Source organism: Bidens hawaiensis, unplaced genomic scaffold (assembly GCF_021521415.1).
Source record: "Bidens hawaiensis isolate Kalapana, Puna unplaced genomic scaffold, B.hawaiensis_p1.1 tig00044792_1, whole genome shotgun sequence".
Taxonomy (NCBI): domain Eukaryota; kingdom Viridiplantae; phylum Streptophyta; class Magnoliopsida; order Asterales; family Asteraceae; genus Bidens; species Bidens hawaiensis.
Window position 1 is genome coordinate 1 of NW_027497964.1, and position 117,264 is coordinate 117,264.

The 117,264-nt window shown below is 39.4% G+C and overlaps 1 protein-coding gene, 1 non-coding gene and 8 pseudogenes across 3 annotated transcripts; 6 read left to right on the plus strand and 4 right to left on the minus strand.

Moving 5' to 3' along the window:
• Positions 1 to 830: 830 nt before the first annotated feature.
• On the plus strand, positions 831 to 896 carry LOC143595211 (small nucleolar RNA snoR101). Its single transcript, XR_013146484.1, has one exon. It is a non-coding gene; the product is annotated as a small nucleolar RNA snoR101 (small nucleolar RNA).
• A 292-nt stretch (positions 897 to 1,188) lies between these two features.
• LOC143595203 (alkane hydroxylase MAH1 pseudogene) lies at positions 1,189 to 2,782 on the minus strand (annotated as a pseudogene).
• Positions 2,783 to 5,500: 2,718 nt separating this feature from the next.
• On the minus strand, positions 5,501 to 8,586 carry LOC143595205 (putative pentatricopeptide repeat-containing protein At3g11460, mitochondrial pseudogene; annotated as a pseudogene).
• Positions 8,587 to 9,856: 1,270 nt separating this feature from the next.
• On the minus strand, positions 9,857 to 12,686 carry LOC143595209 (AT-hook motif nuclear-localized protein 10-like). Of its 2 annotated transcripts, XM_077074296.1 has the most exons (6): positions 12,622 to 12,686; positions 11,993 to 12,437; positions 11,398 to 11,450; positions 11,176 to 11,307; positions 10,928 to 11,089; positions 9,857 to 10,258 (listed from the first exon to the last, which is right to left on the minus strand). In XM_077074296.1, the coding sequence occupies exons 2-6, from the start codon at positions 12,426 to 12,428 to the stop codon at positions 10,031 to 10,033; spliced, it is 1,011 nt and encodes a 336-aa protein (XP_076930411.1). In that variant the 5' UTR covers positions 12,429 to 12,437; positions 12,622 to 12,686; the 3' UTR covers positions 9,857 to 10,030. The 2 variants fall into 2 exon arrangements, with proteins under 2 accessions (XP_076930411.1, XP_076930412.1); XM_077074297.1 differs by lacking the exon at positions 12,622 to 12,686 and having other exon boundaries at positions 11,993 to 12,509.
• A 2,428-nt stretch (positions 12,687 to 15,114) lies between these two features.
• LOC143595206 (alkane hydroxylase MAH1 pseudogene) lies at positions 15,115 to 16,642 on the plus strand (annotated as a pseudogene).
• Positions 16,643 to 18,619: 1,977 nt separating this feature from the next.
• On the plus strand, positions 18,620 to 19,008 carry LOC143595201 (norbelladine synthase pseudogene; annotated as a pseudogene).
• Positions 19,009 to 30,879: 11,871 nt separating this feature from the next.
• LOC143595210 (uncharacterized) lies at positions 30,880 to 33,681 on the plus strand (annotated as a pseudogene).
• Positions 33,682 to 35,262: 1,581 nt separating this feature from the next.
• On the minus strand, positions 35,263 to 37,444 carry LOC143595207 (alkane hydroxylase MAH1 pseudogene; annotated as a pseudogene).
• A 7,556-nt stretch (positions 37,445 to 45,000) lies between these two features.
• On the plus strand, positions 45,001 to 68,145 carry LOC143595202 (alkane hydroxylase MAH1 pseudogene; annotated as a pseudogene).
• Positions 68,146 to 81,751: 13,606 nt separating this feature from the next.
• Positions 81,752 to 83,357, plus strand: LOC143595204 (alkane hydroxylase MAH1 pseudogene; annotated as a pseudogene).
• Positions 83,358 to 117,264: the final 33,907 nt, after the last annotated feature.

Below are 117,264 nucleotides of genomic sequence, written 5' to 3' on the forward strand. Positions count from 1 at the left end.
TTTCTTTCGTTAGGTATTACGATTCGTCTGATTTGTTTCAAAATGCATTATATTACTTTATTCAATCTCAATAGCAGTAGTATCAAACAACTTTTGATGCCAGTGATTTTTAGTTATAAAAGCATTGTTTTTTTACTTTTTACCCAATTTTTTAGGATCAGAGCATATTGGTGCTTAGGGCTGCAAACGAACCGAACGAACACAAACAAGGCGTTCGTTAAGGAAATAATGTGTTTACGTATTGTTCACAAACACATAAATAATGTACAAAATATTGTTATGAACAACATATACAAACAAACATGAATGAACGAACACGAACAAGGCCTTGTACTTGTACGTTAATTTATTAAGCGAAACGAACATAAACGAACTGTGCTGAATGTTCGGTTCATTTATGCCACCCGTAGTGGGCGTGGTCTTGGGGCGATTTTGGGCGAACTCCGGCGAGAACAACGCGCCCCCCCCCCCCCCCCCCGGCGAATTGTGGGGCGATGGGGGGGGGGGTATTTGTCGCCGTTCTTCCCTTTTGATTTTATTTTTATTATAATGGATTGTGTGTGGTATATATATATGTGTGTGTGTGTGTGTATGTGTATATATATTGGGCTACAACACCATTACACCCCAAAAACAAAAACCAATCTTTGCTGACTGGGCGCCACATGGCGCAAAACGCCCATTTTATTGCCCTCCACTACACATAGCCTTACAAGTTACAACCTTATAGCAGTGGTTTCTTTATTGGTTTTTGTGTCTATTTTCGGTCTATTTTTTAAAAACATTGTCAAGTATGAAAAGGGGATATGGTGCAACATATTGCAAATGATGGCTTACACTTGATCTCTGAATATTAACAGGTAAGTACTGTTGACAAATTTTATTTTGCTGATGCTACTTATGCTGCACCTGCCTTTATGGAAATGGGAATTTGTGCTAAAGTTGTTTTAAAATGTATATTACTTTCTTTGCCTCAAAGAAAATGTAACACTTTTTATTTTTGATTGATATTGATATAAACAATATAAATGCAGCCGTCTTGTTTTAATTGTTAATGATTTTCAAAAATAATTTGGTGCCGCCGTTTTCTGTTAATAAATTCATTTTATCATTGTAAGGTGTATTTTGAAATTTGTATGTTAACCATTAGTTATTCATTTTTACTACATTTTCTTTGCGATTACATGCCCTAAAGGTCTTTATTATTATTAAGCTCACAAGTCAAACTTCACTTCTTTTAGTTACTCTCACTTTCAAACCATTCTTCATTTGGAGCACAATACTAGCACCCGGTAATACTGGGTGGCCTTCGACAAGCTCCACATGGTAATGGTATATGATTGTAGCAGCCACTATCTTCATCTGAGTGAAACTCATTTTCTTACCCAAACAAGTTCTAGGACCAGCATTAAACGCCGGGAACTTATAAGACGCTTGGTGTTTGATCCCACCGCCTGGTTCAAGCACCTTTCGGGCTTGAATTCTAAACAATCCTTTCCCCATATCGATTCCATTCTTCCATGGTATAAAAGCATAGAATGATTCTGGTGTTAGGATCGACTTTATGGCCGCTTGGAAGTATATCAGGTTGTGCTGGACTTTTGTGTTGAAACGGACCTGGAGGGAAAAGCCTTAACGCTTCACATAATCCACCATGAAGGTAAACCAGTTTGTCCATATCTAATGCTTGAATATCATTGCTGCATTTCCCACCGACTTCTCTATGTAATTGCGTCTCAAGCTCTTCTCGGATCTTATCTTCTGCCATTAGGTTTTTGGCAAGAAGATAAAATAACCAAGAGAGTGTGATGCTTAGTGGTATCTCTACCTGCAAATATGGTATTCAACAAGGTGTCTCTCAAAAACTTGTTCGGATCCTTAGACATGCCACTTTGGTCTTTTGTCGCTCTCATTAGAGCTGTTGAAAAGTTAAAACCTTCGTCTTCTGGTTCATAATTCATGTTACTAAAATTCTTCTGGTTTTTGGCTATGTGTTTATATGTGAACTGATCAATGACTTTCCATGCACTCCTTAACCTTTTCTCCTTTCCCATTCTAAGTAATCGTTGCAATTTCCATAATTTTGTTGGGATTATATGCCTCCAAAAGACGGCTTCTTTTGCATCGGATAAAGCCATTTCACATGGAATGTTAGGGAAATCTAGAGACATGCTTTGGGGGTCGTATTGAATAACTAATTTACATATAATATCAAACCCAAGTCTTTGAAATATATCCTGGAAATCTGTCTCCACCCCTTGTTGGGATATGTTGTCAAGTACCGGCAGTAACCCTTTAACAACCTTGTCCCAAATAATCTTTTTCAAATGGTTCTGAAAGTTAGGGTGGTTTAGGAGGAGCGTGAAAGTTCTACGGTGGAACTCCCACAACTCACCATCGGAACTCGTCATTCCTCTCCAAGGATATCCAAGATCTGGTGGAGTTTGTGACCTTTTGGGTAATTAGGGAAATTTTTGCTCAAAATGTAATGGATGTTTGCAGGAATTGAGGTGAAAAGCATATCCATGTCGGCTAACACGGTCCTTTAAAAAAGAACGTACCACCAGTACGTGCCAGAACATCAGTGAGGTGGTCATGGAGTCTATGGGAATTTACAATGACCGCCAGTAGTCCACCAAGAACTGGCCATTTTTTCTGGAAGATAGAACTATGGCGTGGACGTGCGTATAAAACAATTAGAAAGCAGATTACGAATGAAAAGATAATGGTAAGGCTTACAAGCAGAGCCATGGGAAGAGGTATTTTCTTTAAAGCAGGAGGGATGTAGTCAAGCGGTGACAACTAAAGAAGCTCCAGGTTCTTTAAATAGCCGTTTAAACCCCCCCCCCCCCCCCCCCCCCCCCCACCCCCCCCCTTCTCTTTTAGTTCCACAAAAAAACAAAAAGGTTAACTGCCATTATGATATATCACATATTAATCTTTATTTTCTTCTTTCTTTTAATTAACATATTGTTTATTTAAAGTTTGCGTGAAGCATTTTAGAAATATGAATACATATTTACAACATACAGTTTTAAAATTTCCACTCCTAATGTTTTGCCTACAAAACTGCTGGTGAAGTAAAACTTTTTTTTTTTTTTCGTTTCATAGGGGTCAATGAGATTTTGGTGATTTTAGTGGTTATCGAAATATTTGGATAATCATGATTTACTTGAAGACCAAATGAGAAATAACTACTTGGGTACGGAGTACACGATCATTCGTGCGTGGCCTTATTTCATTCACGAAACAAACCCGAAGCTCAAGGGGCATCACCCCCTAAATTGTGAACTTGGGTTCATTGGTATATGAAATAAGAATTTTTATGAACGACTGTGTAGTTTACACCTGATAACTTGTATCGATCTTTATTTTAGTTTTAGTTTTCCTTTGGTCTCAAGTAAATCCCAGCTAACCAAAATTGCTTGATAACACTAAAATTACCAACACGACTATGACCACTTACTGTAGAAAGTCCTGTAACTGCAATTGTTGATTCGTTTGTTTTGGTTTTGAATAAAGTTGTTTATACAGATCTGGATTAAGAATTACACATCAGAATAAGACCAACAAATATTGATGAATAGCTGACTTAGATTATGCAAATCGATCTTGTCTACTCAGTTGCAATACCATGATGTTTATGATGAGGAGGTTATCCAAGAGTTGACAAGCACTTATTCGGATCAGTTGGACAAAGGAGGAACAAGGCAGAAGACGCTCAAACTTTAAACATAATTCGAGTTACAATTGGAATTACGGGTCCATCTCCAGCGGGAAGAAAGGTCTTGACGAATTGGGATCACGTGGAGGTGCCATAGACATTTCGGCTTAGCTGTCAAATCCAAATTATTATTGATTTAAAGCCCCGTGTTGTGTTTTATTATGTCAACCCGCTTAACGTTAATTTGCCAAAATGTGTAATATCTAGTGGCTTGGTGCAAGTCAAGTTTAAATGTACATTTTTGTAATTGGAGAATATATTTTTAGATTAAAGTAGCTAAATGGTGATGACGGAAAATCGATAATTATAGCTAACAAATAAAAATATTAAACTTATCTATTAATAGGAGCTTGTGACGCATACTTTTTATTTATTTATGATGGGGTAAGTCAGTATAAGATGTCTACATAATAATGTATATATAGGCTAAGTTATTACCCTGGATATAATTGCTAGGAAGAAAGTAAATATGATAGAAACTAGTAAGTCAAATTAACGGGTCTTAACAATTATTATCATTTAAGCTAGTTATAACATGTTTTATGTGTTTAACATGTTAGAGACAACGCGATTAACACAAATATCAAACATGAAATGACTCGTTTAACAATTGACTTTGGTGGTTTGAGCATGACAGATGTACATGTTATGTACCAAGAAAAAGAAATAATGTACTCTAAAAAAGTTCAAAATAGCATAATGCATTTTTTTGCTAAATAGGTGTTAAGACCCTATAATTATTCAATGATTATCATTACTATTTTTTCAATGGCACAATGTTACATTGTACTTGGGATTGATATTGAATCCTTAACTTCATATTCTACACTTTAATTATCTTATCACTCAACAAAGGGGTATGATAGATAATCATTACTATAGCTAAAACATTTATAATAGATTTTTTATCTTCATCTCTATTTACACTAAAAAACACTACATTTTTATTATTGTTTTTTTTCTTTATTCACAACCACTTTTAACAAATATTAAAATATTATAGTGTGTGAAAAATGTTTTTTCAAATTACTCAAACAATAATATTTTTTTCTCTAAACCTCTTAAACCTAGTGACACTAAAAAAAAACAAAGAAACACCTCACATAATTTAAAGAAGCTGTTGGAAATGCTATAATTTAACTTTTTCATCCTTTCTTGTTTTCTTTTAAAACCCTTTCTTTCAAATTATTCGGTTACTATTTTTTTATTTTTTTGCTTTTCTTTTCAATTCAATTGCCTCTTTTTTTACTAATATTTTTGTTTTTTTTTTCTTTTTTCCGTCCCCCCCCCTCTTAAATGCCAACTTTTTTTTTTACGTTTTTCTTCGGGTTTGTAAAATTTTCTTTATTATTATTATTTATTTATTTTTTAAATTCTCTTATGTATTCCTTTACATACATTCCTACAACCTCACTTTCTCGTATCGCATAATGTTTTTTTACAACCTACGACAATAGCATGCTAGTTACCATTTTAAGGTATACAACACTTGATCAGAACTATTTTTTAATAACCCTTTTTTATAACGGATTTATATCATAAATTATAAATATATTATAATAATATTATTTAATGATTTGTAAAGATTATAATATAATTAGATGCCTTAAATTTGTAGATTATTGAGTAAGAAACTATTTAGTCAACTTTGTTAACTGTATAATTTATTTATGAGACTCGATCAGACGAGACTTCTTAAGTACGGACGCTCTTAATCTACTTTATTTTTGAATACTAACTACGAGTTTAGGTTATTTGAAAGGATAAATAAGCCCAGAAGAAAGAGCTAAAATAATTAAATAAATATAAATAAAGCCCACGTTCTATTCTAAGGCCTCCAAAATGGTTGACCCACCCGAGTCCCGACCTGTCATGTGACGGTCCTTGAGTTTACAGTAACAGGTACTCAAGATAACCAAAAATAATTACCAATAGTCCCGACACGAGCAACACCCGTCCTTAAAATGATGAAACCGATTCGCATCACGAACCACAAGTTCCCTAGAGGTAACCCGCGACGCCAACTTCATAAACAAATGACAATCATCACATATTCTCAGATTCTTCATTATATAAACAGGCATCCAAGCCTGCAAACTTATCAACCCAAACGCCAACGCGAGTTTCTCACTATGATACGCGGCATCCTTATTAACAAAACCGTCTTCCTTAACATACATTCCTGTCTCTTCTATCTTCCTAATAATATCCTTTAACGCGTTATAAACATCGTTAATCCTAGGATGGTTAGTATCATTAACAGTAAAAACATGAACCCGGTTATCCACTTCAATCCAACTACAACCCGGGTTCTTCCTTATTCCTTTATCTTTCATAACCCGTCTTATGCTAGAAACATTTTCCAGATTCCCGGAATCTGTATAAAGATTCGCTAACAGAACATAGCTCCCAGAATCTTCTGCATCCAACTCAACAAGATTCTTCAAGGCGGTTTCCGCCATTGTTGAATCGTCATGAATCCTGCAAATAGAGGTGTTCATTAGTTGGTTAGAAACTGATTAAACCGAACCGAACCCAAACCAAAAGCCGAATTCTTAATTTAATTCGGTTTATTCTGCTTAACCGAATACCCATTTTTTTTTAAAGTTGTATATACTTATGGCTATTTTCGGGGTTTTGTACGTTTTATTTTCGGGTTTGGTTTTTAAGTTACGACCGAATAAAAATCATAACGAATAAACCGAACAACCGAATCAAGGAACACCCTACCTGCAAGCACCGAGCAAAGCTCCCCAAACCGCAGCATTCGGTTCCATCGGCATTTTATCGATTAAATCTTTCGCGTCTTTAACAAGCCCTGCGCGCCCGAGTAAATCCACCATGCACGCATAATGCTCGCATGTCGGGACAATATTATGAACATTAACCAACATATCAAAGTAATGGCGACCTTCCGAGACCAAACCCGAGTGGCTGCAACCCGACAGAACCGACACATAACTTATATGGTCCGGAGTCATACCCGACTCGAGCATTATCTCAAACGTATCTATCACTCGATTCCCATCACCGCTTTGTGCGTACCCCGCCATCATTGCGTTCCACGAAATCAAATTCTTCGTATTTATCAAATCAAACGTTCGTTCCGCGTCATTAATACGTCCGCATTTCGAATACATCGTTATAATACTGTTTTTAACCGAAACATCAGAACCAAACCCGATTTTTTCTGCTTGGCAAATGATTTGGGAACCAAGTTTTAACACGGCTGCGTTTGCACATGCACCGATTGAACTTACAAACGTAATATAATCGGGTTTGATTCCGTGTTGTCTCATTAACACATAGAGTTTTAAACCATCTTCCCAAAACCCATGATTTACATAACCTGCTAGCATCGAGTTCCACGATACCACGTTCCGTTCGGGCATTTTATCGAAATATTCTCGAGCTTTTTTAACGTCTCCGCTTTGAGAGAACGACGTGATCATCGTTGTCCATGATATAATATCTTTATGTGACATCGATTCATACGCGTTAACTGCACTCTGAATGTCATTACATTTAGCATACATTGTGATTAACGCATTAGCTACGGGGATTAACGGGTCCAAACCGATTCGGATTGAATACGCGTGGATTTGGGTTCCGAGGTTTATATCTTTTAACGCGCAACAAACTCCTAGAACAGTTGCTATAGTGAACAGATCAGAGGCCACGGGTACGCTTTTCATTTGTTTAAACAACGAAAACGACTCGACATCGTTACCACTATGCACCGCGCCTCCTATTAACGAAGTCCATGATACTATGTTAGGTTCTTTTATTTGTTTAAATATTTCACACGCGTTTTCAAAGCGTGCACATTTAGCATACAAGTCGATTAAGCCACTGCCAACGTACGCATCAACGGGTTGTTGAAGTCTAATGATTCGAGCGTGTAAGTGGGCCCCCCACGTAAGATCACACACGCTAGTCGAAGCACTCAAGACACTCGCGTATGTCATCGAATTCGGTCGGAAACCTTGACGACACATCTCGACAAACATCTCGAATGTTTTCGTGACATTTCCGTGCTTAGATAATATTGAAATGATCATGTTCCACGACACAACGTCTCGTTTAGGCATTTCATCAAACAATCTCAAGGCACGTTGAGCACCGTATAGTTTCGAGTAACCGTAAATCATGGAGTTCCACGAAAACATATTCGGGTTTCGTATCTTCAAGAAAACCGATTCAGCGATATCCGGCTTATCACACTTTATATACATATCAACTATCGAAAACTCAACCGAATCATCACCTAAAAACTCAAACTTTTTAGCTAAACCATGAACTTGCATACCCAACTTAACATCACCAACACTACCACAAGCCTTCATCACACAACTAAACGAATACGAATCCGGCACACACTCAAACCGCCTAACCATCGAAACGAAAACCTCAACGGTCTTCTCAACAAGCCCATTTCGATAATAACCCGACATCATCGAGTTCCACGACACAACATCTCTTTGAGGCATTTCATCGAACACTTTCTGTGCATCAATAACCCGGCCAAAACCCATGAACCCATCAACCATTGTATTCCAACTAAACACATTTTTGAACTCAATCATGTTAAACACCAATGCAGCTTCATCAATCAACCCGCATCTGGAATACATGTTGATTAGATTGTTTTGGATAAAAGTTGAAACGTGTAAGCCTGTTTTGATTAGTTGGCAATGGAGTGATTGAGCTAAGGGTTTGGAGTGAAGATTGATGCATTGTTTCATGGTCTCGTAGAAGTGTTGAGATAAATCCATGTATGATTGTTGATGAGTTGATAATAGGCGATGGGTTAAGTGGATTATTGAGAGACGAAGACATGGGTTTGAGAAGCTGGTGATCATGAGAGACTGTTGAAATTTGAATGTGTTTTGGGGGGTTTTCTGCAAATTATTTGAAGTATTTTGAGACGGTTCGCTAGAATATCATACCGTCGGTTTTTCAAAAGTCGGTTTAAACTGGTTTTAAAACCGAAAGATTTTTGATATTATATTGCGGCTCGTATTTATTTTGTAAATCCATAGTTGGTTTCTTTACATCTTTTGTAATCGATTAGTTTCATATGCAAATACAAACTTTCTATTATTTATGTGATATTTGGTTCATGTGTGATGTATATTGATGTATTTTATGGTTATTATTATTATTATTATTATTATTATTATTATTGTTTTGGTAATCACTGTTTTTTATATATATAATAATTTTTAAAAAAGCGATTACAATAAAGTGGCAGGTAAACGGGCAACAAGCTGCGCCGCAAACGGTTATTTTTTTAAGTTGGAGTTGTATTTATATAAAACTAAAGAGTAAACTATTCAACAAGTTTTACCATTATTGAACCAAATCCGGTACAAATAAAATACTGGTTTTTAAAACATTGCTCTTAGCAGTGGCGAAGCTTGGACTGAGGCACCGTGGGGGGGGGGGGGGCGAGCTCAAAATGTATACAAAATTCACAAACGAGGGGGTCCGGTCTCAAATTTTCGGCCGAAAAAGGCTAAACTTACACTACGTATAAAAATTTTCGGCTGAAAACAGGTAAATTTACACTACTACGCAAAAAAACAGGGGGCCGGGGCCACCCCAGGCCACAATGAAGCTTCGCCAATGGCTCTTAGGGGATGTTTGACAATTTTGTGCTAAATTATTAAGAGGCTTTACAAATTAAAGGTAATATCTAAATCATTCGGCATGACTCTATAACTTACCTATTTAGTGGCTCCCTTAACCATTAAGATGTCTTTTAAGTGAACAAAACTCACTTTACCTTTAACCGGTTATGTAGCTTCTTCATGGAATCATTAAGAGAATACCAAACAACCTCTTAATATGTTTCTTCGATTAGTTAATCCTCGTATACAAAGAATGAATACAAAGTTCAAAAAAAACCAAAATATCAGAACACAGAAGCAAACCTTTTCTTAGTTCACTCATTCTGACCCATACCAAAATAACCATTTTCTGAATCGACCTGTTTTAACCCTAACTCATTTGCAAATATAATCACATCACAACACTTGATAGCAGCAAAATCACCAACATAACACAAACATTTTGTTGATCCTATTGTCTGTTAACTACACAAACAAAACATATTCAGTTCACCTTATTCTTTGGTATTTGCTTGGTTAATCACTACAACATTAGTGAGGCCCACAAAGAAAAAAAAAACAATGTTATTTGTATGGTCAAAGGTTACACACAATGACACAAGGCTAAACTATAATTACAACTAATACCTTCAACCACTAGTCCATAATAAACTCTTAAAACCTACAAAAAGGATCAATTCCATGGCAACCATGCCATATTCCGAGGCCTACTTTCATTACCCCTGTTCAATGGACTCTCGGACCCACCTGATGACTCACTCAGGGTCCCATGAGACAGTGGGCTGCTCGGTCCCATGCTGTGGTTAGCCTGTGTGACCTTTGGTGTGACACTCGATGGATTAACATGGTTAGCCGATGGAGGTTCTTTACAGTTTTCAGGAAGAAAAGTTCCTGCAACAACCTGCAGCACAAGATTTAAACAAAATGTTAAAACTTCACCACCATGAGAAAAGGGTAAAATGGTCATTACACTAAATTTATTAACAACCTGCAGAACAAAATTAAAAAAAAAACTCAATTTACTTGCAATCAACTTTTAAAGTTTTGATTTTGGCTTTGGGTTATCTGACCTTGTTACTTGCTCAAAATGATGACATGGCACCAGGGGGTGTAAACAAGCCGAGACGAACCCGAACTCGACTAGGCTTGAGCTAGAGCTCGCTTAAGCTCGAGCTCGGTTTGCTATTTAATATTTATTAATAAACTAATAATTTTCTATATACATTTTAATTATAATTTTTACATATAACATGATATAAATACATATTTAATACATGATATAATAATTATATAAACAACAGGCTCGTCAAAATTGCAAGCCAACTCGAGCTCAATAAGTGAAGCTCGGGTTATTTATAGGCTCGAACTTGCGCTCGTTTATTAAACAAGCTTATTCTCAGGCTCGTGCTCTATTAAGCTCGGCTCGATTCGAGCCTTTAGTGAGGCGATATCAAGCAGCTCACGAGTGGCTTGGCTTGTTTACACCTCTAAATAGGCAGCCAACACTTCCAAACTTTGACCATGTTGACTTTGTTAACACATAAAAAACAGTTAAGAAATAAGGGAATACCTGAACAGGACTTGCAGCAGTCAAGAGTCCAGCTACAACACCACCAAAAACCTGATCACCTGATCCCGACAACGTGATGCTTAGTCCACCCGTCCGGGTGCGCTGACCGTGCACCTCTGTTGGCACAAACGAACCCGAAAGTGACAATATGTCAAATCTCCCCTGGATAATTTAAAAGATATTATCAGCCTATCAGATTTTGCACATTATGTCACCAAACAAAAATTAGACATAAAAATCAGACACACCTCATATGTTGCGGTTCCACCTGAAATTGCAGCCTGGCGAAGTGTTACATTATTAACAACGCCTGTCCCAGACATGACGCATACTGCCCTTGGTCCAGTCTGAGAAAATGACATGATCTTGTTAAAAACATCCTGAAAAAAACATAGAATTTGAAACATGGTTATTCAAGAAACTTTAAACTGCAGATAATTGATTAGTGTAAACTTTGAATAAAATCTAACCTCTCCAGGCTGCACCATAATGATATGCGGAGTGTAACCGAGTCCAGCCGCTCCTACAATAATAAGCTTTTTCATTAATATAAGATAAATAATATCAATTTTTGTTGCCTATTTTTTCAGTAATTGATGATTCACTATCATGCTCCACATAAATCATAATAGCAACATAAGTGACAACAACTACATTATGCAAAACTATATTAATATCAAACTCTATAACTAATAACGATTTTTTAGTAATGATATACCAATTCTTGATGTGTTAAACCAGACATGTAAGTTGAACTAAATGTTATAAAATACTCCGTATGCTGCAATCAACTACAAAACATAAGTCACCTAAATGTGACCCAAACACATATCAGAATAGATGATAAACATTGCATATAGTCAAGTCAAACAATAACACTCAAGCCCGCTTTTGTTCACTGAATTTGAAATAATATAACGGAATTGGAATCTAAATTACCACCAAAATCTTTACATAAACATTTTTTTACCCGAAAGCATAAATTACCGACAAAAGATTCCAACTTTATAAGCAAAATCATCCTTAAAACCGTAACTAAAAAGCAGGGATTAGCAATTCAATTACCTACATATGTTTCTCGTTTACGTTTCTTGTTTAACGAACCCGGAGGTCTACCTCTCATCCTCTTCACCGATCCAAGCCCGTCCTCCATCGGAACCGAACTAACCGGCGCCACCGCAATAGGCGGAACCGGAACCGCATCCGAACGTGACCTTTGCATTTCAAACCCACCATTCAACGAATTCGCACTAACACCTGGAGGCGACATAGACCCGCCCAGCCCGTACTTCCTCGGCCTCCCCCTCCTTTTCATTATCGTTTCGCCCGAACCGTGCTCGTTAATATTAATATTCTGCCGGAACCCTATACCATCACCACTACCACCGCCACCACCGCCGTAAACGCCGGTGACGCCGGGAGGGTACCTATTGGCCGGCGGCGGAGAGGTTACCGGCGGCATTGGTTGCCGGAATATTCCTCCTGATTCAGATCCGTTCATTTGGATTAACTGAGAAATGAAATTACGAATTTAACCTCAATTAAAGTGGCTAGCAAACCTTAATAAAACCCTAATAACAACAAATTCAAGATTGAAGCTTGTTTTTTGAATAAATCAAGCGAAAATAAATTGAAATAAAAAGGGGGTAAAATAAATGTAAAAAAAATTGGGGAAAACATGAAATAATTCTTACCGATTAAATATCAGGATTAATGGAGCGATTGATTTACGAAGAACAAGAAAGAAGAAGCAATTTCAAGGGTTTGCAGGCATTTTATTATTATTATTTTTATTAATTTATTATTATTATTATTATTATTAATTATCATTATTATTTTTATCATTATTTTTATTATTATTATTAGCTGTTTCAAAATTATTATTATTATTATTATTAGGGTCTCTGAAATTTAAATATATCCACTTTTTCTTGACTTCTGTTTTATAGACGTTCTTTTCCCTTATTATTATTATTATTATTAGGGTCTCTTAAATTCAAATATATCCATTTTTTCTTGACTTCTGTTATACAAAGTTTCTAATTTTCTAAAGACAGGTAGTAAGAAGCTAGATCGAAAAAAAAAACGTACAAATAAAAGGAAAAACCAAAACAAGGAAAGAGACTAAACATAAGCAAATCTATCTTTTTCTTGAACTACAAATTCGGTAGTTTGGTGTGGTTTTTAACATAGAAGAACAACCATCATAACCCTCATCATTTTAGCAACCGTAATACAAGTGTTATTAAACACCATATTTTTTGGATCTTCATAAAATCCAAAGTGTTAATGAGAAAATCAATTTAGTCTGTACACCTGACCTTTGTGAAAATTGACTTTTAAGCCCGAGGTAGCATGAAAACATCTTAGAATGCAAGTCAGATTCGTACAATTTGACTTCATCCAACCGCCTAAAACTTCTTAAAGTAACTACGATGTTTTCTCCCATGATGTCTTTTTTGAACAGCAAATTATTACACCATTAAGTGACTTGAACACTCATCGTTAGGGAATGACTCCACCTTAACAAACACCTTGAGATAATTAGGCTACACCTTGAAACCGGAACCAAAAAAATTAATATTACTACTGTCTGGCTCACAGCGTAAAGGTATTGGTACTTAGATAACCACTAGTTTTCGCTCAACCGTTTTTTAAATTTATTTAATACTAAATATTAACAAGAAAACAATCATAACCCACATTGGGTAATCGAAGTGCATAATCATATCACTGAAGTCACCAAATCAAAAGGGGTACTATGTTTAGCATGCACGTTAAAACAATAAATTTGAGAAGTTAAATGGATGAACCTCAGAACTTCATATACCATCTTTTCGGCTGCAACTTTGTTAAAACTCATTAGCAACATGCAGCAAACAAATAATACTGCAAATTATACTAATCCAAGTATTCCAGTCTAATAAGAACGTAAGCATTGACGAAGCTTCATTGAGGCCCGGGGTGGCCCCGGCCCCCTGTTTTGTGCGTATTAGTGTAAATTTACCCGTCTTCGGCCGAAAATTTTTATACGTAGTGTAAGTTTAGCCTTTTTCGGCCGAAAATTTGAGCTCGGTCCCCCCTCGTTTGTGATTTTTTTTAAATACATTTTGAGCTCCCCCCCTGGTGCCTCAGTCCAAGCTTCGCCACTGAACGTAAGCACTACACTTACCCAAAATGGGAATTTCCTATGACATGTGCACATCGACACATCGTCAAGTAATTATCTTTGAGATTGGTCCCGAGACGCGGTTGAGCACCACCCTAAGAAGCATGTTCATATAGGATTGGTTTAGGACCGACATACTAGATTAAATCTTAATTCATTACCACACTTCAGTTTTAAACTATGGTTAGACAAGACTGATCATGAACTTGGTAGGACTGGACTTTTGCAACAGTTTAATGATTAACACTACTTAGGTAACTATCAACTGACTTATCAACCACAATAAATTTTGTATTAAAGACAAGAGACCCCCCCCCCCCCCCCCCCCCCACATAATAATGAAATGAAAATTCATGAAAAGTTATGGTCAATATAGAGCAATAGGTATTAGTAAACATGGAAAACCATTGTAAATGATACAACTTTGCAATTTGTCAATATGAAAGAGCTAAAATTATTAATTTGATGTTAACATATTAGAGTACTAGTCTACAAATGCTACAACTTTGCAATTTGCATTGCAATAGTCTTCAACTATACACATAATATAGTTACCCATTTACGTACATGATTTTCGATCTTAGTTTACGTATGTATTTACGATGTAAATGTTATTTGATGTCCTATATGGAGATTTAAACATTTTGCATTAAACTAAGCTGTCACAGTCATGTTTAGATACGATAGGTTTAACTCATGTAACTCGCAATGAAACATACCAAGCTAATTCACTACATATAAGAATGCTCAAAGTAACATGTTTCACATAGTATTAAACGCTAAAACATGGATTTAGTTCTAGATTATAATAAGACACTTTATTCGCACATGATCTCGCCAATATACTTATTACAAATTTGTAATTATAAACACTAAATATATTTGCTTTATTATAGTAACTGCCTTTTTAATTTTCTTCCCATAAAGGAGCGCGGCGAGTGCCTACATAAAGGAGCTTCAAGCATATTACAATGATACTATCAAACATACACTCTCCTTATCTTAAACCTTTCTGTTCATGGCTTCCCTTGAATACACCACCATTATCTATTTAGTTTTTATTCTCTTGTTGTTTGTAAGGTGTATATATTAATCTCAAAAACAAACTACTATTCCCTACCAATTGGCCTGTTCTTGGCATGATACCGGGGATCCTTGCCAATATCCACAGACTTCATGACTACATGATCGAAGTTGCAATGCACACATGTGGTACATTCATGTGGAGAGGCCCTTTCTTTGCTCATATGGACATGCTCTTTACCACAAATCCGCTAGACATCAACCACATTCTTAGCAAAAACTTCAGAAACTACCCAAAAGGTGACGCGTTTCGTAAGATCTTTGATGTTCTAGGAGATGGAATCCTCAAGTCAGAAGGTGAGTTATGGGAGATCAACCGTAAGATCACCATGTCTGTACTCAAACAAGCGGGATTTCAGAATATGTTGAAAACAATCCTCTGGAACAAAGTCGAAAAGGGGCTTCTACCCGTGCTAGACTCCATTTGCGGACATGGAGCACAGATGGATTTGCAGGATATATTCCAGAGATTCACATTTGACACCATATGCACAGTGCTATTCGATGATGACCCTGGAAGTTTGTCAGTAGATTTTCCTCATATCGTGTGTCAGAAGGCCTTGTTGGATGTCGAAGAAGCCCTCTTGTATCGGCACCTTACGCCTCCATGCCTTTGGAAACTGCAAGAATTTCTTGGAATAGGGAAAGAGAAGAAGTTTAGTGAAGCACGGATAATCCTTGATCAATTCATATACAAATGTGTTGCACAAAAACAAAACGAGCACAATAACATGAACCGTGAACACCAAGATGAAAAGTTCATATTAATCATAGCTCTCATGAGAGAAATGGAAGCTCAAAATGGCACTTCTGTCAATCCCACACAATTTCTAAGAGACATCTTATTAGATCTGATAGTTGCTGTAAAAGATACCATCAGCAGCGCGCTTTCTTGGTTCTTTTATAATAATACAAAAGCCCCAATAGTTGAACATAAGATTCTTGAAGAGATTCACAAACATTTGGATGTCAAAGGGGGCAAGATATGGAATGTCAAAGAGCTAGGTAATATGGTTTACCTTCATGGTGCTTTATGCGAATCTTTAAGGCTTTTTCCTCCGGTTCCATTTAATCTTAAAGTTCCACTAGAACCCGATAACCTTCCAAGCGGCCACAAAGTTAACCAAAACACCAAAATTGTTCTACCATTATATACCATGGGACGGATGAAATCGATATGGGGTGACGACTGCATGGAGTTTAAGCCCGAAAGGTGGGTTACTAAACAAGGAGGAATCACACATGAGCCATCTTACAAGTTTGTTGCATTTGGTGCTGGTCCGAGGACTTGCGTGGGCAAGGAGATGGCTTTATCTCAGGTGAAGATGGTGGCAACTGCAATCGTATATCATTATCACATAGATCTAGTGGAAGGTCATCACGTTGTCCCGACGAATGCTATTATACTACATATGAAGCATGGTCTCAAGGTGAGATTCACTAAACGAATCGAAATGAACTGAACAAGAAAGTTAAAGATCTATTTTGAGTTTGTGTTGTTCTATTTTGTGCTTATGAGCACAATGATATTTCGTAATAAGATGCTAAAGAACATCGAGCTAAAATATAAATGCATGGAAGTAGTATATAAGTATTCTTGTAATATAAAAAGCTACAATGGCCTGAACTCTAATGTTATGGGAATGAGTAATGTAAGACGTTTATATATATATGAATGAATTATTAATTTGTGCTAATGTTACCGTCATAGAGAGCAACCATATAATCAGCCATCTTTAAGCTTCAACCGCGCGTTTTGACAGGCATAAAGTTTTTTGATATATGTAAAACTAGCTACGTCTCACAAACGCGTGTTGTGATAGGCATAAAGTTTTTTGATTTTTATGTATTCGCTACGAAGAAAACCCAAAAAATTAATATAGTCAATCTCAAGACTCAAATCCTTGAGTTTGACCAGATCAACTTGTTTATATATATCCCAGAGCCATATATTTTATTCAATCTTCTAAAACCCAAAAAAGAATAATAATAAAAAATAATCATCCCTTCGGAATGGGTGTTTCCACGTTCAAGTTTGTCATGCAAAAGACGTTCGAGACAAAAGGTGGCTATAATAACTTATATGCCGATGGCTTCTGAGTTTTTTTTATTAATTTCAAAACATTTCTTTTATATTAAACGTACGTATCTCATTGATGGACATAACTTTCTTGTTCTTAAACCCGATTGTTCAATACTTGGTTAGCTTCCAAAACAGTTTATATAGACTATAGTACTTGGTTACATCCATTTTTTTTATATACATATAAACATTCCATAACTTTTGTTTCTCGGGTTATATATTGCGTTGATCTGGTTTTGAACCGATAATCATTCTCAACCCATTTTATTAAAAAACTAATTATACCAAAAAATTTATCCTGATTAAAGTCTCACATAATCTAATCAAATTTATAACCAACGCTTATGGAGAAACGTTTTATACTCTTCAATGAAACGGTTTGTGTTCGTGTAGCCACTTAAAACCCGCATGAAACACAATCCACTCTGCCATTATGATAAGTTTTTGTTGGGAATTTCAGTTTAAGAGCGTTATTTGGCGTGCAAGGCTAAGTAACAAGATTTAAGGAGTTGATAATTATAAACATTATAAACAATTAAATGTGCTTAGATTTAGTTGTTAGTATAATTATTATGTCATATTATTTAGCAATCCTAGTTGTAGTCTAAACGTGATAGGTTAGATTATAAATACCCGTGTTTTGGAGTTTAGATATTGTAATTGAGTTTTGTGAAGTTTCTCAATAATAATATTAATGTTCGTGTTCAATACCTGGTACCAATTCCATTACTTTTGTCTTGGTAAACATTTTCCAAATTCGAAACACATGTTCAAGGCTATCACTGCCTATCAGGGCAACAAGCAAGTCCGAACAATTAGTATACTCATGATTCGATATCCTACCTTAATACGTACTAAGATTGATCATGTGCACAAGTATACGTAGAAAAAATTAATAATTAAAACTTGGGTAAATTTAAACATATATTTAAAATGATTTAATTTTTTCATTAGGACAAAATTAAGAAAACCTTTTTCTTACAAATGCTAGCAGTATTTTATAACAATTGAGTATATTTAAGTATGTTTATAAAATATAAGCTATTTACTTTAGACGTATTCTTCAAATTAGTTGAATACTAGTACCTCCAAAAAACACGTGTCATAAGTCAATGCAAACAAAATTAGGAAAAAAATAATAGTGTGAAGACTGAAGAAAAATGGTTGTTCCAAAATAGCCGGCTAAGCATCACTATTAAGTCTGTTTTCGTCAACTAGTCAAGAGGTTAGTTAATTAACAACAGTACTCAAAACATGGGTGTATAAATATATCCATACCAACACAAGCATGCATCATATATTCAAGTTTTATCACTAGCAGATAAGTCAGAAAACAAAAGGTTTATATATATCGCACATGAAAATGTTCACTAATGTATCAAAGGAAATGGAAGTGAAGACGACGATAAGCAAAGCTTGGGACGTTTACAGCACGTTAAAGCTCGCAATGATCATCCGATCAGAACTTGGTCATCTTTTTGGCATCGACATCTTGGAAGGAGACGGTGGTGTAGACACTGTCATCAAAGTTACGCCTCTTTCTGGTAATTAATCATTTTTCGGTTTAACTTATGCATGTCTCTAGATATCTTTAACATGCTTTTTTTTTATTTGAAAACATTAGATGTGTTGATTGTACCTGCATATAAGGAAAGATTTACTAAGGTTGATCATGAAAAGAGGGTTAAAGAAGTTGAGATAAATGAAGGAGGGTATCTTGAACTCGGATTTATAAAGGTTTATTGAATATTGTGAAAATCTTGATTTACATTGCAAATACAAGGCTTCTTAAATAAGCCATTTACAACATAAACTCTAATGGAAAGGAGTTGATCTAGGCTACAATTGTGGGAGTCAATAACATAATATCTAAAAATACAAATGAAATATACATGGAAAATACTTAATTATGATTATCCTTAATATGCCCCCGCAAGATGGAGGATCCATCGGAGACTCCAATCTTGGACCATAATCTACAGAAAGGTCCTCGGCTCAACGGTTTTGTAAGAACATCCGCTAGTTGATCCGCTGAGTGTATATGTTGTACCCTTAAGGAACCATTTGCTATTTTTTCGCGAACAAAATGATAGTCTAGAGCCACATGTTTCATACGTGAGTGGTAAACCGGATTTGCACATAAGTAAGTGGCTCCCGCATTGTCGCAAAATAATATAGGGGATTTTGGCATAGATAGGCCAAGTTCAGACAGTAGATTCTGGACCCAAGAAAGTTCAGCTGCACCATTTGCTAATGCCTTATACTCGGCTTCGGTTGATGAACGGGAGACCGACTTTTGACGAGCCGATCGCCATGAGAGAATGTTGGACCCGAGATAGACAATATACGCAGTTGTGGAACGCCCCCCATTAGCAATTCCACCCCAATCTGAGTCCGTGAAAGCTCGTAGGTCGAGCGGAGAACCACGATTAAGAAATAACCCATCGTGAAGAGTACCTTTGAGATACCTTAGGACCCGTTTTAACGCTGAAGATAGCTTCCATCCCAAGAAAATGATGTAACCTGCCAAGGTCTTTAATTGAGAATTTTACGGATAAATCATGAATGACCTGGTTGACAAAATAATTGTTGTTACCGGTCAAAACAATGTCGTCAAAATAAACCAAAAAATAGACCACATTTCCACCTTGATTATAGATAAATAATGATGGGTCAGCTAATGATTTTTTGAATCCAAGTGTGAGAAGAAAGGTGGCAAGTTCTAAATACCAAGCACGAGGTGCTTGTTTTAGACCGTATAGGGATTTTCGAAGGCGACAAAGATGAGTGGGAAAGTCAGGATGAAGATACCCCGGTGGTTGAGTCATGTAGACGTCCTCATGCAAGGTACCATGCAAAAAGGCGTTATTTACATCAAGTTGACGAATCAACCAATTTTGAGACAGGGCAATCGCAAGCACCGTGCGAATGGTGACGGGTTTAGTGACCGGACTAAATGTTTCAAAATAGTCTTTGCCATGTTCTTGAAGGAATCCCTTCGCCACAAGACGGGCTTTATATTTGTCAATTGACCCATCTGGACGTCGTTTAATACGGAATATCCACTTGCATCCTATTGGTTTGTGTTGTGACGGAGGGACAAGTTCCCACGTGGCATTTTTTAAAAGCGCATTGAACTCGTTATCCATTGCTTTGCGCCACTCGAGATCTTTCATAGCCTGTGCGGGAGTGGTCGGTTCGACGGGGACAGGTAGCGGGTGAAGGGTAGTGTGATTGAAAAACTTAGAGTTAAGGTAGCGGATGATGGAAGTTTAGCATAGTAGAGATCAAGGTAATTCTTGCCCCGCATTAGACGTGCCCCCGTTCGAAGATCCTTGACAAAAAAAATGAGTTGGAAAAAATTCCACAGAAACATGATTAGTCTTACACAATTTTGCAATAGAAATGAGTTTATTTTTAAATTATGGAACACATAGAACGTCCTTTAACGAAAGTGTGCCTTTGGACGTTCGTAGATATGTTTGACCAATATGAGTAATGGAAAGAGTGTTACCATTGCCAAGAAGGATCTCATCGAGTCCACCATATTCAGAGAGAGAGAGTGGAGCGAGGAATGATCCGGGTCGATATGATGGGAAGCGCCGGTGTCAAACATATACGAAGAAGTGGTGACATTAGCGGTTGGTGGAGCCTTGTTTTGGGTCATTGAATTTCCTGTGAGGACTTGGTTTTCCCGAAGGAAGCGTGCAAGTTTCCGACATTCTTTAGCTTCATGCCCTGCAAAATTACAATATTGGCAATATATAGTGGTTCGGTTTTCGTGATTACCACCATTTGAGGACGAGGCACTTGACCACTGTTGGCGAGATTGCTTGGTGAAATTTCCTTGATAATTGCGGCGGTCAGTTCCGGATCTGAATCCGGACCTGTTTTGTTTTTTAGTGTAGTTCACAGTTGCCATCATAGTTGGTGTTTGAACTGATGTGAGAGTAAGTTCTCTTTCAAAATTAACCAATTTTTCAAAGAGTTCTGGGAATGTAATTTTGGACTGAAGCATGCCAAGTGAGGTTACTATGTTTTTAGAATCATCCCCTAACTGACAGAGAATATGTACCATAAGGTCTTCATCCTTGATGGGTTCTTGAACCAAAGCAAGTTCATCGGCTATCGACTTCATCTCACGAAGATATTCGGCTACCGGACGAGTTCCTTTCGGATTGGAAACAAGCTTGGTATTGAGAGATATGATTCTAGACCGAGACGAGTGTGCAAAGCTGGTTGTTAAGAGAATCCAGGCGTCACGCGAGGTGTCTGCGGAGCAATTATTGGCTGAATTGTTGGCGAGCAACTGCCGAGAAGGGCTGCTAGAATTACTTGATCTTGACGGTACCAGGGGTAAAATTCTGGGTTTGGTTTTGTACCTTCGGCGTCTAGGAATTCCGCCGGAATGGGTTTTGATCCGGTGACGAAGTGAACCAAATCCATCCCGATTAAGGTGGAGTATACTACTTTACGCCAGACGGTAAAGTTATCATTAGTGAGTATGGTGGTAATATTAACGGATGCGGTGATTTGGATGATTGGGGTTGATGCCATGGTGAAAAAATTGACAGGAGGATCGTGACTCGTTTGAGTGTAGAAGCTCTTAATACCATATAAAGGTTTATTGAATATTGTGAAAAGCTTGATTTACATTGCAAATACAAGGCTTCTTAAATAAGCCATTTACAACAGAAACTCTAATGGAAAGGAGTTGATTTAGGCTACAATTGTGGGAGTCAATAACAAACTTAATAATATCTAAAAATACAAATTGTAACATCCCGAAATTTCCAAAATGATATTAATTATATTACTTAATAATAGAGAGAAAGTTTACTCGGGTTATCGGGAAATAAATAAATAGAGTAGGAGTTGGTATGGGTCGGGCTAGTGTTGGGTAATGGATATGGGTTATGGACTTGGGTTATGAAAGAAGGAAGGAGAGTCCATGGGCTTAAGCCCATGATCCCTAAATATAAATACCATTAACCACCATTTAATCCTCATTCTCACATATTCCATACACACACACCCAAAACACACACGACCCGAACCAAGATCCGAAGGCGAAAACCCGAGCTTGTTGGTGCTGGAACGTTGTGACGGACCAAAACAACATCAAGGCTTAACCGTGTTCGTAGTTCGACTCGTTCAAGGTACGTTTATAGTTAGAAATCGTTCGTGTAGGTTCGGGTTGATTTGAGAAATGATAGATCTGAGTTTGTATGGTAAAACGAATCCAACAAAGCTAATCTTACTGAAAATGGTTATGATTTGATGGGTTAATTGATTGATAAAAAGAACCCGTAACCTATATGCCTAAATCGCACCCTTTAAACATCGATGTTAGGTCGATTTGATGGTTGGGGTTTGTAGGCGCTGGTCAGACGATCCCGTGGGTACCTAAATCGAGTTATTTGGTTAAGAAACGAAGGTGATTAAGGGATTTAAGAACGAACAGTAGCTGCAGACGACAACTTCGCCTGCAAGCTAAGTTCGCCTGATGACAACTTCGCCTAAAGCCAAGTTCGCCTGATGACAACTTCGCCTAAAGCCAAGTTCGCCTGATGACAACTTCGCCTAAAGCCAAGTTCGCCTGAGGTTTAACTTCGCCTAAAGCTAAGTTCGCCTGAGGTTTAACTTCGCCTAAAGTCAAGTTCGATTAGAGAATAGATTAAAACGATAAGTAAAAGTAAGCTAATACTAGGCCACCAGATTAGATCAGGCGAGTATTGATACGTGTAACTTATACAGTCAGCCGAGCACAGTTAAAGAAGGGATTTACAACTATCAGAGGAAGAAGCAGAGTTCAGGTGAGTTTCTAGCCCCATTCCTTGTTATGTTTTCGGGGCTGTGTGCATACTCGATGTGTTGTTAATACATTTATCCTAAGTGATAAGTGTATGCCATATGTGATATATGTGATGGATATGAATGATTGCTTGTCGGTACGCGAACGATCTTCGGATATTGCGCGTACTGTCAGGTTAAAAATAAAGGTACGAATATTATATATCGAAGATGTATGAATATTACAAATGAATACTTGTCGGGGCGTGAACGATCTTCGGATATTGCACGTAACGACAAGGGGTATGGTTGTTAAATGAAGGATGTAAAGAACGCCTAGAGTGTTCTTATGCTATAATGTAATTATTGTATATGTGAAGTATGTGTATACAGGTACACGAATGGTATGTGAGTTTTACGTTCAACATAGTAAGTTAGGATGGCAAATCCCTCTAACTTCTGTTGGACATAGACTTGGCAGGTGATGGCGTAGTTAAGGACTGCGAGCCTTATACGTGATGTAGATGATATATGTAGACGTAGATAGGGACGGTGGGCCTTATACGTGTTATAGGAGATAGACGCCAACGTAGATAAGGACTGCGGACCTTATACGTAACGTAGATAAGGACTGCGGACCTTATACGTAATATAGATAGGCGTCAGCACAGGAAAGGACTGTGGACCTTATACGTGCTTTAGCATAGGGGAGGACTGCGGACCTCGTACGTGCTATGAATTAGGTTGCAACATAGGGAAGGACCGTGGACCTTGTACGTGTTGTGGATGTATGATGGTATAGGGAAGGACCGCGGACCTTGTACGTACCATGAATGGTGAACATAGGTAAGGACTGCGAACCTTTTACGTGTTCACGATCGTGAGTACAGGTATAGACGGCGGACTATGAACGTACTCTCGGTAGACTGAGGTTAGTGATTGTAGATATGTATGTATGTATGGTAGCAAGTATGTATGTAGAACAGAAGGGTAACTAGTGAAGTATGGATATGTATCTTCGGATATGTATGTATGTGTTGTATTGTATGGCGTACGATTAACTAGAACTCACTCAGCGTAGCTGACTTTTAGTATGCACGCAGGTGAGTAGGATGAGGCAGCTCGCTTGAGGAGACACGTGGCACTGAATAAGAGGCTGGCATCGGAAGACTCAAGACGTTTAAGTTAATGTTCGTTAATTTTGAAAGACAAAATGATGTTTTAAGACAAGACGTGTTTTGTTACGAAATGTTTTATGAAAGCTTTTATATTCCGCGAATGTTTTAATTAACTCTGATATTTAGAACTGCGTTTATGAGTAAATCCAACGCTAAAGTAGGGCTACCGGTGCCGGGGCCTTTCAAGTTGGTATCAGAGCAAAGTTCGAGAGATTTAAGCATCCTACATGCTTAGACTCGAACAGAGAATGGGGTTTAAGTAAGAAAGGAAAGAAGATGCCAGTTCAAGAATGCCATGTGTCGCTCAAGCAAGATCAGTAAAGGTAAAGTGTATGATTAAATGATATATGTTAATGAGAAAGAAAAGATATGTGATCGGCAGGGATAGGAATAATTGATTGTTTGATTTGACTAACTGCTTAAGTAGAACCAGCACAAATAGACTCATAAAGGGAAGTGTATAGGACACGGAAAGCAACGTGATCAGCTAGTCACAGCTGGCCACTGTTATTACCTGTTAGCCTTGCTATCCTTGTACTAAATAGATCATTGAGTGATGATGTTTGTGTTTTCCCTTTTAGAATACTAATGGCTGGAGCTGGAGAATTTGTTGGAACTGGGGGTCGCACTGGACGTCGTGGCAGGCCTCGTCTTATCCGGCAACCCTCGGTAGAAGAGGCTTCCCACACCGAAGATGAAGGAAGCGCAGCTGGAGGAGACCAGAACAACAACGAAGAGGTTCAACTTAGCCCTGCAGTTCAAGCAGCCATTGTTCAAGCTGTAGTTGCTGCTGTTAAGAACCTGAATCCCGAAAGATCTGCTGGAAGCCGTGAACGAACTGCTGAAGAGGCAGGTGGTGACGGTAGGAAGGATGGGGAAGGAGAAAGAGAGGCCTCGAGTGAGGATAAGTCTGTGAAGGTCGATGACAGGAAAAGAGGCCAAGATGGGTGCAACTATAAGTCCTTCAAAGGATGCGACCCCCCAAAGCTGACTGGGTTGGGAGACGCAATCGCTACTCTCCAATGGATAACCACTATGGACAAGATTATCCGCATTAGCGAATGCCGTCCCGACCAAGCTGTGGGTTATGCTACTCAGTCATTTGAGGAAGAAGCTATGTATTGGTGGGAAAGTGTGGAGCAGAGAAAGACTAGGGATGAGATCAAGGCGTTGAGATGGGACGATCTGAAAGAGTTGGTGATGAAGAAGTTTTGTGCAGATGCCGAGGTTGAAAGGACGGAAATGAAGTTCCTGAATTTAAAGGCCGGTACGATGACGCATCGTGAGTATACTACTGAATTCAACCGACTATCTAGTTTGGTGCCTGATATGGTTGACACTGAGGTCCAGAGAATCAAATGTTATGTGAGGGGATTGCCACAAAAAGTCTGCATGTTAGTCAGGGCAAATAAACCTGCTACTTTTGACTCTGCTGTTGAACTTGCAGAAGTGGTTTACGCTTACCTGGTTGAGGACGATGTGGTGGTGGAGGAAAAGAAGGAGAAGAAATGGGCTACCTCTGCTAAGCGGTCTGGCGAGATGGTGACAACAACTGATGAGAGGAAGGCCAAGGTTGGGAACAAGGATGCATGTAAGACGTGTGGGCATGTGCACCGGGGAGAATGCAGGACTGGGACAGACAGGTGCTATCGGTGTGGAAAGAGTGGGCATTATTCTCGAGAATGCCCTGATCGTCCAAAGTGCTTCAAATACGGAAAAGCTGACCACATGGCTAGGGATTGCAAGAAATCAGGGGCGGGAGGTGCGAAAGGATAAAGACTTGGGGAAACTGCAGAGAGGAACACTTGATGAAGGAATAATTGCTCATGCAATGGTTTTATTAAGTTACTTTTGCTTAAGGACTTATTTTGTGTTAAAGTTTAAAACTTATGTTTATCAGTGACGTGTAATATATTGAGTTTGGTTATGAATGATTATTATGCTATGATGAGAGGTTGTTTTAGACAATAGTGTTAAAAGTACTAATCGAAGCCTTGGAAGGATGAGATGAGTCTTGGTACATCGAGGGTCTCATGGACGAGCTACCTTAAATAGCTAAAACACATGACCACCATTCGAAGGCTGCAAAGTCGGGAGTAAGAAGGATAACCCAGAAGGCAAAGGCGATTCGATAAAGTGTGTAAATATAAGAAGTTTTCCTTTTATAGGGAATAAGTTTGGTTTCGGGGACGAAACCTCTTTAAGGGGGGAAGACTTGTAACATCCCGAAATTTCCAAAATGATATTAATTATATTACTTAATAATAGAGAGAAAGTTTACTCGGGTTATCGGGAAATAAATAAATAGAGTAGGAGTTGGTATGGGTCGGGCTAGTGTTGGGTAATGGATATGGGTTATGGACTTGGGTTATGAAAGAAGGAAGGAGAGTCCATGGGCTTAAGCCCATGATCCCTAAATATAAATACCATTAACCACCATTTAATCCTCATTCTCACATATTCCATACACACACACCCAAAACACACACGACCCGAACCAAGATCCGAAGGCGAAAACCCGAGCTTGTTGGTGCTGGAACGTTGTGACGGACCAAAACAACATCAAGGCTTAACCGTGTTCGTAGTTCGACTCGTTCAAGGTACGTTTATAGTTAGAAATCGTTCGTGTAGGTTCGGGTTGATTTGAGAAATGATAGATCTGAGTTTGTATGGTAAAAACGAATCCAACAAAGCTAATCTTACTGAAAATGGTTATGATTTGATGGGTTAATTGATTGATAAAAAGAACTCGTAACCTATATGCCTAAATCGCACCCTTTAAACATCGATGTTAGGTCGATTTGATGGTTGGGGTTTGTAGGCGCTGGTCAGACGATCCCGTGGGTACCTAAATCGAGTTATTTGGTTAAGAAACGAAGGTGATTAAGGGATTTAAGAACGAACAGTAGCTGCAGACGACAACTTCGCCTGCAAGCTAAGTTCGCCTGATGAACTTCGCCTAAAGCCAAGTTCGCCTGATGACAACTTCGCCTAAAGCCAAGTTCGCCTGATGACAACTTCGCCTAAAGCCAAGTTCGCCTGATGACAACTTCGCCTAAAGCCAAGTTCGCCTGATGACAACTTCGCCTAAAGCTAAGTTCGCCTGAGGTTTAACTTCGCCTAAAGTCAAGTTCGATTAGAGAATAGATTAAAACGATAAGTAAAAGTAAGCTAATACTAGGCCACCAGATTAGATCAGGCGAGTATTGATACGTGTAACTTATACAGTCAGCCGAGCACAGTTAAAGAAGGGATTTACAACTATCAGAGGAAGAAGCAGAGTTCAGGTGAGTTTCTAGCCCCATTCCTTGTTATGTTTTCGGGGCTGTGTGCATACTCGATGTGTTGTTAATACATTTATCCTAAGTGATAAGTGTATGCCATATGTGATATATGTGATGGATATGAATGATTGCTTGTCGGTACGCGAACGATCTTCGGATATTGCGCGTACTGTCAGGTTAAAAATAAAGGTACGAATATTATATATCGAAGATGTATGAATATTACAAATGAATACTTGTCGGGGTGTGAACGATCTTCGGATATTGCACGTAACGACAAGGGGTATGGTTGTTAAATGAAGGATGTAAAGAACGCCTAGAGTGTTCTTATGCTATAATGTAATTATTGTATATGTGAAGTATGTGTATACAGGTACACGAATGGTATGTGAGTTTTACGTTCGACATAGTAAGTTAGGATGGCAAATCCCTCTAACTTCTGTTGGACATAGACTTGGCAGGTGATGGCGTAGTTAAGGACTGCGAGCCTTATACGTGATGTAGATGATAGATGTAGACGTAGATAGGGACGGTGGGCCTTATACGTGTTATAGGAGATAGACGCCAACGTAGATAAGGACTGCGGACCTTATACGTAACGTAGATAAGGACTGCGGACCTTATACGTAATATAGATAGGTGTCAGCACAGGAAAGGACTGTGGACCTTATACGTGCTTTAGCATAGGGGAGGACTGCGGACCTCGTACGTGCTATGAATTAGGTTGCAACATAGGGAAGGACCGTGGACCTTGTACGTGTTGTGGATGTATGATGGTATAGGGAAGGACCGCGGACCTTGTACGTACCATGAATGGTGAACATAGGTAAGGACTGCGAACCTTTTACGTGTTCACGATCGTGAGTACAGGTATAGACGGCGGACTATGAACGTACTCTCGGTAGACTGAGGTTAGTGATTGTAGATATGTATGTATGTATGGTAGCAAGTATGTATGTAGAACAGAAGGGTAACTAGTGAAGTATGGATATGTATCTTCGGATATATATGTATGTGTTGTATTGTATGGCGTACGATTAACTAGAACTCACTCAGCGTAGCTGACTTTTAGTATGCACGCAGGTGAGTAGGATGAGGCAGCTCACTTGAGGAGACACGTGGCACTGAATAAGAGGCTGGCATCGGAAGACTCAAGACGTTTAAGTTAATGTTCGTTAATTTTGAAAGACAAAATGATGTTTTAAGACAAGACGTGTTTTGTTACGAAATGTTTTATGAAAGCTTTTATATTCCGCGAATGTTTTAATTAACTCTGATATTTAGAACTGCGTTTATGAGTAAATCCAACGCTAAAGTAGGGCTACCGGTGCCGGGACCTTTCACAAATGAAATATATAAGGAAAATAGTTAATTATGATTTACTTATTATCGTATTAGATCCGAGTTTTTGGAACATTAGAAAAGTGACTCATTCATCCTTAGAGTTACATTTGAGTTTGAGGCAGATGAAGAAGTCATCACAATTATTGATACCATCAAACCGATCATGAACATGCTTGAATTTGCTAATGGTTACATTGAAAATAACTAGTATAGGATTTATGTATCTTTTGGTCTCAGTTACTGGTCATTTGTATTTCCAATAAGGGGTCACCATTTGCAATTTTAATTTGAAGAGTTTTTGCATCAATCTTGCAAACAATGGCATAAATGATAAGAATGAAAGATATATGATACTTTGTTATATATGATGTAATATTTACTTTATGTTATAAAATTTTAAAATATATTTTGATACTTCATCCGTCTCTTTGTTGGTGTATTGTTTTTCCCATCGTACCGTACGTGCACCCCTCTAATATGTGTTTGCGTGCGTGTGCGCTTGTGTGTAACATGAAACGTGGAAGGGTACATACTTTGAGAACTAGAATGAGTTTTGAGATTCGCAAACCATTTCAAAATTTTTTCTATTTTTTTTCATTTGTTATATGTTACTTATAGATACGAAAAGAGTAAACTGCGGTTTTCGTCCATGTGGTTGTCCAAATCTGCGGTTTTAGTCCAATGGTTTTAAATTTGCGTTTTTCGTCCATATGGTTTCAATTTACATACATGTAATTAAACCCCAATTCACTAACTCTGTTAAGTATGATCGTTAAACCCATCAGCGTGCTCCTCACGTGAGGGGCGGTTTTGTGATTTTTCTCATAATATAAACCTTAATCGTAATTCGCAAGCCCCCTCACGTGAGGGGTTGGGTTGTATTTGGGGTGAAAATGACAAAATTGCCCCTCATGTTAGGGGCACGCTGATGGTTAATGAATTCGGGTTTAATTGCAAGTAAAATGAAACCACAGAGACGAAAATCACAAATTTAAACTATTTGATTAAAACCGTAAATTTGGACAAACATAGAAAAAAACCGCAGTTTACTCATACAGAAATAAAAAAAGAAAGCTTAAGAAAATATAAAAAAAAAAGTTTGCAAAAAATGTGGGTCCGATGATTATATATGTAACTTTTGTTTTTCACACATTTTTGGCAACCAGTTACATGTATATAAGTAGTTGAAATACGTATTTTTTTATTTTTGCATATATATGTATTGGATTATTTCAGAAGTTTTTTTACAGCAAGAAGTGCGAGAAGTGAAGGTGTAACTCCATTAATCCCTAATTTTATACTAAAAGGTTAGAAAAAAGTTTGATAGTTTTCTTTTTTTAAATATGAAATTTTCATTTAAAAACATCCAAATGATTTACAATTCAGTGACAGGTAAGTGGACAACAAGCTGCACCGCAACCTACTTTTGGATAACAAACCTAATCATACTAAAAACAAAGTTTCACCTTATAGAGTTATAAGCCAATAAGTGACGATGCTTGACCTTCTGAACTCTGTTGAAGTTAATTTGGACAAGTTACTTGCGACTCTCAAAACTCATCCTATTACATTTGTTTACTTTGAATTTGTGACTTGGACAGCATATGAAGTTTTAAATAAATAAAACAGTTAATGTGAAATAGTAATTAAATTAGCAAATTAGATATTGAAAGATAAAAAAAGAGAGAAATTCGAAACATAATCCAGCCACTCCACTGATTTGACTAACCAGTCTGTTCTAGCTCGGAGAAATTTTGCAATATATAATCACACTAGCTTTATGACGGTACTAAAAGTAAAAAGGCTTTTTTAATAATAATATTAATAATAATAATAATAATAATAATAATTATTATTATTATTATTATTATTATTATTATTATTTTACGTCATGGTGAGGATCCACAACCTGTCAACCACTTGTTGGTTATATGTGGCCAATGAGTCAACTTATACCACCCAATTCAAATGTCTTGGTCCATTTCACAGGATTTATAGACAAAAAATAAAACACACACACAAAAAAGGAAGGATTGAATCAAAATGGTGATGCCTTCTATTTTGCTAAACATCTTGTTCCCACCACCACCATCATTGTTTGTGACAACTATGTCGGTTATAGCTGTCTTAACACTCACAAATGTTGGGTACAATGAGTTCAAAGGCAAACATATGCAGTACTCAAAATTCACCAACCAAGGTGGTGCAAAGAAAGAGAACGAGACCAAGTTGTCGAGTAGAACCGGGATGTTTATGTTCTACATACCGGCGTTTCTTGTAGGCTTGTTTTCGTTCCTTGTCTTCCCTGACCAACATCTTAGATTTGTGTTGCTTGCTTCGGCTCTCACTCTTCACTTCTTCAAACGGGTACTTGAGGTACACTTTTTCTAACATACCATATAACTATTAAAACGTAACAATTTTATTAAAAAATGTATGTTAATAATCTAATATATAACCAACGAGTGTACTTACATTTTCTTTTACTAAATTAAGCTTTACTTTTTGCTTTTTTTCTTTTTTTCTTATCTATATTTTCATAAATGTTTTGTTTAGGTATTTTAGTTCAACTGAATTGACTTGCAAACCAATATAATTAAAATATACGTTAAACAAGACAAGAGATTCAGGGTGCATATTTGTTTTAGTTTAATATAAGGTTAGGGACGAAATCCTAACCAGCGGAGGTTCCAAGGGGCAACGTCTCCTTGGCGAGGAACAAGGGGCGCAGGGTCCAAAGACGGCGCCCCTGTTGGCTGGGGTCGAGCTGACTTGCAGTACCACGTACCTAATACTTTTAATCGAAAAGTTCGACTCTCAGAAAATCCAGGTTACCGATTCCAAAATTTCCCCGACGTATATGTTTTATAAGATCTATAAGATCATCTTCAACTTTAATCTATACTTTGATTTTTTTAGATGAAAGTTATGTTTTTATCAATTATTTGAAGGTTATTTTTATAGTGAAAAGATCCCATATACTAATCCTTAACGTACATTAACGTACGCGAATCCCGTTTTTCACGAATCGATCCATGAAATCACATCCCAACATCTCGGAATCGTCAATACATATCCAATTAATCATTGGTTAACCGAAAAACAGTTTTGGATCGTTAATCGATCATTTTTTTACTTTTTTCACGAATACCGTTTTTTGAGCGTTTTAGGGTTTTGGCTGAGTGTTTAAGTTTTTGTGAGTGTTTTATGAGCGTTTTAGGTTTTTGCCTTTGTTTTTTTTTCCTTTGAGCGTCTCGCGTACCTCTCGTACGTTAAGACATTAGCGTATCTCTACCCTACTTTTATATGCTTTCTAACTGTAAGGTTACGTAATCCCTTGTCCATTCTCTTATTATTAATGACTGACTATAAATAATACAATGTTATCAATTACAAAGCTACAATCATGGAGCTAACTATGGAAAACCAATCAAGGCAAAACAGAATATCAATTACATTTGAATACACAATACATGCCAATAATATCATAGTGATATTATCGGCTAACACTAACTACTTTAAAAAAAATCAAAATGTATATGTACACGTAAAGTGTTACCCCAACAACCGTCGCGTTGGATTGACCGGTTACTTTAGCACATGTTTTAGCCATATATAGTAGAATAATGATATTTTGTATTTTATTGAAATTGTTATTTTCTCTTTACGTTTAATGTTTTGCCTTTTTAATTTCTTTCTTATCACGAAATAACTATAACAAACTTATTTAATTACCATCATATGGGGAAGGTTAACGTACAAATAAAATTAACATGCTAAAAGTGAGAATCAAGTAGAGTAATTATATATACAAATAAGGTAATTATGTAATTATATCATAGAATAATTATTATAGAGTAATTACATAATTTTTCTACTTGTATTTATAATTATTATACTTGATTCTCACGTTTAGCACACTAATTTCATTTGTATTTAATCCAAACTCTGGACATATATAACAAAAATATATATTACACATAATTTTTTATGTCAAATACGTAATTAGTTTAAGCATGGAAACGGTATAAAATAAAAGAAAATTATTTAACATGTTAAAAGATAGTTAAAGTATCTTGAATAGATTACACTGTCACTTTAGAACACTTATTGTTAACGAATAAGCAAAAATTAATCTATATACCAATTACAGAAATGATAACCAAACGACCCAATGAGACTAAGCATCATCTCCAACACTTTTACTTTTGTATGCAGGTTTTATATCTTCACAATATAGCGGCTCCACGGGGTTAGAATCTGTAATAACCGTCATGTTGAGTTACACCTTCTCCACCGCGACAATGATTTATGCTCAGTATCTATCTCGCGACTTCCCCAATCCTTCGATAGATCTCAAATACGTTGGAGTTGGAGTGTTCTTGATCGGCATGATTGGTAACTTTTACCACCATTGCATTCTTGCCAATCTTAGGAAGGAGGGGGAGAAAGAATACAAAATCCCTCAAGGAGGGTTATTTGATTTGGTTATATGTCCACATTATCTTTTTGAGATTTTTGGGTATATAGGAATCTCATGCATTTCACAGACACTTTACGCGTTTATTTTCACTTTAGGTACGGTTTTTTATTTGATGGGGAGAAGCTATGCTACCCGAAAATGGTATATATCAAAGTTCGGGGACAAGTTCCCCAAGGACGTTAAGGTTGTTATTCCATACGTTTTTTAGATGTGTGATTACTAGAATACGAGAATAAAGTTGCGTTTTAAGGAGAAGTAGTTTCAATAAGTCTTGCCAATTACATATTTAATGTAATAGATGTTGATTTAGTTTAATTTGGGTAGAATGAAATCGATTATCTATGTTTGGTTGTGTTAGTTTATTATTTTATGAAGTTTGGTTTTGAATGTTAGTTTTTTGATTACTACCTCCACATGTGTAACCATTATTTCTTTCAATACTAACAAACGTAAATAACCTTTTTTTTAATCTAAACATATATATGCCCAAAATCGATCCACATGTGTAAATATAGATCTTGAAATCTGTCTTTGCAATAATTTAATAATGATACACCAATGTAAGCATATGAAAGGTTCGTAAAATATTTAAAAACACCATTAAATAGGCCAAATATATTTAGGTACATTTAAGTCCTAAAAACAATATATCTACGTATATGTAAAACTTATATAGAGAGATTGTAGAAATTATAGCAGAGAGATAATTAATTATTGATTAAAGCAAGAAAATATTCAATAAATACAACTATATTTTTTAATCACGAGTGAGAGAGAATGAAAAATAAAACAATTAAAGGAACCAATTCCAAAAAAAGATGTTCAGATTGAGGTAATGATTGTTTAAACTAAAACAAAATCATAAGTCGAAACAACACGAAATAAATATTAAAAATGGACCGATATGAAAATTATCGAACCGACACGAACAACACAAATAAATACATAAGTCGTATTTGAGTTTAACAATTCAATCTACCGATATCAAAATTGTCGATCCAACACGATTGACACCCTAATTACACAATTTTCATTATGTCATAAAGTTTTATATGCTAACGTACAATAAAATAACATGATGTGACGTGATCATGTGATGTGCATGCGATATGATATATTATATAAGATAAAGAAAAATTTATACGCAACCATGCATTATGTATTATGTATATAGCATACGCATGCACCTGTGGGTACAAATTAAGGACTTATAACCAACCACGAGAGGATACCACAAGAATATGTACACGGCAATCTACACACATGACCACTAGGATAGCAATCTTCAATTTGCCATTCATCAGAACTTCTTAAATGCTATGTAACTTGACAACTAGTATATCAATCTACACAACAACAGGTATACTACTATATACGGAGTATCTTAATTTATTTTTTCTATGGATCAGGAATTTGTGAAATATTTACGCGTTTAAAGAATATAAAGCAAGGCCTTTCAATGAAGATATCTTGATTAGAAGTTATAAGTTTAGCATCATTTTCTATTATGCACTTGACTAAGCTAAGTGATCAAGGGGTATAAAATACATCTTACACATTATATTACAGAAAGGTTTAACCCTAAGGCAATGTGTAGTGGGGCTTGAGTTTGAGAAGGGGCGCGAACCCCCCCCCCCCCTTCCCCGCGATATGTGGGCGAAAAGGGGTGGGGCGGGGTTATTTTGTCGCCTGGAAGAAGAAGAAAATTATTATTATTTTATTAATATGTGTGTTATACACACACACACATATATATATATATTACTATTGTAGCCCCTACACTATTACACCCTGAAAACATATTCTCACCCTTGCTGGCTGAGCGCCACACAGCGCAAAACGCCCCAATTTGTAGCCCCTCCACTACGCATAGCCTAATGCCTAAACTTACAGGTTTCTTGCAAACCTAGGTTAGTAGTCATGGGGGTCCATCATGTCTTCCAGAGAAGACAAAATGTTTAGGCAGATAATCCCAAGATATGTATGATCAATATATCAAATCATACAAGATGTTAATTTGTCCTGAAAATTGAAGTTCTAGATCCCAATAGAAAGCAAAATAAAATCACAACAGACGTATGACACAAACTTAGTTGAAGGCAGTTCTTTTAGTTACTCTAACCTTGAGACCATGCTTCATCTGAAGTACCATCGAATCCGCAGGACGCACTCGATGACCTTCCACCGGCTCAATATGATAATGGTAAATGACCATAGTTGCCACTGTCTTTAATAGAGATAAAGACATATCCTTACCTACACAAGCTCTTGGTCCAGCATTAAACGCCGGGAACTTATAAGATGGTTCATGTTTGTTTCCTCCATGTTTAGTAATCCACCTTTCGGGCTTGAACTCCATGCAATCTTCACCCCATACTGATTTCATTCTTCCCATGGAATAAATAGATAGAATGATTTTCGTAGTACGATCAACCTGATAGCCACTAGGAAGAATGTCAGGTTGTAATGGAGTTTTGTGGTTAAATGGAAGTGGAGGGAAAAGCCTCAAGCATTCATTTAAAGCTCCACGAAGATAAACCATTTTACCTAGCTCTTTTGCTTTCCATCTATCAAGTAATTTCACATCAAGATGTGTTCGAATCTCTCCCAAAATCTTATCTTCGACGTTAGAGTTTTGTGCAAGGATATAAAAGAACCAAGATAAAACACTGCTAGTGCTATCTTTTCCCGCAACCATCAAATTAACCAAGGTGTCTCTTAAAAATTTGGTGGCATCTCCCAAAGAAACACCATGATCTTTGAAATTTCTCATGAAAGCTGTGAATACCAAGAACTTGTCCTCTTGGTATTGACATTTCATGTCGTAAAACTCATTTGATTTTTGGTTTAAGCACTTGTATACATATTGATCAATAGTTTTCCATGCATCACTTATCTTCTTCTCATTCCCCACTCCAAGAACTTGTTGCAATTTCAAAAAACATGAGGGTGTAACATGCCTATAAAAGATAGCTTCTTCGGCATCCGAGAAGGCTTTTAAATACGGGATGTAAGGAAAATCAAGAGACAAGCTTTCTGGGTCGTGATCTAAAAGTAATTTGCATATAGTATCAAAAGTGAACCTGTGAAATATTTCTTGCAAATCCATTTCTTTGCCTTGTTTAGAAATAGACTCAAGTACTGGTAGAAGCCCCTTTTCCAACTTGTTCCACATTATTGTGTCCACTAAACTTTGAAATCCAGCATGCTTGAACACACTCATGGTAACCTTGCGGTGGATCTCCCATAACTCACCATTAGTATTGAAGATTCAGTCTCCTAAGATATCGAAGATCTTACGGAAATTATCACCTTTGGGATAATTGCAAAAGTTTCTGGTTAGAATGTGGTGGATGTCCAAGGGATTGGTGGTAACGAGCAAGTCCGTGTTGGTAAACCAAGGACCTCTCCACATGAATGTTCCACCACTGTCGATTAAATAGTCTGTGACGTAATCATGGACTCGATGAGTGTTTAAAATGACACTTGGTATCATACCAAGAATCGGCCAATCTGTAGGTATAGCAGTTCCATGCCTTTGTGATTTATAGATAAGTATTAAAAACAGAATGGGAATTAAAAACAAAGACAGAATGACTAAAGATTCAAGAATATCCATGGGAAAGACATGTGAGGGAAGAAGAGATATGTTAATGCTTTATAGAAAGAGATTAAAAGACAATAGTGTTGTGTTTTGGAGAATGTTTCTTGGTCCTTAAAATTTTAATTAGGCATATGAATTCATTTCACACCCATAAGACTAATATTGATCAATTTAAGCAACAGGTTATAATCTTATAAGAAACTGAAATGACACAATTAATATTAGGTATGAAACAATCAAACCAAACACCGAGAAACATAAAGCTACTAGCATTGAATTGAACACTGATTTAAAGAGTTTGTTAACCAAACGCAAAAGTGATTAGCAAGGAGTTATCGTTCGTTGTTTCAAGTTTAATTCAATGTGCATTATCCGGAATAAGTAGGTTCTGATCACATGCATAGTGAAAATCTGTTGAAAAAAGCCTTTAAATAGCAAGGAAAACTATGAAATAATATGCATATAAGTTTGAAACTAATTTCTTGTTCATTAAAGTATTGCATATGGGGAACTACATATTATACAAAAGGTATAGTACTTTGCATAGCAAGGGAATTACTTCAATAATCATATTGTAAACATTCCATGTCAAAAAATCAGAAAACCAAAACTTGACTATAAGGTGCAAACTGGCCCAACAACCCCCCCCCCCCCCCCCCCCCCAAAAAAAAAGGTTGTACACGAATGTTTTTAACCCCATTTTGTGCTAAGGGAGTAGTTTGTCTTGGACGACAAAATGACAATTAATCAGCCCTGCGAAGCTTCGATCACAATCGAGGCGTGGACATAGTTTGCTACACATACTCAAAACTTGTTTGGTGTGAAATGCTGCACATGTGTTAATACTTAATATAGTTAGGTCTTATGAAAGATAAAAAGGTTATCATGCCAAATTAAAAAGTAAAAGGACACGACTATCTCGTTTAATACAACTCGATTTCTCACATAAAATAGGTCTCTGCTACGTTATGTATAATAGAACTCGTTGGTCATATACAAAATTGTGTTCCACTAAAATAAACATATTCTTGTTAACTTGGTACTACAAACCGGAATAAAGAGGACGCTCATAGCGTCGTACACATCCCAACAAAATTTTGTGATTGAAAGGTGTAATAAGTACAATTTTAAACACCACAAGAAGCATGATGAAAGCCATGAACGTGCCTTGCATGGGCTGAATGTGCAAGGCATGCGGTCTATCTCTTGAACCGAGTATCTACAAGAGTGTGACCCGGTGATGCATGTGGTCTGAATAATACGTAAATTATATAAAATTACAAAAAACAGAAAAATCCTTTACTCGTTCCAAATTGTGGTTTTCATCAACCATATAAATAAAAACAAACACTCTATTCATCCTTTACATTTCAATTTCGTAACGCATTTCTTCCTTTAGGTTAACGACCGTTAGTTTTTGGTGTTAAGTCATTGCATGTGAAATACATGTATAGGCAAAACAGTTATATATATTCGTGCTTTTTTTGGAGAGTAGGCTTCTTCTTGGGCCTCTTAACTCTATATACGGCCCAAGAGCCAAATAAACCGGATCCAATTCGTTTTTGCAGTCAAATCACAAATGTTACTAGAACATAATCGAGTCACATACTACTTTTGGGTTTGGGTCTGCTACTGCTAGATTTGGGCATGCTCATTTTTCTACGTGGGCGGATAAGCAAATCACCTTAGACTTGGGCACAAAACCTGGTTTCGGAACCAACTAGGTGTACCCGATTCATAGGTACAAACCCGACCAGTCCAAAACCCGGTAAAAAACCCGGCCTTACTCATAATTGGTTCCTACTTGACCCAGTTATTAATTTTGTGAGCAATCTCGGACTGATTCCTGTCTAGGAAAAAAAACCCGGTTTGCATGATGGTAGATCCTCTTTGGTCTACACCACACATTTGTTGTATGAGAGATTTCCAGTTTTAATAAATATGGTAATTATTTCGTTAAATAGTAGTAAACTAGTAATTATTTCGGAACTTGACATTTAAATTTAAGGTAGGTCCTGTTAAAAACTGAACATATATACACGTACAAGAATTTATTAAATGTCACCAACTGATTAATTAAGATAATATATATATATATATAATTTTTTTTTTTGTAGAGAATCAAGTAAACATAATATCAAAAGTCATGGAGTACTGTTAAGAATTTAAAAATATTAAATAAGGTGCTACGTGTTTTAAATGGATTTTAATGAATTTGAAATAACCATATTAAACGTGTTAGACAAGTCAATACGTTGAAGCTTTTTTTTATTTTTATTTATTATTTTAACGGCTAAATTACACTTGAATCTGTCATCAGCGTGGATCGAACCAAGAATCGAACCCCAGACCAAGCTACATGACATTGCCGGGGTGGGGGTGGGGGTGGGGTTACATTTATGTGATCCTATAAAATCTGCTACGTACCCGGTACCCACACCCCTATTCCCACACACAATCACTTGCTGCATTAACTTTTTAGAATGGCATGCCATGCATACTTAATCAAGAGAATGAAAATTACATCTTGGCTTTGCTGTACAAATTAATGAATGAATGATGTTGCCATAAATTATTTAAAATAGCTTTCCACATGAACGCAATTTGGCAATTACATCTTTTGGGGGTCCCTAGTTTTTTTTGTGTGTGAAAATTGATTCACATACATATATAGTTTTTTCTTTTTCTTTTTTTTTTTGAATTTTCTATATTCTTGGACTTAGTAAAGAGTTTGGATTGAACTTGCAATTTGGAAAGGAGATTGTGGAAACCAAAATCTTCGACAACTTTTTCCGTGTTTATACACTAATACCACTATCATCGTAGACCATTGATTAGACCAAATCAATGGCCGGCACGGATATGTTCTACAAAAGATTACAGAGTATTCGCAAATCTCAACAAAGATGGAATTAATAAAGATACGTCACATGTAAGTATATTTTTATTCGTCTGATTGTGTTTTTATGGAGTTCGGATCTATCATCAGTATGTTATTGTTGCCAAAACCAAAAGAAGTAATTGTCACGAAGTTAGAGCCAACAAATATGTTTAGTAGTATAGTATTAAATTTGTTTATTACCAAGCAAGTGTATCACAAGGTAGTCGGCTACATGTATCAGTAGGTCGGTGCATGAATAATTTATTCGCGAATTGGTATTACTATTTACTAACATAGCATTAAAATTCCAACCGGCCTTCGTTGAATGCATGCATGGGGACCGATTGGACCATGTGGATTTATGGGTTATCTATCTTCAAACCTCCAATGGGAGCAGTCAAAAACTTACTCCTAATAAGAACCAGGTATAAATGTATAATAAATGAGTAACAATTGGCACGTATGTCATAAATAGTGTAACTTAACATTCAAACCATTGCTTCAAATTTCCTTTTTTGGAAGTCCACTTGTTCACGTGAACAGGGTGGATCCAGTGTTTCATTTGAAACCAGAGAGAGTATCGGCACTTCCTTAAATCAATAGTTTCATTTGAAAACTTTTAATATATTAGGCTTAAAGATACGAGTGTCCCATCAACAATTTTTTTCCCCCAAAACCAACTTTTTGATCCAAACTTTCCTAAGTCTAAGTTTATTTTTGCTTAAAATAAATAATAGTTAGTCAATATTGAAAATTTGCAATATGCAACTTAATTATACGGGAGTGTGATAGGAATAGGTTCCTTCTGTTTCACATCTCAGGTGTGTACATTGATAGTGTGCGAAAATACAAAATATTGAATGTTTTGTAATTTAAGTGCTACGAATAAAGTTCTAATAGACCATTTTTAAAAGATGAAATTACGCAGAGGTCACTTGTAATATATATTTTGTTTATTTATTTTAATGAAATTTATTGCTTACAATTCTATACGTGGTTTATTAATGTATTTTTTCCCAACCCATTTTGATTTGACCCGTTTTAGTTGACTTGCCATGTTCTAGTACGACGTTCTTTTGGCATCCACTGACTAAAATTTATGGATCCACCACTACACGTGGACATGCATATAGTTGGTCAACATGGCAAATAATATTGCAAAACTGACTGGGAGATTAAAATAGGGTCGTGCGATGAGAATGGGATATATACATTTGGTGATATATGAATAGAGGAGGAGAAGCATAAAGTCATTCGAAGATTCAACTTTGACTAGTGAAATTAAAGAAATTGCCAAGATATCAACACGATTGAATTGGTTAGGGATTTTTTTTTTTTTTTTTTACATATTCAAACACTCTGAGATTTATGTTTGTAAAGAAACACCTATGAATTTATTGACCGGTTCGTTGGAAGGAAGATCAATACCTATCAGCTGACATTTTGGTCTTTGACGGATAGAAGGGAATTAAACACGTGTGTGTCTATCTGATAGGGGTTAGTTTCCTCTCTTGTGGGCTTGGGGCACGATGGGTCAGACTGCGCTAAAAGCTACTTCATACAAAGTGGTCATACACGAAAAAGTGTGTCTTGACAACCAACACATGTTTATACCATTTGCATTTGGTACTTTTGGAGTTTTGGTTCTCTTGTGCTTGACTGCTTGAGGTGTAGAGTTACTTAGTCATGTTCACGGGTCATAAATAACAATGTAGCGACTCTAAGATCCATAAATGTTATTTTTAAACGACTTAGTTTTACTATCTAAAATTGGCTAATAGCTTAACGGTGCGTTTACCCACTACATATTTCAATGTAAACTATACTCTGAATGAAAATGGTTTCTTATAAAAATGCTATCAAGGTAGACCAACAAATCTCAGCAGCACTAAATCATTTGAGCCATTCAAGCAAGGTTAATCGACTCAACGAGTGCATCGTAAACACCAGGTTCAATCATGGGTTGTTCGGATAGGACGTATACATGTACAGAGTTTATAACACCCCAAGTGTTATAATGAAATCAGTAAATTTGAGTTATAACACATAATCAAACTTTAATCACCTCAAATTAATAAATAAGCACATTTTATTTATAAGCAAACCAATCACACACAATATTGATCAAAATACAAAAGTAAAACAATCAGCTTATAACTTAAACTTTAGTTCTTTTAGTTAACCTCACTTTCAAACCATTCTTCATCTGGATGATAATAGAAGCACTTGGTAAGACCGGGTGGCCCTCAACCAACTCCACATGGTAATTGTATATGATTGCAGCAGCTACAATCTTCATCTGAGTAAAAACTGAACTGTAGACACAACTGAACTGTAGACACAACTGAACTCCGGTTTACCCAATTACCAGTTTAAAATATGAAAATCAGTTATAAGCAATGACTAACGATTATTAATTCAATGACATAAGAGCTAACCCTACATGTGATGAACACAACCAGAAAAGTGATGCAAAGTTTGACAATCAAAATCATAAACTGTTTAAACAATCAATTCATAATGTAAAACAAGATTAAAAACAATCAATCAAGTTCATACTCATTCAAAACATAGAATCTGATCAAAGTTAGTTTACACAAAATCCTAGCCTAAAGTGAATACAATGGTTTTAGCCTGACGTCGGCATCACGAAGGATTCACTTATCTGATGAGAGGATGAAAGCATGTTTTTGGCGATGAACGAACGAACCGGAGGCTTCGGGATGATGGAAAATCGTCCTAGGGCTTGTACTTGATTGAAGGAATGAAGGCTAGGTCGAATGGGGGCTGAAAACTCAATATAATAGAGTTAGGTTTTAATTTCCCGTCTGGAGGACTTTAACGCGACGCTAAAGTCCATGGGGTGAGACTTTAGCGCGTCTCTAAAGTCTGCTTTCCTGATGTGAGTCTTTAGAGTATCTCTAAACTCACTTAGCGCCGCGCTAAGGGTGTCTGATAGAATTTTCTTCATTTATTTTGCATCGGAAAGCTTGCCAATCATTATGAGTCTTCTACATCTTCGTTCCAAGCCCGTAATTCATACCGATAAGCGTCCTTAACGTCAAGTATCCTTAAACACATAAACACGCTTGAAGTACCAAAGTTCATATAATATTTAAACTAAAAGTAGACAAATAATATAATAATATACACGACTTTTTCCCGACCATCAGTTACACATGCTCAGATTATAACTATAAATAAGGGTATACTAGGATTAGGCCCGCGCTTCGCGACGGGACAATTGAACCGGAAAAAAAAACATAAGTAAAAACGTTAAACCACGAACACGCTGTGAGTTGATGTGAATTCATCATGTATCAAGTTACAACATTGAAACTAAACAAAAGAAATCAACCCTTCAATGCCAAAATACAACAAATTATCATATGTAAAACCAAAAAACCAGAACGTTATAGTTGTGAACCGATGCAAATTTTGTTAGTATCGGCGGCACAAAACATAAATTCGTAAACATGAATTTGTAAGAAAAAACATATTTTAAAGGCGCAATCGTCGAAACGTGGATATAAAAACATGTGATGACGGGATATTTTTAAATTATGATAAACATTCGATCATTATAAGACCAACTATAAGAAATAAGAAAGAAAAGTAAAAAAAAAATAGTTTAACCGGCAAATAAAACTTGTAAAACCAACACTTACCCAAGTTTAAAGTTTAAAATTTTTGTTTCTTAAAATTTTTAATTAGTTTTTAAAAAAAAGTAAGTAAAGTTAATAAAACCCAGGTGATAGTGTATAGATCTCCATGTTTTTTTTAAGTTAGAATATATATAAATATAGATAACAAAGATATAGTTAAATGATAACTAAAAAAAATAAAATATAGTAAAATATTATTAAATTGAATAGTAAAATGAATAATGTTTTTGTGAGGGGAAGAAAACCCCCTTTTTAATATATATAATGATGTCCATGTCATATTCAATATACTGCAGTTGCGATGGTAAGAAGTCTGAGTTTATCAATGAAGGCTCAAGTTCAATCCCCACATATAACATTTTTGTGTGTGTTTGTTGTGGGGGGGGGGGGGGGGGGGGCTTAATGAAGGAAGACTGTGATTTTTGTTATCTCCAATTCGATTATGAGGGCGTCCATGTTTTACCACTAGTGAGCCTTAGGGTGGATGAGTATTCCCCGTAACTAGAGATAATTAAGAGACGTTTAAGGGCTCTGTACTGCTGGATTAGGACAGACAACGAATCACTACTACGTACATATAAAATGAATAACTCCCGGCAAGGCAATGTGTATGGTTATTGATGGCGCGACTAAAGATAAACATGTTTTCGTCGATAATCCTTTTCTAATTGATTGTTCCATATTTGTATATGCTATGCTACCAACACTTAGAGCTTGTAATTTGTGTACACCAGTGTTCCACAACCTGTCCACAGTACTAGGAACCGATACACTTAGTGTGGTTAAACCTCTTTGAACCGTTCTCATTTAAACCAATCGCATACGGGTAGGACCTGACCAAGTAGCGTCGACAAAGAGGAGAGAAGTGGGAGTGTGGTTCAATGGCCCCGAATTTCATCACTACTAATAAAACCACACTTAAAGGACCATGCTAGTTGTCAAGGGCGAAGGTTGCTTAGGCCTGGGGTGGCCCCGGCCTCCCTTGTTTTTTTACGCATTAGTGTAAAATTATCTGTTTTCGTCCGAAATTTTTTATACGTAGTGTAAATTTAGCCATTTTCGGCCGAAAATTTTTATACGCAGTGTAAAATTTAGCCGTTTTAGGCCGCAATTTTCATACGTAGTGTAATTAGTCGTTTTCAGCCGAAAATTTTTATACTTAGTGTAAACTTAGCTGTTTTCGGCCATAGTTTTATATACGCAATGTAAAATTTAGCCGTTTTCGGCCGAAATTTTTATACACGTAGTATAAATTTAGTCATTTTTTATACGTAGTGTAAAGTTAGCCATTTTTGGCCGAAAATTTGAGCCCAACCTCCTTCGTTTTTGAAATTTGGTATACGTTTTGAGTCCGGGCCCCCGGTGTGTTACTCCAATCTTCGCCACTTCTAGTTGTTATATATAATGGGTATTTAAAGGATCATGTAAGGAGACTCTTTTAGTCTTTTATAAGTAACTATTTCCTGATAAAGAAATATCTCTTGCCCTTCATCTTTCACTCTTTCCATGGCTTTCCTTGAAGGCCATACCATTCTCTTACCATTTGTAATTTGCTTTCTGATTGTCTTATATGTGCGTCGACGTCATAGTTCTAACACCTCGACAAATTGGCCGCTAATTGGTGGAATACCGGCTGTCCTTGTAAATCTCCAAAGACTCCAAGAATATGCCAGCGACGTCCTCGCATATACTGGTGGTACGTTCTTCCTAAAAGGACCTTGGTTAGCCAAAATGGACATGCTTCTGACCTCAACTCCTGCAGACATCCATCACATTTTGAGCAAAAACTTCCCTAATTATCCTAAAGGTGACCATTTTGGTCAAATCTTCGATATCCTTGGAGAAGGAGTCTCCAACAGCGACGGAGAGATATGGCAGTTCCACCGCAGAACGCTCATGCCCCTTCTAAACCATCCTAGCTTCCATAGCCTCCTCAACAAGAATATTTGGAGCAAGGTTGAGAAAGGATTATTTCCAGCACTTGACAACATTTCGCAAAGAGGGGTGGAGTTGGATTTGCAGGATGTATTTCAAAGGTTTGCGTTTGATATTATATGTCAATCGATTTTTGGTTACGACCCAAAAAGCATGTGTCTTGAATTTCCTTATATTCCATGTGACAAGGCTTTGTCACACGCGGAAGAAGCGATCTTGATTAGGCATCTCGTGCCTGAAAAAATTTGGAAATTGCAACGATTTCTTAACGTGGGACAAGAGAAAAAGTTAAGTGAAGCATGGAAAGACATTGATGAGTTCATATACAAGAACTTAGCTCAAAACCAAAAGGATCTTAATAATATGAACAATGATCAACCCGGGGAAGAAAATTTTCATTTTCTAGCAACTCTAATTAGAGAGGTAAAACAGCAACGTGTCACTTCAAGGGATCAAGATATGTTTTTGAAGAGGTAGGTCCCAGCAGAGCCCAGTTGGACCCGCAAGACTCACCTTGAATAGGGACGTCTGCGCAAGGAACAACTGGTTCCGCAGGACCAACCATGCTCAGAGATGAAGACCTTACACGCAGTACGCCAGCTGTTCCCGCAGGAAAAGCCTCCCAATGGTGAAGTACCCCGCCTGTTCCCGCAGCTGTGGATACAAGCCATCAGGGAAGGCTACCCGCACTAATAGAAAGGCTACACGCACAAGGCACTAACTCTCAATAATTCAGTAATGTCACCTGAAGGAATGAGCAAGGCGGGAATACTCCCGCCCAAATGAGCCAGTCCGTACGCTTCTGGAAGGTCTTTTGTACTATACCTGCCAAGGTATGGACAAAATAGACAAGATCTGACTAGAGCAGCCCATGAACCAATCACAGGGTGACAGCTCACCGACAACAGTACGAGGAGGACCACGCTCTAGTACGAAATGTCACTATCAGCCGTTGCCTACTCACCAACCCTTGTCGTGGCACGTGCGTAGCCTGCAGTGGGTGGAAAAGGAATAGTACACAGCCGGCGGAAAAGGAATAGTACATAGCCGGCGGAAAAGGAATAGTACACAGCCGGCCATGTCACTATCAACCGCTGCCTACCCACCAGCCACCAGCATGGCACGTGCGTAGCCCACAGTTGGTAGAAAAGGAATATTATACAGCTGGCTATACCTGCTTGGAAACCTACCTTCGGCTATAAATACTCCAACACCTTGGAACGGTATCATCATCTTATCTTCACTGTGACATCTGCCCGAACCGACCCGACCCAGGTACCCGTTTTCTGATCCGATTCTTTTTATGATTTAAAATTTAATTATTTTCTTTTAAAACTTGACATTTAAAATATATATATTACTAATAATATTTTCCTTCCCGCCGTCCCGTCCCTCTTCTTCTCTCCGCCTTCTTTTCCCTCTTGTTGCCGTCCCGCCTCTTTCTCTCTCTTGTCGTTGTTCCGCCCTTAAGCCTTGAACCCCCCCTTTCTCTTAACTCTTTGCTTGTCCTTTGGTTCTTCCCGCCTAAGGTTGTCTGCGCAGCTCCACGCGCCAGACTCCTTGCAAGGAAGCCTGCGCGAAGACCAGTTGTTCCTGCGATACGCGAGGCGAACTGTTCTCGCAGCGCGCTAAGAATTGTAGTTCTTCTCGCAGCGCGCTAAGAACGGTAGTTCTTCCCGCGACGCGCTAAGGATTTTAGTTCTTCCCGCGGCGCGCTGTGGACTGTTCTCTCTCTGCCTTCGCCCTCGCGCGTGCACTCGAGCCTTCTCGCGCTAAACCCTTTGAGTTTTCTTCTGTTTAATCTAGCCGTTTGCTTTTGTGATGTCTTATCTCCTGTGTTGTTGACCTGACCTATCTTATGTCTGAAAAGTTACTTTCGGCGCAGCATGCGCACCAATCCCATTGGTTGACAGAAAAAGTGACTGACAATATCTTTTGAGATCTGCTTTTTCCATGCTTGACCAGTACCTTTATCTGACCCGCCCATGCTTTTACTGTTACCTGTCAGCTTTTCCCTTGTCCCCTGCAGCTGCCATATCTTTTGATATCTTTTGCTTTTGTTATCTTTTGCTTGATCCTGCTGAAGATCTTTTCCCCTTTTCTAGGGATTGTGTTCCCTAGGGTTTCCCTATAAATAATAATGCTATTTTCTTAACACTACACACACAAACACTTATTATCTCTCTTCCTTTGCTCTCTGCCGTTGTCCTCTGTCGCCTCCTCTCCTGTTCTGCCCTGTTTTCCGGCAATCTATTATATATAATAATTTACTTATTAATTATGCTAACTTATAATCAAGACTTAAAACCAATCATTAAAACAATAATCTTATTTATAGGTTAACTTGTGCTTGTTTAAAGTTGGTTCTTGCTTTATCTTTCACCGCATCGTTTATCAAGTGAGTAATCTCGTATCTAATCCCTTTTTATTTTTAAATGTTTTGGGATGTTCATGTGTTCATACAAACTTAGAGTCTTAAACTTGTTTATGAACTTTAGTCGCGCAGTATCCCATGTGTTGAGGACGTTTACTTGGCTGTTTATTTGTATGTGTGTATCATTAACCGCTTTGTTCGGCCTATTCCGAAGTTTTCATGGATCCATTGAATGAACACGGGAGACCTATCGTTTACGGTTTTCTTCGTTTACACTTGCACAGATGTTTTCTTGTTTTTGTGCTCATTTGGGAGCACGGATTGAACTATGAACTATGATCTATTTAGGCTTGATCACAATCTGATTACACCCTTGTTAAACACCAGACATACACGTGTTGCGCGCAGATTTATTGTTATCTATGTATTGTATTAAACTTGATTTCTCACCAACACGCAAGTGTTTGACGTTTTATTTTAACACATGTTCAGGTTTGCTGTAGCTACATTTGGAGCTTGTGGACACGTAGGACGTTTTACTTTTGGACCTAGATTAAAATGTAACAAGACAAGTTATTATTGTTCGAATATTTAGTCTTATAATATATTGATTTATGTTAATTTATGTTATCTTGTGTTTACGTTGCGCGCGCGCGAATGAATATATTTATTAAATATTGACACCCAATAGTGTCACGAGTAATGAAACAATATGTGGCGCCCCGATGTATAATCCGCCTTTGGTCGGGGTGTTACAGATTGGTATCAGAGCCCGTTGACTTTAGGATAGGTGGTTAGACGTAACGGCCTAGAATACCTAAGAGTCCCTTCTCGCGCATGAGAGAAATCTCATGTTTGCGCGCTTATTGTTAATTACTCGTTATTTATAAATATGCTTGCGCAGACGCAGCGTATGGTTTTATGTTTTATTTCGCGATATTTCGATTATTGCTGAATTTCGATTTTTATTGGTTTTACTTACATATTCGTTTGTTGGGATTGAAAATCCGAAAAGTCATGGTGATACATGAATAGTTGATTTTCAAATTCCATTTACGATTATGTTCTAAGGTTGGAGACTTGAAAAGTCATGGTGATACATGAATTGTCAACCTCCAATACTCATTTTCTTGTATATTTTATATTGAGGATTGAAAAGTCATGGTGATACATGAATCGTCAATCTCCAATACTCGTTTACTCGTCATTTTAAATTGAGAATTCGGAAAGTCATGGTGATACATGAATTGTCGATTCTCGATTCGAATTTGTTATCTGTATTAAGTTTGCATTCAAATTCATGTTTTACTTTAACTGTTGATGGTATCTAACCCCGCGAAACCAAGCTTTATAAGATTATACTTTGCGCTAAGATATTAACAAAAAAATTAAAACTTTTATAGAATGCCTCCGCTATCTCGCCGATTTCAGAGGAGAGAAGCCGCGCGCAGACGTTCGCTGCAACGTTCCCAGGAAATGGCCGCCGCAATAGCCCAAGCTTTGAGCCAAAACAATACCTCCAGTTATAACATTAAGTCCTTTAATGCGGGTAACCCTCCAAAGTTCACAGGTCTTGAAGGAGCCACCGTGATGCTCCAGTGGCTTGAGAAAATAGAAAACACTTTCCTCCACACCCAATGCCCCTCAGACAGACGAACCCTATATGCTTCCAGTGTCCTGGAATCTAGAGCGCTTACATGGTGGAATGGAGTAGCTCATGCGCTTGGCGCAGAAGCTGCTTCTAGCATGACATGGGAGGAATTCAAGGAAATTCTGACGCGAGAATTCTGCCCTCCCAACGAAGTTAAGCGCCTGGAGGAGGAATTTTGGAATCTTAAGCAATACAGCGGTGAAGCGCGCGAGTACGCGACGCGCTTCCATGAACTAAGCCTGCTTGTTCCTCACCTTGTTACCCCTTCCCGCCGAGCCATAGAGAAGTTCCTTGGGGGTCTCCCCATGGAAATTCAAGATTCTGTATGGGCCAGAAACCCAGTAACCCTCTCTGACGCCATTGAGTTGGCCGCTGTGCTCAGCGACAACCATGTCAGAGCAGGAACCCTGTTCCTGCGGGGAGCTGAGAAGACCAAACCCACCAAGACTGCCCCTGAACCAACAGAAACCAAGCCAGAACCCTCAAACCGTAACAACCTCAAGCGCAGGCGCAAAGCCTATGCGCTTACCAGCCCACCCATTATCCAGCAACCCTACCTACCTCCAGTTTACGCGCCTAACCCACTGTCGACCTACCCAACACCCCCTATAGTCCACAACTATGCCTTAACCAATCCCGCACTCCCTGCCCCGCCAACTAAGAAACCTTACACAGGAACCCAACCCTTCTGCCCAACCTGTAGATTTCACCACCCACCACAAGTCCCATGTCGACAATGTAACCGATGTGGCCGCGTTGGTCACTCAGGCGAGTACTGTAGAATCCCTTCCGCCAATCCAATTGCGCCAACACCACCAGTCTACCCGCAGAACCCACAACCAACCTACCAAAACCCACGACCCAGATCGTGCTTTAACTGCGGTGATCCCAGTCATTTCCGGAACGCGTGCCCGAGACTACAAGTGCAAATCACGCAAGCGAATCCGGTGAACCAGATTTCGAACCAAGTGACACGCGGTCGAGCTTTTAACATAACCGCGCACCAAGCGCAAGCGAATAATGACGTAGTTAATGGTACATTTTTGCTTAACGGATTTTATGCTTCTGTACTTTTTGATACTGGCGCCGATCGAAGTTTTATTTCTCGCGCGTTTGAGCAGAAGCTTGCGCGACCGCGCGATAACTTAAAAGAAAATTTTTCAGTTGAATTGGCTAATGGTGAAACTGTTTTAATTAACTCCGTGATTAAGGATTGCACGCTTAACCTTAACGAAAACGATTTTCTAATCGACCTCATCCCCATGCCTCTTGGAAGTTTCGATGTTATCATTGGTATGGACTGGCTCTCGAATAATCGCGCCGAAGTTATTTGCGCCAAGAAGTTGATTCGCATTCCTCGAGAAAACGGTGATCTTCACATCTACGGCGAGAAACCCTCCAGTGGTCTTAAGCTTATGTCTTGCGCCGAAGCCCGAAGACTCATGCGGAAGAAGTGTATTGCATTTTTAGCCCATGTGGTTAAACCCGATGAAGGAAAGAAGAAGCTTCGCGAAATCCCTGTTGTGCGTGACTTCCCTGAAGTTTTTCCTGATGATCTTCCTGGTATCCCTCCCGCTCGTGAAGTCGAGTTCCGTATTGATCTTGTCCCTGGTGCTTCCCCCGTAACCAAATCTCCTTATCGTCTTGCACCCGCTGAAATGCAAGAATTGGCAAGTCAACTTCAAGAGTTGACCGCTAAAGGATTCATTCGCCCTAGCTCTTCGCCCTGGGGTGCTCCGGTGTTGTTCGTTAAAAAGAAAGATGGTACGTTTCGCATGTGTATCGATTACCGCGAGTTGAACAAACTCACCATTAAGAACCGGTATCCCTTACCGCGCATTGACGACCTCTTTGATCAACTCCAAGGTGCCTCTTGTTTCTCCAAGATCGATCTCCGCTCTGGCTATCACCAGTTGCGCATCCGCGATGAAGATGTTCCCAAGACTGCTTTTCGAACTCGTTATGGCCATTTTGAATTCTTGGTCATGTCCTTCGGTTTAACCAACGCACCCGCCGTTTTCATGGATCTAATGAATCGGGTGTGTAGGCCTTTCTTGGATAAATTCGTGATTGTGTTTATCGATGACGTTCTGATTTATTCTAAGACCAAAGCCGAGCATGAGCAACATCTTCGATTGGTATTGCAAAAGCTTAGAGCCGAGCAGCTCTTTGCCAAGCTCTCCAAGTGTGAATTCTGGTCTGATGAAGTACAGTTTCTTGGTCATGTTGTAAACAAGATGGGTATTCATGTCGACCCATCCAAGATTGAAGCAATCAAGAACTGGATTACGCCGACCACTCCTACCGAGATCCGTTCCTTTCTGGGCTTAGCTGGTTATTACCGGCGCTTCATTTCGAACTTCTCAAAGATCGCTTTGCCTTTAACAGCTCTAACGCACAAAGGTAAACCGTATATTTGGGGCTCGAAGCAAGAAGAAGCCTTTCTGACGCTCAAGCGTTTGTTGTGTGAAGCTCCTGTCCTTGCGCTACCTGAGGGTAATGATGATTTTGTCGTGTATTGCGATGCATCCAACCAAGGTCTCGGTTGTGTTCTTATGCAACGAGGCAAGGTTATCGCTTACGCATCAAGGCAACTCAAGGTTCACGAGAAGAATTATACAACTCACGACCTCGAACTCGGCGCAGTTGTTTTTGCCTTAAAGATCTGGAGACACTACCTTTATGGTACCAAGTGTATCCTCTACACTGACCATAAAAGCCTTCAGCATATCTTTGATCAGAAGGAACTCAACATGAGACAACGCCGATGGAACGAACTCATCAGCGATTACGATTGTGAGATCCGGTATCATCCTGGTAAGGCTAATGTGGTAGCCGATGCGCTCAGCCGCAAACCCTGCCAGCTTAACTGTATCTTGCCGCGCACGCAGCTTCACTTTTCGCCGATTCAGAGCAATCTTGAATCACGCATTCGCGACGCGCAGCGCGCATCCATCAGTAATGGTAACCTTCGCGCCGAGTTAGCGTGTGGCGCGGAAGCTCACTTTGTCCCTAATCTGAGTGGAATTCTCTGCTATCTCAATCGCATCTGGATTCCCTTTGATGAGAATCTTCGCGCTGATATCCTGAGTGAAGCGCATAAATCTCGGTATTCTATTCATCCCGGCGCTGATAAAATGTACAAAGATTTGCGCATTACTTATTGGTGGCCCAGTATGAAAAAGGATATTGCTGTGTTCGTAGCTAAATGCCTGACTTGTTCTAAGGTAAAAGCTGAACATCAACGCCCATCTGGTTTGCTCGAACAACCAGAAATTCCTACGTGGAAATGGGAAGGGATAGCGATGGACTTTATTACCAAGTTACCTTTGACAGCAAGCAAACATGATAGCATTTGGGTAATAGTGGATCGTTTGACTAAGTCTGCTCACTTTCTGCCCATTCGTGAAAACTACCGTGTTGAGCAACTCGCGCAGCTTTATGTCAAGGAGATTGTCTGCCGCCATGGTACTCCTTTGAGCATCATATCCGATCGCGATGGCCGTTTTATATCCCGCTTTTGGAAATCTCTCCAATCTGCGCTAGGAACTCGCTTGGACATGAGTACGCATATCATCCTCAGACTGACGGTCAGTCTGAGCGAACTATTCAAACTCTTGAGGATATGCTCCGATCTTGTGTTCTTGATTTTGGAGGTAATTGGGATTCACACCTGCCTTTGATCGAGTTCTCTTATAATAACAGCTATCATTCCAGTATTGGTATGGCCCCATTTGAAGCACTTTACGGTCGTAAGTGCCGCTCCCCGATTTGTTGGAGCGAAGTGGGTGAAGCTCAAATCACAGGACCCGAACTTGTTCAAGAGACAACCGATAAAATCGCCAAGATCCGTGATCATCTGCTGACTGCCAGAAGCCGACAGAAGAGTTACGCAGATCGTAGGCGAAAGCCTCTCGAGTTTCAAGTTGGTGATCTTGTTCTCCTCAAAGTGTCGCCCTGGAAGGGTGTTGTCCGCTTTGGGAAGAAAGGTAAGCTTGCTCCTCGATATGTTGGACCATTCAAGATTCTCGCGCGTATAGGAAAAGTTGCCTACAGACTTGACCTGCCGCCCGCGCTCAGTAATGTGCATCCAACGTTCCATGTTTCCAATCTCAAGAAATGTTTAGCTGACGAGAACCTTCACATTCCACTTGATGAAGTTCAAGTTGACGAATCCATGCATTTCGTTGAGAAGCCTGTTGAGATTATGGATCGCGAGGTTAAGCAAACCAAGCGCAGTCGCATCCCTATCGTAAAAGTTCGCTGGGAGTCCAAGCGCGGAGCCGAGTTTACATGGGAAAGGGAAGATCAAATGAAGATCAAGTACCCGCACCTGTTCTCTGCGCAACCTACTTCGAGATAAATTTCGGGACGAAATTTCTTAAAGTAGGGGAGACTGTGACATCTGCCCGAATCCGACCCGACCCAGGTACCCGTTTTCTAATCCGATTCTTTTTATGATTTAAAATTTAATTATTTTCTTTTAAAACTTGACATTTAAAATATATATATTACTAATAATATTTTCCTTCCCGCCGTCCCGTCCCTCTTCTTCTCTCCGCCTTCTTTTCCCTCTTGTTGCCGTCCCGCCTCTTTCTCTCTCTTGTCGTTGTTCCGCCCTTAAGCCTTGAACCCCCCCTTTCTCTTAACTCTTTGCTTGTCCTTTGGTTCTTCCCGCCTAAGGTTGTCTGCGCAGCTCCACGCGCCAGACTCCTTGCAAGGAAGCCTGCGCGAAGACCAGTTGTTCCTGCGATACGCGAGGCGAACTGTTCTCGCAGCGCGCTAAGAATTGTAGTTCTTCTCGCAGCGCGCTAAGAACGGTAGTTCTTCCCGCGACGCGCTAAGGATTTTAGTTCTTCCCGCGGCGCGCTGTGGACTGTTCTCTCTCTGCCTTCGCCCTCGCGCGTGCACTCGAGCCTTCTCGCGCTAAACCCTTTGAGTTTTCTTCTGTTTAATCTAGCCGTTTGCTTTTGTGATGTCTTATCTCCTGTGTTGTTGACCTGACCTATCTTATGTCTGAAAAGTTACTTTCGGCGCAGCATGCGCACCAATCCCATTGGTTGACAGAAAAAGTGACTGACAATATCTTTTGAGATCTGCTTTTTCCATGCTTGACCAGTACCTTTATCTGACCCGCCCATGCTTTTACTGTTACCTGTCAGCTTTTCCCTTGTCCCCTGCAGCTGCCATATCTTTTGATATCTTTTGCTTTTGGAACCTTTTTGCTTTTGTTATCTTTTGCTTGATCCTGCTGAAGATCTTTTCCCCTTTTCTAGGGATTGTGTTCCCTAGGGTTTCCCTATAAATAATAATGCTATTTTCTTAACACTACACACACAAACACTTATTATCTCTCTTCCTTTGCTCTCTGCCGTTGTCCTCTGTCGCCTCCTCTCCTGTTCTGCCCTGTTTTCCGGTAATCTATTGTATATAATAATTTACTTATTAATTATGCTAACTTATAATCAAGACTTAAAACCAATCATTAAAACAATAATCTTATTTATAGGTTAACTTGTGCTTGTTTAAAGTTGGTTCTTGCTTTATCTTTCACCGCATCGTTTATCAAGTGAGTAATCTCGTATCTAATCCCTTTTTATTTTTAAATGTTTTGGGATGTTCATGTGTTCATACAAACTTAGAGTCTTAAACTTGTTTATGAACTTTAGTCGCGCAGTATCCCATGTGTTGAGGACGTTTACTTGGCTGTTTATTTGTATGTGTGTATCATTAACCGCTTTGTTCGGCCTATTCCGAAGTTTTCATGGATCCATTGGATGAACACGGGAGACCTATCGTTTACGGTTTTCTTCGTTTACACTTGCACAGATGTTTTCTTGTTTTTGTGCTCATTTGGGAGCACGGATTGAACTATGAACTATGATCTATTTAGGCTTGATCACAATCTGATTACACCCTTGTTAAACACCAGACATACACGTGTTGCGCGCAGATTTATTGTTATCTATGTATTGTATTAAACTTGATTTCTCACCAACACGCAAGTGTTTGACGTTTTATTTTAACACATGTTCAGGTTTGCTGTAGCTACATTTGGAGCTTGTGGACACGTAGGACGTTTTACTTTTGGACCTAGATTAAAATGTAACAAGACAAGTTATTATTGTTCGAATATTTAGTCTTATAATATATTGATTTATGTTAATTTATGTTATCTTGTGTTTACGTTGCGCGCGCGCGAATGAATATATTTATTAAATATTGACACCCAATAGTGTCACGAGTAATGAAACAAAATGTGGCGCCCCGATGTATAATCCGCCTTTGGTGGGTGTTACATTCACTAGCTATTTCTCTTAATATACACTTATATTCAGAGCAATCTAGTCTGATTCTCACGCCGGAGGGTGGTCACAAGGAGGAACACCCCCCCCTTCTCAGTGACGAGCTCACGGTGTCTGTTTTGCAGGTCATCAGAATAACCATCTCTGTCGGACCTAACCCTCGTGGGTAACATCTATTTAACCCCCAGATTATCCGTAATCTGCCCGGGGTCGATTAGTGTTTCTTCATTGGCGCCATCCGTGCATAAAAGCTAGAACTAATTTTCTCAGTTTTTTCAAAACCTCTGAAAAGATGGTTAACGTTACTCCGGTCCCAAGGCCAGTGAGTGACCAAGAAACCCCGGTAACCACAACCCCAGCTACTGGGGGGAACACCGGCGGTTACACAAATTTTTCGAACACTACCCCGGTTACCCAAGCCGGGGCAAGTGCAGTAAACAATCTTTCACTGGGATTCACCGATGCCCAGTTGGAGAAACAGACGAGGCTCCCCCGCCAAACACTCGATCAAGTTAAGGCGTGGGCCGAAGCACGTCTGAAGGAATTCCAAGCTGAGTTGGATGAACGCTTGCGTTCACTCCAACAGGCTGACGAATTCGGAAACACTCGACAATAGCTCAACATGAGCAGTGAGTGCGAGTACTCGGACGATGATCGGGAGGAATCCGACACCGACGCAAACCCTCGCCATAGGGAGAAAGGGAAGCGTAAGGAAACGGACTTCCAACCAAGAAGGAGTTTCGGAGAAACTTTCAAACCAAGGAACGCGGGGGGAAACCCACGTGACTTCTCCAAAACCTTTAGACCAACTGCTGCAAATGCGGGAACATCCAAGTTTGCAAGGACATTGCGGAAGCAATCGCCCCGAGAAGTGCCAAACAGATGTCCAACATCGGCACTTATGATGGTATATCCGACCCAGATGATCACTTGAACATATTCATAGCGGGGGCAACCGTCAGCAACTGGACGGAACCCACGTGGTGTTATATGTTCCAGATGACGCTGGTTGGAGCGGCCAGGGCGTGGTTTGATCGTTTACCGGTCCACCACATCTATGATTGGGCGGACTTTCAACACAAGTTCAGCCAACACTTCAGTCAACAGAGGAAATATACTGAAGAGCAGTGGTCGATCCTCAACTGCGTTAGAGAGGAGGATGAATCTTTACTAGACTTCATCACTCGCTTCAACTCCGAAAAGCTGAGTCTGGGCACAATAAGCGAAGATCTGGTTCGCGCCGCTTTCATCCAGGGCGCCGAATACCCAGAGCTTATCCGCACGTTGACGGGTAAGGACGGCATGCCATCCACATGGGATGCCATCATGACGGCGGCCAAGCGCTTTGCCGAAACGGAGAAGCAACTGGGTAGGGATCTTCCCCAGAATACACACCTCTACACGCAGAGGACTAGAGAAAACAACGTCCGGACCGCCCGGCAAAACAAAAAGAGGAAGCTAGGTATTTGGCAGTCAAGGGTAAACTTTGACACCTCATCCAGCTCTCGCCCTCTAGTAGGCGGAAGGGATAACACGCACCCATCAAGCCGAAAACACCGGTGGACGCCACTCACCAAAAGCGTCACGGAGATATTTGCCACTAAAAAACTCCCATGGCCAAAAGCTCCAGTAATCCGGCAGCGACCTAATGCGGATCAGAGCAAATCCTGTGACTTCCACGGGACAAAGGGTCACAACACTGAGGAGTGTACATCCTTGAAGGATATTGTTGAAACATTCGTCAAGGATGGAAGACTTACACACCTTGTGGCATCAATCAAGAATGGAGGGAGGAATGATAACCGGTACAAAGGCAACGGACAAAAGCCCGTTGACATCAGCATCCACATGGTTCATAGTAACATCAGAGGAAGAAAAAGACGAACGACAGAACCATGCGCGTGGAAGGAAGCTGAGGTGCGCTTCCCGCGAGTGCCAGGAGGACCCAGCAAGGAAGGCCCTATCGTCATCAAAAGCCAGCTGGGGCACTACATCACTTCCCGCACTCTTGCTGACAACGGTGCCTCGTCAACGGTTATGTACAGGCAGTTCTTCGACAAGCTAGACGACGAAGACAAGGAACGCCTGGAAACGGTCTACGCCTCGATGGAAGGGTTCGACGGCAGCACAAACACCCCCCTGGGTATCCTATCTTTCCCCGTCATTCTCACGGACGGGAAACACTCCCACACAGAAGACGTGGACTTTGTCGTGATGAAGAAGCCACACCACACATACGACATTCTCTTCGGGAGAGACGGGATGGCAAGATTCAATGCCGTGGTATCTTCAGTCCACGGCATGATGGGATGGCCAACAGCTGAGGGTGTAGCGATGATCACCGGTATTCCCCAGGTATGCATCGAATCTGTCTCATTTAAACCCAAACCAAAGATGGCTAAACCAACCATCACCGAACCAGAAAAATGGGCCCTCAATGGCAAATACCCTGACCAGGCTGTTACCATTGGCCCAACAATCACTGATCCTACGCGCACCTTACTCAAACGCTTACTACAGAAAAACGCTGACATCTTCGCGTGGACACCAGCTGACATGACTGGTGTACCTCGAAGTAAGGCAGAGCATAAGCTCAAGTGTGACCCGGCTTTTACGCCAGTCATACAAAAGCGCAGAGTAATGGGGGCGGAACAAGCTAACGCGTGTAGAACCCAAGTCAAGGAACTCCTTGACGCGGGCATCGTACGCGTTAGTAGATATCAAACATGGGTTGCAAATCCCGTTATGGTACCGAAGGCTAACAAACAATGGCGCATGTGCATAGATTTCAAAGATTTAAACAAAGCATGCCCCAAAGATTGTTACCCGTTACCCGAAATTGACCTCAAAGTGGATTCATTAGCACCGTTTCGCCTTAAATGCTTCCTTGATGCGTATAAGGGGTACCATCAAATCCACATGGCCCTTGATGATCAGGACAAAGCCGCATTTCGGACGCCCGATGGCACATTTTGTTATCAAATGATGCCATTCAGACTTAAGAATGCTGGGTCCACATACCAACGTCTGATGGACAAAGAGTTTCATGCCCAAATTGGGAGGAACTTGGAAGTCTACATGGATGACTTGGTCATCAAAAGCCCTGATCCAGAAGCGATGTTGAAAGACATCGAAGAAACTTTCAACACGCTCAGAAAGATAAACGTGAAGCTCAACCCGAGCAAGTGTTCCTTTGGGATGGAAGAAGGGAAGTTCTTAGTAGTCATTGTTACTAAAGATGGCTTCAGAGCGAACCCTGAAAAGGTCGAAGCCATTATCAAAATGGAATCACCTACCACCATCAAGCAGGCTCAGACACTGAATGGACGCCTAGTCGCACTTAACCGCTTTTTGTCAAACCATGCGGATAGGTCGTTCCCATTCGTGTCAACATTGAGAAACTGTTTAAAGAAAACGCACTTCCGCTGGACACCAGAAGCGGAAGCAGCTTTTCAGGAAATTCGGTCACGCTTGATCGAACTCCCAACGCTCACAGCACCAGAAGCGGGGGAGGAATTAATCCTATACCTTTCCGCCACAAATAGAGCAACCGGGGCAGTCCTCCTAGTAGAGCGAAAAGGCATCCAGATGCCTATTTACTATGTTAGCCGTGTCCTAACAGACGTAGAAACCCGGTACTCTACCCTGGAAAAATTAGTCTTAGCACTTGTACAGGCTTCACGCAGGCTAAGACGATATTTCCAAGGTCACCCAATCACCGTTCTCACCAACTTCAAACTTGCACACGTTCTAGGCAAACCCGAGTTGTCGGGACGGCTAGCCAAATGGGCAATAGAATTGGGAGAATACGCGATAAAGTAAAAGCCGAGACCAGCAATAAAAGGCCAGGTCTTGGCCGACTTTATTGCTGAAGTCCCCGCTTCGCGGGAGAAAGAGTGCCAGGAGGAGGCTCAACCCTCCCCAGCACAGGACATCAATGATGTCTGGCGACTCTACACTGATGGAGCTGCCAGCAACGAGGGTTCAGGCGCAGGGTTGAAACTAACCAACCCAGCAGGCCAAGAATACACTTACGTTATTCGACTGGATTTTCCAAGTACGAATAACGAAGCGGAGTATGAAGCATTCTTGGCCGGGCTGAGAATTGCGCGTAAGATGGGAGTGAAAAACTTGGAAGCCCACGTGGATTCCATGTTAGTAGCTAACCAAATAAACGGGACGTACACGGCCGTGAACGACACAATGGCCCTGTACCTCGCACAAGCAAAAACCCTTATGCGCGATTTTAATGATTGTAAAGTCATACACGTCAAGCGTAGCGAAAACAAATCTGCGGATGCGTTAAGCAAGCTTGCATCATTAGCCTTCACCCACTTGGGAAAGGATATCCGCATTGAACTCCTTGGAGCACCATCAGTCCCGCACAAGGAAATCTGTGTCATCCAAACCGGCACAGAAACGTGGATGACACCAATAATAAATTACCTTGCAGCGGGTATACTACCAGAGTCAAAAACACAGGCAAGAAAAATACGTTGTAAAGCGCTGAACTATCAACTCATCGATGACATCCTTTACAGACGTAACTTTCTTGGCCCACTCCTAAGATGCGTGGACAACCAAGATGCTTGCTACCTCCTAAGGGAAGTACACGAGGGCATCTGTGGAGTACACGCAGGTCCACGCGCTGTTGTAGCTAAGCTAAACAACGCGGGATACTTTTGGCCGGGGATGCATACGGATGCGCTGGCATACATCAGAAAGTGTAGGTCTTGCCAGCTCTACGCACCCAACACGCATTGCCCGAAGAATGAACTTGTTCCAGTCACCTCTTCATGGCCATTTCAGAAGTGGGCCATCGACGTGACAGGCCCATTTCCCACAGCAGCAGGGAACGTTCAGTTTCTAGTGGTAGCCATCGACTACTTCACCAAGTGGATAGAAGCAAAACCCTTAGCCCAAACAACCGCAAAACATATCAAAAAATTTATTTGGGAATTTATTATTTGTCGTTTTGGACTTCCACAGACTTTGGTGAGCGATAATGGCACCAACTTTGCTGACAAGAAGCTACAAAAGTGGCTGGAAGAACTTCAAATCACCCACACCTTTACCTCAGTGGCGCACCCGCAGGGTAACGGTGAGGTGGAAAGAGCAAATAAGAGCATCGTCGACGGCATAAAGAAAAGACTCCTGGAACACAGATCCGGCTGGGTGGACGAAGTTCCACACGTCCTTTGGGCAAACAGAACGCTGAAAAAGGCCAGTACGGGAGAAACCCCGTTCAGCCTCACTTATGGCACTGAAGCCATGGTCCCGGTCGAAATTGGTTTACCCTCACCAAGGGTCTTGATTCAGCCAGAAGACAATGATGCGGAAAGACGGTTAGACCTTATGCTAACCGAAGAACGCAGAGACTTAGCCGCAGCGCGTGAAGAGAACTACAAGCGACAAATGCAAAAGTACTACAACACGCGGGTAAAACTCTGCAACTTCAATGTCGGAGACTACATATTGCGTAACAAGGAGGCTTCGAACCAAGAACGCCCAGGAAAGCTGGCCCTGGTCTGGGAAGGACCATACATTATCAAAGAAGTTTTGGGAAAGGGCGCATACCGGCTCGAAAGGCTCGATGGCACTCCCATCCCAAGAACATGGAATGGAGCTCAATTACGCAAATGTTACATGTAGATCAATTCCAAACTTGTAAAGAAAAGGCCTAGAGCCACTTCTAATGGAAATGATTCTCCTTTATCACATTGTGTTGATAGCCTTACCTTTATACTTATGAACTTCCCACACTGATATGCCGGTATTCACTGCATAAATAAGTATGGGAAGAAGTAAGTCGTTGCGTGTGGAAGGCGGCAAAACCCGCATAAACACAAAAAACGGTAAAAATTTCTAAGGAAAAGATAAGGAAAACCTTCACGCATGTCAGTTATAGGTGAAGTTTGGTCATCCCACTTAATGAAAGTGACGGTCCTACCCGCACAATCATGATATAGGAAACTGAACATTAACCTATTGACAACCGCGCGTCGAAAGGTTAACTTATTCAAAATACTTAGAAAATTTCTAAGGAAAAGATGAGGAAAACCTCCACGCAGGTCAGACATAGGTAAAGTTTAGCCATCCTACTAAGTAAAAGTGACGGTCTTACCCGCACAATCACGAAAGAGGAAGCAAAACTTTAACCTATTATCTGCCACGTTGAAAGGTTAACTTATCCAATTACTCAAGAAATTACTAAGTTAAACCTAAATATGCGTGAAATAAAACATATAAGGTTTACAAGGCAATGTATTAACAAATAATTTTTATTCCATCAAAATTCAAATATTACAAGAATTGCTGGGCATATACCCGCATACAAAAATAAAAATCTACTCTAACGGTGGAAAGGGATCTAAAGGATCAAGCTTCAGGACCACTCCCACTTGGACCCGCACCATCAGTAGAATGTGGCGGTTCAAGGAAAGCCTTGAGGATAGCTAGCCCATCATCAGCAGCAGTAATCTCGTTCACCTACTCCACCACCGGATGCGGGAAGGCAGCATACTGATTCACTGCTTGGTCATAAGCAGCTTCAGTATCCACATCATAAAGAGGGAAGTTGGATGGCGGGATGCCTTGTTCAACAAACCCTAGACCAAGCAGGAAGCCAGCCTTTTCCCCATCCTCATGAGAAGCGTTGAGGGCTGCGCTCATAGCATCGTCATATGATGTGTTCGTAAAAACCCGATGCACAACCTACAAAGCAGAAATATATCAAACTCTTCTAAGTGTAAGGAAAAGCGTAAAGAAATTGTGAAACTGCGCATACCTGAGACAACGCTTCTCGAAGAAGCCATTCCTTGGTAACCAGAGCCTCCTGGAGGGCAGCTTGAGCTTCATCACGGGCGCGTTTGGCTTCGTTCTTAGTAAGGTTGGCAAGCAACACATCTTTAGCTGTAGCCTCTTCAACGCCCTTTAGCTTACGCTCAGTGCGGTCAAGCATGCCCCTTTGGTCCAAGATCTCTTGGAGCTTCTTGGCGTCTTCCATGGCCAAGGCATCATGAGCCTGCTGGAGCCTCTCTAGTTTGGCCTTAAGCTCCTCATTCTCGGTGCGTAGAGGCTCAGCAACAGCTTCAGCCTTGGTGGCCCTCTCAGTTGCGTTCCGAGCAGTTTCCTTAGCCAACCGAAGCTGTTCGTTAACAGCTTCGGTTGGCTAAGGAAACTGCTCGGAACGCAACTGAGAGGGCCACCAAGGCTGAAGCTGTTGCTGAGCCTCTACGCACCGAGAATGAGGAGCTTAAGGCCAAACTAGAGAGGAGCTTGGGTAGCCTTGGAACGGGCCTCGAGCCGGGCCTGAACTTCAACCTCGAGGGCATTGAAGGCCTTCTCCTTTTCCGCAGCAACGGCGGCAAGCTTCTTATTCTCCTCCCGGATAGCCCGCGCCTGAGCCACTTCCAGGCTACGCGACGTCTTTAACTTGTCGTTTTCACGAAAAAAGTAGCTCGACGCGCGGCTGCATCCGGGCAAGGAGGATTCGGAGCTCGTTGGACAGCCTACCCTCTTGGTAGCTGGCCATGGCCTCCCCCAGCGCACCGCTTGGGGCGGCGTGGCGTGCCCATTCGACGCACTCCTCAGCAATCCGGAGGGTCGTTCCCCGGCGGATACTCCACCGAGGAGCGTACACCTCGTTGGAATCACGAACTGCAATAAAACAAAAAACAGTTAGAGAAAAAGAAATGATAAAAGGGATATAGGCCAAAATAACCCTACGCACCTGTAGGGTCGACAACAGGCCGATAGCCACTAAACCCATCACCTGAACCTAAGGGATATCCATCCAAAAGGTCAGGGAGACGGGAAGGAGGCAAGGATTGGCTAGACGCCCCAACACCAAACATACCTGAAGGACCGGCCGTAGTCGCCGGCGCCGGAGGAGGCATGGTGGAGGCCGCCGCGGTAGAGACCAACGGAGGTGAACTCACCGGAGGTGAACTCACAACCGTGGTCGTCACTGCGGAAGAGCCCGCAGAAGAAACCACCACCGGCTCAGTGAAGGATTCCGTGAAGATGGCACTGACAGCCGGCGGGGATGATGTTACAGTTGGAACAGTTGGCTCAACGGGATGAGCAACTGAACCAGTACTGCAAACAGGCGTAGCCGCCTGGGTCATCGTCTCGGGTAGGTTGACCAAACCTACCTTCATGGGTCCAGAGCTGCTCCCTCCCGCTCCACTCTGGAATGCAGCAGCATCCACGCCTGCACGAAGACAAGATGTATAAGTATAATGGCGGAAAGATATGAAGATTAAAGTAAATGAAGTTTATACTTACGAGTCCTCTTGAGCTTGAAGGTGCGAACAGGCGGGGACGAACCCGATGGAGCCGGCCTCTTCACGCCGGTCACCGTCGTTGTACTGGGCTGCCCGGAGGTGACAGCTGTCTCAACCTCCGGAACAGTGGTCTCACCACCACCAGGGTTCCCCGCCGCCTCTTCACTCTCGGTCTCCGACTCAGACCGGTTTCCCTGATCGGCAGTGGAGGCAACCTTCGCCTTGCCCTTCCCGCCAGCAGCCTTCTTCTTCATCGCGAAGAAAGGACCATCTGCGGATTCCTCATCAGAAGATGACAAAATTAGAGGAATTCCAGCGGAGGTTGGAGCATTGAGAGGGCGAGGGTTAAATAATCTTTTACCTGGCCGCGTGGCGCTCAGTATCTCGTGGCCTGGCGGGTAGGCCTCCACAAACCGATCTGTCGTCTGCTCAAGGATGGGCAACTCGTTCTCGTCAAGAGCAGGAGTACCCAACCGAGCGGGACCACCGCTCTCCCGCGGCCGCAGAAGAGACTGCAAGTCGTTTCCCTCTGAAAATAAAAAGAAATGGTTAGAACAAAAACCCTAAATTAGCAAATAATATGAAGCATACCGTAAGGGATAGAGTTCAAACCGTATTCGAGGACGATGGGAATCTGTGGCACCTCTGCCCCAGCATCCTTCCACACCCGGCTCATACCGAGCATCACCATCCCGGACTCCGCAAAGCGGTAAACCGGAGTCTGGATCCGGGAAATCTTGGAGAACCATTCCGCCTCCTGGTAGTTGGAGGCGTGAAGGCTGGGGAGTGCTCTCCCATTCTTGAATGTCATCGCAATAGGGACGACACGGGCAGAGATGTAGAAGAACTCCCGCTTCCAAGACCGAAGACTGCGCTCGGTAGCGCAGATCTTCAAACCCTTGATCCGGGTGACCAAGGTGTACCAGCCTTGGATGCACCTCCAGGAGTAGAAGGTCATCAGGCGGTCGACATGGGGCTCCACACCCAAAATGAGGCACACCCATTCAAAATGGCGGATCTTGGCGATCGCCATTGGGTGTACCTCCGTCAGATGCACACCGTGTCTCTCCAAAACACGGTATACAAACTTCGTCAATGGGAACCTGAGATTCCCATAAACGAAAAATGCAGCATATACCCCTATCTTGCCTTTGGGGGCATCGTACATCGTCTGATGAGACGCAGGAACTCAGGCTCGAAAGGCTCGAGCATGAACTTCCTGACGACGTACTGATAAAGGTCAACGGGTAGAGCACACTGGCACTCGCCAGCAGTACTCTTGTCATCCTTATCAGACATGGACGTCGGGTTCTCGACGTACACGTCAGACTTCTCGGCGGTAGCCTCAAGATCATGAGTAGAAGACATGTTTTAAATGTAAAGAAGGAACGATTTCAGGAGAATGCTTGACAAAGGTTAGAGTATTCGCCGGAAATCGTTTAGAAGAAGAAGAGAGAAGTGAAAGTGTGGATTAAGATGAACCCTCTCCCCCTTTATATACTCATCGCAATGAATGCGATGAATTTAATGCGGGAGAGAGAGAAAATAGCAGGTGCAATGAAACTATGACACGTGGAAAAAACAAGCTGGCAACAGCTGTTGACAGGACGTGCGCCGCTTGCACCCACGCGCCCGAAAACTCGCGCCACGTGCCTGAAAAAGCGTCTGGAATGACCATATACTGTCACGTCGCCATAACTTCCTGCACGTCCTGAAACTGTCAGAAAAAACCGTCGGACGACACTAACGTCCCTTCAACAGTTTGGACTGTTCTTATCCTTTCACCAACTCTTCGAATTTCAAAGAAATTCAAAAAGATTCAAAGATTCAAAAATAAGGGGGAATATACCCCCTTACCTTAGTACCCAAGAAACCGTAAGACAAGTGCGGGTACAGTGTCAAGGCGAAACCCTTCACATACCTAGCACCTGCAGGGAATTGAAGCCAAGAATACCTTGGAAGTAAAGAAACTATAAGACGAGTGCGGGTACAGTGTCAGGGCGAAACCCTTCACATACTTGGCACTTGCAGGGAATTGAAACCAAGAAGGATCTTCTGGAACGTGCTTGCGGAAAGAGAAATAGCACCTCCGCATAGCGGGAACGTTGAGAACTAGCTTGTTTGAAACTTCAAGGCGGAATTGGTGGTTTAACATAACTGATCACTATGTCCGAAACTACCAAAACCTCGTGAAGAATCTATACAAGTGAAACTCAACGCTCCCGATGTGCGAAGGGGTTAAACACCTACCCGCATCACAACCAAAGATCAGGCAGAAAAGTCGGGAATTTCTGCGAGTGACATTAGGAAAACCGCGGGAAGAATCCTCACGGAAAACCTTAAAACTAAAAACCCTTTCCAAAACCCCTTGCTTAAGTCCAAAAGTTCACCTCACTTATTAACAATTCATGAGAAGAACATTGGACTGGGGGGACTTGAAGAGGTAGGTCCCAGCAGAGCCCAGTTGGACCCGCAAGACTCACCTTGAAGAGGGACGTCTGCGCAAGGAACAACTGGTTCCGCAGGACCAACCATGCTCAGAGATGAAGACCTTACGCGCAGTACGCCAGCTGTTCCCGCAGGAAAAGCCTCCCAATGGTGAAGTACCCCGCCTGTTCCCGCAGCTGCGGATACAAGCCATCAGGGAAGGCTACCCGCACTAATAGAAAGGCTACACGCACAAGGCACTAACTCTCAATAATTCAGTAATGTCACCTGAATGAATGAGCAAGGCGGGAATACTCCCGCCCAAATGAGCCAGTCCGTACGCTTCTGGAAGGTCTTTTGTACTATACCTGCCAAGGTATGGACAAAATAGACAAGATCTGACTAGAGCAGCCCATGAACCAATCACAGGGTGACAGCTCACCGACAACAGTACGAGGAGGACCACGCTCTAGTACGAAATGTCACTATCAGCCGCTGCCTACTCAACAACCCTTGTCGTGGCACGTGCGTAGCCTGCAGTGGGTGGAAAAGGAATAGTACACAGCCGGCGGAAAAGGAATAGTACATAGCCGGCGGAAAAGGAATAGTACACAGCCGGCCATGTCACTATCAGCCGCTGCCTACCCACCAGCCACCAGCATGGCACGTGCGTAGCCCACAGTTGATAGAAAAGGAATATTATACAGCTGGCTGTACCTGCTTGGAAACCTACCTTCGGCTATAAATACTCCAACACCTTGGAACGGTATCATCATCTTATCTTCACTAGCTATTTCTCTTAATTTACACTTATATTCAGAGCAATCTAGTCTGATTCTCACGCCGGAGGGTGGTCACAAGGAGGAACCCCCCCCCCCCCCCCATTCTCAGTGACGACCTCACGGTGTCTGTTTTGCAGGTCATCAGAATAACCATCTCTGCCGGACCTAACCCTCGTGGGAAACATCTATTTAACCCCCAGATTATCCGTAATCTGCCCGGGGTCGATTAGTGTTTCTTCAGTTTTTAAGAGACATTTTGTTGAATTTGATTGTTGCGGGAAGAGATACGACTAGCAGTACTCTCTCTTGGTTCTTTTACCTTCTTGCCAAAAACCCTTTAGTAGAAGATAAGATCCGAAAAGAGCTCGTGACGCGACTACATAAGGAAGCGGGAGGGAAATGGAGCGATATTCAAGCATTGGATTTGTGCAAACTGCTTTATCTTCATGGCGGGATATATGAAGCCTTAAGGCTTTACCCTGCGGTTCCATTTCAGCATAAAATTCCAGTCCAACCGGATGTGCTTCCAAGTGGCTATCAAGTAGATAGTAACACTGCAATCATTCTATGTTTTTACGCCATGGGAAGGATGGAATCGATATGGGGAAAGGATTGCTTTAAATTTAAACCTGAAAGATGGTTTGCAACAGGAGGTGGGATCGAACATCATTCGTCTTCTAAGTTCCCCGCGTTTAATGCTGGGCCAAGAACTTGTTTAGGTAAGCAAACGAGCTTCACTCAGATGAGGATAGTGGCTGCTACAATAATATACCTTTACCATGTGGAGCTGGCCGAAAGTCACCCGATCGTACCAAGTAATTCGGTTATACTTGAGATGAAGAATGGTTTGAAGGTGAGGTTAACTAAAAGAAATGAAGTTTTATATTAAGGTTTGATGTCAATCATATCCTTTAGGATGTGTTTAGTGATTTGCCTAAGAATAAAGTGTGCTTTTTATATATAATAGCAAAATATGGAAGTCTCATTTATATAAAATTTGCATTATCTTATGTTTCATTGTGTGTTATGAATGCAGTTCGTATTTAATTTGTCGACAAAGTAGTCTGGATGTTTTTCTTAGATATGATCTATATATTTGTATGTATCTAGTTTAGTTAATGTTTAGTGATTAGTGAACCTTTTGCTTTTAGGCTATGTGTAGTGGAGGGGCTACAAATTGGGGCGTTTTGCGCCATGTGACGCCCAATCAGCAAAGGGTGGGTTTTTGTTTTTGGGGTGTAATAGTGTAGGGGCTACAATAATAATATAATAATAATATATATATGTTATATATATAACACACACACACATATTAATATAATAATAATAAAATCAATGTGATGTCAGGCGACAAATTCACCTCTCCACCGCACCTTTTCGCCCCAAATTCGCCCAGGGGGGCGGTGTGCACCACAAAAATCGCCCATTTTCGCCCAAATCGTCGCCCCACTACACTAAGCCTTAGGTTCATCTTATTCACATTTATTAGGATTCGCTTTTAGGTTCATCAACAAACAAGTTACAAATGCATAGGTGTATTAGATCTTAACTTCAACCAAAATATTGTATCTTCTTTGATCAACTCCTCGACTTGATTTTCACGTGCTCCCCGCCTGTTAAAAGCCATGTCATCCCCGCACTTCCAAATTCTCCAAGTCGTTATAAAAAAACGGCCCGAATTGTCTTCCGTCTCTCATAAGCGCTCGCTTGATTATAGCCAGAATCCAACATTTGTCTCAACGAGTCAAAACTTACCTCCGTATGAATGTTTAATTAGCTATGTGCGACATGAAACTAATAAATGGTCCGAGGACTCTAAAACACGTTTACATCAGCTCCAGACTAGGGCTGACAATTCGTGTCTTAACAGGTTTTACAGGTAAGAGGCGACGCCCGTAACACAAATTTCAAACTTGAATACGACTCGTTTAATTAACTACTTTATATGTCATGAATATAAGACAGTTTTAAGTTTTGTGTAACAATAAAGGGAAATGATGGAGTCTAGCCTATTAATTTCAATTATTTAAGAAAATTAAAAAATGACATACCGCACTATTTTTTATTAACAGATCTTATCGTGTCTTAAGGATCCTATCCAATTATTCCACTTGAAAAAACAATTTAATTAAATAATTAATTCTTTTTAAGTCACAATTTAAGTGAATTAAAAATAATAAAACTGAATTAGGTCAATTCTTTTTAAGTCACAATTTAAGTGAATTAAAAATAATAAAACTGAATTGGATATCACCCTACCGGTACCCCACGACCAACCAAAACACAAATAAAAATGTGAATCAATTTTCATGGTAAATAAAACTAGGGGACCCTCTAAACATGTGATTGCCAATTTGCCATTCTGTCAAAATTTATGGAACAACCAGTCGAAATAATTTATGTCACGTCGTTCATTTATTTGTACAGCAAACAGAAGGCGTGACTTCTAATTCCATTATCACATAAAAGAAAAGAATATCACCAGTGAGAGTTTATTTACGGATCCTGACAAACCGTAAAAAGTAAGAGGTTAAGATTTTGGATTAAATCAGGTTTTATCTTTATGGTTGTTTTTCTGTGTCGACTGTCGAGCCATTTGTGACTAAGTCAAAGCTTCACCACTATTCAATATTGATGTGATTAACTTACTGGACTCCCCAACTCTTGGTATTATACTATTATAGGCAGGCCACAATTCGTAGTTGGTTTCCCATGTGTGCGTATGACATGTACAAGCATGCAAAGTTTATTCATATTCAATGGCGAATTGTGGGCGCACATTTTTCCTTTATAATACTTGGAAGTGTAATGTTGCTAATGTAGCTTAATTATAAGATGTTGAAATTGTAGGAACCGAATTCGTAAATTGAGTAAATAAACAGAAAATTAACAAACAGTTTTATTACTCATACAATACAATACAAGAATCTAAAATAGAATACAGAATCAAAGAAATAAACCAAATACAATACGAAAAAAAAAATGTAAACGGTTTGGCTGAGGATCGTGTTGAACACGGGGCCCTTAAAACAATATTTCGAGTCTCCCAAGAGAACTCATTGTTTCCCAGGGTACAACAACCGGAGCAGTAGTACTGCCGGAGTTAACCGTAAACCTGAAAAAGGTTCGAATAAAAGAAACCAAAAATGTAGAAGAAGAAGAAGTTGGAAAAACCTTGCAACAATGCTTGTGTTGTGTGTAAGGTTTGGTGTGTGTTGCAACTTAGTTTACCTCTCTATTTATAAAGAAAAAACAAGGCACAAGTTTTTCATCCCACCAATGTGGGATACACCACTATAGTATTTTCTTTTAAATACACACAATCACACATCGATATCTCATTCATCAATGTCTATTAGTGTGCATTTGTTGTGTCATAACAACCTACTAATGCACACGTAACAAATTTTCCAACAATCCCCCACATGAATGGAAATCGATTCTTCGAAGTAAGTTTCAGCAGTTGAGTATTGCCGGATAGGTAGGTGTTACCCTTTGAATCTTCCGTTGTGAAGCATACTTAGCCTCCTAGCGGTTTGTAGTCGCGATGACTTTGAACAGACCCCCATTTGTGTAGACGACAATATGTCTTCACACAATACTCTCCCTGGTTTAGTCAACCCCTCATTCTTGTGTCCGTTATGGTCATGGATCACGGTCCTTGTTCTGCGAGAGCTCTAGGAAATTGCGCCTCCCCACAATTCCATTCGAAGCGACCGCACTTCTCTCTAACATAGGTGATTCCCATGAATCATTAAATGCATCATGGTTATTTCACTTAACCTTAATATGCTTAACCTCTCCCAAATGTCACTGGTTTTAGGGTACTCCCCTAGGAGAAAGGACTAGGAAGTTCAAGACTCCCTTTGGTTTTGGGGTACTCCCCCACAGTGACTGCCTCTGGTCATATGATTAAGTTTGCCTATTGAACTTAGCTCTTGGGATCTCCAGTCTGCTAAGTTAGGTTTCCCTCATACTTCCTTTATCGCGGGCTTTAGTCCCATTCCTCTCGACAACTTATAAAATTTATCCGTGCTTAAGCCTTTTGTTAACGGGTCTGCAATGTTATCTTCTGACCTCACATGGTCAATCGTGATAACACCCGTTGACAGTAGTTGTCGTATCGTGTTATGTCTACGTCTCATATGCCTTGATTTGCCATTATACATTGAACGTTGAGATCTACCAATTGCAGACTCACTGTCACAGTGTATGCAAATTGCCGACAACGGCTTTGGCCATTGTGGAATGTCTTCCATGAATTGACGTAACCATTCTGCCTCTTCCCCAGATTTGTCTAAGGCAATGAATTCAGACTCCATTGTGGATCTAGCAATTACAGTTTGTTTGGATGATTTCCAAAATATTGCTGCCCCACCAAGTAGGAACACGTACCCACTTGTTGATTTGGAATCTTTCATATCCGAAATCCAGCTCGCATCAGTATACCCTTCGATCACAGCTGGATGGTTGGTATAATGCAAACCATAGTCTCTTGTGTATCTTATGTACCTAAGCACCCTTATAATAGCTTTCCAATGTTGAACACTTGGATTGCTAGTATATCTACTTAGCCTACTCACCGCGTATGCTAAATCGGGTCTCGTACATGTCATGAGATACATTAGACTTCCAATGATTCTTGAATACTCTAATTGAGCAACCGGCTCAGCTCTATTTTTACATAGATGTAGAGTAGTGTCAACCGGAGAACGAGCCACTCGCTTGTCTTCCTTGTTGATTTTTTCAAGAATCTTGTCGACATAGTGTGTTTGACTCAAAGTAAGACTTTCTTTGGTTTTAATGATTTTTATTCCAAGAATAGTATCAACTAAACCCATGTCTTTCATGTCAAATCGTGTTTTTAACATGTCTTTTGTAGATTGAACCATGTTATCATTACTCCCAATGATAAACATGTCATCCACATAAAGGCATAAAATAACATAACCTCCATTTGTGTTTTTAACATAAACACATTTATCACACTCATTAATTTTGAAACCATTGCTAATCATGACTTGGTCAAACTTTTGGTGCCATTGTTTTGGAGCTTGCTTCAAGCCATACAAAGACTTGATGAGTTTGCATACATTGCCCTTTTGACCAGTGGCGGAGAAACCCTCAGGTTGCTCCATATATATCTCTTCTTCTAAATCACCATTTAGAAAAGCCGTTTTTACATCCATTTGGTGCACTTCCAAACTTCGTAAAGACGCAATTGCAAGCACCAACCTTATAGAGGTTATACGTGTTACAGGTGAGTAAGTATCAAAATAGTCTAGACCTTCCTTTTGTCTAAAACCTTTGATCACTAGCCTCGCCTTGTATTTATCAATACTTCCATCGGCTTTCATCTTCTTTTTGAATATCCAACGATATCCAAGTGGTTTGCAACCAACTGGAAGATCTACCAATTCCCAAGTATGATTTTGTAAGATCGAATCAATTTCATTTTTGATTGCTTCTTTCCATTGAGGTCCTTCAGGTGAGGTCACCGCTTCATGGTAGGTATTAGGTTCACCTTCAACCATAAAGCTTACGAAGTCAAGACCAAAGGATTTTGCAACCTTTTGTCTTTTGCTTCGTCTTAAATTACCATCCTCAGTCTCGGGCCGTTCATGTGTTCCTTCATGAACCAAGTCGTCATTTTGTGTTAACAAGCTTGCACCTATATCATTCGCTCGTGATGATGAGGCCTCATGTGTGTGTCCTAACTTAGGAAACACGTGCTCAAAATACGAGACAGTATTGGAGCTCGCCTCCATGAAAGTGTTTACGTGTACATATGGATTTTTGGATTCATGTACCAAAAACCGATGTGCACTACTATTGTGAGCATATCCAATGAAAATGCAATCAACAGTTTTGGGACCAATCCTAAGAGCTTTAGGAGGTGGTACGGTGACTTTAGCTAGGCACCCCCACGCTTTCATGTATTTGTACGAAGGTTCTCTTCCCTTCCATAACTTATAAGGAGTCTCATCCCTATTCTTGAGAGGTATCTTATTTAAAAGATAATTTTCCGTTAAAATGGCATCCCCCCACATGTCATGGCTCACCCCAGAACTAACCAACATGGCATTCATCATCTCTTTCAATGTACGGTTCTTTCGTTCCGCCATTCCATTTGATTGTGGAAAATAAGGAGGGGTTAATTCATTGATTATGCCACTTTGTGCGCATATATCCGCAAATGGTGAAACGTATTCACCTCCTCAATCGCTTCTCACACGTTTAATTTTCTTGTTAAGTTGTAACTCAACTTCATTTTTAAACAAGATAAATTTTTCTATTGCTTCATCTTTACTTTTAAGTAAATATACATAGCAATATTTTGAGCAATCATCAATAAACGTGATGAAATATTTGTTTCCCCCTCTTGTTGGGCACATTTTTAAATTGCACACATCGGTGTGAATTAAATCAAGTGTTTCGGTTATTCTTTCAACCGATTTGAAGGATGATCTTGTAAGTTTGGATTCAACACATGATTCGCATTTCGAGTTTGTATCAATGTGGAATGTTGGTATGCTTTTTAATTTAATTAAACGACGAAGTGAATTGAAATTTACATGTCCTAATCTACCATGTCAAACATTTGAATTTAAAGACTCAATAATATAAGCAGAAGTAGATGCCTTATTCATTTCATTTCCAATCACGGTTACATCAAGTTTAAACATACCATTGAGGGCATAGCCCTTACCAACATACATTCCACGCTTAGTCAATACAAACTTGTCCGACTCAAACACTAAACGAAAACCAAACTTATTAAGCAACCAACCCGAAACCAAATTCTTACGAATTTCGGGCACATACAAAGTGTTGCTCAAAGTAAGCTCTTTTCCCGACGTCATCTTCAAGATCACATTCCCTTCACCCTTTATGTCGGCCGTGCTTGATTCCCCATAAACAACTTAGCATCACTAGCAGTCTCCTTAAAGGTGCTAAAGAGGGTCTTTTCACCACACACATGACGGGTCGCACCCGTATCAATGAACCATCCTTGCGGTTTGTCCCCCACAATATTGATTTCTTCAATCATTGCCAAGAGCTCGGTGATCATTGCCACCATCGGTTCACCATTTTCATCCACCATATGCGCACGCTCACGCTTAGGCTTCTTGCATTGGTCCGCACGATGGCCATTCTCATTACCATTGTAACAAACACCTTGGAAGTTTGAAGATTGAGGTTTCTTTTTCACAACCTCCTTCTTCGGTCCAAGGTTCACCTTTCCCTTTCCCTTATTCATTTTACCCTTACCCTTATGGCCCCCCTTAGAAGATTGTCCAAGTTCAACCATGTTGGCCTTAGCCATTGGCTCCACACGAGCTAATTTTTGAGCCGTTTTATTGTCTTCCTCAATTCAAAGACGAACAATTAATTCATCAATAGTCATCTCCTTTCGTTTGTGCTTAAGATAATTCTTAAACTCAACCCAACTAGGAGGCAACTTTTCAATTATGGCCGCAACTTGGAACGTTTCACTAAGTGTCATACCCTCGGCATAAATTTCATAAAGTATAACTTGTAGTTCTTAGACTTGGGTGATCACAGTCTTAGAGTCAACCATTTTAAAGTCCAAAAAACGGGCCACAACAAATTTCTTTGTTCCCGCATCTTCGGTTTTATACTTCTTGTCTAAAGACTTTCATAGTTCTTTGGCAGTCTTTATCCCACAATAGACGTTATACAATGGATCCGTCAAACCATTGAGCACGTAATTGAGACATAGAAATTCAGAATGTTTCCAAGCGTCCAAAGCACTCACACTTTGGGCATCATCTTGGGCAGTGGGTATGGGGGCTGTTTTCTCCAAGAATTGTGCTAAGTTCAAAGTTGTCAAGTAGAAAAACATTTTCTGCTGCCACCTCTTAAAGTGGACACCCGTGAACTTTTCGGGTTTTTTAGCATAGTTAGCCATTGCGGTCGCTCCCACATTGGCTGGGGTGGTCAAATGGACAGCAGGGGTAGCATTAGAAGTGTTTGGGGTTGGTCATGTCATTCTTGCACACAGAAAACAGCCCAAGTTAGTAACTTAAAAAAAATTCAGAAAATTCTGAAATTTGCCAGATAAATTTATCCCGTGCGAGATAGCTTTATCTCGTGCGAGATAACAAAACCAGCCCAAAAAAGGAACCTTTTCTGATTTCAGAATGCTAAACCAAGAACGAATCTGTCTAAGTCCAACTTTGAAGATCCAATTCTTGATTCTGAGACCAAACAGAAAAGAAAAAACTGTTTTTAAAACATATACTATTTTGAAACAAAACTGGTTTGGATCAAAATAGAATAGTTTCTGAAAATTTAAACAAAGTTTTCACGAAACGGTTTTAAAAATATTGTTTTAAGTTTGTAGGAACCGAATTCGTGAATTGAGTAAATAAACAGAAAATTAACAAACAGTTTTATTACTCATACAATACAATACAAGAATCTGAAATACAATACAGAATCAAAGAAATAAACCAAATACAATACGAAAAAAAATGTAAACGGTTTGGCTGAGGATCGTGTTAAACACGGGGCCCTTAAAACAATATTTCGAGTCTCCCAAGAGAACTCGTTGTTTCCCAGGGTACAACAGCCGGAGCAGTAGTACTGCCGGAGTTAATCGTAAACCTGAAAAATATTCGAATAAAAGAAACCAGAAATGTAGAAGAAGAAGAAGTTGGAAAAACCTTGCAACAATGCTTGTGTTATGTGTAAGGTTTGGTGTGTGTTGCAACTTAGTTTACCTCTCTATTTATAGAGGAAAAACAAGGCACAAGTTTTTCATCCCACCAATGTGGGATACACCACTATAGTATTTTCTTTCAAATACACACAATCACACATCGATATCTCATTCATCAATGTCTATTAGTGTGCATTTGTTGTGTCATAACAACCTACTAATGCACATGTAACAAATTTTCCAACAAAATCTAATTAAATTTACTAACTGTAGTGCAGTTAATCTAATTTAACTATACTGTTAAAACAAAACAATTCTTCCATTGTCATTCAGCTAGACTTGTTAACTAGAATGTCACATAATACTATTACCATTTATATAATTACTAACAAAGTTACAAATATAACTTTAAATGTTAAATGTTATATTAAATGAAGTTTTTTATAGATATTTATGAATTATAAGATTGAAGATTCCATGACGAGTATGTGAGGCGCGATTTTGGGTCTCCTAACAAGTTTTGAGAGCTTTGAGAGGCGATTTTGGGTCTCCTAACAAGTTTCCATTCGATTCCTTCATGCTAGCTTGCTCAACAACAAAGATTCAAGATTCCATGATGAGTATGTGAGGCTAAACATCTTGTAATCTTCTCCGAGCCTAAGGTTGTCGTATTTTGATAAGTTAAAACATGTTTTGTACTAGTTTTGGGATTGGATTGAAAATTTCGATTTCCAATTCTGATTTTTCATGTTAAAAGAATTGATTGTGTGAATGTTCTATAATTGATTCGGTTTTGTTTGAAAAAACCATTAAGTTAGTACTTCAATACCACATTATTAATTACATGCGAAGCCACTGTTAATGGTTTCCAATAGTTCATAAGTTTGATCGTGATAAACGAAACCTGAAGCCTAAAGAGGTTACCTCTCATTAAAATCAGTACAACAAATCGGTTAAAGTTATATATTGTTTTCCTTTTTCTTGTTAATTAATTAAAATTTTCTAAACAAATATATAGACTACAAATTTCTCGTGGAGACGACTCGACTTTCATTTAGTATTTAATATTTACGCACTTTTGACCGACCAAACGATAGCGATCAAGCCCTCAATTCACGAAAGTTTTGACAAGGAGGGAGATAAAAGGTATAGTTATCGGTTCTTTACTTTTTCTAATTTTATAAAACGTAAATAATGTATACATCACTATTTTTTTTCAAAATTATACTATAAAATTGAATATATTTTATCTTTAAATTAATATTTTTCTATTATATTTTTAAAATTAAAATTATGTTGAGTTGTGTGTTTATAACGGCGCTTTGGAAATTTTGTATACGTGCATCAGATTTATTGAAAGGTGCTTTAGGATTTACTATCGTGCGTTATGAATTATGTGTTCCATGTGTCTAGATTTTCATTATATTTACTACATTCGTTAAGACATGTGACACCTTGTAGTGTTTCACATTTAGTGTGCTCTTAAGCTTTTTCAACATAACCTGACCCTACATTCGTTAAGACATGTGACACCTTGTAGTTTTTCACATATGTGCATTAGATTTATTGAAAGGTGCTTCAGGATTTACTATCGTGCATTATGAATTATGTGTTCCATGTGTCTAGATTTTCCTTATATTTACTACATTCGTTAAGACATGTGACACCTTGTAGTTTTTCACATTTAGTGTGCTCTTAAGCTTTTTCAACATAACCTGACCCTAATATAGACGAGGTTGGATCATTTTTTCCGAACTCCACAATTTTGTTTTAGAAATTGAAAAGCTATTTTAACACACACTATGATTATGGTGTTAGTGTTTTCAGAAGTAAAATGTATGTGGACCACATCTGCATCATTTGTAGCCGAAGAGGTGGCCAAAACTCTCTGCAGTGTACAAGAAGAAGATTGTTTGTTTTTTAGTGTCTGCAGACTGCTAAAATAAACTGAAATGTTTTCATTTAAGTTGAAATTTAAATAAAAAAGTCTTCAACCTTGAAATTTAAATAACAGTCAAACAAGAACAAATGTGCAAGACAATACCTGGAGGCAAAGAAATGTGGCAGGCGGCGAAGGCTGTGGAGGGAGTGGCAAGAGGTGTGACGGTGGAGAGAGTGGTGGAGGAGCTAGGATTTGAAATAAATGAATAATATGGTCAGGTTAGGGAATAATATGCATAAGAGGTTAGAAGAGGTTTGAAGCACATGGTCGATGTTTGTTTCAAGAAGAGGACACACAAACCTTTTTTAATGAAATGTCTTTCAAAAACAAACACACACAAACACATTGCAGACTTAAACGTCTAAGTATGGTATGCATGGTGCGGACAATAGAAGCCAGGAAAAGCTTTTCAGAAAAAACAAACACCGATATAGAACTCAAAATCCATGATATTTGGTATTTTAGTAATTGTTTGCAATTATAAAAAAAATAATAGGAAAAAGGCTATTTAGATAAGGGCATTATGAGTTTTTTTTCCTTAATTAATCTATTATTATTATTTTAACAACTAAGGAATAAGGAATTGTTTATGTACTTCTTATGGGGTGACCTAATGACAAAGGCTTATCTAATTCGCGTTTATCCCACTCTCACAACCCGGAAAAGACAACCAATTAAGTTGTGGATAAAAATCCGAAGCAACCAAGTTGCCATGGGAATTAATTCTTATCTAGGACCATAATTAAATCGAAACAACCAAGTAGAATAAATTTGTATTTAGGGACCATAATCAAATCGAAACAACCAAGTGGCTGAATTTATTAAGCATGCATCAAGTAGTTTTTTTCTTCTTTTTATAAAGGCATATGTCGCAATAACATTGGCGTCTCTCACAAAGGTTGCCCCAAAACATTTGCCATCCTCATTACTCAAGTTCAGATCACCCTTACAATGGTGACGCCTATATTTCAGAGCACACGAATGAACTGGGAATCGAACCAGGGCTATTAGTCGGCGTAGTGATAGCACCCCACCAAAGTGCAAGGCCGTCTCAAAAATCTCTTAAAACTTTATGGCTCGGGGCGAGAATAAAAAAGGGTCCTAACATCACGTTTTTAATTATGTGATAAATAGTTTGACAATTTTACCAATTGAGGTGCATTTTCAAAGTCCAATACGAAACAAAAAAATAAATAAATATAATATAATAAAACACAAATGAAAGTTTTTCTACAAAATTCTATTATAAGCACCATAATAATGGGAATAGAATTCATGACACATGACATTGCATCAAAGGAGTCATTTTGTAAAATTAAGTTATAAAACGATATAATATATATTATTATTTTGTTAGCAATCATTGGCCTCTCGAGAAAATAGATTTGGTTATGTCAACCTCCTTGATCGCCCTTTAGGCCGGCTCTGCATAAGTGGTGAGAAGCACCAAGTAGTTGAATTTTTCTTTTCTACAATTATTCAAGTTATTGAAGTAATTTTTCCAGAGTTTACAATATGATTATATATAGAGAAATTTGATTTTAATAATCCACACTTTAAGCTATTAGCCAACGTTAATTCCAGCTAAAGAGGACAGTCGCAACTTTCAACATATTTACTTCGATAGAGCTATTTATTTTAGATATACTGCGTATATATGCATTATACCATAAAAAATAAAGTCAAAAAAAGTACTATTGCATATATGTAGTATTGCACATATGCAATACATGATATATTGTATACACGTAATAGTTTTTTTCTGAATTTTTTTTTCTTGATATATGCATTAAACCAAAAAAAAATTGAAAATAAAAATAGTTGTATTGTATGTATGCAATGTCTGAATATCTCATGTATTGCGTATATGTAATACAACTTTAAAGAATCATGATGAGCATTAAGGAGGTGGTGATCAGGGTTCGTCCCGAGTTCAGAATGTAGCGAGACCACGAATGCAGATATTCTCATATCCTTTTACAGTTTGATTTGGCAACAAGAGTACATGTTTTCAGTTTCAAATACCTTTATTCTTTGTATTGTTGTCTATATTTGTAAATTTATAAGGTGTCTGTTAAGTAGATTGATCATCTTAAAAATGGATTTTCTTATCAAGTACCATATTATCTCTTATTTGTAGTACTATGCATTGAATTTTTAAGAGTATGAGATGTCAAAACAGTTAAGAAGTAAGCTCAATTAGGTTTCTTATTTAATTGAATTCTTGTTAATTACTCTTATTTGTATAAGTATAAAGCTCACCATGCAATGCTTATATAATAATGAAGTTGAAGTTATATATTAAGCAACAAGAAACCATAAGTGAATTATCTTCAAAAAGTGAAGTTCAAGAGAAAGGTATAAGCTTGTTGAGTTTATGTGTTTATCTGGTCTATTTGAATGTCTAGAAGCTACGACTTTGAGTTTGAGGTTATGTTTTTGTTTAGGTTGGTGTTTTCCGTTTTCAGTTTTCATAAAGGTATTAATCTCGTTGTGTCAATATTTTCTCCGTTCCTCAGTTTATATCGGCATTAAAAGAGCGGATAGTATGCACAAAAAGTGTAAAAATTTAACTAGATTCAATATGCGACCTAGCGTTCTACTCGCAGCCTTTGTCACGAGGAATACAGGATGCAACTTTACTGTAATTTACCATCCTAGGTAATTAATTACCTTCTTCTTCTACTTTTATAGAGAAAGCAAATATTATTTATGTTATTATTAAACCTATATATTATGGATTTACCGCATGCAGGATGTTTACTGATCCTTTTATAGTTCCTTATCAAGTCATGGAAGCACTTCAAGTTGATTATTTGCCCAGAATATGTTTTTGAATACTTTTTTATGGTGAAGACCCTCAGGCCTCAACAATATGGGCGCAGATTAATAGCCTATTGGCCCAGGCTCAGCCCAAACATTGGCCCAATCCAGGGCTGTTTCAGCTCATGAGGCCCACTCATATACTCTGAGAAGGTTTCCTCGAGTCTTTATATTGCAAAAGATATTAACGGTAGAATAACTCAAAAACATTATAGGAATACTTTAAGAACCTGAATTTCACCACTTAAATTCACCACTTAATTTCACCACTCAAAAACATATTAGAAGTGAAAACAAAACTCGAAAGAAACACACTTAATTAAATCACCACTTAAATTCAACTCTGAGTTATCGAAGATTCCCTAAATAAATACAATGATTTGGTTTTGACAATTACCTGAGACCCTGGATAAAACCCAATTCAAATATGAACTCTAGTTATCACATCAAGCGTACATTTCTTTTCTTTTTTCGCCTCTTAAACCTTCGTCCAACATTCACAACTTCTTTATCAGATGAATCGAAAAATGAAAAGAAATTGCTTCAATAATAGATAAGAAGTGATGGAAGACGATAAAGTAAGCAGAAGAATCGATCATATAATAATAAAAAAATAATTAGAAAAAACCACACCTTTTATTATGTACATAAGCTAAAGTGCAAAGTACACTTATCAAGGCATTTTTTTTGTAACAAAGTTTTGAAACAACCCCAGTATCCAGAATCCGAGAGTTTAGACCACAAGATCTCTAACTTCAACCATCACCCTCATATTATTAAACCAGAAGGCTAACTAACACTAGACTCATCAAAGCGTGAATAAGGAAAAGTGATTTTGTAAGTTTGAAAAGTTTTTGGTAAATAATTAATATATCAAAAATGAACTAAAGGTCACTGGCTAAAAAAGTATATTTAGTTTAACATAAACAAAGTTATTACTTTTTTGGTTTCAACATACTACAAATAATTATAAATTTTGTACTAACATTAATGTCATTATAAAATAGAAGGAAAACTGAATGAATGCAACAGTGTGTTAAATCAAATCAATTCAATAGTAAGAAAACTTATGGCTAATTTAAAGGACGAACCAACCAAGAGCATATCACAACTTCACCACTACTCCATCAATTTTAAGCATAAGCTCCTATCTTTTCTCCCCATGGAATACTTGATCATTTCCTTTTTGTTTATCAATCTCGTTTCAATTATTATAATTATACATAAATATCAAAAACGACATACCGTTATCCCTACAAACTGGCCAATTCTTGGTATGACACCAGGGATTCTTGTAAACGCCCATCGATTCCTCGATTACAGCACCGAAATTTTGATGCAAACTCGTGGTACAGTCATGCTTAAAGGCCCTTGGTTTGCCAACTTGGACATGCTACTTACCACAAATCCTTTAGACATCCATCACATTCTTAGCAAAAACTTCAACAATTATCCCAAAGGCGACAAGTTTCGTAAGATCTTTGATGGCCTAGGAGATGGAATTCTTAATTCCGATGGGGAGATATGGGAGATGAACCGCAAGATCATATTTTCTGTATTCAAGCATGCGGGATTTCAAAGTATGATGGAAACAACTATTTGGAACAAAGTGGAAAATGGGCTACTACCAATACTCGAATCTATTTGTGCTCGTGGTTCTGAGATCGACTTGCAAGATATATTTCAAAGGTTTTCTTTTGACATAGTATGCATATTACTCCTTGACCATGATCCACAAAGCTTATCTCTTGATTTCCCTTATATCCCTTGTTTGCAAGCCTTCACAGATGCCGAGCAAGCTTTGTTGCTTAGGCATCTTACGCCCCCGTACCTTTGGAAATTGCAACAATTTTTTAAAGTGGGAACGGAGAAGAAGTTGAACGACGCGTGGAAAAATATTGATAAGTTCATATACAAATATTTGGCTCAACAAAAGACAGAAACGTTCTTATTTTCCACAACTATCATGAACGAGTTTACAAATCATAGCGGCACGAGTGTGGATCCAAAAAGATTTCTAAGAGACACTATACATAATTTGATGGCTGCTGGAAAAGATACAATCGGCAGCTCTTTGTCTTGGTTCTTTTATCTTCTTGCGCGAAACTCAAGCGTAGAAGAAAAGATTCTAGAAGAGATGCAAGCGCATAAAAGGTGGAGTGCGATAGAGTTGGACGAAATGGTTTACCTTCATGGAGCTTTATGTGAATCCTTAAGGTTATATCCTCCTGTCCCATTCAACCACAAATCTCCGCTACAACCAGAAACCCTTCCGAGTGGCCACCAAGTTGATCAAAATACCAAAATCATTCTCTCTTTTTATTCTATGGGACGGATGAAATCAATATGGGGGGAGGATTGCTTGGAGTTTAAGCCTGAAAGGTGGATTTCTAATAGCGGTGGCATAAAAAATGAGCCATCATACAAGTTCCCGACATTTAATGCCGGACCAAGAACTTGTTTAGGTAAGAATATGGCTTTGTCTCAGTTGAAGATAGTGTCAGCTACGATCATTTACCATTACCACATTCAACTGGTGGAAGGCCATCATGTGCTTCCAGCAAATTCTGTTGTACTTCATATGAAGCATGGTCTCAAGGTCAGATTGAACAGACGAAATTAATGAACTCAACTAAAATTTGTGTTGAACATCTACCAATAATAATTTTATCATGTATTATCTTGGTCTTGTTTATGTTTAATGTATACATGCTATGTTTCCAAGTGAGAAAAGGTGATCTGGTAATTCCACAAAAATTATTGTAATATCTTTACTAGTATGCCTTCTCTTCACTCAACCGTACACTTTTGATCATTTTCGCTAATATTTCATGCATCATATAGTGGTGCCATAAACAACAGTGGTATAACGTAATGATAGAGTTTAAAAGCGGGAATTACATTTTAACATATGTTCATTTGTAATGTTATGTAAGCTTAAGCACGCCTGAAAATATTCTAAGATGTGTGATACGTTATATACGTGTGTGGGTTATACCTATATTTAATGTATTTACTTTGTGAAAGTGAAAAGGGACAAGAAAACGGGGGTTGTTTTATATTGTTTGTTTTAATATTTGTTTATTTTTTGAATTTATATTTTTTTTTATTGTATGAAAGTTAATGATATACTTATGGTTTGATGATAAATTGTTTCACAAATAAATGAGATGTTATAATCCGGTTTAAAAGCTATATGATTTGGATGAGACCCAAGACTCGTATATTTTTATTACTATAAAATTGGTTTTTTTAATTATAAATAATATTTATGAAAGTTAATAATATACTTATGGTTTGATGAGACCCAAGACTCGTTTATTTTTTTTACTATAAAATTGGTTTTTTAATTTAAATAATATATATATATATATAGGGTAGGGTTAATGTAAAAAACAATATTTTTGTGAGAAGAATAAGAATAGATCTAGGCCCTTGGATTTATGATCTAGTGGTTGAGATTGGTAGTTTCTAAATAATTGTATTGTTTCATATTTACATTGTATAGTGTCATATTTGAACTCTTTTCTATATATATATATAATACACCAAACAAGGGTAAATTAAGACATGCATTTTTAAGTAATTTACAACACTTAATGCATGAGGTATATGTGTTAGTAATGGTAAACTTGTCTTTTAAACACAATCCATTCAACTTACAAGTTTGGTCCCTCATCTTTAACCATATTTTGTTTTAATTTAAGTTGTAAACTAACTTTCCACCCATGAATTTTAAACGACTATAGCCTTTTCAAACGTTAATATTTTAATAAAAGAATTACACCATAAAAACGAGCATTTTATTCTCTTTAATTTGGATATGATATTGTTATAATTTTTTTCATTTTAAATAAATTAATATGTTACGTAGGGGGTGTTTAGTGTCGGTTTTGATGGTTTTTAAGTTAAACTTGCGAGTCCAACCGTTAATACTGATTTTTTGTCGTCCAAGACCAAACTCAATCATTGAAAGTTGAAACCGAATCGTTACTAACAGCCTGGTTCCAGTTTGGTTTCACAGTATAAACTTTAATAATAAATTTAGTTTAAAATAATTATCAGTTTAAATGCATCATCAATTTTAACTAAACACCAACATAATATGATACTTGAAAGGATCATAAATAAAAATTGATAATTTTAGCCACATAAATGGTAAATATTAATGGAAGATCTAGGACGTGAAATAATAACAACAAAGATCACAAAATGAATCATACCGCAATTATGTTAATTTGAAGTTGTATAGCCAAGTTATTTGTAATAAAAAAATTATGTTCAATTAAATTTTAACTATATCTAATATATATTACAAAACATATCTAATAATTAATAATAAAAGACATTAAAATGCATTCAACATTTACAGTTTGGTCTGATTTCATATGGCCGGTTGCCAGTATAAACCGCGAACCAACCGTTCACCACGTTTTGAAAATTTTGAAACCGACAAACAAACCGAAAGTAAAAAAAGAAAAAGAAAAAAAAGTCAAACCAATGACAGGTTTAAACGATTTCAAGGTTTTAACCAAACCATAAACACTTATATTTGTTACATGATTAACAAGTTCAAACACCCCTGCATCGCGCGGGCACCCGTCTAGTATATATATATAGGATCAGGATCATGAGAGAACCTTTTTGAAATTGAGAATTATGAGAACCATTTTGGACCACAAAAAACTCAAAAATAAAAAAAAAATCATAAAATAAAAAAAACACAAAAATCAAAAAAGTAAAAAAAACTAAAATTCTTATTTTATCATCCCGGTTTCATAAAAAAAACTCGTTTTACCTAAATTATATACACATATGTATAATATTTACATATATGTATATTCACATGTTTTTTTTGTACACATGTGTATATTTTAAGATAAATGATACTGTACATATGTGTATATTACGTAACTAAAGATTATATAAAATTATACATATGTGTATAATACGACGTTTTTTTTATTTATTTTTTTGCATTTTTTAATGAAACCGGAATGAAATATAAGAATTTTGGTTTTTTTACTTTTTTAAAAATTTTTATTATTTTTTGTTTTATGATTTTTTTAAATATTTTTTTTAAATGTGTTTTTATTGGTCCAAAATGGTTCTCAAAGTTCTCAATTTGCAAAGGGTTCTCTTAGGATCCTTACCATATATATATATATATATATATATATATATATATATATATATATATATATATATATATCTTTTTTTAAAATAAAAAATATTAATTTTTAGCATGCCCTATTTTATAGGATTTTTACATCAATAATTTGGTGAAAATATTTTTTTATTTAATGAGATGTTATAACCCGTTTAAGAAATATTTGGGTTTGGTAAGACCCATATCCATGAATTCGTGTCAAATGCATGAGAAACCTCAATTTAAAAATCAAGCAAATCTGGCGACTCCAAAAAAAGGGGAGCAACCACATCGCGACACGTAGGATTTTTATGTTTTCGTTTATATATATATATATAGGGGATGGTTCAAGAGAGAAATGATATTATTGCAAGAAATGTAAGAAATGAATATTATTGCAAGAAATATTCAAACTTCACCAGCCCATCTGAAATCACCTTGCAAACAACGACATAGATTAAACCAAAATTACGAGACATGGAGGGATATTAACGGTTTTTTTTTCTTTTTTTTCAATATTTAATCAAAAGAACGTAGTTTTGATAAGTTTCAAGTGTAAGCTTAGACAGCTAACAGCACCATATTCACTTTTATCTTATAATAAACTAACGAATATACTTGATACCACTGCCACCGTACTAGTAGGAGGAAAGCGTGTTGTTTATTTAAAGAACCAGCCACACATTAAATCAAGATATGATTCATGTAGACAGAAAACTTGTAGCTTATTTAAAGAACATACGGGTCATGTTTTAAATCAACATGGTTGCTGTAAGAAAACTTATGGCTATTTTAATGACAGGTAGGCCATGCACTCAGTGGCGAATTCAGAAAATTTAGCTAGTGGGTGCAAAAAAAGGTACCTAGAACTCGTCAATTCAAACTAAAACAAGTCAAACAAAAATGGGTCGGGTCAAACCGAAACAGGTCAAGTAAAAAATTTACATTAAACAAATTACGTATAGAAATGTAAACAATAAATTTCATTAAATATAAACAAAATACATATAACAACTGACCTCTAAGTGATTTCATCTTTTGAAAACGATCAATTATAGTTTCATTCGTAACAGTTAAAAGTGTTTCTTTTTCAACACTACAAATTACACAAGCATTCAAAATATCTTTGAATGAGTCACTAAATTTTTTTTTAATGGGTCACTTGAGTCTTTGAACCTAATATATTACAAATTTATAAAATAAACTATGGACTTGAGTTTGTGCAAACGTTCCCCTTGACCAAACACTGAATTCGCCCCTGCATGCACTACATCAAAATGTAGTTGCGGGAAGAAAACCTCTTGGCTTATTTGAACCATGCATATTAAATAAGATGATCGATTATAGGAAGAAAACATGCATGTGGCTTATTTAAAGGAGGGACAATGAATAATTGGATATACATCAATATATGATTCTAAAAAGATAACTATAGATTCGCTTATTTAAAGAATGGATCATGTATTGCATAGTCTTGCTTACGGTGCGTGCATATAATGTATAAATATGTGAACCCTCGAGTGGGCAAAAGTGAAATTACACTAATTTTAATATTATTTTACTAATCTCGTGAGAATAACGTTAAAAGTGACGGAAAGTTAATCAGGTATCGTGTGGTGGCGTTAATAGCCGAAAGACAAGGGTACATGCACCAATTGGCGGTGTCTCGATGGTTGAGTGTTATGTGTCTTATGTCCAAGGCTTGATGCAAAACTACTATGGAGCCAGGGGTCTTATCGAAAACAGGAAATTTTTTTCAAAATAGGATAAAACAAATAGGTGAAATGGTTTCTAGGAGAGAGAAAGCATGTATTAGGAAAATAGAAGATCCATCATTTGAAATGGCGGATCTCAGACAAAACATGGGATCTGTCAGATCTTGTCTGGTGATGAGAACAACAACCAGGAGATCCGCCATTTCAAATGGCGGATCACGAATATTTTATTCGTGTTCCGTCATTTGAAATGGCAGATGTCAACTTTTGTGATCCGCCAGTTTGACTGGCAGGTCACATGTTCTAAAGTAGCCTACCCCTATGTGTGAAAGTGAATATTGGTGGACATCCGTCATTTGAAATAGCGGATGTCAAGACGACATCCGCCATTTCAAATGGCGGATGTGAATAGTGATTTTGACTGATCTTTCATTGTATCAGTCCCTTTTTCCTTTATATTATTTACTTTTTTCCTTTATATTATTTACGTATTTAAACAACCTTATTTAACAAATAAAAAAAGTGTATTAAACAAATAACGTTTTTAAAAAATATGTTTTGTCTCTTTATTATTTATTAGTTTTCTAAATGTCATTATTTAAAAAAAATACAAAATTTAATATTAAGGCTGTCTACATCTTACCCTTTTCAGACTCTACCATAACTTTGCTATTGGTGGGATATACTAGTTTTCTAAATGTCATTATTTAAAAAAAAATACAAAATTTAATATTAAGGCTATCTACATCTTACCATTCTCAAACTCTACCATAACTTTGCTATTGGTGAGATATACTAAGTACGATGATGATGACGACGACCATGCATTACATCTATTACATCGATCAATATATGGTTATAGGAAGAAAACTTGTAACGTGTTTAAAGGTTGAACGATGCACAACTTCAATCTATGATTGTAGAAAGAAAATCTGTGGCTAAATTAAAACAGTGGACCATCATTATATGGCAGTAATTAATGAGTGGACCATGCAATAAATAATCAAGATGGTTGTGGAGAGAAAAATCGTAGCTTTCTTAAAGAACGAGCAATGCATCATTGCATTGTGCGTCAGAATATGGCTGTGGAGAGAAAAATCGTAGCTTTGTGGACCATGCAATAAATTAATCAAGATGGTTGTGGAGAGAAAAATCGTAGCTTTCTTAAAGAACGAGCAATGCATCATTGCATTGTGCGTCAGAATATGGCTGTGGAGAGAAAAATCGTAGCTTTGTGGACCATGCAATAAATTAATCAAGATGGTTGTGGAGAGAAAAATCGTAGCTTTCTTAAAGAACGAGCAATGCATCATTGCATTGTGCGTCAGAATATGGCTGTGGAGAGAAAAATCGTAGCTTTGTGGACCATGCAATAAATTAATCAAGATGGTTGTGGAGAGAAAAATCGTAGCTTTCTTAAAGAACGAGCAATGCATCATTGCATTGTGCGTCAGAATATGGTTGTAGGAGGAAAACATGGGTTATTCATATTATGATATGGTTATAGAAAGAAAACTTATGGCTTATATTTAGAGGAACAATATCTTATGGTTGAGTTACACGACATGTAGTGGAGTAAGATAAGTCTAGACAAAAAACTTATGAAAAATCTTATCATTACACGACATTAATTTTAAGAAGGTGATCAGTATTTAACTGGTAATGTGCATGTTCACACCCAATGACGTGCGTGGACCCATGATTTTTTTTAATGGGTGTGATCAGAGGCTTAATCAAAATTTTAAGAAGGCAATCGGATATTTAGCGTATAAATAACATTAAAAAAAATTAAGGTGAGATACTCAAACTAAGAAATTTTTTACCCCTGTAAGAAAATTTTTGGTTCGTCACTAGTCCTGATGCTTTCATCATCAAATCAAAGCCATCCAAGATTAAAGGTGTTCTCCATATTGATTTCCAGTCCGAGCGGACTGAAGATGAGTTCCTTTAACATCATTCTTTCAAGTTTATCTTTCTGGTCCGCTAAATCCAGATATCACATCTAGGCTAGGGTTTAAGTTGTAATAAGTGAATATTCTTTGTTTTCTATCTTCGTGTTTTAAACTAGTTTTGATGTTAGTTTTAACGGGCGCGGAGGGGCGCTATGGGCGTTCGGGGGGGGGGGGGTTGAAGGGGCGGTTTTGGAAGTGAACATCGTAGAGGGGCGCTATTGTAGGGGCGTTTAGGGGGGGGGGGGGCACGAAGACCGGCGCTATGTGGGTGTTTTTGTGGGTCCCCTACTTTTTTTCACTCTCTCACTTTCTCATACACACACACACACATATATATATAGGTATTGGTTCTTTTCAGAAGTATTCTTAGCGCGATAAGTGCGAGAAGTGAATACAACCAATCATGTCTTCTCTTTTATTTTTTTATTTAATTATATGTAAGGGTATATTGGTAATCTATTTTAATATTATATTTGGTAAATTTTTATGGTTTGACTGTTTCTAATATCATCAATTTATCATCGTTCAAGAACAAATACACCGATTCTTCACAACCCCATAATTCTAGCAACACAATAACCTAATTCGATATGTATCGCAGCTTGTTTGTGAACGATAATGTCTGTTTCGATTATAATATTCACTAATCGACTGTTATGCCTAATATTATTTTGCCCTAAATCGAACTCGATTTTGATGAACTCTACATGCGAAGATTTAACGACAACAAGATGATGCATCTATTTAATACCTGTAAGTTCAGATTTAATTCAATTTCTTAATATCAACTTAAATGTCAAACATTCATTTTTTGTGCTCATTGTGTGCCCATTAGGATTATTATATTAATTAGGGTTGAGTAAAACAAAGTGGATTTAACGGCAACAAGATGTCGATTTTATTACAAGATTACAATTACTAGACATTGGATATAAGCAAAAAAAACACAATTACCAGGCATTTGATATAAGCAAAAAAAAAAAAGACAAATCTGAATCTGAGGTGTGAAGATACATTCATAGAATTGGAGGAAGTTCAGTGTAAGTTTGCTAAAATGTCTATTAGTTTTTCTAAGTTAAAATTTGTTAGAAAACTTAGAAACTTTAAAAATGATTGCAGGGAGACCATTTATTTATTTATTATTTTTTTATTAAAGAAAGAAGGTTTGACCTCTAATCACTTTTTTAAACCTTGCAGCCCTCCATGAAGTAAAGTAGCAGTGTTGTTACGTGTTGGTCTGTTGTATGAAGTGATGCAGAGGCAAGTAGGAGTGAATCATCACTGTATCAAATGTTTCTAGAAACAGCTAAGCGTGTAAGTCGTTTCCTAAATTTATTTACGAAATTATGTATGAGATAATATATGTACAAATATTGACGGGTTAGCACCTAGAAGGATGAAATTAAATGTGCTTATTTATTAACCTTTTGGTCATCCGAAGGCGGATGCATTTGAGGAGTTAGCACCTAATGGATAAAACTTAAATCTGCAACAAAAGCTAATTATTCCAAGTCTGGGCTGCTTGCAATGAGGCATATGGAAACGTTCATGGGAAGTGTGGTTGTGGACTTGGACTGGAGTCAGCGAAGTAGAAGAAGGTGTTTGTGAGTTGAAGGATGAAATGCATTGCAAAGATTATGTTGTCTGAGGTTAACACCTACAAACCAGAATTTAAGAAAGCTCTCATGATAGAATGACTCGTTGGAATATTAAGTCTAATAGTTATAATAAGTGATACTATGATTTATAGTCGTTAAATTTAGATTGTTGGTTTGAAATGTTTTGAGGCGATGAACCTTTTGTTATGACTGCACCTACATGTACGCAGGTTGTTTTTTTTATTACATATTAGTTATGGTTTTGGAATGTTTTGGAAATATTAATATAAGGGGTTTTAAGTTTGGATATGAAGTAAACACATCCGATATACTTTTTGATATTTCATATGTGTTGCATTATGTGGCGTGTCCAGTGGCGGACTTAGGATTTTTTGTCACCGGGGTCCCAATTTTTTCGGTTTACAAAATTTCCGGGTCGTTCGTTATTCGGGTCGGGTCGAGGCGAGGAACATAATAAAACACGAAAATATGGTGTCATCAGAAACGAGTAAGTAGAAAGGATCTAGATTTGACTTTTAACTTGTAACACCCCGACCAAAGGCGGATTATACATCGGGGCGCCACATATTGTTTCATTACTCGTGACACTATTGGTGTCAATATTTATTAATACACATTTTATCGCGCACGCGCAGCGGGGAAAATAAAGAACATAAATCAAACATAAATCAATATATTATAAATTATAACATTCAAACAACATTAACTTGTCTTGATACATTTTAATTCTAGGTCCAAAAGTAAAAACGTCCTACGTGTCCACAAGCTCCAAAACAGCTACTGCAAACCTGAACATGTGTTAAAATAAACGTCAAACACTCGCGTGTTGGTGAGAAATCAAGTTTAATACAATACATAGATAACAATAAATCTGCGCGCAACATGTGTATGTCTGGTTTTCAACAAGGGTGTAATCTGATCGGGACCAACTCTAAGAGACAAGACTGCCAGTGCTCACAATTGAGCTCACAAACAAGACTAACTGTGCATGTGTATACAAAAGAGAAAATCATAAACGATAGTTCTCCCGTGTTCATCTAATGGTACCATGAAAACTGCGGAATAGACCGTCAATACGGTTAATGATCCACACATACAAATAAACAGCCAAGTCTACGTCCTCAACACATGGGATACTGCGCGACTAAAGTTCATAAACAGTTTAAGACTCAAGTTTTGTATGAACACATGAACATCCCAAAGCATTTAAAATAAAAAGGGATTAGATACGAGATAACTCACTTGATAAACGATGCGGTGAAAGATATGCAAGAATCAACTCTTAAACAAGCAAAGTTAACCTATAATTAAGATTATTGTTTTAACGATCTGTTTTAAGTCTCGATAATAAGTTAGCATAATTAATAAGTAAATTATTATATATAATATATATATATATTACCGGAAAAGCAGGGAAGAACAGGGAGGAAGACGGAGGCAAGAGAGGAAGACGGCAGAGAGAGCAAGGAGCAAGAGAACAGGAGAGATTAAGTGTTTTGTGTGTGTAGTGTTAGGAAAAATAATGTTATTATTTATAGAGAAACCCTAGGGAACACAATCCCTAGGAAAAGGGGAAAAGATCTCAAAAAGCAAAAGATTCCAAAAGCAAAAGATATCAAAAGATATGGCAGCTGCAGGGGGCAAGATAAAGCTGACAGGGAACAGTAAAAAGCATGGGCGGATCAGATAAAGGTACAGGTCAAGCATGGCAAAAGCAGATCTCAAAAGATTATGTCAGTCACTTTTTCTGTCAACCAATGGGGTTGGTGCGCATGCTGCGCCGAAAGTAACTATTCAGACATTAGATAGGTTAGGTCAACGGCTCAAAAGATAAGACAACACAAAAGCAAACGGCTAGATTTAAACAGAAGATACAAAGGTTAAGCGCGGGAAGGCTGAGTGCGCGAGCGCGAAGGCTGGCACAACAATCCTTAGCGCACTGCGGGAAGAATCACATCCTTAGCGTGCTGCGTGAACTAGAATTCTAAGCGCATCGCGGGAAGAACATACATTCTTAGCGCATTGCGGGAAGAACATGCATTCTTAGCGCGCTGCGAGAAGAGTTCTCTTCACGCATCGCAGGAACAAGATGTCTTCACGCAGGCTTCCTATGTAAGGAGTCTGGCGCGTGGAGCTGCAGACATCCTTAGGCGGGAAGAACCAAAGGACAAGCAAAGAGTTGAGGGAAACAAGGCTTAAGGGCGGGACGGCGACCAGAGGGAAAAGAAGGCGGAATGAGAGAAGGAAGAGGGAGGGGACGGCGGAAAGAAAGAGAGAGAAAAAGGTGGGAAGGAAATATATATTATTATTAAAAGTAAAATATAAGTATAAATAAATATTAAATCATAAAAGAAAGAGATCGGGTCAGAGAGACGGGTACCTGGGTCGGGTCGGATCAGGGCAGATGTCACAGTCTCCCCTACTTTAAGAAATTTCGTCCCGAAATTTATCTCGAAGTAGGTTGCGCAGAGAACAGGTGCGGGTACTTGATCTTCATTTGATCTTCCCTTTCCCATGTAAACTCGGCTCCGCGCTTGGACTCCCAACGAACTTTCACGATAGGGATACGACTGCGCTTGGTTTGCTTAACCTCGCGATCCATAATCTCAACAGGCTTCTCAACGAAATGCATAGATTCATCAATTTGAACTTCATCAAGTGGAATGTGAAGGTTCTCGTCAGCTAAACACTTCTTGAGATTGGATACATGGAACGTTGGATGCACATTACTGAGCGCGGGCGGCAGGTCAAGTCTGTAGGCAACTTTTCCCACACGCGCGAGAATCTTGAATGGACCAACATAACGAGGAGCAAGCTTACCCTTCTTCCCAAAGCGGACAACACCTTTCCAAGGCGACACTTTGAGGAGAACAAGATCACCAACTTGAAATTCGAGAGGCTTTCGCCTACGATCTGCGTAACTCTTCTGTCGGCTTCTGGCAGTCAGCAGATGATCACGGATCTTGGCGATTTTATCGGTTGTCTCTTGAACAAGTTCGGGTCCTGTGATTTGAGTTTCACCCACTTCGCTCCAACAAATCGGGGAGCGGCACTTACGACCGTAAAGTGCTTCAAATGGGGCCATACCGATACTGGAATGATAGCTGTTATTATAAGAGAACTCAATCAAAGGCAGGTGCGAATCCCAATTACCTCCAAAATCAAGAACACAAGATCGGAGCATATCCTCAAGAGTTTGAATAGTTCGCTCAGACTGACCGTCAGTCTGAGGATGATATGCCGTACTCATGTCCAAGCGAGTTCCTAGTGCAGATTGGAGAGATTTCCAAAAGCGAGATATAAAACGGCCATCGCGATCGGATATGATGCTCAAAGGAGTACCATGGCGGCAGACAATTTCCTTGACATAAAGCTGCGCGAGATGCTCAACACGGTAGTTTTCACGAATGGGCAGAAAGTGAGCAGACTTAGTCAATCGATCCACTATTACCCAAATGCTATCATGTTTGCTTGCTGTCAAAGGTAACTTGGTAATAAAGTCCATCGCTACACATTCCCATTTCCACGTAGGAATTTCTGGTTGTTCGAGCAAACCAGATGGGCGTTGGTGTTCAGCTTTCACTTTAGAACAAGTCAGGCACTTAGCTACGAACACAGCAATATCCTTTTTCATACCGGGCCACCAATAAGTTATGCGCAAATCCTTGTACATCTTATCAGCGCCAGGATGAATAGAATACCGAGATTTGTGCGCTTCACTCAGGATATCAGCGCGAAGATTCTCATCACAAGGGATCCAGATGCGATTGAGATAGCAGAGAATTCCACTCAGATTAGGGACAAAGAGTGCTTCCGCGCCACACGCTAACTCGGCGCGAAGATTACCATTACTGATGGATGCGCGCTGCGCGTCACGAATACGCGATTCAAGGTTGCTTTGAATCGGCGCGAAGTGAAGCTGGGTGCGCGGCAAGATACAGTTAAGTTGGCAGGGTTTTCGGCTGAGCGCATCGGCTACCACATTAGCCTTACCAGGATGATACCGGATCTCACAATCGTAATCGCTGATGAGTTCGTTCCATCGGCGTTGCCTCATGTTAAGTTCCTTTTGATCAAAGATATGCTGAAGGCTTTTATGGTCAGTGTAAAGGATACACTTAGTACCATAAAGGTAGTGTCTCCAGATCTTCAAGGCAAAAACAACTGCACCAAGCTCGAGGTCGTGAGTTGTATAATTCTTTTCATGAACCTTAAGTTGCCTCGATGCGTAAGCGATAACCTTGCCTCGTTGCATAAGAACACAACCGAGACCTTGGTTGGATGCATCGCAATACACGACAAAATCATCATTACCCTCAGGTAGCGCAAGAACAGGAGCTTCACACAACAAACGCTTGAGCGTTAGAAAGGCTTCTTCTTGCTTCGAGCCCCAAATATACGGTTTACCTTTGTGCGTCAGAGCTGTTAAAGGCAAAGCGATCTTCGAGAAGTTCGAAATGAAGCGCCGGTAATAACCAGCTAAGCCTAGAAAGGAACGGATCTCAGAAGGAGAGGATGGCGTAATCCAGCTCTTGATTGCTTCAATCTTGGATGGGTCGACATGAATACCCATCTTGTTTACAACATGACCAAGAAACTGTACTTCATCAGACCAGAATTCACACTTGGAAAGCTTAGCATAGAGCTGCTCGGTTCGGAGCTTTTGCAACACCAACCGAAGATGTTGCTCGTGCTCGGCCTTGGTCTTAGAATACACCAGAACATCATCGATAAACACGATCACGAATTTATCCAAGAAAGGCCTACACACCCGATTCATTAGATCCATGAAAACGGCGGGTGCGTTGGTTAAACCGAAGGACATGACCAAGAATTCAAAATGGCCATAACGAGTTCGAAAAGCAGTCTTCGGAACATCTTCATCGCGGATACGCAACTGATGATAACCAGAGCGGAGATCAATCTTCGAGAAACAAGAGGCACCTTGGAGTTGATCGAAGAGGTCGTCAATACGCGGTAAGGGATACCGGTTCTTAATGGTGAGTTTGTTCAACTCGCGGTAATCAATACACATGCGAAACGATCCATCTTTCTTTTTAACGAACAACACCGGAGCACCCCAGGGCGAAGAGCTAGGGCGAATGAATCCTTTAGCAGTCAACTCTTGAAGTTGGCTTGCCAATTCTTGCATCTCAGCGGGTGCAAGACGGTAAGGAGATTTAGCCACGGGGGAAGCACCAGGGACAAGATCAATACGAAACTCGACTTCACGAGCGGGAGGGATACCAGGAAGATCATCAGGAAAAACTTCAGGGAAATCACGCACAACAGGGATATCGCGAAGCTTCTTCTCTTCAGCAGGCTTAACCACATGGGCTAGGAATGCAATATACTTCTTCCGCATGAGCCTTTGGGCTTCGGCGCAAGACATAAGTTTAAGACCACTGGAGGGTTTTTCGCCGTAAATGTAAAGATCACCATTTTCTCGAGGTAGGCGAATCAATTTCTTGGCGCAAATAACTTCGGCGCGATTCTTCGAGAGCCAGTCCATACCAATGATAACATCAAAGCTTCCAAGAGGCATAGGGATGAGGTCGATTAGAAAATCGTTTTCGTTAAGATTAAGCGTACAATCTTTAATCACTGAGTTAATTAAAATAATTTCACCATTAGCCAATTCAACTGAAAAATCTTCTTTTAAATCGTTGCGCGGTCGCGCAAGCTTCTGCTCGAAGGCGCGAGAGATAAAGCTTCGATCGGCGCCAGTATCAAAAAGTACAGAAGCATAAAATCCGTTAAGCAAAAATGTACCATTAACTACATCATTATTCGCTTGCGCTTGGTGCGCGGTTATGTTAAAAGCTCGTCCACGCGTCACTTGGTTTGAAATCTGGTTTACCGGATTCGCTTGTGTAATCTGAACTTGTAGTCTCGGGCACGCGTTCCGGAAATGACTGGGATCACCGCGGTTATAGCACGACCTGGGTCGTGGGTTTTGGTAGGTTGGTTGTGGGTTCTGCGGGTAGACTGGTGGTGTTGGCGCAATTGGATTGGCGAGAGGGACTCTACAGTTTTCTACAAGGTGACCAGTGCGGCCACATCGGGTACAAAGTCGACACGGGGTCTGGGTTGGGTGGTGAAATCTACAGGTTGGGCAAAAGGGATGGTTTCCTGTGTAAGGTTTCTTAGGAGGCGGGGCAGGGAGTGCGGGATTGGTTATGGCATAGTTGTGGCCTATAGGAGGTGTTGGGTAGGTTGACAGAGGTTGAGGGGCGTATGCTAGAGGCTGGTAAGCGGGTTGCTGGACTATGGGCGGGTTGGTAAGCGCATAGGCTTGTCTGCGCCTACGTTTCTGGTTATGGTTTGAGGGTTCTGGTTTGGTTTCTGTTGGTTCAGGGACAGTCTTGGTGGGTTTGGTCTTCTCAGTTCCCCGCAGGAACAGGGTTCCTGCTCTGACATGGTTGTCGCTGAGCACAGCGGCCAATTCGATGGCGTCAGAGAGGGTAACTGGGTTTCTGGCCCATACAGAATCTTGAATTTCCATGGGGAGACCCCCAAGGAATTTCTCGATTGCTCGGCGTGAAGGGGTAACAAGGTGAGGGACCAGTAAGCTTAGCTCGTGGAAGCGCGTCGCGTACTCGCGCGCTTCACCGCTGTATTGCTTCAAGTTCCAGAATTCTTCCTCCAGGCGCTTAACTTCGTTGGGAGGGCAGAATTCTCGCGTAAGAATTTTCTTGAATTCCTCCCATGTCATGCTAGAAGCAGCCTCTGCGCCACGCGCATGAGCTACTCCATTCCACCATGTAAGCGCTCTGGATTCCAGGACACTGGAAGCATATAGGGTTCGTCTTTCTGAGGGGCATTGGGTATGGAGGAAAGTGTTTTCAATCTTCTCAAGCCATTGGAGCATCACGGTGGCTCCTTCAAGACCTGTGAACTTCGGAGGGTTACCCGCATTAAAGGACTTAATGTTATAACTGGAGGTATTAGCATTGTTTTGGCTCAAAGCTTGGGCTATTGCGGCGGCCATTTCCTGGGAACGTTGCTGTCTACGCATGCGCGAGGCTTCTCTTCTCTGAAATCGGCGAGATAGCGGAGGCATTCTATAAAAATTTTAATTTTAGTTAATATCTTGGTTTTAGCGCAAAGTTTTAATCTTATAAAGCTTGGTTTCACGGAGTTAGATACTATCAAAAGTTAAAGTAAAATAAATGATCCTAAATGCAGACTTAATAAAGGTAACAAATTCGAATCAAGAACCGACAATTCACGTATCACCGTGACTTTCCGAGTTCTCAATTTAAAATAGCTAGTAAACGAGTATTGGAGATTGACGATTCATGTATCACCATGACTTTCCAATCTTCAATATAAAATATACAAGAAAATGAGTATTGGAGGTTGACAATTCATGTATCACCATGACTTTTCAAGTCTCCAACCTCAGAACATAATCGTAAATGGAAATTGAAAATCAACTATTCATGTATCACCATGACTTTTCGGATTTTCAATCCCAACAAACGAATATGTAAGAAAAATCAATAAAAATCGAAATTCAACAAAAATCGAAGTATCGCGAAATAGAACATAAAATCATATACTGCGCAAGTGCGAGCATATTCATAAATAACGAGTAATTAACAATAAGCGCGCAAACATGAGATTTCTCTCATGCGCGAGAAGGGACTCTTAGGTATTCTAGGCCGTTACGTCTAACCACCTATCCTAAGTCAACGAGCTCTGATACCAATCTGTAACACCCCGACCAAAGGCGGATTATACATCGGGGCGCCACATATTGTTTCATTACTCGTGACACTATTGGTGTCAATATTTATTAATACACATTTTATCGCGCACGCGCAGCGGGGAAAATAAAGAACATAAATCAAACATAAATCAATATATTATAAATTATAACATTCAAACAACATTAACTTGTCTTGATACATTTTAATTCTAGGTCCAAAAGTAAAAACGTCCTACGTGTCCACAAGCTCCAAAACAGCTACTGCAAACCTGAACATGTGTTAAAATAAACGTCAAACACTCGCGTGTTGGTGAGAAATCAAGTTTAATACAATACATAGATAACAATAAATCTGCGCGCAACATGTGTATGTCTGGTTTTCAACAAGGGTGTAATCTGATCGGGACCAACTCTAAGAGACAAGACTGCCAGTGCTCACAATTGAGCTCACAAACAAGACTAACTGTGCATGTGTATACAAAAGAGAAAATCATAAACGATAGTTCTCCCGTGTTCATCTAATGGTACCATGAAAACTGCGGAATAGACCGTCAATACGGTTAATGATCCACACATACAAATAAACAGCCAAGTCTACGTCCTCAACACATGGGATACTGCGCGACTAAAGTTCATAAACAGTTTAAGACTCAAGTTTTGTATGAACACATGAACATCCCAAAGCATTTAAAATAAAAAGGGATTAGATACGAGATAACTCACTTGATAAACGATGCGGTGAAAGATATGCAAGAATCAACTCTTAAACAAGCAAAGTTAACCTATAATTAAGATTATTGTTTTAACGATCTGTTTTAAGTCTCGATAATAAGTTAGCATAATTAATAAGTAAATTATTATATATAATATATATATATATTACCGGAAAAGCAGGGAAGAACAGGGAGGAAGACGGAGGCAAGAGAGGAAGACGGCAGAGAGAGCAAGGAGCAAGAGAACAGGAGAGATTAAGTGTTTTGTGTGTGTAGTGTTAGGAAAAATAATGTTATTATTTATAGAGAAACCCTAGGGAACACAATCCCTAGGAAAAGGGGAAAAGATCTCAAAAAGCAAAAGATTCCAAAAGCAAAAGATATCAAAAGATATGGCAGCTGCAGGGGGCAAGATAAAGCTGACAGGGAACAGTAAAAAGCATGGGCGGATCAGATAAAGGTACAGGTCAAGCATGGCAAAAGCAGATCTCAAAAGATTATGTCAGTCACTTTTTCTGTCAACCAATGGGGTTGGTGCGCATGCTGCGCCGAAAGTAACTATTCAGACATTAGATAGGTTAGGTCAACGGCTCAAAAGATAAGACAACACAAAAGCAAACGGCTAGATTTAAACAGAAGATACAAAGGTTAAGCGCGGGAAGGCTGAGTGCGCGAGCGCGAAGGCTGGCACAACAATCCTTAGCGCACTGCGGGAAGAATCACATCCTTAGCGTGCTGCGTGAACTAGAATTCTAAGCGCATCGCGGGAAGAACATACATTCTTAGCGCATTGCGGGAAGAACATGCATTCTTAGCGCGCTGCGAGAAGAGTTCTCTTCACGCATCGCAGGAACAAGATGTCTTCACGCAGGCTTCCTATGTAAGGAGTCTGGCGCGTGGAGCTGCAGACATCCTTAGGCGGGAAGAACCAAAGGACAAGCAAAGAGTTGAGGGAAACAAGGCTTAAGGGCGGGACGGCGACCAGAGGGAAAAGAAGGCGGAATGAGAGAAGGAAGAGGGAGGGGACGGCGGAAAGAAAGAGAGAGAAAAAGGTGGGAAGGAAATATATATTATTATTAAAAGTAAAATATAAGTATAAATAAATATTAAATCATAAAAGAAAGAGATCGGGTCAGAGAGACGGGTACCTGGGTCGGGTCGGATCAGGGCAGATGTCACATAACTTATTTTTATTCATACTCGAAAAACATAAAAGAAAGTTATATATATAGTCTTACATACATGACCAAAACCTGAAAAAATAACTTTAACACAATAAATGATTAATTATAATATATACATACACAAGATAAATAATAAAATAATATGCAAAACTCATGTTGCCATTATATATGTTGTAGGGTGATATAAGAAAAGAAAAACACAAATATCCTAACTAAATAACTAATATTGACTAGGATATATAAAAAAAGAACAAAAACATAGTATGGTGAGGCTTGAACTTGCAACCTCTCAAAGAAAAAGTAAGGGATTTTCCACTAGACCATTTCAGTTTTAATAGTATAGGTTCCAAGTATTAATTTTTATGGGGTCCATACAAAATTTAATATACCGTCTCAATGTAATTTTCAAAAAACATTGGTGTCCCGGGACCCCGATCGAATGTATGTGGGTCCGCCCCTGGGCGTGTCCACTATGTTTTTTGCTATTACAGTTATTTGTGTATGTTAAAGGAAATGACTTTTTTGCTAGTGCGATTAGTTGTGTATGTTAAATCAAATGTACGAGATGTCAAACAAGTTTAGAGCATGTGTCAATAGGATTATAGCTGCAGTCTATGAATTCGCTAATGATTTGAAAGTTATACTTGGAGTTGTTATTATATCCACCTGTAATGTAAATGTGTAAGGATGATGGATGGGAAAGATTACGGTGTCTATGGATTGCATTGGAAGGTTATGTCGTTGAGTGTTTTAAGATACGCTAGATGTTCATCTTCAAGGATTTTACTATAACATAAATACATTCACATAAATACATAGACATGCATCGTCTTGTAAGTAATACATACACCACACATCCTTCTTGTTTAGCACATAGATACGCGTTGACACACAATAACGTACGTGTATGTATGTACGGTAACATACAATTCTCGTCAACCTGCATTTGTATAAGCGTTTGATTGTACGCGCATGCACACATACATACACCTATATGTACATACATACATCCATACGTACGTGCACACATCCATACATAAATACGTCCATACATCCATTCATTCATCCATCCACACATGCATAGATACATACATACATACATAAAAAATACATACGTACATCCATATGTAAATATGTACATCCATACATACATACATACACACATACATACATACGTACGTACATCCATAGCTACATATGTACATCCATAGATACATACATACATGCATACATACACACACATACGTACGTACATACATACATACACGCCCACATACACACATACATACATACATACATACATACATACATGCGTAAGTACGTCATACATACATATGTATGTACAAACAGACTTACATACGAACACACATACATACTAACATAGATATGTGAATGACGCATACACAACTTGTAATAGTAAAACAAAAATTGTAATTGTATACAAATGTGAATTGATCATATGTATGATAAGATAATGAAAACCGTTGTAGAAAAAAACAACATATGTTAGAAACACAGCGTAACTTTTGCAAACATATAATAAAAAAACATTTTTATTCATCGAAACTCGAATCCGTATCATGGCTTTCATCAGAGTCTTCAGTTTCATCGCTATAAAGTGATAGCTCACACGTGTAGTTCTTTTCGGCCTTTCCAACACTTTTGATTTCCCCTTCGCCTTTCTTGCCATCACACTTTTGGTTTCATCACTTTAAAGTATGCCTTCACTATCACTATATCACTCTTGGTTAACAACATTAACTGGTGATGTAAACTCAACATCACCCACAATCACATTAGTTGGCAATGTTGTAGTTGTTGGTTGTTTAAAAAGACATATGTCAAAAACTTGTGTCAGTCCGAAACTGAAAGAAAGTTCACCGCCAGTTTCTTTACTCGTTCGCCCGACTTCTATCATCCCACTTACCATTGCGTTTTCGACGCTATCAATCAACTCCTTAACAAACCAGAATTGTGAACAACCAGTTCAGCATCACCAACAAAAGCACATTCTGCAAATTTCTAGATCTAACCAGAATTGTGAACAACCAGCTTCAACATCACCAACAAAAGCACATTCTGCAAGTATATTAGTACCAAGTGTGAATACACGTGGGCCTTCAACACTTTCTTGCCTAACATTTTTATTACTGTATGACCAACGTTTACATCCATTGTCCTCTTACTTGTAACAGAACATCAACCACATCCAACATTTTCATAATCATTAAATTGTAATCCACATCAACTTATAACAAAACAATTACTTAACAACAAAATGGATTAAAAAACTAACCATTTTTATTGATATTTCCGTCTTTTAAATCACATTAACCGGATTCGATGCATCATTTCTAAACCTTGAAAACGTTGTTTTCTTCGCAAACCATTCACTTTTCCTTCCTATCCAACACAAAAAATAATAATAATAATAATAATAGTTTACATATATGTATAAAAAAACATAGCTTGTTAAGTACAACACACTGTTCTTCATATAAACTATGAGCCAAGAGAGCAACAAATTTACTACTGGACATTATGAATGAACGGACTTTTTAGTTTGAGATGCAATTATAAATCACATTCAACAGTTAAATGCTTTATGTAACCACCCCTAACTACTCAAAGTAATTACATTTACAATCTCACACAAAATGTGTATCCTATGTACAGGTTCAAATAAATACACGACTACCAAAACATCCATTATTACTAACTACACACGACCACATTTACACACTTTAGATCGTTGAACTATACAATAATGTGTTACACATATACAATGCTGCCAACTCTTATAATACTAGTAATTACACACATGAAAATAGATGACACCACATATAAAGATGCACTAACACATGCATCCCAAGACTAGACTTCACTACTTTACGCATCTACGCAGCCAACACAAAAGTAACAACTCTATATTAACTTTATGCTCGTCCAACAACACCAACATGTTGCATTCATTTATTAATATCTACACAGTCTAAGAAACTGTGTACCCCGTGTTTGACAACCTTAATTCTAAGTATACAATACAACCAGATGTGTACTGATGTATTGACGATGCAACACAACAAACATAACTACACCATACAACCATATTACAGCCGATGCACCACAACAAACAACAATCTGACCTCCAAATACTAGTGCATCGCAATATAACTGCATTACCCGACATAATAAATACACAAACATAATCCACATAAACACTAAACAAATGGTGTAAATCCTCACAATAACCAAGTTGACTAGAAGATTAGTTTTTCCATAAATTGACTACCCTGACACATGAAACAAAATATCTTGACCAGAAGATGTTGATGTATTCAACTATGAAAACCTAAATCATAATTACTTGAACAAGCTTCCATTAGTAACTTCATAACCTACATCTAATCATATAAAAAACCAACAACCCACCAATACAACCTAAAATTGATGAGCATACCTTTAACACATTGTGTAGGGTTCGATCCCAATAGCATCCGAGAAACCCCCAATTCGTCTTCAAAACCAAGGTTGTATAATTGATAGAACACCGATTGCTTGTAAAGCCCCGTTACCGGTAGCCCTACTTTCGTGTTGGATTTACTCATAAACGCAGTTCTAATATCAGAGTTAATTAAAAACATTCGCGGAATATAAAAACTTTAATAAAACATTTCATAACAATTCAAAACTTGTCTTAAACAACCAACTTGTCTTTCGAAAACTAAGTAATTAAAACATAACACGCCCTGAGCCTTCTGATGCCAGTCTCTTATTCAACGCCAGGTGTCCCCTCAAGCGAGCTGCCTCATCCTACTCACCTGCGTGCATACTAAAAGTCAGCTACGCTGAGTGAGTTCTAGTTAATCATACATTATACAATTCACATAAACTTATATTCTTTCAATCATACTTTCATACTTTCATACTTTCTTTTGTACTAACTTGCTTTCATATCTTACGTTATAAAGAGCATTACGCCCTACATTCCTCGAGTATTATTAGGGCTCGGTACCCTCCTTCCTCGAGTATTATTAGGGCTCGGTACCCTCCTTCCTCGAGTATTATTAGGGCTCGGTACCCTCTTTCCTCGAATATTAGTAGGGTTCGGTTCCCTAGTTCACGAATATTAGTAGGGTTCGATTCCCTCTTCGTTACCATACAACCATACATCATACCTCGAGTATTATTAGGGCTCGGTACCCTTTTCGTAACCATACAACCATACAAACATCCTTTCTCTCTTTTATTAACTTTATCACGTTCATACACATAAGCATACATATCATACTTACCTTATACATAGCGTTACAACCTGACAGTACGTGCAATATCCGAAGATCGTTCACGTACCATCAAGCAATCATTCATACATTTCACATTATTCACATAAGGCATACACTTATCTCTTAGGATAAGCGTATTAACAAACATATTGAGTATGCACACAACCCCGAAAAAATAACACATAAATGGGGCTAGAAACTCACCTGAATCCTGTTACGCTCTCCGTTAGCGTTATTCCCTTCTTGAGCTGTGCACGGCTAACTATATAATATTTACATGTATCAATTAACTACTACTACTACTCAGGTTGTATTTCTATCTTTATATAACCCACAACGAACGGGGTCCGGGGGCAGCGCCCCTGGCAGCGGGGTCTAGGGGCGGCAGCCCCTAGCAGGGTCCAAGGGGCAGAGCCCCTGGCTGGGGTCGAGCTGCCAGGTCAGTTTGGAAAAATTTTATTTCCATTAACTGTCTTAACACATTTTTCATTAGGTTTTTAATTTATTTTCTAATTTGCTAACTCCAGCGAACTTATCATTAAGCGAACTTAACAATAAGCGAACTTAACATTAAGCGAACTTAAGCATAGGCGAAGTTAGTGATCGGCGAAGTTAACCCTAGGCGAACATATGCCAGGCGAAGTTGAGCATTAGCGAACTTAGCCTTAGGCGAAGTTATCATGGGCGAACTTGTCACCAGGCGAAGTTACAGTTTGGCGAACCTGGCCTTAGGCGAAGTTAACCTTGCAGGCGAAGTTAAGCTTGCAGGCGAAGTTGCCCAGCTGCCGTCTCTGTTCAATCTTAATCCCCCACAATCATATCTGTTTTAACGTGAAACTCTTGGATACGATATTTAACCAACTCGCGATCAATCCTATGGTCGTTTTTGGATATGGTTTGACCCAAAAACACGTAAAGTTTGGAATTTTAAGCTCGATACGTTCAATACTAGTTTAAGGGTTCATTTAATCGAGCCGTTTCCATTTCCGGGTTCATTACACTCGTATTTACTATCAAGTTTACAACTTTATCTTTCGTTTATACTTGATCTTTTCTAGGTTCAAGTTTCAAGATTAAACGTGTATAAAAATGTAAACTTTAAAGGGTCAAGAACATACCTTTAGTGCTCGTTTGGATCTCGTTTAACTTGTTTATTCACTCTAGATCTCGTGTAACAAAGATCTAATACCAACTAACGTTTAATCTCTCTCGGATCTTGCTCGTTTCTCTCTCTCGGCCCGCCGGCCGTATATGGTGGTGTGTGGTGTGTGTGTTTTTGAGTGTGTAGAGGTTAAGATGGAAATAAATGAGGGTTTAGGGTTTTAGGTTGGTTTAGGGGATATTTATATCCCTTAAAGCCCATGGACCTAAGGCCCATTCCCATTTAACCCACCTTAATTAATCTAAGTCCATGATCCGTTCTTTACTCGATATTAATTAATTAATAACGCGAAATCACTAAACGTAACTTTCTTTATTTAACATTATAATATCTAGGATGTTACATTGCTTCTAATACTAAAAGGATTGGAATCACTCGAGTTTAATTGTTTCGATTGTCAGTTGGATATGGGAAGAAAATTGCGCGTCTCCAGTTGTGTATAGGAGTAACAGAGTGAAATTAGGGAAACATAAGTCGTTCCTTTTTGATAGCTGCACAACAATTACTAGTATGCCCTTTCAAGCAATTAGAATCTGCTTAAAACTTCTTGATATTTACTAAAGTGCCATCTTATAACATACACCATTGATCTTTCTAATCAATGGATGGAATTTACTTCTCGCACTTCTTATTATAAGATTACTTCTCGCATGATCCATCCCCTATATATATATATAATGGGGCGGTAAAGGAGCTTTAAAACACAGTGGGGCGTTATGAAGAAAAGCTTTGAAGCCCCGTTTTATTACGTGGCGATGACGGTGAGGGGCTTTTAAAGCCCCTCCATAGCAAGCATCCTTATAGTTTGCTAGCTGAAGACGACTCTGATAATTACTTAATTAAAACATATTACTCATATTGACTTTATAAAGTGTTACTTTCCGATATGCTCGATTACCTTTCTACCCTTGTATTTAATTAGTTAGTAATTAGACCATCACCGATGCAATGCATTTAGCATACATTTGGTGAGTGAATGGTGATGTGGATGATGATTTGAAAGAGATTTGGACCATCTGTAGCGGCGAAGATTGAGAGAGCGATTAGAGAGGACCCCCCCCCCCCTCTCCTTTGAGAAGTTGAACAAGAAGTTGATGGATGGAGAAATAATTATTAGGGGCCTATCTCACATTTATAAATTTTTTATTCATATACCCATTAAAATTGTGACATCTCACCCTCTAATTTCTCTCACATCACTACACCCTCAAAATACAATCTATCTTCTTGCCGGCTAGACGTCGCATGACATACATCTATCCCCATTCTCCCCCATACTCCTACGCATGGACTTATAAAGATTGAGAGTGAAATCGTTTATGAGTGTAAAAAAGTTAATAAAGAGAACAAAAGTTAAAATATATTGTCAATGTAATGTGGGAAAAATATATGTAAGGATTTTTAGGTAGCATTGGGTTTGGTAATATTAGTGGTATTAGTTAGTTAAGCAGATGTTTTAGTACAATGTATATATTAAATACGAAAGGTTAGAGTGTATATATTAAATACGAAAGGTTATTATCATGTATACACTACTTGGACAAAAGGTTATTATCAATTATCAATCACAACGAACATGGACGTTAATTATTAGGGCATTATCATAATCATTATCCTAAGTTGTTGATAGTTAGCTACTTAGCTTCTTTTTTTTATCCTAGAACCACAACAATAAATTCTAGAAACTAAAAACTAGCAATACGCTGGCAAAGAAATTTACAAGTTACAATTTAACCAAGACAGATTACAAGCATTAGCTATTTTTTTATTCCAATTATACGCAGAAAGTTAATTAGAATTCATCCGTCGTCTTCAAAGTATTGTTGAACACTAATGTATTCCATGTTATCCAAACGAACCAAATTGCCAAGTAAATTAACGCTTGTCTAAGCTTGAAACTTCATTTGGGTTCTGACTTACAATATTCAAGACAAAATAAGACTAAGATTGAATCTGTTAGGCCATGCATAATCATAACTAAGCACGCCCGGGCATTTTACGCCATGTAACGTCTAATCGGCTTTTGTGCATTTACAAAAAGTGGACGTAGTGGGACAAATACCCTCAAAACGCCTCTATCTCCTCCCCCTCTCCCTCTACCTCTCACTCACAAAACCCTCAAAACTTGTGCGCATTAACAACTGTATAGAGTCAAAAGTTAGTTTAGTCAAAGTTGTATACGCGTATTAACAACTGACACCTGGCAAGAATTTTGGGATTATCTATCCCGACTACATGTCGTCGGGATAGAAGAAGCTATACCAACAACATCGTGTCGTCGGGATAGGTTTCGTCGCAGAAACATCAGTTTCTTGTAGTGCCACACTAGCGTTATGTACATAACACTTACCATCATAGTGCCATCCATAATGCCGGGGGGGGGGGGGGGGGTGTTCCCAGACATTATGACTCCAAAACGCCACATATTGCCATCCACTACGGATGGTCTTGGTTAGCTTATTACTACGGTACTTCTAGGTGAGTTGGTGATCAGTCACCATGAACAACAAGCATGGACCTTATTAGCCAGCTATCATGATCTCTAAGTATCAAACGTGATTAAAGTTGTGTATGATATACATGAAACTGAATAGTTAAATACCAAAGTTTTGTAATCCTTTGTTTTTACACAAATTTAGTAGTATTTCATAAAAATGCGGCTATCTTATTTTTCGATTACAAAGATCACACTTTATTTTTAATTAAACAAACCACTGCTTACAAACAAACAAGCAACCCATATAATTCCACTCAGAAATTAGAGTTTGTGACAAACCACTCACACAGATGACTATATTTTGAATATATTTGTATACAGACCACTCACACACAAGACATGTATTTTGAATATATATATATATGATTGGCATCAAACTTCACTTCTTTTAGTTAACTTCACTTTCATTCCATACTTCATCTGGAGGATAATAGAATCACTTGGTAAGACTGGATGGCCTTCAACCAACTCCACATGGTAATGATATATGATTGTAGCAGCCACTATCTTAATCTGAGTAAAACTCATTTGCTTACCCAAACAAGATCTTGGCCCTGCGTTAAACGCCGGGAACTTATAAGAAGGTTGATGTTTGATCCCTCTTCCTTTCTCGAGCCACCTTTCGGGTTTAAATTCCATACAATCCTTTCCCCATACTGATTCCATCCTTCCCATGGTATAAAAAAATAGAATGATTGTTGTGTTAGTGAAGAAACACTAAATGACCCCGGGCAGATTACGGATAATCTGGGGGTTAAATAGATGTTTCCCACGAGGGGTTAGGTCCGGCAAAGATGGTTGTTCTTCTGATGACCTGCAAAACAGACACCGTGAGCTCGTCACTGAGAAGGGGGGGTACCTCCTTGTGACCACCCTCCGGCGTGAGAATCAGACTAGATTGCTCTTGAATATAAGTGTATATTAAGAGAAATGACTAGAGCAGATATCAGATAATATATGGAGATATAAGATGATGATACCGTTCCAAGGTGTTGGAGTATTTATAGCCGAAGGTAGGTTTCCAAGCAGGTACAGCCGGCTGAATAGTATTCCTGTTCTACCAACTGTGGGCTACGCACGTGCCATGCTGGTGGTTGATGGGTAGGCAGCGTTGATAGTGACCAGGCCGGCTGTGTACTGTTCCTTTTCCACCAACTGCAGGCTATGTACGTGCTACGACAGGGGTTGGTGAGTAGGCAGCGGCTGATAGTGACATACAGTACTAGAGTGTGCTCCTCGTCGTACTGTTGTCAGTGAGCTGTCGCTGCTTTGGTCAGATCTTTTGTCCATATCTCGTCAGGTACAGTACAAAAGATCCTCCAGTAGCGTACGGACTGGCTCATTTGGGCGGGAGTTTTCCCGGCTTTGGGCGGGAGTATTCCCGGCTTGCTCACTCCTTCTTCAGGTGACATTACTGAATTATTTAAGAGTTAGTGTCTTGTGCGTGTAGCCTTGCTGCGCGGGTAGCCTTCCCTGATGGCTGATATCCGTTGCTGCGGGAACAGGCGGAGTACGTCGACCATTGGGAGGCTTTTCCTGCGGGAACAGCTTGCGTACTGCGCGTAAGGACGTCACGTCTCTGAGCATGGTGGGTCATGCGGATCCAGTTGGTTTTTGCGCAGACGTCCCTTTTTAAGGTGAGTCTTGCGGGTTCAACTGCGCAGACGTCCCTGTTTAAGGTGAGTCTTGCGGGTTCCACCGCGCAGACGTCCCTGTTCAAGGTGAGTCTTGCGGGTCCAACTGGGCTCTGCTGGGACCTACCTCTTTAAGTCCCCCCAGTCCAATGTTCTTCTCATGAATTGTTAATAAGTGAGGTGAACTTTTGGACTTAAGCAAGGGGTTTTGAAAAGGGTTTAGTTTTAAGGTTTTCCATGGGGATTCTTCCCGCGGAAGTCCTAATGTCACGTGCAGAAATTCCCGACTTTTCTGCTTGATCTTTGGGTATGATGCGGGTAGGTCTGTAACCTCCTCGCAAGTCAGGAGCGTTGAGTTCCACTTGTGTAGATTCTCCATGAGGTTTTGGTAGTTTTAAACATAGTGATCAATTATGTTAAACAACCAATTCCATTTTGGAGCTTCAAACAATCTAGTTCTCGACGTTCCCGCTATGCGGGGATGTTATTTCCGTTTCCGCAAGCATGGCCCAGAAGATCCTTCTTGGTTTCAATTCCATGCGGAGTGCTAAGTATGTGAAGGGTTTCGCCTTGATACTGTACCCGCACTCGTCTTATAGTTACTTTACTTCCAAGGTATTCCTGGCTTCAATTCCCTGCGGGTGCTAAGTATGTGAAGGGTTTTGCCTTGACACTGTACCCGCACCCGTCTTACAGTTATTTGGTTGCCGAGGTATTCTTGGCTTCAATTCCCTGCGGGTGCTAGATATGTGAAGGGTTTTGCCTTAACACTGTACCCGCACCTGTCTTACGGTTACTTGGTTACCAAGGTAAGGGGGTATAGTCCCGCTTACTTTTGAATCTTTTTGAAATTCGAAGAGTTGGTGAAAGGATAAGAACAGTCCAAACTGTTGAAGGGACGGTTGCGTAGTCCGACGGTTTCTTCTGACAGTTTCAGGACGTGCAGGAAGTTATGACGACGTGACAGTATATGGTCATTCCAGACGCTTTTTCAGGCGCGTGGGCGCGAGTTTTCGGGCGCGTGGTTGCGAAGTTTACGGCGCGCGTCCTGTCAACAGCTGTTGCCAGCTTGCTTTTTCCACGTGTCATAGTTTCATTGCACCAGCGTTTTCCTCTCTCTTCCGCATTAAATTCATCGCATTCATTGCGATGAGTATATAAAGGGGGAGAGGGTGCATCTTAATCCACACCTTCACTTCACTCTTCTTCTTCTAAACGATTTCCGGCGAATACTCTAACCTTTCCGTCGAGCATTCTCCTGAAATCGTTGCCTTTCATACTTCCAGAATGTCTTCTTCCCATGATCTTGAGGCTACTGCCGAGGAGTCTGACGTGTACGTCGAGAATCCGTGGTCCACTTCTGATAAGGATGATAAGAGTACTGCTGGCGAGTGCCAGTGTGCTCTTACCGTCGACCTGTACCAGTACATCGTTAGGAAGTTCATGCTCGAGCCTTTCGAGCCTGAGTTTCCTAAGCCTCATCAGACGGTGTACGATGCCCCTAAGGGCAAGATAGGGGTGTATGCTGCATTCTTCGTCTATGGGAATCTCAGGTTCCCATTGACGAAGTTTGTGTACCGTGTTTTGGAGAGACACGGTGTACATCTGACGGAGGTGCACCCGATGGCGATCGCTAAGGTTCGCCATTTTGAATGGGTGTGCCTCATTCTGGGCGTGGAGCCCCATGTCGACCGCCTGATGACCTTCTATTCCTGGAGGTACATCCAGGGGTGGTATACCTTGGTCACTCGGATCAAGGGTTTGAAGATCTGCGCTACCGAGCGCAGTCTTCGGTCTTGGAAGCGGGAGTTCTTCTATATCTCCGCTCGCGTCGTCCCCATAGCGATGACGTTCAAGAACGGGAGAGCTCTCCCGAACCTTCACGCCTCCAACTACCAGGAGGCGGAATAGTTCTCCAAGATTTCCCGGATCCAGACTCCGGTTTACCGCTTTGCGGAGTCTGGGATGGTGATGCTCGGGATGAGCCGGGTATGGAAGGATGCTGGGGCAGAGACGCCACAGATTCCTATCGTCCTTGAATACGGTTTGAACTCTTATCCCTTACGGTATGCTTCATATCTTTTTGCTGATTTAGGGTTTTTCTTATAACTGTTTCTCTTTTATTTTCAGAGGGAAACGACCTACAATCGCTCCTGCATCCGCGGGAGGCTGGTGGTCCCGCTCGGCTGGGTACTCGTGCTCTTGATGAGAACGAGTTGCCCATCCTAGAGCAAACGGCGGATCGGTTTGTGGAGGTCTACCCGCCGGGCCACGAGATTTTGAGTGCCACGCGGCCAAGTAAGGAACTCTTTAACCCCCGCCCTCTCCATGCTCAAACCTCTGCTGGAATTCCTCTAATCTTGTCATCTTCTGATGAGGAATCCGCAGATGGTCCTTTCTTCGTGAGGAAGAAGAAGGCTGCTGGCGCGAAGGGCAAGGCGAAGGTTGCCTCCACCGCCGATCAGGTTAACCGGTCTGACTCGGAGACCGAGAGCGAGGAGGCGGCGGGGAACCCTGGTGGTGGTGAGACCACTGTTCCAGAGGTTGAGACAGCTGTCACCTCTGAGCAGCCCAGGACGACGACGGTGAGCGGCGTGAAGAGGCCGGCTCCATCGGGTTCGTCTCCGCCTGTCCGAACCTTATTTATCTTACCCGCAATTATTTCCGCCATTGTTTTTAAATATGGTCTTCATGCAGGCATGGATGCAACTGCTTTCCAAGGTGATGCGGGGAGAAGCAGCTCTGGACCCACGACGGTAGGTTTGGTCAACCTACCCGAGGCGATGACCCAGGCGGCCACGCCTGTTTGCAGTATTGGTTCAGTTGCTCATCCTGTTGAGGCAACTGTTCCAACTGTAACGTCATCTCCGCCGGCTGTCAGTGCCATATTCACGGAATCCTTCACTGAGCCGGCGGTGATTTCTTCTGCGGGTTCTCCCGCAGCGACGGCCACGGTTGTGAGTTCACCTCCTGTGAGTTCACCTCCGTTGGTTTCTACTGCGGCGGCCTCCACCATGCCTCCTCCGGCGCCGGCGACTACGGCTGGTCCTTCAGGTATGTTCGGGTTGGGGCGTCTAGCCAATCTGTGCCTCCTTCCCGTCTCCTTGACCTTTTGGATGGATATCCCTTAGGTTCAGGTGATGGGTTTGGCGGCTACCGGCCTGCTGTCGACCCTACAGGTGCGTAGGGTTTATTCTGGCCAACTATCTCTTTTTTTTTTCATTTTGTTCCTCTAACTGTTTTTTGTTTTCTTGCAGTTCGTGATTCCAACGAGGTGTACGCTCCTCGGTGGAGTATCCGCCGGGGAACGACCCTCCGGACTGCTGCGGATTGTGTGGAATGGGCGCGCCACGCCGCCCCAAGCGGTGCGTTGGGGGAGGCAATGGCTAGCTACCAGGAGGGTAGGCTAACCAATGAACTTAGAATTCTCCTTGCCCGGATGCAGCCGCGCGTCGAGCTACTTTGTCGTGAAAACGACAAGTTAAAAACGGCGCGTAGCCTGGAAGTGGCTCAGGCGCGGGCTATCCGGGAGGAGAATAATAGGCTTGCCGCCGTTGCTGCGGAGAAGGAGAAGGCCTTCAAGGCCCTCGAGGTTGAAGTTCAGGCCCGGCTCGAGGCCCGTTCCAAGGCTGCCCAAGCTGTTAACGAACAGCTTCGGTTGGCTAAGGAAACTGCTCGGAACGCAACTGAGAGGGTCACCAAGGCTGAAGCTGTTGCTGAGCCTCTACGCATCGAGAATGAGGAGCTTAAAGCCAAATTAGAGAGGCTCCAGCAGGCTCATGATGCCTTGGCCATGGAAGACGCCAAGAAGCTCCAAGAGATCTTGGACCAGAGGGGCATGCTTGACCATACTGAGCGTAAACTAAAGGGCGTTGAAGAGGCTGCAGCTAAAGATGTGTTGCTTGCCAACCTTACGAAGAACGAAGCCGAACGCGCCCGTGATGAAGCTCAAGCTGCCCTCCAGGAGGCTCTGGTAACCAAGGAATGGCTTCTTCGAAGAAGCGTTGTCTCAGGTATGCGCAGTTTCACAATTCCTTTACGCTTTTCTTTGTACTTAGAAAAGGTTTTGATACTTGTATTTTTGTTTTGTAGGTTGTGCATCGGATCTTCACGACACATCTTACGACGATGCCATGAGCACAGCCCTCAACGCTTCTCATGAGGATGGGGAAAAGGCCGGCTTCCTGCTTGGTCTAGGGTTTGTTGAGAAGGGCATCCCGCCTTCCAACTTCCCTCTATATGATGTAGATACTGAAGCTGCGTATGACCAAGCAGTGAACCAGTATGCTGCCTTCCCGCATCCGGTGGTGGAGAAGGTGAACGAAGTTGCTGCTGCTGATGATGGGCTAACCATTCTCAAGACCTTCCTTGAACCGCCACAGCCAACTGATGGTGCGGGTACAAGTGGGTTTGGAGGAAGTGGTCCTGAAGCCCTAGCTTTCCAAAAATCATTATGGGTCGGCCCTGTTGATTGTGTGTGTTAGTTTATGAATTATGACTATCAGACTATGTATTTCCAATAAAAAGAAAGAATAGTGTGTCGCAAAACTACTTTAATTGGTGAACTTTGTGTCTGATAATTGAATTGACGGGTTTAAATTGAACTCAAACACGACCCATATATTTTAGTATCATGTCATGAATAAAGGATGAACAAAAAGGGGTACCGATACCGATTTGGTACCGTCTTAACCGAATCGGTACCCAGGTTTTGAGTTCGGTATCGGTAATTTCCCAAATTTTGCTTTCATTACCGAACCTGCTGGTACCCAACTAAACATTTCGGTACCGGTACCAAGAATTTGGGAAAATCGATGCTGATACCAGTACCCCGCTCACCCCTAGTCATGACAAAACACATATAAATCGTGTTGTGTTTCGGTCATGCTTTGGTCAATCCATTTAATGTTCATCTCGTAAATATAAGTTAAATAACTAACTTTTTATGAGACATTCTAATGATTAAGTGGTGTGCCCGACAAGTAAAAATTGGGAGTTCAAATCTCGTAAGATGTAGGTTGTGTGTATTAATCCTAGTACTCAGCCAAAGACTTGATTGGTGTGTGTGTGGTGAGGGGGGGGGGGGTGTCCTGTGGTGTGCCCGACAACTAAAAAATTTCAGTTAGGGTCAAGTATTTATGTGATTCACAACCGACCGGCGAAATTATGCAACCAGCGTTTCTCCTACTTGTTGAGCAAACACCCATGAGAATGCTCGAAAAACCCACATAGGGATTTCTGGCATCCGGACCTGGACTTCAAGATCATTTGTTAGTACATTGCGACCTAGACTTCAGAGGAAGATTGAATCAAATAATCAACCGAGTAATTAATAATACTGTTAATTATTATTCAGCCCCGGTTTGGCTCATTTTAGTTTTTCAGCCAAAATGATATAATCTTTTTGACATTTCAACAACATGTGGTTTTCACAACCATCTTAGCCCTTAATTCTGTTGAATTTTTCTGTTAAGTCTTAAGGACATTTATATCATTTTACAAATAAATATTGCTTATGTAATGTACCATATGGGTCATATAAATGTGTCATTTGCTTAAAATAATATGTAATTAATTATAACATAAAATACATTAAAAGAAACATATTTTGTTCAAATTGAAGATCAATTCTTATATATTTTGATGTTGGCATACAATTCTAGATGATTTTATTTTTTTTCCCACCATGGTTGATTTGCATGAATTTTAAGCATGAGTTTAAAGATACTTGAAGCGTATTTATGTTTACGACCCATGTGTGGTTCCCAGTTGGCCAAGTTGCCACCGACAACACGGGCTGAAGATAGAGAGAGAAGAGGAGTGAGAAGATAGATTTGGTATTTTTTTCTTTTGTGCTTGCAAAGAAGCACTAGTGAAACTAAGTAATATTATATAGAAAAAATGACTGATTATTTTGACCATAACATTCTCAAGTTTAGTCATTTGTTTTAAGAAGCCTCAAAATAGTCATTTAAACCATCGCCGTCGACGTTACTTCATCAGCCGCTCTTGGAACTGAAGATCGTCCGATGAAACTCGTGGACTGACGGAACTGAAGACGGACCGACATAATTGAAGACGGAACCTAAGTGATTTAAACCATGACTTGATTATGTGGAGAAATAAGAAAGATAGAGATGGAGTTTTAGGATTTGAGAGGTAGGAGATGAAAAATTTCGCCAGATTCATTAAACGCTCCTTCGAATCTGACGGTTCTTTAATGAGTTCTGTCATACCGACATGATACGTCGAATCAGTAAAAAAGTTTCATCATATCTGACGGTTTGGATGATCATTTTTGGGGACGTTGTGAAAGTGATGTTAATTTTAGGGATTGTGGCAATAAATATGGTTGCTTGGGACATTTTCCCTTTTATAAATGTTGTACACTACGGAAATTGAACATTGACCTTTTATTTCACACCCAAACTGCCTTACTATATATCACTCTACCCAAAGTAGAAATGACTTCTAATGCATAATGAGAGCATTCCCAGCCCTCATCTTTATAATGACATTAAAAACGTTATATTTCTTCTCTGTTCAGTTAAATAATATTTTTTACATCTTTATCATTACAATTTTCTCTATCTTCAACTCACAACCAATTCAACAAATATTAAAAAATAAATAGGGACAACCAAAGTTCCCAAAATTTACAAAAGAATCGCCAGCTTTTCTCTCTTCATCCTATAATTTACACTCACAATCTCACCCTATAATTTGCAAAATCCCCTCACATGGTTTTAGAGGTTGGTTGGGAATATTCTAAGTTCTAACATAGTCTAACAATTTTTTGTTATCCCCCCCCCCCCCTTCCTAAAAAAAAACCTCTATGTTTGAGAAACCTCTTTCTTTCACGATATCTAAACTTTGTAACTTCCTTTAAACTAGCTTCAACGACTCGGCTCAAGCATTATTATGTTAGTGCT

Bases quoted from the DNA above. Each gene is read 5' to 3' on its own strand.
- LOC143595209 (XM_077074296.1), bottom strand. From the start codon at position 12,428: ATGAACGGATCTGAATCAGGAGGAATATTCCGGCAACCAATGCCGCCG. The intron at 11,308-11,397 runs GTTAGATTTTAT...TGTTTTTTTCAG, and splicing joins TTATGGTGCAGCCTGGAGAG to GATGTTTTTAACAAGATCAT. The intron at 10,259-10,927 runs GTATTCCCTTAT...CTTGTGCTGCAG, and splicing joins CTGCTGCAAGTCCTGTTCAG to GTTGTTGCAGGAACTTTTCT.